The sequence below is a fragment of the Carassius auratus genome, unplaced genomic scaffold (assembly GCF_003368295.1).
Source record: "Carassius auratus strain Wakin unplaced genomic scaffold, ASM336829v1 scaf_tig00214183_4049273_7079891, whole genome shotgun sequence".
Taxonomy (NCBI): domain Eukaryota; kingdom Metazoa; phylum Chordata; class Actinopteri; order Cypriniformes; family Cyprinidae; genus Carassius; species Carassius auratus.
In genome coordinates this window covers 1,698,549-1,842,727 of record NW_020527547.1, presented here as the reverse complement: position 1 = coordinate 1,842,727, position 144,179 = coordinate 1,698,549, and the positions used below count along the sequence as shown (strand labels likewise).

At 37.0% G+C, this 144,179-nt stretch overlaps 7 protein-coding genes, 1 long non-coding RNA gene and 2 pseudogenes across 19 annotated transcripts in view; 3 read left to right on the top strand and 7 right to left on the bottom strand.

Annotated features, from left to right (window-relative positions):
- Window positions 1-27,365, bottom strand: part of LOC113091380 (globoside alpha-1,3-N-acetylgalactosaminyltransferase 1-like) — a 41,976-nt gene extending 14,611 nt beyond the window's left edge. For 2 of the 8 annotated variants that reach the window (XM_026256882.1, XM_026256885.1), the window contains exon 1: window positions 27,225-27,363. In XM_026256882.1, coding sequence (XP_026112667.1) covers window positions 27,225-27,277 — 53 coding nt within the window. In that variant the 5' untranslated portion in view covers window positions 27,278-27,363. Of the gene's footprint in view, window positions 778-2,538; window positions 2,941-18,697; window positions 18,809-27,224 lie in introns of those variants that run through there. The other 6 variants (XM_026256880.1, XM_026256879.1, XM_026256884.1 and 3 more) reach the window with 6 other exon arrangements.
- A 113-nt stretch (window positions 27,366-27,478) lies between these two features.
- On the bottom strand, window positions 27,479-40,557 carry LOC113091388 (arf-GAP with Rho-GAP domain, ANK repeat and PH domain-containing protein 1-like). The gene is made up of 9 exons (XM_026256898.1): window positions 40,407-40,557; window positions 40,126-40,209; window positions 39,864-39,981; window positions 39,119-39,232; window positions 38,681-38,811; window positions 38,515-38,597; window positions 37,849-37,884; window positions 27,992-28,055; window positions 27,479-27,919 (listed from the first exon to the last, which is right to left on the bottom strand). The coding sequence occupies exons 1-9, from the start codon at window positions 40,503-40,505 to the stop codon at window positions 27,842-27,844; spliced, it is 807 nt and encodes a 268-aa protein (XP_026112683.1). The 5' UTR covers window positions 40,506-40,557; the 3' UTR covers window positions 27,479-27,841.
- Window positions 40,558-41,037: 480 nt separating this feature from the next.
- On the bottom strand, window positions 41,038-43,543 carry LOC113091330 (arf-GAP with Rho-GAP domain, ANK repeat and PH domain-containing protein 1-like; annotated as a pseudogene).
- Window positions 43,544-61,231: 17,688 nt separating this feature from the next.
- LOC113091367 (DNA excision repair protein ERCC-6-like) lies at window positions 61,232-72,778 on the top strand. Its single transcript, XM_026256845.1, has 4 exons — window positions 61,232-61,633; window positions 61,757-61,798; window positions 65,668-67,381; window positions 68,677-72,778. The coding sequence occupies exons 1-4, from the start codon at window positions 61,590-61,592 to the stop codon at window positions 72,676-72,678; spliced, it is 5,802 nt and encodes a 1,933-aa protein (XP_026112630.1). The 5' UTR covers window positions 61,232-61,589; the 3' UTR covers window positions 72,679-72,778.
- Window positions 72,779-74,456: 1,678 nt separating this feature from the next.
- On the bottom strand, window positions 74,457-86,898 carry LOC113091407 (MAP7 domain-containing protein 2-like; annotated as a pseudogene).
- Window positions 86,899-89,093: 2,195 nt separating this feature from the next.
- Window positions 89,094-91,716, bottom strand: LOC113091432 (uncharacterized). 3 transcript variants are annotated; one of them, XR_003287346.1, is made up of 4 exons: window positions 91,192-91,716; window positions 90,587-90,637; window positions 90,174-90,491; window positions 89,094-89,682 (listed from the first exon to the last, which is right to left on the bottom strand). It is a non-coding gene; the product is annotated as an uncharacterized LOC113091432 (long non-coding RNA). The 3 variants fall into 3 exon arrangements; XR_003287347.1 differs by lacking the exon at window positions 91,192-91,716 and having other exon boundaries at window positions 90,174-90,307; window positions 90,410-90,491; window positions 90,587-90,860; XR_003287345.1 differs by lacking the exon at window positions 91,192-91,716 and having other exon boundaries at window positions 90,587-90,860.
- Window positions 91,717-92,286: 570 nt separating this feature from the next.
- On the bottom strand, window positions 92,287-105,840 carry LOC113091431 (ribosomal protein S6 kinase alpha-3-like). The gene is made up of 22 exons (XM_026256955.1): window positions 105,489-105,840; window positions 103,401-103,436; window positions 100,032-100,148; window positions 99,845-99,926; window positions 99,627-99,707; window positions 99,392-99,471; window positions 99,077-99,183; window positions 98,838-98,875; window positions 98,512-98,654; window positions 98,359-98,429; window positions 98,197-98,285; window positions 98,039-98,103; window positions 97,463-97,565; window positions 97,244-97,374; window positions 97,028-97,153; window positions 96,741-96,830; window positions 96,496-96,654; window positions 95,429-95,590; window positions 95,232-95,308; window positions 94,315-94,432; window positions 94,075-94,215; window positions 92,287-93,914 (listed from the first exon to the last, which is right to left on the bottom strand). Exons 1-22 carry the CDS (start codon window positions 105,549-105,551, stop codon window positions 93,792-93,794), a joined length of 2,202 nt encoding a protein of 733 aa, XP_026112740.1. The 5' UTR covers window positions 105,552-105,840; the 3' UTR covers window positions 92,287-93,791.
- An 812-nt stretch (window positions 105,841-106,652) lies between these two features.
- Window positions 106,653-116,342, bottom strand: LOC113091397 (pyruvate dehydrogenase E1 component subunit alpha, mitochondrial). 2 transcript variants are annotated; one of them, XM_026256908.1, is made up of 12 exons: window positions 116,186-116,340; window positions 114,920-114,940; window positions 111,391-111,459; window positions 110,776-110,949; window positions 110,003-110,129; window positions 109,788-109,879; window positions 109,595-109,687; window positions 109,266-109,421; window positions 109,102-109,173; window positions 108,748-108,815; window positions 107,915-108,023; window positions 106,653-107,708 (listed from the first exon to the last, which is right to left on the bottom strand). In XM_026256908.1, exons 1-12 carry the CDS (start codon window positions 116,240-116,242, stop codon window positions 107,544-107,546), a joined length of 1,203 nt encoding a protein of 400 aa, XP_026112693.1. In that variant the 5' UTR covers window positions 116,243-116,340; the 3' UTR covers window positions 106,653-107,543. The 2 variants fall into 2 exon arrangements, with proteins under 2 accessions (XP_026112693.1, XP_026112694.1); XM_026256909.1 differs by lacking the exon at window positions 114,920-114,940 and having other exon boundaries at window positions 116,186-116,342.
- Window positions 116,343-116,458: 116 nt separating this feature from the next.
- On the top strand, window positions 116,459-122,707 carry LOC113091398 (CTD nuclear envelope phosphatase 1A). 2 transcript variants are annotated; one of them, XR_003287342.1, is made up of 9 exons: window positions 116,459-117,098; window positions 118,434-118,500; window positions 118,875-118,993; window positions 119,627-119,698; window positions 119,913-120,029; window positions 120,183-120,294; window positions 120,509-120,593; window positions 121,051-121,129; window positions 121,493-122,707. XR_003287342.1 is itself a non-coding variant. In XM_026256910.1 (8 exons), exons 1-8 carry the CDS (start codon window positions 116,994-116,996, stop codon window positions 121,551-121,553), a joined length of 738 nt encoding a protein of 245 aa, XP_026112695.1. In that variant the 5' UTR covers window positions 116,462-116,993; the 3' UTR covers window positions 121,554-122,707. The 2 variants fall into 2 exon arrangements, 1 of the variants encoding a protein (XP_026112695.1); XM_026256910.1 differs by lacking the exon at window positions 121,051-121,129 and having other exon boundaries at window positions 116,462-117,098.
- An 11,186-nt stretch (window positions 122,708-133,893) lies between these two features.
- Window positions 133,894-136,020, top strand: LOC113091313 (gamma-aminobutyric acid receptor-associated protein). The gene is made up of 4 exons (XM_026256746.1): window positions 133,894-134,116; window positions 134,780-134,858; window positions 134,960-135,078; window positions 135,215-136,020. Exons 1-4 carry the CDS (start codon window positions 134,027-134,029, stop codon window positions 135,296-135,298), a joined length of 372 nt encoding a protein of 123 aa, XP_026112531.1. The 5' UTR covers window positions 133,894-134,026; the 3' UTR covers window positions 135,299-136,020.
- The last annotated feature ends 8,159 nt before the right edge of the window (window positions 136,021-144,179 follow it).

The following is a 144,179-nucleotide window of genomic DNA, read 5'->3' as shown; positions in this document are numbered from 1 at the left end:
ATATCCCCCAAATAGTCTCTACACCAGATCTAAATAACAGGTTCTGAACACTGTTAAGTCTACAATAAAAGCTTGTGTTGGTGTAGGAAAGAGTATGTTGTTTAAAAATCTAAAAACGCTGTGCAGTTTTACAAAACCTTCATTATTATGTACAGTTGTCTATTGTTATCTTGACTCATCATTACGTCTGTTTTATTGAATCAAAAGATGTTAGCTACTGCAAGTTTAATCTTCTGGACCAGTCGAACTCACAAATGAATCATTGGGACATTTTAAAACCCTTAACATAAAAGTATGTGGCTTAATGCATTAAAACAGTGTTTTAATAAGGCCAAACTCAGTAAATAAATTATTAATAAAGCATTCTATTCATAGACATGCAGATAATGTGCCCAAAATACGACACATTAGCCTATTGTGGTGTAATTTATCAACTGCATGACAGATAATTATATGTGATAAATAATTGTCTTGTCATGCTATATAAATTAAAACAATACTAATACATCCGTTTCATTTTCTTTCTCATACTCTGATGATATGAAATAATCTAATTTTCAAAAATTATTTAATTCATAATTCATTCTTCTATCTGAAGACCTGATGCTCCCACTGTGGATAATCAACCAAATTAATTTATTAAATAGTGGGTTGTTCGTCTGTTAGCCTAAAGATCAGCTTAATAAAAACAATATTCATAATATTGGGGACATGGAGAGTAAAAGGCTAATGTTTTTTTTCTTCTTCTATGCATTATAAGGAAGGCTTTGTAAAACTGCATAGCGTTTTTAGCTTTTTAAACAACATACTCCATCCTACACCAACTACGTACACATTTCCTATCATGTAGGTCTATGGAAGACGACCGAACAAATCAGAGTAGGACACATGCAGCCCCACCCCAGGTGCAGCCCCGCCTCCATCTGTAGGCTGCAGCCAGGTGCTTCTCTGCCATTTTGTGCTGCCACAACCCCCAACAGTTGGTCCTGGTCAGTTTTTACAACGAAGCGACAGAAACGACAACAAGATTAAAAAGCATTTAAACTGCTTTGTATAATGATACATATCCTGTTTATTGCAAGCATCCTAGCCAAATAAATCTATTAATAGTAATGACATTAACATATGATTTGTAAGGACGCAGATGGAATTTATTAGTCTGTTTCTGTCGCGTACTTTAGCTTAAATATATCAAGTCATTGTCCAAAATAAAGTCGGATATGGCAATCCATGTATTGTCCATTTGGCATTGCAAATAACTAAATAATATAAAGGAAAAATATAACTTTAAACATAACTTTGTTTCTTCATTAATAAACAAATATTTCATTCAGACAAACTGTTAAGAGGTACGACCACAATTTCCTGCACCTGCAAGAAATACTGTATAGTGAAAAAAATAAAATAAATGGAAACAGGCCATGTCACAACATTTCTGACACATTCTCATCACCATTTTGGGAACAATTTAGAATAGGGAACACTTATTCACTATTAACTACGACTTTTCCCTCAATAAATACCCAATTTGCTGCGTGTTAATAGTTAGTAAGGCAGTTGTTAAGTTTGAATATTGGGTAGGATTAGGGATGTAGAATAATGTTGTATAGAATAAGGAATTAATATGTGCTTAGTTAGTATTAATTAATGGCTAATATTCTAGTAATATGCATGCTTATAAACAACTAATTAAGAAACCCTAAAATAAAGTATTACAAACCGACTTAGTCCAAGGGCAATCCTATGCTACAAATAAAATAAATAGTGATTATTCATATAATTTCAATGTCACAACATTTCTGCAATTGCACAAAAAGACTGAAGTATACAGGATGTGAAGATTTTATCTAGGATAACACAGCACTGTTGCTTCATGACTTCATGAGACAGCTGTGCTTTTTTGCAAGACATCAACTCATGATAAATAAATTTAAATAGTGTAGCCCCATTTTGTTTCACTTTTGACTGTATCAAATTATAAAATTTAGTACAAGATTTACCTCAATACTCACAACGTTGTGATGTGGGCGGCTGACATGTATTGAAAAATTAAAAAAACATTAAGCACCATTCCGAAGGAGTCAATTAAACAAAAATAAACTTTGCTGAAATAATCAGTAAGAAAAAGGTTATACAGTAGCATCATGATAATGCAGTTATTGTTTTAGATAACTTGGTAGATTGGTAGATAAAATGTGACTTATTTGTCAAAATGTCACTAAGAGTTATTACCTGCTTGCATTACTAGTCCCTGGACCTTTTTAAACATTGTTTTCTATTTACTATTTATTAGATTTATTTATTTTGCAAGATTTTGCACCAAATGATTGTATTTCAATTTCGTTATACTTGTCACGTTTAGAGTAGACTATTTCATGATTTCATAAATATACATATCCTAATATTTAAGTACTGAGTGATACACATAACGATAGAAAAAATAGCGCTCAATTCAAAGTTTCTTATTAATAATCAACTTAATCGTTCTGTATAATTCAAAATCCAAACAAAGATAACGTAAACAAAGTAAATACGTACCCAGTTACTGAGATGATAGCCAACACAAGAAGAAAAGTGTTAATATTTTGAAACTTCATTATTCCTGTAGGCTATGTTTGTCCTTGTTCACTTCAAACAGAAAAAGATCTTTATAAAAGACATGTTGAACTTGACGTTGCCTGTTTTCGCGAGAAGTGTGGATAGCATCCAGGTCATAGAACACTCGTGCCACACCCAAGTCATTTGCTTTTAGAAACTTTATGCCAGTGTGTTTGAATATGTGTGCAAATAGCAACATCAGAGATGTTGATCAGATCAGAAAGAGATATTTTAAGGAAATAATGAAAAATAAAAGGATAAGCGTGCTCAACTTCAGACATTTATGCCCTTTCCTTGCTAACTTTCTTCCGTCTCGTTGACTCGGATGTACGTCACTGATTTTGTTGTTCCAAATGTAACATCCTGGAATCAGCTGCGGAGTTGACTTTTACAATTACAATTTGTTTAATGCAGCATTTTATATGTAGGCCTATATGTGTATGATTGTGCAGCTTTAAATATGAAAATAATAATAATAATAATAATACATCACTGAGTTGTTTGAGGTGAGGGTAAATTAATCGCGATCTGCAGTGAACGTTTTGTCATAGTAGTTTACATGCACAGTTTTTGGTTCAATCGGACTGAATTCATTACGATTGATGAATCTGATTGTAGTGTTTACATGAACGCTAAATAAAGTGATCGGGTTGATATGTCACAAGCTACAAATCGGAATATATTTTTTGACAGGTGCACACTGCTCAAATAGTGAAAGTGAAAGTGACATAGATAATATAGAGTTTCTCATTGTTTGGACATAATAACCACTCTCCTACACGGTTTCTTTATTTGTTTTAATATTTACCCGTTTATGGATAAATATACATATAAACCGCTGTGCTGTGCTACTCATATTTAACACGCAAAAAAAAAAAAAAAAAAAAAAGTCCCTCCCCGCGCCCAAAACGGGTTGCCTGTGGATGAGTCTCCAAAACAAGGTTGTCCTGCTCACATTTCACAGTTGCCGAGTGAAAGAAGAGTTTTATAATGACAGGACACGCATTTATACAACACTTTATTCAAAAGCAAGAGCCGCTTGTTCCGTGCGTCATACGTCATTACGTTATTTCTGCGTCATTGCCAGGGCTTGACATTGGGTGCGTTCGACACATTGATCTATAATATAGAATAGCAGATTTTCTACTGTTTAATGTTAATCACCATCTTACTCCACCAGTCAAGAGCTACATTTAGCCTTAGATGTTATATGAATATGGTCCCTGAAGCATAGGTTTTATTAGCTGACAATAATAATAAATAAATAAGCATTATAGACACAAATACACATGTACTTTTAAAATAGTTTTTGAAAAATTTGGTGTTATTGTTTTGGCAGCAAGTTAAAACTCTATCTATGAAAACTTGTGTGATATTTCTTTAAAATAACGTTTTAGTAGACCTTTTTTTAAAAAGTATATTTTACTGTGCAATTTCTTACATAATTTATTCGAGTTAGACCAAACTTTTATTTTGGTGAGTTGTAGACAGAGTTTCTGTGTTTTTTAATTAACTATTATTATTAGCTATTAAGCCTACTTGACGTATAGCATACTCTACTGTGCAATTGTACTATATTTCTGTTTGAATTTCTTCAAGTTATACCGAAATTTTATTTTGACAGGTTGTCATAAATAATCGTTTCTGTCAGTCTGTGTATACGATACAAATGAATGACGATAGTTTTGTCAAATGAAATGGTGAAATCCTCTCATAGTGCGCTGGCGTACACATGTTTAGCCTACATCATGTGTCAATATAGTGAAGAGCTGAAAACACCACGCGTGCTTCAGTGTGTGTGTGTGGAGTAGAGCACACATTCCCAGAGACGTGTATAACAACACCTTCAGGGCCGCTGCTGGCCAAATGGGTGCCCTAAGCAGGATTGTATTGTTGTTTCCCCCTTCCTCAAATATGATGATGAAAACTACTATGGGGTGGAAAAATAACTTTTCTTTGAATAAATTGTATTATTTACAAATTACAATTGTAACTCTAGACATTTACCTATGACTATAACTTTATTATGACTCTAATTAATTTTATAGTCTTAAGTATAAAGAAAGCATGCAAAAGAAAATTAAGCAGTTTTACTATGATAAAACCATGGTTTATTTTTGTAAGGGTTGTGATATGCATGTTTTTTTGTTTTTTTGAAGAAATTATAAAGTCTGTGTCATCTATAGCAAGGTGGCCAAAAATGAAAGATTAAGTGAATATTTGAATGAAATGTTTGGTCAGTAGCCTAAACAAGGATTTGATTGTCCTGTAAGTGTAACAGCAGCAATTATATGGCATTTGGCTCCCTTTGCAGGCATTTGTAATAACATGTATATAAATTGTTTATTTTGTATTTGCCTACATTATGTATTTTAACAGTGTTATTATTAACCAATCATTATTGCCTCATTGTTTTTCATATAATGCATTTTAAGACATTTTAAAGGCTATTGATGGCTTAGGTTTTTATTAGGGGTGCTCCGATCACGATCGGCCGATCGTTAATGCGCATCTCGTCAGTAAAGCCGGTTTTCTAATCAGCGGTTAATTCCATCAGATGCGTGATTTCACATAGAGCAGCTGTTACTACACAGAGACGTTGTTAACTGAGAAGATGCGCCAATAAACGCTGAAAATTAACGTGATTTGCGCATCTTCTCTATTAACAACGGCTCTGTGTAGTAACAGCTGCTCTATGTGAAATCACGCACCTGATGGAATTAACCGCTGATTAGAAAACCGGCTTTACTGACGAGATGCGCATAACGATCGGCCGATCGTGATCGGAGCACCCCTAGTTTTTATAGCAACAACAACATCAAAAGAATATTACAGTATATTAATACTTCTTTGTAAATTATTATTTGACGTAACAAAACCAAGGGTTAATTTGCAGTTACCATGGCTACAAGAACCATGATTTGTGGTGTTATTGTTAAAACCATGGGTAATTTTCGTAAGGGAACCTGAAAAAAAAAAGTTTCACAGGAATGTGCCTGAAAGTGATAAACTGACCTTGTTTTTACCTAAATTATTTATAATTTATTCTAATATATATAAAAAATGTATAAGTTGTGCAATGTAGCTGAAACCTAAACTAAATTAAATTAAATTAACACATTAAAATTAATTTAATTCACATTAGGTAATTGTAATAGAATTACAATTAGGTAATTTACATTACCTAAATGAACACATTACAATTATTTTATGACTGCAAGTTTTTCTCCTCAAATGCTACTCAGCTTCAAATTTGCGTTTGAGCCCATGTGAAAAAGTAGCATAATTTACATATGATTTACAGTTTATTTTAATAAATATCAAACATTCAATTCAATTGTGCCTTATAGCTGACACCTAGATGAACAATTACATTTTTTACTGACTATACGTCATTCTCCTCAAATGCTACTGACGTTAGAAAAGTTTATACCAATATCGCATGTAACTTTAGAGACGGTCCCTACATTTGATACTCTCGAACGTCCAACGTCAAGTCAACTTTATGCCGGGTTTTTTTTTTTTTGTTTTGTTTTTTAACTTTTGATTTATTCATTCAAAAATGCCCGTATTCCGTGACGTTCTGCTTTATACAGCAAGTTCCATTTGTGACTGAATTCCGCGATTCAATCCCTGTTGCTTTGCAAACACACAGACCCAGGGACGGCATCGCACACGCACATCACGCACTGCGCGTAGGGCACCGTGTGCTTGGGGGGGGGGGGGGGGCACCAAAACATCTGGGTCGTGAAAAAAACATCACAATAGGCTACTAGTATAAATAACAAATAAAATATTTCCAAATATACAAAAGTAATATAGGCCTAGACCAAATTAGTCGAGAAAAAGGTGAATCTCTGTGCCAGTGTCCCTCTGGTGCCCCCCCTTCCCCACCTCCTAGTGGTCTGTTCGATTATGCCTCAATCAATGTCAAATTTGGCAGACACCGACCTCAGACATGGCCTCGAAAAGGCACCGAGAGTCGGGGGCGGAAAAAAGAAGAGACAGCGGGATGATGCTCGCGCGTCGCTTGCAGGTAAGACAATGTTTTAAATAAAAATGATAGTTTTAAAAGTTTCAGAATTTTTTCAGTAACGCGGTAAGCTAACTAATTACTTTTCCCGTCGTTACAACGCCGTTAACGTTACTGAACGTTAAATGCGGTGCGTTACTATGCATTGATCTAATAAACTATGCAATCCGAACGCACCCCTGGCTCACAGAGACTGACCAGGTGGGTTAATGACGAGATAAGCGATTAGGATTGGCTAAGGCAGAGTCATGTGTTTCATGGTAGCCAATCAGAGCAAGTGTTTTTACACACATGCCGGAACACGCAGCTGCGCCAGGCGGCGCCAGAACACACACGCGCAAACACACACACACACACACACACACACCCAACAGAACAGCTACACAGAGATTCGCAACAGAGATGGCAAGTCAGGAGCGATCCGATGAAAAGTTGGCATTTTCAAGGTGAAAATATAATCACTACTTCAAATTCATTGTGGTCAAAGGCAAGAACGTGCATGTAATGTGTACATACAATGTGTGACACGCATCTACAAAGCTAGTGGCCAAAAACACCCTTTCTTACAAAGATAATACTTGAAGTGCATGATAAAACTCTTGCTGTCTGTTGACGTGCAATAAATATTGAAAGTTGTGTACCCGTCTGTTCTACTCATTTCAACTGACTTGTGAAAATTGCAAAAAAAGAAAAGAAAAAAAAAGTACAAATTCTCTGACATGTATCAACTTTTATTTTTTCTCTTTTTTTTTTTTTTTTTACAGTAACGCAAATAGTTACTTTCCCTGGTAAAGAGTTACTTTTATTATAGAGTAATTCAGTTACTAACTCAGTTACTTTTTGGAACAAGTAGTGAGTAACTATAACTAATTACTTTTTTAAAGTAACGTTCCCAACACTGCTGATAGCTGTTTTTGCAGCTAGGAAATGTAGGCGTGTCCCTATGTAGGGCCTCTGACAACTGATGGTAGTGAAAATGTTTAATATAGTTCTATAGAATAGTAGAATGGTCTCTTTATAGAGATGTAGTCCCTCTGTTGAGTAATTTCTACTGTGCAGTTATGCATGGTTATTTGCAGTTTAAAATGTGCACTTTAAAATTCATACTTCATAAAATTCATACACTTATACTGTTATTTGCACTAAACTTTTTTTGCACTTTTAACTTTCTGTGTTTACATTGTTCAGTTCCAATTATTCATTTGCAGTAGTTATTTTGGAAGTAATGAGAACCTAAGAAATTCTGAATGGTAGTTATTTATTTGGTTGGGGGGGGGGCACCGCCAAGCATTTGTGCTTCGGGCACCCAAATGGCTAGCGTCGGTGTCCTGACATTTTATCCTACCCTGTCAGATTTTCCTACCGAGGTTTACTGCGCACGCGCACATCAATATCGCGTCCTTTGTCTCATGCTAAACAACGATATTTAATGTATCTGCATTACTGTAAGGGTAGGTTTAGGGTTGGGGTAGGTGTAGACTTTAATACAAACGCAATTTAATTGGTAGAAACTAATATTTATTGTTGGTTTCCTGTAACTGTATCCCTTCTAGCTACAACCGCGAATATAACACATAATTACTGTATTTGTAGTACTGTAAGGGTATGATTAGGGTTGTGGTAGGTGTAGACATTAATAAATCATAACTTTACAGTAGCATTTTTCGTTGTACCCACTGTTTTAGTGGGAGGTAGGAAAATCTGACAGCGTAGGACAAATCGACAGAACACCGGCCCTGCACAGACCGGGTGAATTTATGAATGCAAGTGTGAAAGTTCTGACACAAAACGGAAGTTGTTACTTATCCTAACGCTTTTTAAAAGTTACGTTTCACGTAACGTTAGTAGACTATGCCCCTGTAAAGCTAGTTATTTATCCTCTCAAAGTCTGTGTTTTCATTAAAGCTTCATTTCTTGATAGATAGATAATCAATTTTTACCTTTCCTCCTGTGTTTCATATGGTTCACTCGCTTCACGCGCACTGTCTCTTGCATACTGTCTATGGTCTCTTGCCACTCTGTCGTCCTCTCGTGCTGCTGCTTTCACTGCAGTCGGACATTGGAGATTCGCGCTCGTAAATTTAAAAATTGGCCATAACTTTTAATTCGTTGCTGCCAACTGGGGTGGCAGCAGGGGTGGACCAAACAAGAACATTCTAGGAACGTTCCCTGTATGTTATCTTTATCTTTAATTTGATAACCTTAGGAGAATGTTCTGGGAACGTTCCCTGTAGGTTATATTTTTATAACTTTAAGAGAACGTTCAGAGTAGGTTCCCGGAACGTTCCCCTAACCTTGAGGGAACGTTCTATTTACATTAAGAAAACTTTCCTGGATAACCAATAGGGAACGTTCTGGGAATGTTCTGGGAACCAAAAACTAACAATCCCACAATGTAAAATTGTTAGCTGGGACAACAGTGTGACTACATTTAAAAGCTTTAACGATTCTAAAAACTCAGATTTGTTGCCATTATCGGAACTGAAAAGGTTCGTCTAACCATGGGGGCAGGGTTTCATATTTTTTTTGAAGCACCCCTGGGCGCCGCCATTGGCTAGCGGACCCCCACCTGCTGTTAGCATTCCATTGACTCCCATTCATTTTGGCGTCACTTTGACAGTGAATAACTTTACATCCGAGGCGTTTAAAGACTCCATTTGTCCATTAATTATTTCTAATGAAACACAAAAATATATAAAATGTTCCATTACCTTGTATCCAGGGCCGGCGATAGGCGAACTAGGCGTTTGCCTAATGTGACAAATATGTTGGGGGCACCCTCTAGGGTCGCCGTTACGTTACCTTACGTTAGGCAAGTGCACAGTTGTTGAAGAAAATGAAGCGGTCTAATAAACCCAGGGCTTAATTTGTGCCGGAACAAGCCGGATCCGGCACCTCATTTTGGCGGATCCCCCTCCTCCACTTCACCTCGTCACTTCACTCACATAATGTAACATAGAATGCAAAGGAGCCCTTTATACATTGTCGTGTATCTTTAGAAATAAATAATGGACAAACGGAGTCTTTAAACGACTCAGATGTAAAGTTATTAGCTGTCAAAGTGACGCCAAAATGAATGGGAGTCAATGGGAATGCTAACGCAAGTGAAGTTTTGCTACAAGGTGGCAGCACGCAGCCGACTTCAACTTCCGGTCGCCTTCCTTGCCGCCTGCTTAACTCTCATGGAATGGAACGCACAGGATTGTGGGATATCAAAGGCAGCGAAGTATACATCTATGCTGCCTTCAAAAATTGGCCAGATGGAGGCATCTCAGGAGACAGGAACTGAAGCTAACTTTGATTTCGGACGTGCCTTGATGCCTTCCTACCTTGGAATGTGTCCTCCGAAGGCAGCATTTTTCAGTTTTCGGATGCAGCCTGAGTCTGTGCAGTACGCCCGACCCCCAGGAATTGCGTTCTTCTAATTGACTTCACTTGTCTCCGTTGAATCCAATGGGGTCGCTGTGTATATTTCTCTTACTGCCTATGGTTATATCCACTTGGGCTGCGCCGCTCTTCGACGCCGGCTCACATTGAAAATGAATGACTTGCGGCCACTTTGACGCTCTCGTCGGGTCAAAAATAGCTCGGGCCGCTCTGCTCACAACGCTGCAGAAAGATTCGGGAGTGCTCTGACGTAGATCGAATGCTTATTTTGTATTAAAGTGGCCGCAAAGCAAACAAGCTTGTTGATCTATGAGAATGAGAGTAACGTTATAAATTAACCTCATTAAATATTGTTGTGTAAGTATTAAGATCCTTCATCTAATAATGTATAAAGCACTGTAAAAATACTCTGATGTAAGTAAAAGTCCTGCATACTTAAGTAAATATAATAAATAAATAAATAAAGTATAAACATTACTTAAAGAGCCAGTAAGATGAAAATTCTAAGCTTCCTATCACTGTTTATAAGTCTTGTACATTAGGTTTAAATCCATCCAAGGTTAAAAAACATTGTCATTTTGTCAAAATATCATTTTAAAATTACCTTAATTCTCAGAGATCCCCAAACGGTTCGCACGAAGCTGTTCAAAAGATTCCGTTTCCTTAAACCCCACCTTTCGGTAGGATACGGTGTTCTGATTGGTCAACTAACATAGTTTTGATTGGTTGTTCCGCACACAACTTCACGGTAAACTATGCGCTAGCATCTGTTTGGGGTGAATTATAGCTGCGTCCGAAATCGAATACTGCGTACTGGGTACTACATTTGAATTTGAACGTACTACTCGACCGTTAGAAAAGTACCTTCTATATAGTATGAATGTGGGTAGTATGAATGGAATTCGGACGTACTACGTCCGCCATGTTGACATTGTCACGTGACATACGTCGTCACAACAGCGCGTAAATTTAAAGAGCCCAATCTACTGAGCGAACATCGGTGATGTTTTTCGTTTTTCTTACTGCTTTCATCTGCGTTTTGTTATATACTGAGCTAGAGTTGATTAACCTTTAGGGGGCAATCTATTGCCGTTTTGACTTGGCTTAAATACAGCAACGAAGAAGATGTTAAATGAGATTAAATCCACCTGTGATCCTGTGACATGTGTATTGTTTGCTGCTGGTTCCTTCTGAGTAAATTTCCTCATCTTGACCTGATCTGTGTCTCTCAAGTTATTACATTTTTGGCGACGAGGATGAAAGCAAGGGAAAAGGAAGTTTTGAAAAGGTGAAAAAGCGGGATCTCTACAAGTGGGAGCTTTTGAAAAGAAGATGGCCAACATGGTAGGAACAGTCACACCATTTGATAGTCAACCGCAGTCTTGGGAAGAGTATTGTGAAATCTTGCAACATTTCTTTGAGGCAAATGAGATTACAGAAGCAGCCAAGCAAAAAGCTATACTGTTGAGCACTGTAGGAAGTCAAACATACAGTCTATTGAGGACTCTATTGAGTCCAGTTAAACCAGGAACAAAGACTTTTGGAGAATTAGTGGAGTTACTGAAAGAGCATTTTAATCCAAAACCTAGTGAGATTGTACAACGGTTTAAATTCAATTCAAGATCAAGAGAAGAGGGGGAAAGTGTTCTTGAGTATGTGGCAGTATTAAGGAAATTGGCTCATGATTGTAATTACGGAGAAAAATTGACAGAGATGCTGCAGGATAGACTGGTATGTGGAATAAATGATGACCGTATTCAACGTAGACTGCTGGCATTTGACAGTTAACATTTGAGAAGGCGTTGAAAATAGCTCAAGCATTGGAAACAGCCAATAAAGATGTAAAGGATTTGCAAGTTCAGCGTTCAGAAACATCTGTTTCAATGAGAGTGCATAAAACGTCAGTAAAACAAGATAATCAAGGTAGAGCATGTTACAGATGTGGGAATTTGCAACATTTAGCCAATGAGTGTAGATTTATTTCAGAGAAATGTCACAAATGTGGGAAACAAGGACATATAATGAAAGTATGTAGATCAAAAAGTTCCATCAGAGAAACAACCTTTCAAGGGGGAGAAAGACGCAAGCAAGTTGCGGCCAGAGGCGGACAGAGATCACATTATGTCAGCAGAGATGAAAAAAGTGAATCTGATGAAGAAGGTATTTTTACAGTGTACAGTTTGAAGGAGACAGAGATTCCTAAGGTGGCTCCTCTAACTATCACATTGACTGTAACTGATTCAAACATACCTTTTGAAGTGGATACAGGCTGTGGTGTGACTGTAATGAATGGGTCAAATTTTTCTAAATTGTGGGAAGAACATAAAAATCCAGAATTAAAGACCTGTTCTTTGAAGTTAAAAACTTATACTGGCCAAGCCTTACCAGTGTTGGGTTCTGCACAAGTGGTTGTTAGACACAAGGGAACAATGAAGGAATTGCCAGTAGTGGTAGTGCCGGGAACAGGACCTAATTTATTGGGCAGAGGGTGGATCAAGGAACTGGGCATGAAATGGGAGGCCATACACAAGATTCAAGGGGTTGGAAATTTAACCTTGCCTGACTTACTCAGTAAACATGCAGAATTGTTTAAAGAGGAGTTGGGTGAATTGAAAGGTCCACCAGCAAAGATTTATGTGGACAAAGAAGCCATTCCCAGATTTTTCAAAGCCAGACCAGTTCCTCATGTAATGAAAGCGAAGGTGGAAGTTGAAATAGAACGCCTGTTAAGAGAAAACATCATAGAACCTGTTAAACATTCTGAATGGGCTGCACCTGTAGTGCCAGTTTTAAAGCCTGATAATACAGTAAGACTGAGTGGTGATTACAAGCAAACACTAAATCGAGTTTCAAAGTTGGAACAGTATCCCATTCCTCGATTAGATTATCTTTTTGCAACATTGTCAGGAGGGCAGAAGTTCACCAAATTGGATATGAGTCACGCTTACCATCAGATTGCATTAGATGCAGAGTCCAAGAAATATGGCACAGTGAATACTCATAAGGGGCTGTTTACTTACCGTGTGTTACCCTTTGGAGTTTTTTTCTAGTCCTGCTATCTTCCAAAGGACCATTGAGGGAGTACTGCAAGGTCTTCCTTATGTGGCAGTTTTCCTGGATGACATCTTGGTGACCGGTCGCAATGATGGCGAGCATCTCCAAATGCTGGCTAGGGTATTGGAAAGGTTGCAGGAAGCAGGACTGCGTTTGAAACGGAGTAAATGTACTTTCATGGAAAAAGAGGTAATGTTCTTGGGTCATAAAGTTGATGAGACTGGCCTACACCCAGTAACCGAAAAAGTGACTGCTATTCAAAGTGCTCCCTCGCCAAATACTGTGACTGAGTTGAAGGCCTATTTGGGACTATTAAACTACTATAACAAATTTTTGCCCAACTTGTCTACTGTTTTAGCCCCAGTGCACAAGATGCTGCGAAAGGAGGCAAAATGGCACTGGGGTGGAGAACAAAAAGCTGCCTTTGTTCAGTCTAAAAAAATGCTCCAATCAGTAAAAGTTCTGGTCCATTATGACCCCCAGAAGGATGTGTTGTTATCATGTGATGCTTCTCCTTATGGCTTAGGTGCAGTTCTTTCTCATAAGATGCCAGATGGTAGTGAAAGACCCATTGGATTTATGTCACGGACATTGAATCAAGCTGAGCGGAATTATTCGCAGTTGGACAAGGAAGGATTGGCTGTAATGTTTGGCTTACAACGCTTCCATAAGTATTTGTATGGTCGGAAGTTTACCATCGTTACAGATCATAAACCCTTGTTGTCTTTGTTTAACGAGTTAAAATCTGTTCCCCAAATGTCATATCCTAGGATCCAGCGATGGGCAGTAACATTAAGAGCATATGAATATAACATTATCTACAAACCTGGCAAGGATTATGTGTGGTGGCCAAAGATGGACCAGGATGTGGAAAGGTTAGTTAAAACCTGTCGTATCTGTCAAGAACATAGAAACGTTCCTGCTGTGGCTCCACTTCATCCTTGGAATTGGCCAGAAAAAACATGGCAAAGACTGCATGTGGATTATGCAGGACCCTTCATGGGGAAAATGTTCTTGATCTTGATTGATGCACATTCAAAATGGATAGATGGGTATCCTGTGAACTCCGCTACATCTGCTGTAACCATTGAATGTTTGCGTACTAGCTTCAGTAACCATGGACTACCGGAACTAATTGTATCAGATAATGCTACTTGCTTTGTGAGTGCTGAATTCAAAGAGTTCCTGAAAAAAAATGGAGTACGACATGTTACTTCTGCACCCTATCATGCTTCCAGTAATGGGTTAGTAGAACGGGCTGTACAAATTGTTAAAGGCATGTTAAAAAAATGTGTTGAAGGAACAATGGCAACTAAATTGGCTCGAGTGTTATTCAGTTATAGGATTACTCCTCAGACCACCACAGGACTTTCTCCAGCTGAACTGTTGCATGGACGGAAATTACGATGTTCTTTGGACTTTATACATCCCGATTTAACTGTGAAGATTCAGGAACAACAACAAAAGCAAAAAGTCCATCATGACAAAAAGGCCCATGAACGTAGCTTGAGTGTTGGAGATCCAGTACTTGTTCGGAATTTTACTTACGGACCGAAATGGATTCCGGGACATATTGAGACGGTGACTGGACCACTTTCTTATAAAGTGATGTTGGGTGATGGGAGAGTGGTCCGAAGACATGTGGATCAAATTCACGCCGGACAGAAATTGCTTGTTAACCTTTAAGAGGAGGCTTTGGACCATAAATCTCCTGATTTGGATTTTTCTGATAACTCAGCTGATGTAGTGGCTAAAGAGACTGATGAAAAAGAAACTGTGGACATTTCCAGCGGGACTAATCCTCTTGAAGTAAGTGGGGAGTCTGCTCAACCTGGTGAGATAACCACTGAATCACTGACACAATCCTTCAGCCCTGTTGTGAGACGGTCACAAAGAACCAGGAAAGTGCCTGGTCATTTAAAAGATTATGAACTGAATTGAAAAAAAAAAAACATAGAAAAAAGAAAAGTTGAAAAAATGTATATTTTTTGAATTATATTGTAACATGATTGTTGTATTGTGATTTATGGAGAAATATTGTACACTTGGGGGGAAGGAGATGTTATATACTGAGCTAGAGTTGATTAACCTTTAGGGGGCAATCTATTGCCGTTTTGACTTGGATTAAATACAGCAAAGAAGAAGATGTTAAATGAGATTAAATCCACCTGTGATCCTGTGACATGTGTATTGTTTGCTGCTGGTTCCTTCTGAGTAAATTTCCTCATCTTGACCTGATCTGTGTCTCTCAAGTTATTACATTTTTTATGTCGTTTGAATTAACAATTCAAAGCAGGCGTCGGTCAGCTGTTCGCAGATCATGCCTTCGTTGACAGCTTGTAAATCCTTTACTAAAATAAATTTAGCTTTTAATTTTCTACCTCAGAATAACAGCAGCTACAGCTGTGAACAGAATGACAGACTGATTTTATGTAAGGATATAAAGTAATTTATTGTAATAAATAAATACAAATAAAATTACACAAAACAAACAAATTAATAAACTTGAATGAATGCTTAGACACACATACACACAAATACATTATAGAAATTAACACAGAAACACACACACATCACAATATATACATACATAATATATACATTATAGACAATATACACACATATATAAATATATATAGTTAGATATAGATATATCAGCAAAAAAATGTGTAACCAATTGAAATTTTATTCTAAAAAACAAAAACTACATATTTACAGACTGTGAACAGCATCATACAGACTGCTGTCACTGGCCTTCGACATCCAAGAGCTGCATAACATTGTGCACAGAATTCAACCGAGGGGAATTCCTCAAGTGTGTTTCAAAATATCAAACAAGTAACACCTGTAGTGGGTGTTGTTAAATAAAAGACGCTACGAAAAGCTAGGATTAAAGTCTAAAACCTGACTAACAAATCAATATGGACTAATGCGATTTCATAAACGACAATTTCACGCAATTTTACTAATTCGATCCAGGTCCAGTTAGTCAGGATTATTTGATGTGCACGCTTATTCTTAAAGCAGCTTAATGTAAGATTTATCATGGATCAAATCGATCCAGCATGGCAAACAACGATTTTATTTTTGTGCTGTTGTATGCATTTGAGATGTTGTGTTGTCCTCTGTCCACAACTGACATCTCCGGTTTAATTTTAATCTGTAAATATTAGAAAGTCATGCAGAGTGAACGAGAGCTCGCTGCTGCGCGCATGCGCGGTAAACAGATGGAACGCAATACAATAATAATAATTATTATGCAATAATTCTGAATAAAATATTCATTCTGCTAAAGTATTTGTTGTTGGACATTAAATCTGACACATGTAGAATTTTAATCCTACATATAAATTAATAGTTATCATAGCAATAACTACATCAAAGCTGCTAAGGGACCTCCAACTGCTCCTGGAGAGCTGCCATCCTGCAGACTTCAGTTCCAACCCTGCCCCATCACACTTGTCTGTAATTATTAAGTAGCCCTTGATTAGCTGGTTCAGGTGTATTTGATTGGGGTGGAGCTGAAATATAAAGGATATGCCTAGGTACAGTACTCTCACTAGTGTTTTCTAGAGAATTCTGTATATTTGTAGGTTTTGTGTATCATCTGAGGGTGTTAAGTTTGGTTATGACACTGATATTTGACTAAAATATTTGATTTTGATGTTGAAGTTTGATGTGTGTATATTTTGGTGTGAGATTGTTTTTATAACTGTGAGTAAATGGTTCATTTCATGAATTGTGTATTAGCTACTGAGAAAACTGCAATCAAAAATTTGTGACCTGTGTTCTTTAAACAAAAACAATATCTTCCCCTTGCAACGACATCATGTTTTTCATTTAAAGCAACCTGTCATTTAATGATTAATCAACTGAGAGTCACACCCTACATTTGAGTCAACAAATCCGCCCTGTTTTGTGAGCTATCAGAACAGGTGTGCCCATTTAACAACACAATCACGGGCACAATATACTACATTGTCTTCATTTACTCAACACAAAAGAACAAATGATGTTACGCAGGATATCCTCAGTCACCACTTTTTTACATTGTGAGAAAAAAGATTAATGTAACTGGTGGGTGCAGCTGTTAATCCCTAACATTCTGTTTAGTTTTAATGAATTCACTATGAATTCACTGGGTGGCAGGATAAGCCCATGTCAATGGCAAAAGCCCGTAGGCGAGACTGGAATTGGTTCTACTTATAGGGAGCCTCTAATATTATTACTGTCAAATTAGGTTTAAGAAAAGTTTTCTGTCCTGAAATAAGATGAATAAATACATGCGTCTTTGCAAACAGATATGTGGGAAGTCATGGCCTAGTGGTTAGAGAGTTTGACTCCTATCCCTAGGGTTGTGGGTTTGAGCCTCAGGCCGGCAATACCATGACTGAGGTGCCCTTGAGCAAGGCACCAAACCCCCAACTGCTTCCTGGATGACACAGCATAAATGTGACAAATTCTGAGTATGGGTCATCAATACTTAGCTGTATTTCACTTCAGTGAATATTAGCAGGGACTGATATTGTAAAGGTATAAGTTAAAGCTAGTTTTCAATGATTATTTGGGTCAGTTACACTTTTCACTTAATAAAAAAGACAAAGTGCTTGATGCATTCAATTAAAAAAAAAATATCTTACGAAAGATTTGAGTGGGAGTGACTGCAGAGCTGTGCATATCACAATAACCAATTCCTGTAACATTTTTGATAAACATCAAATGTTAAAATGTGTATAGAATAATTAAAAAAAACATGTAATTTATATATAGGTGAATATCATTAAATCTTTCTTTAGTTGGTTATTCATACATTGTGCCCTGCTTGTTAATGAAAAGTGGGTTAATTATAGAGATAATCCTTAATTTTTAACTCAATGTGTGAGTTCCAAAAGCGATAGAGTGAAAATGTGAAATGTGAAAAATGTTCTGTCTTTGTCTGTGGACTTTTGCTCCAGTATTTGTAAGATAAAGTTAGCCTTTCTGACAGAGGGGAAATGTATTTCTGCATAGTAATGGCATGGAACTACTTCTGCTAAAAAGCTTATAAATTTGGCTATGGTATATTTAGTACTGTAGATTGCTATAACACAAAGTATAGTGGACTTGTAGTACAAGGGTTTTAAATAATGCTGAAATCTTTTTCATCAACTTACGGATACAAAGCCTTGTTTTACAAATACAGTTTTAAGTAATCAATTTGACGGGGTGAAACTTTGAGATATATATTTAAATATAAAATAATATATATATTTATAATGTTCAATTTCTGAGGTGTTCATATAACCACTGGTGAAAAATAAGTGGACATCAAGCCAAATGAGAATTCAGAATCATACAAATGCACCACAACATTTTTTTTTTTCAGTTTCAGTTCTCTCTTTCTTCTCAACACGTTCAACGTAATAAACACCATTACCATGTTTGTTCCAGAACCAAGTAATCGTTGGCAACACTAGCAACTAGTGTTTCTCTGTAAAATACTTATTGTAGCAGCCCACGTCCTAGTAAACACTACTTCAAACACTGCTTCTAATTGTAGATAGATTGTAGCTTATTCCTTTGAAATCACAACACACTAAAGATAAGAATAAACCAGCTTCAAATGACAAATAAGTAAATACATACCCAGTTAGTGACAATCCAGCCACCACAAGAAGAAAGGTATTAACGTTTTGGAGGTATTTCATCATTTCTGATTTAGGTTTTGTGTCTTTAGTCACTCGGAGAACTGAATGTCTGATAGAGAGAAGAAAAAAAACAGGAAAGGAATAGTGGGAGGAGTGTGCGGCCGTGGTGACACCATTTATTGTAGAAATGTTGAGTAAACATGCTTAACTGTAATAATTGTGCTAAGAGACAAATATATATATATATATATATATATATATATATATATATATATATATATATATATATATATATATATATATATTATTAATATTATTATTATTATTATTATTATTATTATTATTATTATTTTTTTTTTTTTTTTTTTTGAATCCTCTGAGGATATCTGCGAATTCCACAGCAGGTATTGCACTCAAATTCTCTGTTTTCAGGGCTCTTAGGCTCAATTATTGGCATGGAACAGTCACCAATGGTAAGAAAAAATTCAGTGGTCCTCTGTTATCATCAGTGACACTTCTCTCTAACACAAGGTACCTTCTGCAGTGTTTCTTGGCAACATGTTCCACATGCACAGTGCACGTTCTCTGACCCTCCTGCAAGACATAACTTACAGGATCCTTTCGCTCAATCACTGTTGCACTCAACCATTTCTCCTGCCCCTCCTCTGAAATGTGGGATTCGTACTGGTTCTTCCTCCACAAAGGATATTATGACTCGTCTTCCTCGGTCATGTAGTTTCTTTTGTTCCTGCTGTTTGTCTTGAACTGACTTTGCTCAGGCTTCAACAGTGAAAAACGTGTTTGGATGTGACGTTTTATAAATAGCTCTGCTGGTGTTTTTCCTGTTACTGTATGAGGTTTAAGATCTGTAATATGGATTGCTCTGTAATAAGCACGTAAAATAAACTGGGTTCAACTAATATGTTTCCGTTGATGGATACGCATTCTGGATTCCCAGACATTACAACAATAGTGATAAAAAATAAAAATAAAAACCCTGGACAACCGATTCACTCTTGATCAAAGTGAATGACTTGGGTGCTGATAGCGGGCGCGCACTGATGAGTCCTGAACAGCACACGTTAATTAAACACATTAAGCTTTTACAGTTAAACATTTAAGAGCCAGAGGATGCGAGCTCGCGCGCGCAGTGAGAATTGTGCGTGCGCACAACCAAAGCGCGCCTCAGAACGCGCGAAAATATTAAGCTATCTGAAGTATTGTGTTTAAATCGACAAATTCACATAAAAATTATGTCAAAATGCCCGTTTTGGTAAGAATCCTACGGCAGATATAGCCGGCTGAACGTAGGCCTGTAACCTTAATATATATATATATATATATATATATATATATATATATATATATATATATATATATATATATATATATATTCACTAAATGACTGAAAATCTTCAGTTATGCAACTAAAATACACTTGTGCTGGTACAAAAAGCATGCATTTTGCATGTATGTTAATTTCTTCTAAAACACGGGCCACTGCTTTTAAAACATCTTGTTTACTACCACATTCAATAGACATCAGTTGTAATTGTTGCAACACTGGTCCTGCCAGGACCAAAAGTTCATTTTTCAGGAAATGTAATCTTTGCTAAACTGGTTTTGATTGGCACACCCTGGTGCAACCCTCATAGTGGCTAGGGACCTTTTAGAGTGTAAACCTTACAAAACTCATGCTCTGTTAGAGCATTAATAGAAACCCAGCTCAACAGCCCTTTTCTGTTGCAGTTTAGGTGTACATTTAAATAAGGTGTAGTTATTCAGGGTAAATTTAATTTTATTTTTGTCTTGATTTTGGCCCTTATCTTGATGGTAAATTTTAGGTGGCCATTGTTTTGTTTTTGTTTTTTTAAGTGCACATTGTTTTACCAGTTAAACCCCATACCTAAAAAGAAGTGATGCTTTGTATTTGTGCATACAATGAATGACATCACGTACTGTATGACTAAATTAACTTCTTTTTTTTTTGCTTAGTCAAAATCTCTTTCACTTCCACTTGAGTTGTGTGTATATAATGCATATGTAAGGTAACAGTGCAATACATTTTATCATATTATTACTTTTAATAATAATTTGACAATATCTGACTACAGATTCTGTAGTAAACTTGGATTAAATGGGAGGGGAAGTCCTGGCCATAAGCAACTAGGATAAAATACTGATGTGCATTTACTAAAGTATTCAGGAACTGAATAAATTACTGCTAAATAATAAATATAACAGCATAGCTTTAATAACAAACACAACAAACAAAAAAGAGATTACCTTAGATAAAGTTTGATTAATAGGCTATAGAACCAGCTTGGGCACATGACTAATTTTAATGTTTTTGAAAGAAGTTTTTATGCTCATCAATCCTGCACTTATTTGATCACATACACATACATACAAACACACACACACACACACACACACACACACACATATATATATATATATATATATATATATATATATATATATATATATATATATATATATACTGTATGTTTTTTTTGTATTGTTGATCAAATAAATGCAGGCTTGGTTAGCATAAGAGACTCATTTTGCCCTTCCAAAATAGGACACAACTAGAAATCAGTGGTTTAGTTGTATTTACAACACTGTTCTAGAACAGTTCAACCCAAATATTCAGATGTGTGCAGAGCATTTTACGGAGGATAAGGACTGATTCCTGTGAGAGTAGTCCACTATGCCAGCGTCTGTTTCTATAAAGTGGGACAGTTCCACCTTTGCAAGGACAGTGTGGCACTTCGTTCACTCAGTGTACATTACATTTATTCATTTAGCCGACGCTTTTATCCAAAGCGACGTACAATTGCTATATATGTCAGAGGTTGCACACCTCTGGAGAAACTAGGGGTGTAGTGTCTTGCTCAAGGACACATTGATGCCTCACAGTGGATTCAAACCTGGGTCTCTCACACCAAAGGCATTTGTCTTATCCACTGTGCCAACACCACCCAGTGTAGAGTAATTGGTAGAACTTGTTGTTTATCTTTTCTTTGATCACAAATGCAGACAAGGTTTTATGTTTACACAGCGCGATATGCAACACGTCACAAACTAGAGGCATTTGGCCAATCACAACGCAATGGCATAAACCTCGATGCATTTCAGAAAGGTAATAGTTTCGATGCCGAAATTTCTCTTAATAGAGGAGAAACAATAATGTACAGTATGTGGAAAATAATGTGTTTTTTGAACCTTAAACCACATAAACACACTGCATTACACCAAATACACAACATTATATTATTTTTAGCAATGTTATATGATCCCATTAAAAATAGTAATGTGTCCAAACGTTTTAACAGTAGCCTAGTAAAAATACTGTATACAAAATGTAAAATTAAAAACATGGGTCGATTATCACATTTTCACAACAGTACAAACATCAAATGTTCATTAAGTTGCTAGTTCCAATTGGTCAATAAAAATGCACATTTATGATACATCATATTATTAGCTTGTATATATAATTTTTGTTCAGTTAGGTACACCCTGTAAGAAAAAATATGTTGGAAAACTGAAAAGGTACTAGTAATTTTCTGCTAGGATGTTATCTTATCTTCTTATGTTACTTTTATCATTTAAAATATTTTGTTTATATATTTCGTAAATACACTTAGGTTAGGCAATGACATCGTCACACAATGACATCACAACGTAATTAAGCTATAAATCAATCTGCTTTTAGCAACTTCCCCTGGAAATTAGTTGGCAACACTGGTGCTGAAATTGCGTGCTCATGAATCCTCTCATTTTATCACACAAAGTATAGACATTGTGTAGGATTCATTGCGCATATATTTATTGTGTTATAACAGAGCTTTAAGAGATCGTGATTAACTGAGATTGATAGTGATAATAAACGAAGCACTGCTCGTTGAGCTGGCTGTCAACGAGCTGGCTGTCTGGTGCACTCTCAACAACCTGCAGCTTAACACGCTCAAAACAGTGGAGATGATCATGGACTTCAGGAGAAACCCCCCTGCACTCCCCCCACTCACCATCATGAACTGTAGTGGAGTCATTCAGGTTCCTGGCCAACACTATCTCTCAGGACCTGAAGTGGTACATTCACATTGACTCCATAGTGAAAAAGGCCCAGCAGAGGTTGTACTTCCTTTCGCCAGCTGAGAAAGTTTAACCTGCCACAGGAGCTGCTGAAACAGTTCTACTCCACCATCATTGAATCCATCCTCTGCACTTCAGTAACTGTCTGGTTCAGCTCAGCTTCTAAATCTGACCTCAGAAGACAACAGCGGGTGGTCCGGACTGCTGAGCGAATGATCGGTACTACCCTCCCTTCTATTCAAGAACTGTACTTATCCAGAGTGAGAAAAAGGGCTGTCAAAATCACTCTGGACCCCTCACATCCAACACACCCCCTCTTTGAACTGTTGCCATCTGGTAGACGCTACAGAGCACTGAGCACTAGAACGACCAGACACAGGACCAGTTTCTTCCCTCAGGCAATCCATCTTATGAACAGCTGATAAATACTGTGAACACACTACACTTTATATTTATATACACATACACTTATTTATCTAACACACATACTTAGTATACACTTAAATTTTGCACATAATATACATGTACATACATAACTGCATTTTGTAATATACCTGCCTACAATTTTCAATTTGTATATTGTCATTCACTATCTACTTCTTTGTATTTTTTATTCTTTTATTATGTGTTTTATGTTCTGTCGCTGTCATTCTGTTGTACTGCGGAGCTTCTGTCACGAAAACAAATTCCTCGTATGTGTAAACATACCTGGCAATAAAGCTTTTTCTGATTCTGATTCTCTCATTCTGCCATGCTAGCAGCCCATGCCTGCTTTTCTGTTAAAAATAACAGTGGTTTGTGAACTTTGATGCTTAGCCTTAATAACAAATATATTATCTGGAGTGTTTATGATGGTATGTTGTGGAACTTTTTCATGTACTTGAAATGACAAGTCTAGCATGAGATTAAGCACTCCCGTTATAATCAGTGAAGCTGACTAAATTTTGAAAATAATCTCTTACTTGCATCGTACGTATATCTGTACTTCATTGTTTATTATGAGAATTTGCTAGAGTGTAGAATTCAGTCAGGAGCATGCACACTGAACAAAACGAGTGTTTCAGTGATGACTCATCTGAATGCTTCTGCATACATAAGCTCAACAGAATCTATTGTGATTGGTTATAATCAGCACCACTGTTTAAAAAAAAAAAGTAAAATAAAATATGCAACTTGAGCAGTTTAATCCCGCAGTGACACTTTTCATATATTTTTCACTCAAGTCAGTTTCTCTGAAGTGACTTAATTAGGGAGAGTAGGAGGGCAAGCCATCAAGAGTCCAAATTTGGAAAAAAGAAGATGGTAAATAGAGATAAACAGGATCTCTATGCTATCACCCTACCTGTCAACATTAGTTTTTCCCGGGAGTTTCCCGTATTTCACATCCATCTCCTGGCCCCCTCCCGTTTTTGTTATTTCTCCCAGTCATTGTTACGAGATTTTCAGTTTCTGAGATTTTCAGGTTCAGTGGGCGGAGCAACATGAATATTTATGAGTTTCCCAGACATTTCAACCTTCATCAGGGACCCCCGAGAGGTTTGTATCAGATTTAAGGCCATAAAAATCTTAAATGGTTACTGTGCATGAATACAATGTGCGATCAGTGCCTCAAGAGCACTCATACACACATTAATATAATGGACTCAAGCATGCTTACTGTACGGCTCCTGAAGAAAATGACAGAGCTTGTGTTTAAAACCAAAACACATTGGAATTAATAATTCACTGTAAACACAACACAAGTCTCTGTTCTGTCTGCAATCTCTGATGTCATCAGCCCGGTTCCCTTTACATTAGCGCTATTTTGGACGGATTGTTTGGATGCATTTGCTTACTGGATCATAGGACTGAAAACTTTCCTGGTTTAGTGGCTTAAAAATTTCTGATCACAAGCAGAGAAGCAAAATTGGGTTAAAGGGTTAGAATAGAAATTGTGCTTCAGAAATTTTGTATAAACCTAATGTATATGCATTTTCTTAAGAATTTTTTAAAGGTTAAAATTTGAAGTTTATTCTTTTATAAAACTCACACATGAAATTGTTAACCCTGGGTCAGACTAAACCCCAGATAAACTCAATCCTTGGTTATCTGTGATCACGTTTCACACTGCTCATACTATACCTGGGGTTTACTGTTAATCCTGGCTATTCATTAACAGACGTTTCATTCTGTACATTCCTAAGCCCCGGGCTAACATTCTTATTTGCGGTGTCACTGCCATTGATTGGACAAACAGCAGGCAACCTGTTCGCACTGCTTTTCCTGCGTCAGTTATTAAAAAACAAAATGTTGCCACGTAGGTCTGTCAGTCAGTTACTTAAATGCTCTGTTATTTCTGAATGTGCCATCATATTTGTATTGAACAGACTTTTCTGACCCTAACTGTACGAATTATACTGTCTCCTCATCTCACCAGTTCACACACCTTCCATCTTTTGACATTTCTTATTTTTCCCTCACCGGCTGCTGTTTACACAACGTGTGTGTCTTGCTACTGATGCAGTAAGCGCAAGTTCAAGAGGCCCTGAGACAGGCAACCCGGAGATGGAGGAGAGTGATCTTATAAGCTGAATGTTAATTAAGTTTTTTTTTTATGCAAACTTGAATATGAATAAGACACTCACAATGCTTGTTATGCAATTCCATTCAAAAGATGTTTATACATTTTTCTTATAATTTTTTACTTTAATACAGATGTGGTTTAATATACATTTTAGAAATCTGACAACTATGTCAACAAAAGATCACACTGTTAGAGATTATGGAAATACTCAAAATGTATACACATAAAAACATGATATCCCCCCTCACCCGTTCTAAACATCTCTCTATAAAACCATTTACACCTCCTGCTCTTCAAATCAGTGAGGATGATGTGAACCAGGTCTTCAGGAAGAACAAAAGAAGTTCATGCTGCAACATCTAGACCAAACAGGGACTTATGTGAGGATCCTGTTTGTGGACTTTAGTTTGGCTTTCAACACCATCACCCCAACATCCCTCCAGATCAAACTGACAAAGTTCTCTGTTCCTAGCTCTATCTGTCAGTAGATCACCAGCTTTCTGACAGATAGGCAACAGCAAGGGAGACTGGGGAAATTCATCAAACAGCCGCCCCACCAACACTGGTGCCCCCCAGGGATGTGTTCTCTCCACTCTGCTCTTCTCCCCCTACACCAAAGACTGCACCTCTAAAGACCCCTCTGTCAAGCTCCTGAAATTTGCAGATGAGACTACAGTAATCTGTCTCATCCAGGACGGTGACGAGTCTGTTTACAGACAAGAGGTTGAGCAGCTGTCTGTCTGGTGCAGTCTTAACCACCTGGAGCTGAACACGTTCAAAACAGTGGAGATGATCGTGGACTTCAGGAGAAACACCCCTGCACTCTCCCCACTCACCATCCTTGACAGTACTGTGGCGGCAGTGGAGTCATTCAGATTCCTGGGAACCAGCTTCTCTCACATTGTATTTATATTTACAATTTTTTTTCTGTGTGTTGTTGTTGTCATCTCTGTGTACTAAAAGCTTATGTCACTAAAAAAATGTTCTTGTATGCACAAGCATACTTGGCAATAAGGCCCTATCTGATTCTGCTTAATAGTATGTTTTGTACATAAAAGCACATAAAAACATCACAAAAAAGTAAATAATATACCATCAATGAAACCACAATGCTGACACGGAGGTATGTATAATTACAATAAAGTAATTTTGAGTGTTATTGCTATTAATATTATTTACATATAATATAAAAGTACATATGTGACAATTTTTTTGCAACAGCTCCAAGTCTCATGCACAGTGTATACGTTCACTTCTTTCTGATCTGATCTAGTCCAGTCAATTGCCATACAGGGATTAGTGAATGAGTTAAACTAGTGAGCGATTTCAGACAGTTTACTCCAAGACGCATTTTTGGAACCACATACTTCGAATAAGCAAGATTTGGGGTTAATCAACCGAAAGTTCAGGGTATAGCTAACAGTAAGTTAACCATGCTTTCTGGAATACACCCCAGGAGGCTAACCTTTGTATAAATCTTCATTTAGAGAAAACAACAAGAAGAATCAAAGTTATTCCATATGAAACCATGATGACATTGTTCACCGATTATTTTACTGCCAGTCTTTTTGCAGTCTTACTGACTTCCTTTTTGAAACTGTAAGTTTCTCTAACAAAATGGCAGGGCAGGTTAAAACATGGGTATCACATCACAAACCTTGCCCGTTTTAGCTAAAACTTAACTGAAACTTGAGTTGCCCAAAACATAAACTTAAATTATTAACAATTTAACAAGTTAAATTATTATAAAAACTTCATGAATTGTTAAAAAAAAAGGAACTCAAGGAGACTCTAATTCAGATGTGTGAGTATATGAAGATTTTAAAAACCACAAGCACATTTCAAAAGAATAATTACATACCCAGTTAGTGAGAAGCCAGTCAATGCAAGAAATAAATACAAATTTACTTTCATTATTCCTGCTTTAGGTTTTGTGTCTGTTATCACTGGAGGACCGATTGTCAGTCAGAACGTCAAACAATAATGTAGTGCAGACAAGGAAGGAGGGGCCAGGAAGGGGTAAGCAGTGTTATATACTCACAGGATATACACTCAATATGTTTTTCAGATAATGATTCCTGAGCCTACACAAAGTTTCTAGCATGAGCACAACCTTGTTTTCAAAACGGAAGAGACTGTACCATCAAAACGATTCTGCATCTTAAGAAAACAGTGATCACCCTCATGTCAAACCCTCAAGGCTCATTTATCTTTGGAACACAATCTTTTGTATATAACACTATGCATTTAACTCAGCATACAGTAAATAACATTCAGAATAATGGACAAAACAAGGGTATAATTAAGAGCAATTGATGCCAAAGATACAAGAATTAAAGAGGAAATTCATTGTGACATTTCACATAATGCAAGAGGTCAGTGTGCTGCTAGTAATAATTCATAATCTGAGCTTGGCACAGTCTGTTTGAAAACACTTTCAAGTCACTTTTTATATTTTTTTCTTTTTAGTTTCTTCCCTCAGAAGAAATTGCTGCTATCCAACCCATCAGCTGCTTTGAGGTTATTTCTCCAGGAGGGCCAGATGTCACCATCATACTATGAATAAGATTAAAACATTTAATTAGAATTTTACAAATTAATAATTCAAAATTGTGTGACAGATGATACCTGGATGCTGTAAAATGTGGCTGTCCATTCAGTCAACTCATCCTCATTCTTGCAGCAGAGATACCTTAAAGAAAAATATCCAGGGACAAAGTAAGATTGGCAGTGACATGCAGATGTGGTAAAATTGAAATTGATTAGAGTTAAGTTCAAGGATAGCTAGTTAAAGCGGACATGACACACACAGTTCCTGCCAATCTCATTTTAATCTTGAGTACCCATAGAGCAGTGGTGATCAGTCATCAAAGCTCAGCAAATATTGGTCACAGACATGTCACGGGACATTGTAAGTCTTATTTTGATGTAACAAAGTGATTATATCTAAAATGTGTATGAGTTGTTTGTTTATTTTTTTAAATGAGTCTTCCCATTAACAACATTATATTGTTCATTCAGATTCGCAAACATGGAAGGAGGAACACATGAACACAAGAGGCGGGAATTATAGCATGAACCAATCACAGCAGAGCATAACCAGTCATATCCAAAAATATTGCGATGGAGGCATTCTCTCCTCTCATGTGATTTTCCCCCATTCATTCTCAATTAACCCCATTCCCCACCCACCCCCGCCAAACTCACTGCCTCCCTTGTCAATATGCAGGAAACGCCCCTGCTATATTGGAGTATTACATCCATATCTCAGAAGAGTCTTTATTTTTTTTTTTTCAGATTTATAAAAGAGAGATACAGCTGTGCCACTTCACTCCAAAAACAGTTGAGTTTCCAGTAGAGTGCCCAGGGCACTTTAGTGTAGCGATCATCTGCAAGCTGTGACATTGACATAAACAAAACGGGAACAAAAAAAATATTGACATAAATTTTGTGCAGCACTGCCGACAACTTCTATAACCCAAATTAAGCAAGTTGATGGGCATGCTCTTGTTTTTGCTCTGGTTGGTGTGAAATCTTACCACCAGCATGTGCCTCCTGATTGATTGCCCAGCAACCATAGAACAAAACCCACAAAACGTAGGAATAGCGGCCTCATAAACTTTTAGCTTTGACGGCAATACTCCCGTTATCTAGCCTGTGCTTCAGAAAATGTAGACTAACCAAGACCAGACAGCTTGCGGGGTCAATATCTCCATCACAGCACCATTTTAGGCACCATTTGCCTCATTGCTCTTGCATGCTTCTGCTCCTCAAGAGCATACAGACGCCTAGTAGAAGGTGCATGAGACTCATTTAGTGTGTCAAGCACATGTGGAAGCAGGGTGCTTAGCCCCTCTAGGACCACTGATGTAGCCATACATGAAGACTCCACAGCTCCAGGCTCTCTTCCCTTGTTTTGCATAATACCAGAGAATGCATAAAGTCTGGCTCTCAGCCAGCACAATGTCATGAGTGTCTCCACTCCACAGTGAGACGGCAAAAATAACTAGAAGTACACTTCTTTCAGTTCCAAGAGGTTTATTTGCAACCTGCTCTGAGACTCTGACTACAAGCCTGAAGTTGGTCTAGGAACTAGGACCAAATCTCTCCGTGTGCTATCACTGGCAATGAAGTTCGTAGACTTTCGTAGACTGGTGCCCAGCACCGGCCAGGCTAAACATGCTGGTGGGGAAATGGCTCATTGAGGACAGCACTGGGAGGCCGTAACAGTCACAGATAGCGGCTCTGTGCTTCTTAGAGGCAGGGTGAGTAATTCAATATCAATATGATGAAAAGAAAACAGCTCTTTTTGTGAGGTTGTTTGTATTTTTATTGAACAAACATGATACAGGACATGATACAGGATGAAGGCTTGGCAGCCGAGGGTGGTCCGGTGTCACAGCGGGGGCTCCTCCTCTGTCCATGGCACCTTTTCCCGGGCCCCGTCCACTGTTTGCAGCAAACATCTGGCTTATATTGATGACAGAGCCATGAAGGATGCAGTGGCCTGCTTATCCGTTCTGAGAGATGGGCACAGAAGAGGAGCGTGATCTAAATAGTGAATTGGAATGTGCGCCGGGGAATCAGGTGACTCATTGCTTTTGCATGCTTCTACTCCTTAGAGAAGCTCTCAATAACCAATTCCATGGCATCACCAAAGAGGCTGGAAGGAGTGATTGGAGTGTTGAGCAATGTCTTACATTCTGAGTCCTTCAAGTCATTTAGGGTCATCCATAAATGCCTGAGAAGGACTATCATGAAGCCCATGGAATGACTGATGGCTTGAGCAGAGTGCTTTGTCGCCATCAGTGTGAAGTCTGTAACCACATGCAGGTCTTTCATGATTTCCGCATCCATGTCACCACTGTACAGGGACTGCAGAAGCTTAGATTGAAAGACCTCCAGCATTGCCATCGCATGCAGCAGATTCCACATTTACCACGGAGGTGTAAGCATAGTCAGTGAGGTGGGTGGTCAATCTGCAAGTCTTAGAAAGCAGACGTGGCCGAGCAAGGACACAGATGCACGGCGATGGTCTTCTCAATGGGGGGTATGCACACATAGCCGTGGGCCTCTGCCCTGTCCATGTGGGAGAAGATGGCCTGAGTGGAGCGGCGGATGTGTGCCGACTGGGGTCCAGACCAAGACTTCCCCAGCTGCTTGTGGACATCCGGGAAGAACGGGACCTTCCTCCTTGAGGGAGCCAGGTGTTGACTCGACTGGAAGTACCAAGAGTCAAGCTTACTCCTGGCAGTTTCCTCTGGAGAATCCCAGATAAGCTTAAGCTCCTTAAAAGCTTTCGCTAGGACCCTGGCAAACTTCTCCTGGGGGTCTGGCGAACTCCTCAGTGCCGGGGCAATTCCTTCCCAGTGTATTACATACTTCCCACAGGCTTGACAGTATTTGCATGTGATTTGCATAATTAACAATAATTATCCAGTTTATTGTACTCGCGTTATCCTGTAGGGTTTCAGGATTTTGGAGATGGGGAGGATTTCCAACTGCAAATGCTTCGCAACATACTTTAGAGTGAATGCTCAAAAACAGTATCCTCTTGTTTTCTATCAAAATCCTCTGACATTTTTCTTTACAAATCCTTATTTTGTACTTCTAATTCTTGACCGGTGTTTTGCTCTCTCCTCTGTATCTCCATGTTAGACACTTCTCACTGGAGCTTACCAAAGCCACTCGATGGCAAGCTTGAAACCTTTAGCTGAAAAAAAAAGCTCAACAGCCACAGGCGTAACTATCGGTAAGCAGGGTAACGGTTGCTTACGGCCCCGGACCAATCAGGGGCCCGCCCGCATTACTGGAAGATTTTGATTGACAGCCGGGTCCCCGTATCGCATTTGACAACTTTTAGTTTATTCTCAGTTTATTTGCCAGACTCATGTCCAAAAGCCACGCAAGACAGGACAGACACAAAACAAACAAAACAAACAACAACTATCAGTAAGAAAAAAAAGCAAATACAATAATTAAAATACATACAGACATTTCAGCCAATGTACTCTCAGTCTGGATGTGTACCTGTAGCAACTCACTAAGGGATTTGAGAGTGCCAACATGATACTGTTAGTAGACTCATCCAGACTTTGCATAAATTTAAACATCAAATTTCTTAAAAGTGCTTTCAGTGTGGTTACTCCTACAGATACAAACATCTGACTAGCACTCCCTCCTCTGGGAACCTTGAGTAAAATTCTCATTGCATCATTGTAGGCAACTTGTAACTTCTGCATGGTAGATTTTTTGTAAGAAGACCACAGATGGGCTGTATAGAGAGGTTTACAGTAAGCTTTGAAAAGAGCCACTTTAACTCGAGTAGAACAGTAACTAAACTTACGTGCTATGGTGTTTGCCTGTGCATATAACTTATAACACTGTCTGTATATGTCATCATCATCATTCTTATCATCTGCAATACAATGACCAAGGTATTTAATCTTTTTGCAGACCTCAAGACAATTATTGGCTAGCATGAACACAAGCAATTTATCCTGTTTCGTTCTGCATATTAAAACAGCACTTTTGCTGGAATTGTATTTTATGTCAAATTCCACCCCATAATCAGAGCATATATTAAGAAGCTCCTGCTGCCCAGCACTACTCGGACTAAAAGTAACAAGGTCATCTGCATACATAAGATGATTCACCAGCATGCCACCAATCATACAGCCAGTGTTGCAACCATTAAGTCTCCTTGACCGTTCATCCATATATAAATTAAATAAGACAGGGGACAAGATTCCTCCCTGCCTAACACCATTGGACACTCTAAAGGGGACGGACATGCTACCCCCCCCATTTGATATGCATCTGCTGGTGGGCATACCAACAGGCAAGAACCCTCACAATATACCCAGGGACTCCCCTTTGCTTTAGCTTAATAAAAAGCTGTTTGTGATTCACGCGATCAAATGCTTTGGAGGCATCAATAAAACACATGAGAATAGTGGAATTTTTAGACTTATACAAATTCACTATTTCCTTAAGAGCATAAATACACATGTCTGTGCCATGGTTTGGCTTAAATCCAAACTGATTATCCAGGGAAGAGATACCCACTCACTCTTTCAAGGAGGATTCTTTCCATTACCTTGGATAAAATACTGGCCAATGCTATAGGTCTATAATTATCCAGGCAGCCAACTTTTCCAGCTTTGTCCTTAATAACTGGGACAAGCAGAATAGATAGCATTGAATCTGGAAGTACACCATGGATCAACAAACCAGTAAAGTTGATTGCTAAGAGGGAAGCAAGCCTAAGACTGGCATTTTTCAGATGCTCTGCAGTTATTGAATCCATACCACATGCTTTATTGTTAGGTAATTTCCATATGGCACCAAATACCTCATGTGTCAGAATACTTATTGATTCATTACTGATAGCAGATTCCTCCACGTGAGGATCATGTTTTAAACAATTAAAGAGGGAGCTATAGTGCTGTCTCCATATTTCAACAACATTATCTTCTCCGGAGACTTCTTCAACCGTACAAGGAAGGGAAGATTTACAGTTATTGAGGGACCTCACCTCCTTCCAAAAGTCAGTACTAATATTGTTGCTCATCATTTTACTGGCCATAGAGTCAGCCCTCATGGCTTGCTCATTTCTAGATATAAAACGAACAGCATACTTATATCTGGCATTGGCAAGCTTTTTATTCTCAAGCTCAGGGCCCTGCCTAGGTCTCCCAGCCAGGGCCCAAAGCCTGTAAGCTTCCCGAGCTTCAGTGTGATATGGTGCTACATGCTCATTCCATCCTGGTCTAATATTATAGGCCCTGTTTCTCCTGTGTTTTTGAAGAGGTTTACCACCCTCCAACAGAGCAGCCACAACATCATCATACATGACACATAGATTACTCTTGTGCTCCTCAATCTGACAGTTGACATCCTTACACATAATAGCTTCTCTGGGCAGATAAACATTACTTAGATAATGGTCTGTATTAGTATAATAAGCCAAAAGATCCTCTTCAGAAAGAGTTGACCAGTCTAATTTAGTACTCACATTACCAATAATAGCATTGTTGTTGCTGACTGTAGATGGTAATTCTTCAATGTTAATTGTGAGGGCCAAAGGTATATGATCTGTTATTGTGACCCCATACTTAATACCCATATTCTCTATGGCTGCATGCCCATCAGCTGTACTAAAACAATGGTCAAGCCATGATGTTGAGTGCCAGGCTTCACTTATGTATGTATAACTGTCTGCAGGCAACAGTACTCTACTTGATAAAGTGAAGTTATTATCTTCACTGAAGCAGATCAGATGCTTAGCAAATAATGAGTTACTGTCATTGATATCAGCATTCATATCCCCAACAACATATACACTGCAGATGCTATTGTCTTGAATAAAAGCATTTATAAAAGCCAGTCTATTTAAATATTCAACCTCATTCTCACTAGACTCATATGGAGAATAAACATTTAAAATAACAAAATTATTACATTTATAAGTATATTGTATACCAATACACCAGTCAACATCAAGCCTGATCGGTTTTATCACAGCATCAAGCTTTTTATCCCAGAGCACAGCCACCCCACCTGGGATTCTGCCTCTGACTATAGCCTTTCTAAGATCAGTCGTTGACTTTTCATTAAGAGTGTTCAGTTTCTCTAAATCTTGTTTAGCAATAAAAGTCTCTTGCAAACATAAGATGTCACATTCGGCAAGCAAACTGTCCACCACAGAACGTCGAGCTTTATCCCCTGCACTCTGTCCCAGGCGCAGGCCACGGCAGTTGTAAGACAGTACCCGAATTGACATTTTCATGCCTACGGGTCAACACCAGAGTGCCCATTTACCTCCCTTTCGGACGGCACACGACAAAAACCAACAACACTGGCCTTACGTGGCTCATAAAAACGCCTTATTAGAGCTCCTTCTGGCCAGAGCTAAGGAGTGTACATTTCACCAATATCATTACATTCAGCAGTCACTTTAAAAGAGCCAACCCTGCTACGTGCATTATCTATTTTTTGACAGGTGACCTCTCTGTTGAGTTTACTTTTAAGATAATCAGCAAGTGTATCAGCATCAAGTTCTGGAGAAAATTTTGTTGCAAAAACACTCACTATTTTGGTCTTATGTGTTTTAAAGCTCCCACTTCAGCACAAAGCTGCTCCATTCTCCGAAGCAAACAGGAGACATCTAGACTCGAGAATGTTACCGGAGGGAGCTCATCCAAGTAATAGGAAACAAATCTAGGGATATTAGACCCGCATTCATTCAGTACTTTAAGGCAGAGTTTTATGTTGTTGGCATCTTTGTGCTGCCCTTTGTATGCAACACATCTCTGCGAGGTTCCCGGACAGAGCTCAAACAAAACTTTCTTGGAGGCTTCAATTGCCTCAGAGTCAAACGTGTTTGTAGCCAATAAGACAATCTCATCCTGGCTTAGGGTCTTAATTTTCACAGCAAGGAAGTTTAGTAACTCATCCTCCACTATTACTTTGCCATCAGTCGTCCCATAAATCTCTGGTTTTAGACGAGACCGTTTAAAAGCACCAGCCCCTGGGTTGCAGGCATCCATATTGCCACCTCTGCCACCATATTGCCATATTGATGGCATTTAATTTTTTTGCGAATTGATTTGAATAAATAATGATAACAGCATATTTGACTGAAAATTAAATAAATGTTTGAAATGAACAATAATGAATTTGGTATAATTTGTTTCTAATTGGAACTGGGGAATCCCCGGCTGAACATGGCATTGGGTGCAAAACAGTAAAAAACGTTGAACTTGAGACAGACATGGAGTCGTCAAATTATAAACACAAAAGTGGTTTGCACTGCTTTCATGATTTTTCTGACCATCCCAGTGACAGTGGCCTCTGCAGAGCGTTCTTTTTCAAAACTAAAACTGATAAAAAGCTATCTCAGGAGCTCAATGGGACAGATTCGTCTCTCTGGACTTGCCATACTGTCATTTGAGAATGCCCGTGTACGCAATCTGGACCTTAAGGATATGATCGACAACTTTGCACAGAGGAAAGCTCGTAAAATGCAGATATAATGTAAGTGAGCATCTTTTTTATGCTCAGTGACAGTAACAGTAACAATGTGTTATCATGGTGCGCTGACACCAGCAGTTTTGTTTTTTTGGGTGCGCGTAGCATCATCACGTGTTGTAGTAGAGGGGCACGCCTTGATAATCCTGCTTAAGGGCCCGGTGTTGGCTCGTTACGCCACTGGCAACAGCTAATGCTGATGCTGCCACTTTGGCGGTACGTAGGGAAGAAGACCAGAGGCTGTTTTGTTTGAATGTATTTCAATAGAGGAGATGACTCACCATGCTGAATAACACTTTTTATGATGGTTGGATGCTACTTTCTTTTGGACTTAAAAATAACACCCATTAACTGCCATTATAAAGCTTGGAAAGCCAGAATGTTTTTATATAGGCCTATAACGCAGATTGGATTCGCCTTAAAGACGAAAGTCATATACCCCTAGGATGTCTTGAGGGTGAGTAAATCGTGGGGTAATTTCCACTTTTGGGTGAACTATCCCTTTAAGACAATCAACAACGTTGTTGCTGGAGAGGGTAAGGTGATCAACCATTTAGTTCACAAAAAAAAATCTTTGTTTGTGTATGAGCCTTAAGTTTATATTTGAGAGAAACAGAGAAGATTGTTAACAGGAATGTAGACTATACCTTTCGACGAAAATTGCTTTTTGGAATGAAAAATAGGAAATTTTTGTGTGATTCGTGTAAATGTGTTGCTAATTCATACATCAGTACAAAAAGTGCTAGTGCAAAAATTTAAAATGTTATTGTTTACAGTGGCTTTTAAATGTTATAATAGACATTTTTAGAATGTCTAAATATAAATCTGAAAGCATGACACGTGAAAAGGACTATATTATGGAGTGAAAAATGACAAATGAGCCAAATAAGCGATCCTATGCTGCCATCTACTGGTTATAGAGGGAATATTATGTCATTTACATTTTTAAAGCGTTTGCCAACAGGTGGCAGAAATGTTCAACTTTCCATGGATTATCTCTACAAAAATAAAAAAAAATCAATTAACAAAAACTTCTTTAAAGTGAATTTTACATATACTGTTCTAATTCAATATAAAATAGGAATAATTTTAAGATCAATTAATATTAAATTTTAATGTATTGCATTCCTTAATTTGCATGTGTTGTTTTTGAGATTTGCAGCGGCCTTGAAGATGTTTTCTTCATTTGCTGGTGTTTTTTCAATTTTCATGTTTTCTTAAGTTGCAGTGCATTTAGCTCTCTCCACCACTGTAAAACACAGACATTCTTGATTTGAAAAGTGAAAGTGACGTAACATTCAGCCAAGTATGGTGACCCATACTCAGAATTCATGTTCTGCATTTAACCCTTCCAAAGTGCACACACACAGCAGTGAACACACACACACCGTGAACACACACCCGGAGCAGTGGGCAGTCATTGGAGCAGGGAGCAGTTGGGGGTTCGGTGCCTTGCTCAAGGGCACCTCAGTCTGGGTATTGCTGGTCTAAGACTCAAACCCACAAACTTGGGGTTAGGAGTCAAACTTTCTAACCATTAAGCCATGACTTCCCTTTTCCGACAACTTTGGATAGCAAAAAAAAAAAAATCACAGACTAACTCTGTAAAGCTTTAAAATAGCTTATGTCCCCATGAGGAATAATTACCGTCTCAATAGGGTTTATGATAATAAAACAAGGCTGCAAGTCAGAACAAAGACTGCAAATAAATGTAATAATTCCTATCATCTGCAAAATTATGCTCTCACAGAGAATGAAAACATTGCTACAAGGTCAATTTGGGCCTGATTATTATCTGGGGGTGTTTTTTAAGAAAAAATACTGCTTTTCAGAAATAAGGTAGTTGCATATTGCTTGATATGTCGTCTAAATAATTAAAAAGGAAATACTTGTGTTGTAACTGTTCAAGATTAAGGGAGACTAAATGTATATGCTTTAGAATCTGCTATTGATATATCAATGCCGCAAGGTGGTTACAAATCTATGGACCATTATGACATGTCAATGGTCATCAGCATTGTATAATAAATGTTGTTTGTTCTTCTGATTGCCGTTATCTCTCTCTATATTGTTCTCATTTTGAAAGTCTTGAAAACACTATTGTGGAGTCTTTCTGTTTCTATTTAAGCAAATAAACACAAACAAATATACATATTTTATGTAAAAGTTTACACAACTATGATTACTTTTCTGAGAGCTCACAAAATTCAAAAGGGTCCAAGTGAAATAACAAGTCTCAGAATAACCCTGTGGTTCTCAATTCTGGTAGTGCTGCCCCACTGCTCTGCACATTTTGTATGTCGGATTTATCTAACACACCGCACACATGTAGATCATCAGTTCATCAAGAGAGAGCTGCATGAACAGAACTGAGTGTGCCAGATAAGAGAAGTAGAGAGAAACTGGTGAGGGACCATCACCGGAAATAGGAAACCACGGCCATCCTGACTCACCACTGCTGCTTGTCATGAACCAGTGTTAGTCCCCATCTGTAACGAAAATGAAAGAAATTTTACACGCCACAAATTGTATCTCTGTAAATGTATGTTAAAGGTATATATTGCTTTAATATGTTTAGACAAGGATGCAAATTCATGAGGGGTGAAAAATGTTTAATAAATATTATTTAATTTAATTTTTAATTTATTATTTAATAAAACAGTATTTAATATTGTGGATCAAAAAAGTTCGCATTTTGGGGTTTTAGGACAACTTTGATGAAAGGTTATGATCCACTTCAAATGTTGACTACTATATAGTGTTATATATTTGCATCTTTTAAAAAAAGAAAGACGAAAAGCATTTATTAAGAAAAAAGCTGCCTAATATTTGCTAAATTCAAAATAGCATACAACCTTTACTTTTATTAAAATATCATTATATAGAAGAAATAGTAAGCGTATTATGCTAGTGTTGTTCTGAATTCAACCATTGTTTCATTATCAGTCATGACATTGTGTCACATGTTCGACTGCTGCTGTGGTCAGGAAGTGCAGCTATTACAACCATTCTTAGTAATGTGTTGGCACATAACCATGTCCTGTCAGTTTGCATCCTTGCTTATAAGTGAGAGTAAGCTCTTAAGTAGAGGTAGTGTTAAGTTGCTCTCAGTTCATTACGGTGTGGGTGGATGCAGTTTGCTCCGGCAACCATGATAGAGCTTGAGCTCTTTGACAGGATATTCCCTCTCACACCGAGAACCCTGAAAGAACAGAAGCCTTTTCAAATGTATTATGCTGCTCAGTCAGTCATATGATCCTACACCAGCTACACACACATACACACCTGCAGTTCCTTGTGAAGTCTGAAGGAGGTGCCAGAAAGCTCACAGTGACGACTGTGGAAGCTTTTGCTACTTTCATTTTTAACCTCACAAACATGCAAGGGTCTACTTTTACACAGATTCCCTATATTCTCTGCACACACACAAATAGGCAAACAACTAGTGTACTAATAACCTTTTCTGAGCCAAATGTATATGGCTAAATGTTTGGGATTAGTTTTGTAGACAAACATTGTGCCAATAACTGAATTTAAGATTAAAAAGTATTCTCAAAAAACAAAAAAAATTTTGAAAGTACAGAATTGTACATGAGAATTTATTTGTATTTTCTGTGTTTTTTAGAATTAAATGTTCATACATTTTCGCCATTCTCATTAATTGGGATGACTGAATTGATTTTCAAAGACACTGTGAATTAGTGTTTGCATGAAGAAACATACCCAGGTACCTCTTGATGCTGACGATATAATGATTCCTCTTGATCAGCAGGTGAGAGAAACTACTAAGTGAGAAATACACTGGCAGCACTCTTACCTGGTAATGCAAAGTCCTCTCTATTATAAAACAAATCAGAATACATTCAACCAACTGACAGTACATCGAATAGCCACAGAAATCACATTCAGAGTCACATTCAACAGACAAGCTCTGCATAAGGCTAATTCACACTACACCAACAGCCAACGGCTTACATTTTGTCAATACTCAGACTTTCCATGACACGAGAAACATAGATTCAACTTGTTCAGTTGGCAAAAACAACAACCGCAGCAGATGGCAACATGAGTATCACACTGAACCTGTTCTTGTTGCCCTTTATGACCTGCGTCTGTTGGTGCAGTGTGAATTTGCCTATACTATTCATTTTGAACATGACACCATGTTTTTGTTCTACAGAATAGTAGGTAAAACTAAACAATGTCTAGGTTAAAATGTTAATTTAAACAAGAATGATGGACAAAGATGAATCATGAAGGAATTAAAGTCATTGTCATTGGTTCATTATTCTATTGCACCAAAAGCAGACAATTAGTTATTGGCCAGTGTCATGACAAAGTTTGTATTTTAATTTTGTCTCTTAACAGAACTAAAGCAGCGTTAATACAAGTAAAGCAAATCATCATGGCACTTAGAATGAATAAACAAATACATCAGAAAAAACAACTAAAATACAAATAATCTCACCCATGGCCTCTTTCGCTAAAACTTCATAGCAGCTCCAGAACTCTTCACAGGCCTGCTGAATTCTGGCCTGCTCCAAAACCACAGAAACCAACTTCACTACCGTCATATCCACTGTAATCTATCACACACAGTACACACAAAGAAAATCTTCATCTACAAGATCTTACATTAACTGAGAAGAGCCCACAAGACGATTCAATGACGAACTGCCGTGAGACTGGGTTGACATTTAAGATTATGAGTTAATATATTAAATATCCACCTGAACAAGCACCTCTGTCACCTCATCTTTGTTCTCCAGGTAAACAGCACAATTGTTGCTGGATAGAGCTCGACTCAAGGGTGTCTGAAATATAATAAAGTCAGCCGTTAATGTCAAATACCAGCAAAACAAAACAGTTCAAGTAATTCATTAACAACTTTTCAGTGTTTCTGGACTATTCACTAATGAACCTTCAACATTCTTTAGATATTTCATTATGTATGGCAAAACAGCATTCAGAAAAAGCTCTTAATGTAATGTTGTAAATTGTGAACTCTGACCTGGGAGTTGTGTTTCTTCAGGATGTCCGATATCATGTTAAGCTGCCTCTGAAGGTCAGACTCTGAGACCTGCAACAGAAGCTTCATCTCAGTCATCATTTTTATCAACAGTTTATCAACAGCATTTGATCAGTATTCTTAATTAATATTTATTAATTCATTACCACATCAGCTGGTCTATACGTCAGCGTGAATCCAAAAGACTATTTTGATTGTAGTTCATCCTTGCTCCTCTCCATGCATGAATGTAGTTTGAGGCACCAGTATACACGTGAATCAGGACATCTTATCAGAATGGATGGACAGATGAATAATGTTTATTGTTTGCTTGTTTTTACAACTGATGATTCCCCATGAATTGCTGTTTTTGATCCATGGTCAGTTTTCTCATTCATTATGACAATGCTGCTGTAGCTTCTTTTCTCTGTGTATGGATATGATGATTTTTACAGCAAAATCTGTTCCAATAACTCTACAAATACATATACATTTTACTGGTTGATCAACGTGCCCAAATACACTTTGATAAACCTATACTAATGACGATATTATTAATAATTAAGACATAGTTTGGAATAATTGCATTTGTTTTAAAGGTAGTAGTTAATATGGATATAAAAGACAGACTCACATTAAATATGCTGCAGTAGTTTTGGATCTGTTCCTCCACCACCTCAGATCCTGTGACATCCGGTCCATCTGTCTGAAAAAGTGTTGGACGGAATACGATACCAAGGCTTCTTGCAGTCATCTGATTCTCATCAGACATGTGCTGGACACTGACAAAGCAGACATTTCAGAAGTTTGGGATGTACTGTCTTCTTTCAATAACTACATACTCTTACTTATAATCGATTCAAATTGATGGAGTACCATAAAAATTCAAAGTAGGATAAGAACTACCGTCTAGTTTTAGAGTTGCTCAGATGTCAATGTGTGTTTGTATACCATAACGTGTTATATGGTCCAGGCAGCGGTCAATAGTCACGGGGACACCCAGATCAGTGAGTTGCTGTTGTGACAGTGGCTGATCTCCAGCACCAGATCTCTGCTGAATGCCCACAAAGTCCACACAAGTACCACACAAGACGATCACAGGTTCCACACACATCAGACAGTGCAGGAGGCAGCACAGCCTGAATGGAGGGAAGAGGAGGAAGGGAGAGAAGTGGCTCAGTTTATTCGTCTCCAACTCCAATATAGTAAATAAATATCGTTCCATCTTTACAGAATAACGCAAGGAAGGCTGAGATGAATATTTAGAAATAAAAAACAACTTTTTAATGCTTTTGATACAAACATGTCACTTATGCTCACAAAATTATTTAATTAAAAAGTACAGTAAAACAGCAATATTACAAATGATTACTAAAGTATTGTGGTTTAAGTACTATTAAAATGTGTTATTTATAGTAATATTATAAATGTTATTTATTCCTGTAATGGCAAAACTGATAACTTAGCACCCCCTTGAGGGCCAGTGTTTAGATTCAACCCTAATTAAACACACCTCATCCAACTGGTCAAGTCTTTCAGGCTTATTTAAAAAACTACATGGTATGTGTGTTGGAGCAAGGCTGGAACCAAACTGCAGGGCTCCAGCCCTCTAGGAATTGAGTTTGACACCCCTGCTCTAATCTAAAGCATTTGTTTTCCCTTCAAATGATAAAAAGGTTGATGACCATGGCAATAGCCTGGATCCAGTTCTTGAAGACGCTGCCATCATCAGTTCCGAACAGGAAGACTCTCCCCTCCTCAGAGTACAGCTCAAATGTGTGCTCATAGCTGCCAGCCAATTAGAGAGGACATGGTTAATATGGCATTTCAGAATTAATGTGGTAAAAATTAGGATTGAAGGTCAGAGTTTATTACCCATGTTTCCCTGGGCTGTTGACAGACAGGCAGATGATTTCACTGGTCTTCATGCCACCACACATTCTTGTGACTCTGTTCACTCTTAAAGTAGCTAAACATTCCATCACCAAGGCAACACCAATGCTGAGAGAAATCTGCAGTATTCACCACAATGAGGTTCACACACATACAGACACAAGACTCTCCAACAAAACAACTAAAATACTTATTGTTACTCATTTATTTCTAATTGAAAAACATTAGAATTTGCCATGAATACAGATGAATGCCAATAAAGCCTATAGCATGACTTTTATATTTGTTTTATTAGTGGTAAAATCCACTTTTAATTTGAATCATGGTTCTTGCATAGTACAAGGAACATTTTATCTCAAAACACAAATAAAATTAGACTTTTGACAATATAAAAGTGTAATTTTAAACTCCACATATCTGCTTTGGTTTTGTGGTCTGTGATCGGTCTAGTTGATGAGGCGGTCTTAAAAAGATAGCCAGACTGTGATCGAAGTGACACATCTTTATCCACTGATGTAAATGACTCTGATGAACAACAAATCAAGATGAGTGTGAACCTGTGTATCTAAACACATATACATTGGGGTTTTGTAAGTTTATTTGTGCACCTGAGTTCAAATTCTGCATAAGTAGCTCTGTCTGTACTGTTTGGCCACTGCGTTTGGCCAGAGACAGTGGAGTAGGGTATTCTGGGATACCAGTGTTGCAGCTGATATCTGCCCCACAATTCAGCAGCGAGAGAGTCTCAAACAAATCACCAGACTGCACTGCTGAACAAAAAGAAAGAGAAAGTCACAATGGCAACTGCAAAGCATAAATATAACTCTCAGATGTAACTGAAGCAACACAACAATCGGGATGCATTATATTCATTGTACCCTGATGAGATCATCAGTCCACACTCGTTCATCCAGCTTCAAACTGCGAACCTTTGACACGTTCTGGCCCAGACTTCTGTGTGCACCTGTTATCACACAAATATTTACATATATACATTACATACAACAGCAGCCATTTGTTAATATTGTTGTAAGTGTTTCAATGTATGTACCTGCACATTTTTCACACAGCAGAACACACAGGTTGATTGAAGCCCATTCCGGCATAGAAGAGCTGCAGTCCGCACACAAACGGTTTGATGGCACACGCCAAATGCTCTCACACAACCCATCACATGACAGAGCGAGACTTATACACTCTTTAAGCACCTCACACCATCTCTGCTTCTCACTCTCTGAAACCACCATAAAACTACAGAGAGAGAAAGAGAGAAAAACATACAAATGCAACTGGGGAGCTGGTACATGTGTTTTTCATTAATGTAGGAAGTTTAAAGTATAGTTTTCAAGTGTATGGTCCTGAAAGACCTTGATAATTATGGTAAGCACATTGTTTGTGACTGGTGTAGTTCAGTGAATCTGCTTGAAGAAACATTTGACACTGCATTTTTTCCACAACAAAATAAAACCAAAAACTGGAAAAATCATACTCCTAATCAGCTTTACAGGAAATATGTCTAAACATCCATAAAACTAATTTAAGATGGCTGTTCGCTTGTTTAAATAAAAAAAAATCTATAAATTATTTTATTTCTGCTCTTGGTCCACATTATGTATTGAGCCCAGAGCTGCTCACTTGGACAGGAAAAGATTGTCGGACTGGTTAGTGAATTGACACTATAAAACAATATATACAGCCCCTGTGATCAGGCAATCTGATTAGAGCTTCACAATACTGTTATTATTGTTAACTAAACCTACAACTGGTTTTAGTTTGTGGTTAGGTTTAGATTGTGTTCGGTAATTGAAATAAAGCTGAATTAAAATCAAATTAAATGTTTCTTTTTAAATATGTAAGTTTAAGTTGAAGTACTAATAACTATGACTAAAATAAAAAGCTATATAAAAATTAAAAAATATTACATTTTACATTACATACATACACTTTTATCCAAAGTGACTCATTGCATTCAGGCTATACAAACTTTAAAATAAATACCAATATTATAGAAATAAAAGCCAATTCAAAATATTAATAAATGCTATTATAGTATATAAATATAACACTCTTGAACTAGTGCCTTCTAGTTTTGTGTGCAAAATGTGAAAAGCTGCAGTGTTTACCTGAATGCTCTGTATGGAGTGGTGAGTGTGAAAGAGCGCTTGCTTTCTCCATCTCTCACGCTGGCCATTCGCATGTTTAGTTCAGTGATGCCTAAACCCTGAAAATATTCCTATACACAATACCTATAATCTATCAAATAAACCCACCAAAACATTTAGAGAGGCATCCATTCACATTCAGACTCACACCTCGTGGCTCCTGAAGAGGAACAGTTTGTCCTTGCTGACAAGTGTGTAGACTTTGGTGCATGGCAACAGCATCTCCATTGAGCCCCTCATGATAAATATTCACACTTCCGCTCCTAAAGAACAGATTTCGGGGCTCCAGACTATGTTTGCGATCACTCAGAATCTTTTCAATACAACACACCCAGTCATTTCTTTCCTCTGTAAATAAAAATAAATAAAATAAATAAAAATGTATGTAAATGATTCATAGCCTGAATGTAAAAAACAGATATGTATAATAGACATTTGCAAGGTCAGAAAAAATAGAGGGACAAATACGCACGAGTACTTTCCGCTCGAAACAGGAAAGTCCGGCTCTGATTGTGGAGCTCAAATCACGAGTCTCCGACACTGACCACCTTATCAACAGATCCCAGAGACACCATCCTTTTAGAGTATACTTCCTGTCGCAGAGAGACACACAAGGTGTGTTACACAGGATTGTCAAATCAAGTTTATATCCTTTCTATCCAGCCATAGTGGAACAACATGTTTCACAGGATCTGCAAAAAGGACAATAAAGACTCATAACGAACATAGTGAACAATGCTCCACTGCAACCTTTAAACCATACAGACAACAAATAAATACAAAGACAAAAGGGATACATATAGTATATATATGGAAGGGGTACATATACAGACAATTTGGAAATGTACTTGTCCCTAATTACCTTTGCCGTCATCCAGGGGCGATTCTACGATTTTCATTTTAGGGGGGCTCAGCCCCCAATAAGGGTATGATTAAAAAATATTATTTGACTATTAGGGTAGGGTTGTATACTACTAACCTTATTGCAATCCACTATTCCATTGTATTTCCTGTATTTCATATATGGGAGTAGGAGTACTGACTGAGCCATATACAACACTGTAAAAAAAAACTAATACAGTTTTTTAGATGTGACCAGTCACTGGAAAATTTTGAATTGGGAATGTAGATTTTTTTTTTTTTTTTACAATAAAGACTAACTGATTCAGTATTAGGACATTCATGTTTATCCTTTGATGATACCACTGCTTTTTCTTATGAAATGTACGTGGAAATCGGCAGAATATTAAAACAACATAAGGGTTCAATGACTGCAATGAATCTTGGGAACACAGTGGTATTGTGTGTGTGAGGCTGTCTGTTCTATTCTCACCTGACTGTTGCTCATTTGCAGACCTACTCCCACACGACAAAAAAAATGCTGTATATCCATCTACAATGAAATATAAATTATTATATTTTATTATTATTATTATTATTATAAATGTTTAGCTTTTTAGCCTTTATAATCAACAATATGGTTGGTTATACATCAAGTCAGCCCCTGAAAATTTATTTCATTTCAAATCATTTAACTAACCAGCTAATATTCATTAAGAATATAGACAAAACATGTATTAATGTAATTGTCTATTGGCAATATGTTTAATCTGTTCTATATTTATTTCAATTTATTAAAAATAACCCCATTATCAATTTGCCACTTCTATAACTCAATTACTTAAAAAAAAAAAAAAAAAAATCACAGATCCCTTCACTCTTACTCTAATATATGTATCATGATACACTAATGATTCATTATTACTTAATACAAAATTATATTTAATAATAGAAAACAAAATATCTCCACATGATGTTTCTCTCTCTGTGCCATTTAGTACTTTCAGACAATGATGTGTGTCGTTAATAATTTCTTTTGCATGGCTGCATAATGTAATGCCGAAATACACAATAATATGTTTTCAATTTTAAAAAGTAAATTAAAATAAATCATGATCGTTTTCTAAAGTATGTTTTCATGGGTGTTAATCGCTTCATTTTTGTTGGAAGAAAAAACAACTGTCACACTGTGATAAAGGCTGAAGGTGAACGCAGCGTATGGAAGGCCAAAAGGGTCAAATTCACGTGAATTTTAACGCGTCAACAACACGTTAAATACGTGTATTTCACGCGTAAACAACACGTATTTAACGTGTTAAATACGTGTTGTTTACGTGTTAAAAATCAGCGCGTACTTAACGTGTATTTAACGTGTATTTCACGTGTTAAATACACGTGAAGTACACGTGAAGTACGCGTTAAAAATCAGTTTGAATGGGTCAATGTCATTGGCTGCTGAGGACTTGGGTCAAACCACTTCTGTGAGCTTAGAGGGGTGTACCATTCACAGACAGGCAACAATCATTTAACATGCTATAGATCAGCTTATTCAGCCTTATTATTTTGTCTTTTTTTGTATAGACTATAGAAATAATATAATTTAATTGCAGTTTTATGAAATATTTATTTTTTAATAAATATTAATTAACATTTTGTGGTGATAGTATAATGTTTATAAAAGTTACAGTATTTTGTAATGAAACAGGACTTTTTGTTTAGCTCTTGACTCGCCAAAATATGCTATTTAAATACTGTTGCTTTCTGAGTGCCATACACAAAAATACCAACTCATAACTCCACGAATATAGCAAGGAGAGTCAAAAGTTATAGTCTGAATCTACTGTGACGATCCAAGGGGCTGTAGTATTTTATTTTGCCCAGCAGGTGTCATGGGGTAACACTTTTTGTGTCTTTAGGTTAAGTGCTGTGATGCAGGTGTGGAAAATTGATTGTGATTAACCATGCTGCCTATAAGATGCTGGCTTTCTTACCCTTTGGAGGGAAGGAGATTGGGGCTTGGTCTTTGCTGGTCTTGCGGACTTTCTCACGCTCTCCAGTCCAAGGCTTGATGTTGTGTTTTTGTATCTTTATATTTTTTTTATGTTTTACCTCAATGTGGTTATGGCTGTTTTCTGATTAAAACACATATTTGTGCAAATTTGATTATGTTGTATGGACTCTCTATTCATGTTGCTACTCCTTGATCCAAGGGGTTGTAACACTACGTTCTGTCAAATGTTTAATAGAGCTCTCCAACTGATTCATGGGTTTAGGTATTATTTACATATGAAAGATAGTAATGGATTGTTTTGATTTTGGACTCATTTCAATCTGGAGAATCGGCTGTAAATAATGATATGCCATTTTCACAATCAGAGCATGTTTCATGAAGTTATAAAGGTAAAACCTTTTAAAAAAAAGTTTTTGTTTTGTTATAATTCGATTACGAATATCTTCAAATCTGAATGACAGATAATTGGCCTCATTTTAATCGAGATAATTTAACTCTTTCCACGAGCTATGCATGTTTCATGAAGTTATGAATGGAAACGTAACCCATGTTATTTTCTCAGTTGAATGATTTCATGTATGTGATAATATCGTAAGTAATATATTTAGATCAAGTGAACAAATTATGATGAATTTGAGCTCCTTTTAATCTGTAGAATTTTGTAAAAAATGACATATGATTTTGCATGATCTAATGTTTCATGAAGTTATTAATAAAAGTGCAAAGGGAAACTAAAGTTATTTGTTTTGCTGTGCCTGTTGGGTTTTATGTGTTATAGCAATATATTTGGATCTCATCTATGGATTACAGTATCTCTGGGCTCATTTTAATTGGGATAATTTTCTGAAAATAATGATCTATGCATGATTCTTGAAGCTATGAATGAAAACGAAACGTGAAGTATCGAGCTGTTTTTCTTTGCAGCCTCAGTGCGCCAGTCTGCTTTCATGTGTCACAGCTCTATGAACGAAATCTTTCGATCTGATCATAGGATCTATGCATGTTTGGTGAAGTTAAGAGGCACGGGACTGAAACCTCTGATTTTTTTTTTCTTTTTTTTTGTAAGATATATTACCTACGTTTTTTTCTATGTGTTATATCTTTATGAAATATATATTTAGATCTAAATGATGTTTTATGGTGAGTTTCGACTGTGTTTAATCTGCAAATAGTGACTTGTCTTTTTTATGATATAGCCTATGCTTTTTTCATGAAGTTATCAGTGGAAAGCATACATGACAGCTACCATAGATTTTTGGCTAAACTACATGCTCTCTGTGCAGTTTTATGTGCGTTATAAATTTATGAGGAAAATCCTTAGATATAAATGACAGATAGTTTTGGGCTCTTTTAATCAGGAGAATATACTCTAAATGCTGGTGCATAATTTTACACTGAAATCTTGTTTTTTGAAGTTACAAGTAAAATGGTGACATCAATAGGGCTATTATTATTATTATATGGGTCTGGGGTTGACTTCTTGTACAAAACTCGCTCTAGTTTATTCAAAGCCTCAAACAATTTCTCAATGGTGCGACTAAAAAAAACTCTGAGGTCGCACCGGTGCAACGAGCCATTTAAGGGGAACCCCTCGAGCCGGGCTTCGATTGTTCAGATGTGGGCCGGGCCTCCAGTCTGTTTAGACTTCTTCTTACTTTTATATTTTAGACATTCGTCAATTAATGATGAAAAAAAAACTTGCTGCCCTATTGGAAACAACAGGAGACCTTGATGCCACGACTGTAAAGAGTGGCTCGACGGTGTTTTGTGTCCCGCAGCAGCACTGCTGAACAGTTCTGCGTTCAAATAATAGGCTTAAGAAGAAGATTTTAATTTACTAATAAACTAGCATTTTCTGAATCTGTATCACAAGAATGAAGTTGCTGTCACGGAACAGAGAGAGAGAGAGAGAGAGAACCCAGGAGGCGAATGGCAAGTTAATGCTCTTTTAGTAGAAATAAGGCAAAGCCGCAACGGCCAAAAAACAAAGGCAGAGTACAGGGATAATTCCTGGTCAAAACAATGGAGCCTAAAGTGGCTGGTCTGGGAAGCCTGTGATCAGCGAGGGTACAGGTGAGGCAGCGGACCCCTCGTTACTCCTTACGGCAGAAAACTGTGGGAGAACAAGACAGGCAACAAACAGTCCATACAAAACTCTCCAAACGACTTGACAGGACAGGACAGGACAGGACAGGACTAGACTAGACTAGACTAGACTAGACTAGACTAGAGGTCTGTAGAAAAAGCACAAAAACGTCAGAAACATCCAAAGTGGTTAGTAATAATCTAACAGGGAATGGAAAGAGACAGAGCTAGAAATAGAGAGCCTAATGATAGGAGATAGAGAGCAGGTGAGCGGAAGAGAACGAGGAACAGCTGAAGATGATGAGAGTAGAGATAAGTGAGCGCAAAGGAAAAGAAAGAACCAGCAGATGGAGACCGAACTGGGATCATGACAGTTGCAATCCCGACTCGTCATCTCCTCATTAGAAGCGCTTTTAGAGATAAGTACATCTTTATGGGTTATAATTATAATGAAAGAGTTTTTGTTTTTTATTTTTTTTATTTTGTTAAGTAGTTATTTAAAGCTATATTTATGTATGTATGTATGTATATATATGTATATGTTTTCACTGAGTTTCGGTTAATTTTTGTACTCCTATTAAAGACAACACGGCAGAACGAGCAACTGTTTTGTTGATATTGTGTGTACAGTTACGAATAATGTATTACTTTTACCTTTTATAAGCAAAAATGATGGCATATCCAAGGAAAAAATTGCAAGTGATCATGCTGCCGTCTCCCTGTCCTGAAGCATCTCCTCACAAATGATTGGATAGCTTCCATTTATCTGGGTCTAACAAACACTGTCATATGCTTCAACTGTTTTATATCTATAGATTTTATTTTAGGCAAGTCGTGATGATTTGAGAAGGCTAAATTCATCAAACATATAGGCTCACTGTCTGCCGCTGGCAGCTTGGTCGTTACTTAAAAAAAAACTATATTTAACAAACATAAAATGCTCCAAACGCTTTTCTAACTTAACTTAATAAAATATATTATATTAACAAAATATAATCACTTTTCTATTACATATAAAACTGAACTATTTTAATAGCTGATACAATAAGTGTAAGCTGTTTAGGGACTGTTCACCTGTTCTTTTTATTTCATATATCTTGAGATGTTTTAGGTTTAAATTTCACCTCAGTGAAACACTTTAAGCACCAAGACTTTTTCAGTAAGTTACCTTTCTTGTAGAAATGTAGAAATGTATAGAAATGTACTTCAAATACATTATGTTAACCAGATTGTTAGTTAATCTTTTAGGCTACAAGTCAATGTTGTTTATATGGACAGCGATTAAAAAAAAAAAAAAGTGGACTAGTGTAACAAGTGCAAACAATGAGCCTAGAGCCCTGTTGTTTTATTCTACTTCATGAGACCTTTCAGATGACATATGTGTATCCGAGTTGTGTGATATTTTTATCATGGCAAAATGATGATTATTTTTTTTTTTCTCAGCACTATTTTGGAGTTGATCAACATGCTATATGCATTGTAATGCTCAGACTCTAAGCTTTCAAATGATTTCTATTTTTTATTGATTTTAATTCAGCAGTTTCAAAAATATGATTAGTAATATTGATGCGTGGGGGGGGGGGGTTGACGGTGGTAGCAGTATAATACTTCTGTTGTCCTGACCCTAGTACAAGCTCTCATTCTAATCCTGAAAGTCTTAAATGCTTATGTCTTATAACATCACCTGTGTACTTAATTACTGATTGTCTGATGAGTGCATAATCGCTGAACAAAAAGTGCAGAATTGCTGAACAAAAAAAGAGGTTTCAATAAGTGCCACCTGCTTGGCGATAGCTGTAAATGTAAGCACAATAAAAGCTGTTGATTCCTGAGATGATTGTTTTCTAAAGACAGATATTGATTTCAATGGTTTGTATATCTTAAACCTGAATTGATTGCTTACCTCCATTGTAACTATTTTCCCCACACAAATGTTAATGCTCGATACTAACTTAAGTCTTATACTATCACAAAACTTTTGAAACAGATACTTCAACTAAACTTATGTATGTCCTGAGATATTGAATATCAAATAAGATGGATATAAATTATCTTGAACACTATATTTTTTCTTACATTTTGTCAGTTATTTCTCAGCAGGAGAATGTGCACATATCTATTTTTATTTACTGAAAGTCAGAGTTGAGCAGTAAGTAGTTACTAGTAATTTAGTTATTTTAATAATATTGGAAAATTTAAAATTCTCTCGATTAAAATGAGCCCATTTATACAATAATCTGTCATTCAGATTTGAAGATATCCGTCATCGAATTATAACAAAACAAGAAAAAAACTCCAAATGCGCACATGCTACAATATTCTCATGGTTTTACCTTTATAACTTCATGAAACTTGCTCTGATTGTGAAAATGGCATATCATTATTTACAGACGATTCTCCAGATTGAAATGAGTCCAAAATCAAAACAATCCATTACTATCTTTCATATGTAAATAATACCTAAACCCATGAATCAGTTGGAGAGCTCTATTAAACATTTGACAGAACGTAGTGTTACAACCCCTTGGATCAAGGAGTAACAACATGAATAGAGAGTCCATACAACATAATCAAATTTGCACAAATATGTGTTTTAATCAGAAAACAGCCATAACCACATTGAGGTAAAACATAAAAAAAATATAAAGATACAAAAACAAAACATCAAGCCTTGGACTGGAGAGCGTGAGAAAGTCCGCAAGACCAGCAAAGACCAAGCCCCAATCTCCTTCCCTCCAAAGGGTAAGAAAGCCAGCATCTTATAGGCAGCATGGTTAATCACAATCAATTTTCCACACCTGCATCACAGCACTTAACCTAAAGACACAAAAAGTGTTACCCCATGACACCTGCTGGGCAAAATAAAATTCTACAGCCCCTTGGATCGTCACAGTAGATTCAGACTATAACTTTTGACTCTCCTTGCTATATTCGTGGAGTTATGAGTTGGTATTTTTGTGTATGGCACTCAGAAAGCAACAGTATTTAAATAGTATATTTTGGCGAGTCAAGAGCTAAACAAAAAGTCCTGTTTCATTACAAAATACTGTAACTTTTATAAACATTATACTATCACCACAAAATGTTAATTAATATTTATTAAAAAATAAATATTTCATAAAACTGCAATTAAATTATATTATTTCTATAGTCTATACAAAAAAAGACAAAATAATAAGGCTGAATAAGCTGATCTATAGCATGTTAAATGATGGTTGCCTGTCTGTGAATGGTACACCCCTCTAAGCTCACAGAAGTGGTTTGACCCAAGTCCTCAGCAGCCAATGACATTGACCCGTTCAAACTGATTTTTAACGCGTACTTCACGTGTACTTCACGTGTATTTAACACGTGAAATACACGTTAAATACACGTTAAGTACGCGCTGATTTTTAACACGTAAACAACACGTATTTAACACGTTAAATACGTGTTGTTTACGCGTGAAATACACGTATTTAACGTGTTGTTGACGCGTTAAAATTCACGTGAATTTGACCCTTTTGGCCTTCCATAGCAGCGAAGACGTATTGGTATTGGATGCGAGAACACACACACGCACACACACACACACACACACACACACCTTGTACTCTCTGATGTTCGCTCTGCTCGGCGCCCCTGTGGATTGAAAAACGCGCTGAATCCATGCAGACTCAGATCAGGGGAGGAGCCGGAACTTGATGCAGCTTGCCACCGTTTCAAATGAGTTTTTAAAGGGGACTGAAGCGATCACTAATTAATTAATCAAATAAAAGCCCCCCTAAAAAGGGCCTAGCGACGCCCCTGCCGTCATCTAACGATCACTTAGTACATTTTCACTTTAAGTGAAGAAGATACTAAACGTCTGTCCTAGCCACTGTTACTTTATTATGTTGTATTATTTTAATCAAAAGTATGATGTGACTATAGCAATAATCAATAGACTGATCAATTTGATGATTGTTTGAATATTGGATGTCTCAATTAAAGGGGGGGTGAAATGCTCGTTTTCACTCAATATCCTGTTAATCTTGAGTACCTATAGAGTAGTACTGCATCCTTCATAACTCCAAAAAGTCTTTAGTTTTATTATATTCATAAGAGAAAGATAGTCTGTACCGATTTTTCCCAGAAAAACACGACCGGCTGGAGGCGTGACGTGTGGGCGGAGCTAAAGAATCAAGAGCGCCAGTAGGCTTTTGCGTTGAGAGCTTGTGACATTACCGTGAGGGAAAAATCATCATCCAAAACGAACCATGGCTAACAGTCATGCCTGCATGTCTAATGGCCTGAATATGGTTAATATCTAAATATAACTTAATATAATATAATATTCACAACATCATATATCAGTCAATCTCTGTATATAAAAACAGTTTATAAATATATATAAATAATACATTTTACAGTAGGTCATAGGTCTGCAGCCTCCCCCTACTGGACGCATGAGGAACAACAGGGGCGTAAAACTGCTTGGGGCGTATATCTACTGGCTCAGTAAGCTCTTCTGATTGGCTGAAATTCTGTAATCTCTAAACAGTCCCGCCCACTACCTCTACAGATGCACAAATCACTTTTGAACCAAATATCTCGGTGCAAAAGGGAGAGCGCGAAACTTGTCGCTTGAAAGCGAAAAAACAGTGTTTGAGCTTCATCGCAGCAGATTCAAGAAGCTGTAGTTATGTACTTTGTGTTTGTGTTAGAAAAATATACAAGACATTCTGAGAAAATATTCTACAAGTGTGCAACTCTCATTTGATGAATTCACGTACTGATTTGCGGATGTTCAACATTTCTCCACGACTGCACATTTCTTGATGCGGGTGTGTAAATGCGTTTTGCACCACATTCACTGCAGCAATTGTTTCAAAAATGTGAGCGTACGAGTTTCTAAATGTGTGATTTGTAGAATAGGATTTGTGCACCTGCAATGAAGAATTTGAGAAGGTGTAACTGTTGTGTTGTGTTTGTGGGAGAGAAAAAAAGTCTACAGGTTTGCAACTCTTAAAACATTTCACTCTGTGACTTCAAATTTACTGATACACATGTGTGGCTTTTCTCTACAACTACAAATCGCACTGCCACAGGTGCTCAGTTAATTTGAATCAAAAATACCTTCATACATACTCGAAAAAAAAACTTTCCGAAACTTGTGACAAACCGGAAGGAGTATTTTGGGAACAAAAATACTCCTTCAAACGTACAACTTAATTTTTGAAACTTTGTCCATGTTTAGCATGGAAATCCAACTCTTTAACAGTGTAAAAAACTCAGTATGCATGAAATAGCATTTCACCCCCTCTTTAAATGGAATTGAAATGTATTTCTGTAAATACAAGTATTCCTTACACTTTATAAAAAGTGTCAAGGATAAAAATGCAATAAAGCCCTTGGCTTATTTCCATTGCGGCCCTCATTGTTAAAATACAGGTTATGTGTACGTACAGAACAGACAAAGCAACAGTGCCTCCTAATCATAATTGATCTCATTATAAAATCTAATTAATATCAATATAGTAGAGATAATTCACCAATTTGACAAATACAAATCACAATTGACAATAAAAACACCACTAATTGACACAATTGACAATAAAATCACCACAAAACACACTACCTACCCTCACCAAACAGTAATCCTTTTACCAATCTTTTAAAACTAAAAAAATATTTTACTCCCTTTATGGAAACTGGCGATTTATTCCATTCTATAGCACTATTATATAAACATTTATTTTAAATTTACATGGACAAATATTAAAATCTCTACCCCTAGTTTTATAGGAATGCTGCTTACTCACCATATACAAATATTTTTCTAAATAACTTGCAACCACATTATTTACAATTCTATGGGTCATACCCATTTTTCAAGATATCACCCACAGTTAATAAACCCAACTACTTAAAACTTTCACTATGTAAATGCGATCTAGAATGCACTTTTAAAATTGTCCGAACTCATTACAGCGAGTAGGAGGGCTGAACGCAAATGGGTTAAAGATAAATTAGAAGTCTCTTATGAGATTTTGAAGAACCGTTTGAATAAGTATCAAAGAGCTGTTAAATTGGATAGATCTAATTATTTCTCTGTCATCATCTCCAGAAACTGTAACAATTCTAGAGTACTTTTCTCTACTGTAAATGCTGTTCTTCATCCTACTGCCACTCCTGTATTCACTCCTTCTGCTGACATGTGTGAAAAGTTTTTAAACTTTTTTATTGGTAAGGTTGATGGAATTAGATCTCTAATTTCATCTGTTGGCAATGATTTTTTTTTTTTTTCTGTTGCCCCTCACAACCAACTGACCAGTTTCATCCCTGTTTCTTTGCTGGAGCTTAAGGATATAACTGCTAATATGAAGTCCAGAAGGTCTCCTGGTGATGTGCTCCCTTCTTCTCTGTTTAAGCAGGTACTTGATTCAATTGGCCCAAGTATTCTGTCTATTATAAATATTAGTTTGTCATCTGGTGTTGTTCCGGTTAGTTTTAAGCACGTGGTTATTCAGCCCCTTCAAAAAAAAAAAAACAGCTTAGACCCATTTGACATGAGTAATTTTCATCTGATTTCAAAATTGCCTTTTATTTCAAAGATACTAGAAAAAAATTGTGCACGCACAGCTTAATGACTTTTTAATTAGGAATAACATCTGCGATAGATCCTAGTCAGGTTTTAGAGTAGGTCATAGTGTAGAATCTGCACTTTTGAGGGTTTCCAATGCTATACTACGAGGTGTTGTCTTGATGGAGGTGTTGTCTTGTTGTTGTTAGATCTTACAGTGGCATTTGATAGAGTTGATCATAACATTCTCATTGATCGTCTTAGGGATCAGGTTGGTATTCAGGGCTTAGCCCTGAAATGGTTCTCTTCCTATTTGAAGGATAGGACTCTTTCAGCCAGTTTAGGGGATTATTTTTCTTCCATTGTCCCCCTTGTGTGTGGGGTTCCACAGGGCTCAATACTGGGAGCAATTTAATTTTCCTTTTATATATTCCCTCTAGGTTCTACTTTTGAAAAATTTGGGATTCAGTATCATCTTTATGCAGATGATTCTCAAAAGTATGTACCACTGAAACATAAAAGTGCTGACTTGCAAATAACTTACTCCAATTAAATGAGGATAAGACTGAGATCATTTTATTTGGAAATAAGGGGGGTGTGGATGATGACTACCTGGGTTTTTTTCCTGGGGAAAAACTGTCTAGCGTGAGGAACCTTGGAGTAATTTTTGACTCTGAGCTTAAATTTGAGCAGCAAATCAATGCTGTTGTTAAGAATAGTTTCTTCCATCTTAGATCAATATTTAAATTGAAATCTATTCTTACTTTTAATGATATGGAGAAGGCTGTTCATGCCTTTGTGTCTTCACGTTTGGATTATTGTAATGTATTGTATCTCGATGTGAGTCAGGCTTCTCTCTCCCGTTTGCAGCTCGTTCAGAACTCAGCTGCCAGACTTTTAACGGGTAATAAGAAGAGAGAACACTTTACTCCGGTTTTAATTAAACTACATTGGTTATCCATACATTACAGAATTCAATACAAAGCGCTTTTGTACGTTTTTAAGTCTCTGCATGGTCTAGCCCCCAAGTATGTTACTGATTTAATCAGCCGCTCCAGCAGATCTCTGCGCTTGAATGATCAGTTACTTCTTTTAGTTCCACGAATGCATTTAAAATGTAAAAGTGATCGGGCGTTTTCTGTTGAAGTTCCTAGGCTTTGGAATGACCTTCCTCTCTCTGTTAAAACTTGTCTTTCATTGGGTGTTTTTCCAGATTGCGCTTAAAACGTATTTGTTTTCTTTAGCTTTTAATAATGCTTTGTAAGTGTGTATGTCATATGTCATATGTCTGTTTTTGTTTTTATGTTTCTCTTTTATACTTTCTGTACAGCACTTTGGTTCCACTTGTGGTGTTAAAAGTGCTTTATAAATAAATAAAGTTGAGTTGAATTGAGTCATTTGTTTTGAGCCTTTGGCACTTTATTCTTTATAACTTGGGAAGAACTACCATACCAAAAGGAGGAAGCATAATCAAAATGGGGTTGAATTAAGGAATAATCATTTTAAAGAGTGAACATCTAATAAACCGGCTTGCCTCGCTAAAAACCTAATTTTTCCACATATTTTTTATAAATGTCTTTCTAGCTATAAAATCACCCATTAATTTATTATATATTAAACAACCCGAATAGTTTACCTCTATAGCCATACCATTTATCTTAATCAAAAAGGTATCATCCTTATTTAGTTTAATTTTAGAAGCAAAGAGAGTGGCCGAAGTCTTTCCTGCATGTAGGGATAGTTTATTATCTAAAAACCATGTAGACACACCTGTGGCTGCAAAGTCATCTTTTCTTCTATGACCCCCGATGAAACACTAAAACTGCTGCATCATCTGCATACAGAATAAGTTCCTCTGAACATTAAGATCATTTATATATATATAAGATAAAATAAGGGACCTAAAGGAACTCCCTCGAGGAACTCCACAGCTAATAAATAAAGGACTAGACAATAATATCAACCCTCTGGCATCTATCATCAAGCTATGACTAGGTCTCAACTCTTGAACAATCTTGAATAATTCCACGTTACCCATAAAATGATTTCACTTGCGTTTTGTAAGAATTAGGCCGCTCTGGAAGTTGGTTATATAATTAAATACAAACAGTGAGTCTTAGGTGCTTTTCATTGGGCATAGGCCAACAGGTACTTTCCACTAGACAGTACCAGTGAATCTGGGTGAACCAGAGAACTTTGGGTAGCTTCCATGACAGCTATAGCACAAACAAGTTTGAAATATGTCCCATCAGGACACCTTTGCCCAATGAGAGGGTGGAATAAAGGTTATATAAAAAAATAAAAAAAACATTACCCAGCAGGATTCCACAATTAGAAAACTTTACAAATTTACTAGTGTACCTTAATAGACCAGTAAATTATTTTGTAGAAATAGGCTAATTAATTTTTTTATTATTATTTTGAAAATTATTTAAATGTTGCATAATTGTCAAATAAGAAAATAGACAAATAGAGATAACAAATTTACTTTAAAATTAAATGAATTGCTAATTACAATACTCTTGATATTGAAAAAACAAAGCCTGTACAAACAATAAAAAAAAATATTAATTTAAAATCATTTTAAAAAACAGTCAAAAAACATTATATGGATTAGATCTTTTATGTAATTTTAAGTGTTAGGCTGTTTCCTTGATCTTAATTCTATGATGTCATTATGTTGCGGTCTTGCCATCAGCCAATCACTGCATTGCTGCTCTTGGTTTTGAGTAGCGATATATCTGTCCTTTAATGTCAGCACAGAGTAATCTCAGACAACTTAATCCAGTTATTTTAATCAAATCAGATAACTTCTATGAAGAACCAAATGATCACGATTTATCTCCAGTTATCACGATTAAAAGATCTTAGCATCTGTCAAATCATCTCAGATGTACAGTATTAAGTAAAGCTACATTGCTTCACTTGCCTAATCATAACATTTGAATGACTTGGAAGGAAACACGGTAGTGAACTAGGAAATCTGGTCCACAGGATTTAATCTGAATAGAAGAATCTTGATCATATTGATTGTTCAAGGCCCATTTATTTACATTACCTTGATGGATTGAAAATATCTCAAATATTCTGAATCCAGCTGCACCCATCGGCGCTGGTAAATCTTCCCACTGAAAATACAAACACAAATATTATAATACACTTACAAATAATGAAATTATAAACGAAACCACAGGATGCCAGAAAAGTCTTAGAAGGCATATTTGTCACAATTGTTTCTTACCCTTTTGGAGAGGTTTTCTCTAGCCAGCCAACTTTAACAATCTGACGGAAATCCTCTGAGAAATCCGGAAAGTCTGTACATTGGATATCAATACTGTCCTCACTAACATAAACAAATTAATATTATTAGAAACAACAGAATATTCTTTTCCACTGAATTGGCTTATGCAGGCACAAACTCTGAAATAATTATCCACATTTTTTTCATGCACACCGTTCTCTCAAAATTACTGTCTCTTTTTTATCCTCTTCAACTTTCATGTTGTAAAAACACTTCTGCATGTCTCGCAATAGATCCTCCTGCTGGAAAACATTTAACCATTACATACAACTGTTGATGAAAATGATCAATAAATACACCATTGTTCAAAGGTTTGGGGTCAGTAGAGAAATCCATATTTTTAATCAGCAAGAATGCATTAAACTGTTTGAAAGTGACTCAATAAAACACATTTAGAATGTTAAAAAATATTTCTTTTTCAAAAAAAAAAATGTTTTAACCTGTTAACCCCGCACCTGGACGCCGTTGCACTGAACGCTCATTGTAATAAAAATAAAAATAATAAAATAAACATAACTGATAATAAAATTTTATATTTCTTGAGCACCAAATAAGCATTTTAGTAATCAGCCAACACAATATTGGAGTTTTGCCATTGCAGAAATAAATACATTTTTAAATACATAAACATAGTTAACAGTCGTATTAATACATTATTAATATATTTAAAAATTTTGATGTTTTTACTCTTTTTGTAATCAAATATAAGCAGCCCTGATGAGCATGAGATACATTTTTCCTTACTGACTCCAAACTTTTTGAACAGTAGTATATTTTCAGCAAAACCTCAGTGGCAGAACAGAATATTTATCAAAGAACTACACATGAACTAAAAATGAAGTACTGTACATTTCAGTTTAAAGGCAAAGAAGCCAGTGTAAATGTTACATTTTCACAAACATATAGTTTTTTTTTTCAATAATAAACATTACTTTAACTTTATTAGTATATTGGATACATTTCATAAGTTTACAAAAAAAAAACTATATTTAAGCATCTCAATAATATATATAGACATATTCCAATATATATGTTACATGATGTCCTGATGTCCACATGATGTCCTCTACAGACATATCAACCGTACAGTAACACATGATTTTAGATACTTATGGTACTTGGTTGCTTGTTTGACCCTATTATCTGATGACTGACAAGCACCCTTCTGTGTAACTGACTGAAGTTTGGGAACTTAACAAACTTACAGTTTACAAACTGCTGCTGTCACTAAAAAAAAGGGAAATTCCCAAACACCCCATGGCAACAGCAGGCACAGAGATGGGGCAGTACAGCTATAGAAAGATTGCTCTCACATCTCTTCCTTTTGATAGATTAATTCCCAATCAAAGTTACCTCAAATGTAAGGTAGATATATCAGTTAAATAGTTTTAAGAGCTATTGATTAAATTTCTTACATGCACTTGCACACACAAAGGGTATCCTTTCTCAAAACAATGTATCTTATTGAAAATTCAAGGGTTATGTCCAATAATCATCCTCATTACCTTGACCACTGTTAGTGCTATCGGTTAAGACTGTGCTACCATTTAAGATGTTATTAACAGAGAAAAGAAGATCATGAAGTTACCTGAGTGCATCCAAATCGGTGCTACCCAAGCCCTGCTGTGTTACAAGGCATATATTAAAAACACGCACGCACACGCACACATACATAAGGAAGTTTATGACTAAACCAAACGATTCCTGCAATTTCTTAGATAACTAAATAACAAACAAAAAAAATTCCAAGCGTCATGTGCTAGAAAACCAGTAATCTCAACATTTGCTGGGCAATCCTTTACTTTTAGAAACTGGAGGACGCAAGCTTATAAATTTAGATCTACAAAGTCAGAAGCCAGTTCCAAAATCTCGACAGTTTTGATCAGCTTGATTAATCTGATCAAGGTATGAACGCATCTGTAGCACCTGCAGTTTAACACCATATAGCAGGGGTTGTTACAGGAATTTTGTAGAGTTTAATACGGCGTTATGAACAAGTTAGATATTTACTACAGTCCTAACAGTTTACAGTGACGAACATGTTTTTTTCAAGTATGAAAAGATTTCCATTTGTATCGGCTGATGTAGTTTTTCGAGTGTTTTTGTGCGTTGTCATGTTATCCAGATGTGGTTAATAACTCCAAGACATGCAGAAGTTCCCCTAACCACATAACATAGAGCGCATGCGCAGTAGCGCAGCAAGCGATTGGGTGAGGACGGCGCGCGAACAACAAAACGTTTGTTAAAATCCCCTTTTTTTTTTTTACCGCATTCAGGTTGGAGACTAGAGGCTGTAGACTGATAGATACATATGCCGTTAAATGAAAGTTCCTAAAAAATAAACGCAAATATGCCGATCAATAAAGTTGAAGAAATCACGGACAAGTTAGAGAGGTATGTAACCAAATAATCGCATTTGTGCTGCTGACAGTTTTTATTAATAACCCTTTGAACTTTGATTCCGACATAAAACTCTCATTGCGTGTAGAGAACAAGTGTGTTTTTTTTCTATTGCAGCTGTCTGTCTATAGACACAAAGAAGATGGACAAATACACAAGGTAAAAAAAAAATGCAGATTATTCTCAGGTTACAGTGTAACCCGCCGGGATATGTATTTTACTGTCTACATTAACTTAATGGCATGCATGGTACTTTTAAATACCTCGCTCACAATAACAACATTTGTTTTTAACGTAGCCGTAAATATTTAATACTTTTTCAGAATGCTTTTGTACATTTTCATCTTTTAGTGGGAATTAGCCCTGGATCGATCCTGAATTTTCAATACTTTGACGTTATTGAGGTATATTGATGTTGTATCGATCCTCAAATTAAAATATATATCATAAAGTGCATTTTAACCATTAATTTTATTGAGTGGGAAAATAGACTATATTAGCGAATAACTTATAGGATAGAAGTAGGATAGAACTTTCTCCTGCTCATCGGAACATACGCAAAAGCGAAAGACGTAACAAAACAGACAGCTGCTGACGCTTAGCTCTCAGTGTGTGTTCAAACAGGGCTTCAGAAGCATCAGTAGATCTTGTTGTCTGCGACCAGCATTTTGGAAATCAGCTTAGTCCAGATCAATGCGTATCAAATGACAGAGAAGCAATAAGGAGTTATTTCACAATAAACTATATATAATATATATATATATATATATATATATATATATATATATATATATATATATATATATATATAGGCCTATATATATATATATATATATATATATATATATATATATATATATATATATATATTGAGAAGCAAATCAGCATATTAGAATGATTTCTGAAGGATCATGTGACGCATGAAGATTGGAGATGATGCTGAAAATTCAGCTTTGATAACAGATGCATTTTAAATGACATTTTTCAAATATATTAAAATAGAAAATAGTTATTTTGAGTTTTTATATTTGACAAAATGTATGTTTTGTTATGTTTTTTTGTTTTTTCAAAAAAGTGCTGCCTTCATTAGCATGGTTAGACACTTCTTTCAAAAGCATAAAATATTAATTTGCTGAGTCTGACCCCAAGCTTTTGAACAGTAGGCTATAGTGTACGTTATATTTATTTTAATTTGGCTTTACAAGTTAATTTTTTTTAAATGGTAGTTAAAAGTTAATTTGTGTTATTTTCTGTAATTGCTGTTAATAAATCTATCCTTAAACAAAAGTGCTAAAGTGCTTCACCTTTAGGGCTACAATAGCCTGCCAGCTTTTACAAAAATTGACCATGCTTTTACTACTGTACTAAGGATGCACCAGTTGACCGGCCATAAATCGGAACCGGACGGTTTTTGGTCTTTTTTTTTCGCCCTAATTTTCCGGAAGTGCGCCCGCATGCACAGACTTCGTTGTAATCTTTCGCTATGTCATTTGTGTGAAGTATTTTGAAATCTGTGCGCAGGACACCGGCAGCCGTTCAGCACTGGGAGCGCAGAGCTACATGTCTGAGGCACAGATAGCAGGAAGCGATCAGCCGTTGGTGTACTGGCGCAAAAATAAGAACCTTTCCTGCTCACTGAAGCTGCGCGAGCGTCCTGTACCTGTCCGTGCCCTGTGAAGGGATGTTCAGCTCAGATTCTCGCGTGTTGGATGAGAAACGAAACGTTTATTATTTTTTTTATTTTTATTTTTTTTTGGTAAATTAGAACTGGCATATACGTTTGAAAAGCCAGACGTAAACGTCAGTTCTGCATAGGATTATTTTTATTTTACCTTAAAATTACATTTAACGATTTACTTAATTTGATTTAAAAATCAACTGCTATAGCACAATGAAAAAAAAGTGGTTTATTCATCCAATAAAAAAAGTAGGGTAATGATAGTTATACATTTTTCATTGGCTCATTTAAAAAAATATATGTGAATCATTACCCTAATTTTTTTTTATTGGATAATTGAAACACTTTGCATCTTTGTTTTATTCGCACCAACATTGTTTGATTTTAACATTTTGGAATAATGTATTTATATAGCATACTTATTTAATTTTACTGGTAAAGACCTTTTTTTTTTTAACCAAATTTAAAACTAAAAAATACTGAATTCTGATTAGTGTGACGATTGTGTTGAGTGGATTGTAGAACTATGGAGTTATTGCCTTTAATTTCACATCAGTTAATCTTTTAACACAAGGCTATGTAGTTTCAACCCAATTCAAATACAAAAGCTAAATGCTGTTGTCTGTACCATCTATGTTTTGTATTAAATGTAATCTGCTTATTGTGCAGATACTGCCGTTAATTTCAGATGGTTAAGGTTATTGTTTTCAATAGCCAAAAGCCAGTTTTGCCTATAAGCATCTTGTTTATGCACATTTTCCTTCTTTCTTGTTTGTTGCTTAAAAAGAAAAAAAAATCGGCATCGGAATCGGACAGTTTGCTTGTAAAAAAATCAGTATCGGGATCTGCCATGAAAAATCATGATCGTGCATCCCTAACAGTAACCACAGTTTACCACAGTATTTATAGTAAACCTGCAGTAACCACAAATTTACCACTAAAGGGATATTATTTTAACCATTATTTTTGTAGCAAAAACCATGCTAATAATAATTTAATTTAGTACTTATGTAACACCGTGGTTATTTTTCAAGATGTAACCTCAAAAGTACATATTGTAGCCTACCTCAATATCTACCCTTAAGCATGCATTTTTTTTTTTACATTTTACGTCTGACAGTGTAAACAAAAAAAAGGCTATGAAATGTATATATATATATATATATATATATATATATATATATATATATATATATATATATATATATATATATATGAAATGTATATATATATTTATATATATACTTTTAAGAATTTAAAAGATCAATTTAGTTTAGATGTATGGAGGTGTTGGTATCGATGATACTGGGATTGAAAATTAAATAAGGGGTATATCACCTACGTTTTATTCTTTTTATTTTTTAGTCTAGTGAAAATATCTCATAAAATGTTTGCTCAAAGTTTTGGCTACAGAAAATAATTATATATTTCATGCTTAATTGTTATAATAAAAAGATACACTTCAAAGACAATAGCAGGATATGTTGTTACCAGGGGTGTACATAAGTTTTTCGGTCTGGTTCTCATATGAGCAGCTGGAGATTTGGTTTGGTACTCACACTGCAGATAGCGTGACTTATTAACTGTAACTATAAAAATAAAATAATTATTAATAGACGTAATAGTAATAAAATAAATTGAGTATAAAAAAATATAGTTATTTTATAGTGCACTTAAAAATACAATGCTGATCTTATCTTTTTTTTCCTATTTTTTATGAATTTTCATCATTTTCAAACCTAAAATCAGCAAGCTTTATTTCGGCATGTATGTACATTGCCTAGATTTAAGCTTTCGGTTTGAGTGGAAATACAATATTACAGTTTGTTGATCTAAAACAATGATTGTGCATTAACAGCTGTCAACCATGTGGGTATGAAAATGAGCGCTTTGAACATATTTACACAGCACATCTTTTATTTTGGTCACACCTCTCTTAAATGCATCCTGGTTGTTACATTATTTGGGGTAGGCTACAACAATAGCATTTATTGTAAAAAATTTTTAGCAAAGTGATTATGAATCTGCTAAAATGCATGAGCTAATACAAAAATATTGTTTAGCCAATAAATATTGTATTTAATGAAATGTGTAAATTCAAATTAAAACACATCTGACTACTTGCCCTGACCTGATGTAAAAAACAACAACAACAAAAACACACAAACATTTTTTTCTACTACATCTGGTTGTTGGGGAAAAAAGATTAATGTCTGTTTACACATGTATAGTTCATCTACTTTGAGTTTGACCAAAAACAAAAGTGTTTTAAATGTGGATTAACTGATATTAGTATGTGGGTGTAATTTTTGTTGTTGTTCCTGTGTAACCGTTTTGATTATTTTTGCAGGTATCAACAGGAAGGAAAGGAGGCTGTCAAGCGTGATGATCTGCCTCACGCCCTTAAGCTGTTTCAACTGGCTTACCAGCTGCAGCCGAGTGACAAGCTGAAGAAATGGATTCAGGCCATACAGGATCGCATTCAGAGAGATGTGGAGGAAGATGAGGAAGAGGATGAATTTGTGGATGTGAATGATAGTGGATTGAAGCTTTATAAAGTGCTTTACAATCAATTGTATGACCATCAGAAAGAGGGTGTGGCATTCCTGTACAGTCTCCACCGCGACGGAAGGAAAGGAGGAATCCTGGCTGACGACATGGGCCTTGGCAAGACCATTCAGGTCATTTCATTTTTGTCAGGAATGTATGATGCAGAGTTGGCCAATCATACCCTGTTAGTCATGCCTACCTCACTCATACAGAACTGGGTACGTGAGTTCAAGAAGTGGTCTCCTGGCATTAGGGTGAAAGTGTTTCACGGTACCAACAAAGCTGAGCGGAACAGGAACCTGGAGCAAATCCAGCGCAGAGGAGGAGTCATCATTACCACCTACCAGATGCTCATCAACAACTATGAGCAGCTTGCATCATATGATCAATGTAAGTTCGAATGGGGCTATGTCATCCTGGACGAGGCCCATAAAATCAAAACCCCATCCACTAAAACTGCTAAAAGCGTTCGTGCCATCCCCGCACAACACCGTGTGCTACTTACGGGCACTCCAGTTCAGAATAACCTACAAGAGATGTGGGCTCTGTATGAATTTGCTTGCCAGGGGTCGCTTCTGGGAACCTACAAAACATTCAAAACAGAGTATGAGAATCCCATCACACGTGCAAGGGAGAAAGACGCCACTCCAGAAGAGAAAGCTCTTGGACTGAAGATTTCCCAGAACTTGATTGACATCATCAAACCTTATTTTCTCAGGCGGACCAAAGCAGATGTTCAGCACAAAAAGGATAAACGTGAAGAAGGCTATGAAGACGAGGTAGATCAAGAGAACCAATGTCCAAATGCTGGCAAAGGCATTGAAATGCCATCGTTAACACGAAAGAACGATCTCATCGTGTGGACGTACCTCAACTCGATTCAGGAGGACATTTATAAACAGTTCACCTCACTGGACCATATTAAGGAGTTGCGGACGACTAACAGATCGCCACTGTCTGAGCTTGTGGAGTTAAAAAAGATCTGTGACCATCCCAGGCTCCTGTCTAATCGAGCTGTGACTCAACTAGGCCTGGAGCAAAGTTCTGCCTCTATCCATCCATCCGACCTCTCAGATGAGACTTTGGTTGCAGAGTCAGGGAAGCTGCAGTTTCTCGTATCTCTAATGGAATGTCTCCGTGAAGAGGGCCATCGGACCCTGATCTTCTCCCAGTCAAGGAAGATGTTAGATATCATAGCGCATGTCCTGCTTAAAAGAAACTTTCAGATTCTGCGCTTGGATGGCACAGTGACGAAACTGGCAGAAAGGGAGAAGCGTATCAAGTTGTTCCAGACAAAGAAACGCTACACAATCTTTCTTCTCACCACTCAGGTTGGTGGAGTCGGCGTCACGTTAACCGCAGCAAACCGTGTCGTGATCTTTGACCCCAGCTGGAACCCTGCAACAGATGCTCAGGCTGTGGACCGTGCCTACCGAATTGGCCAATCCAAAAATGTCATCATCTATAGACTCATCACCTGTGGCACTGTGGAGGAGAAAATCTACCGCAGACAGGTAAAAATAAAAAAACTTTGAACCACATTGAAACGGATGTACAAAAACTACAAACTAATCAGGGCTTGAATTTCGGCACGGGATCGCACATTATTCTACTTATTCCCACAGTTTCTGCACTTGTTATGGGGGTAATTCCCAAAAATATTTCAGCATGAAAGTCTCTCAGGACAAATGGCGGAATGTATCATTTGCACTTTGTTTTTGAGTCTTACAATTCAAAACATTTAAGTGCTCAATACAGTACTTGCACACTCTCCGTATGACCCTTTTCTGTGAGCTCACACCCAAAGCATACACACACAGACACACATCAAATGCCCATCTTAATGAGTATTTATGTAAACAGTCGATTTATACTAAACTAAAGTCGTTAAATAGGCTATTAAGTTAATGTAAAGAGAAACAAAACGTATGGGTAACAGATCCATGCATGAGGTCTTAAAGAAACAGCAAGCTAAATAAGCCTGCTGTCACTAAAATGTATTCATACATTGAAGACTAAATTATGTTATTTTAAAGTTAAATAAATTATTCAGTTTATGGTGTATTTCTGTACCGGAGTATTATACATATGCAAACATAAAGCATAGTTAATTTTAGTTGTATCTAGTTATTTTGTTTTTGCCATTGCTTGTCATTTATCTATTCTTATTTTATTACTCTTTTTTTTTACTTTTCTTTTTTCTAGTTAAAATAAATTCAGTTCAGAGTTTGAAATCAAAGTTCTTTTTAAGTATCTTCCTTACAAAACAAATATGAATCAAACACTATAAATTGTGAAACACAAATACACTGGGTGACAAAATATTTAGGTTGGATGATTGTAGTTTAAAAAATATGTCTAAAAAATAACCTAACTCCCTCGTCATATTAAAAAATTCCCCCCATAAGAGCCACCTAAAGGGGGAATTACCCACCATTTGCCAAAATGAAATTCAGGCCATGCTAATAACAAGCAATGCTTTATGTTTCCAAATGAATGTTTTTGCCAGTATATGGCAAAATATTAACTATTAAAACTGTTAATTAACATTTTGTATTTAGTCAGTTGTGATTCTGTCAGTCCATTTTACATTCACACTTTTGCTTTTTAGAACACAATTACTTTGGATATAATAATGCATTTTAAAATTTCATTTATATTTATTATTTCTGTTATTAAAACAAAATCAAGACAGACATATTGTTTCTGTAATAGTACTGTTGATCTGACTGTTGAATTATATTAATTAATAATTTGTAGTTGTTTTTGTTATAGTTGTAATTATTTTTATTTCATCCTATATCTGCAGGTGTTTAAAGAGTCTCTCATCCGGCAGTCAACCGGCGATAAGAAGAACCCTTTCCGTTACTTTAGTAAGCAGGAGCTGCATGAACTGTTTAATCTCGAAGACACACGCTCGTCCACCACTCAGCAGCAGCTTCAGGCAATGCACGCACACCACCGCCGCTCTGACACAAGCCTGGACCAGCACATCGCTCGCCTTCACACCATGGAGATGTGTGGCATCTCTGATCATGACCTCATGTTCACTAAAGAGGTGGCAGCTAATGAAGATGACCCAGAGGATGAAGAGTCACATAAGTACATACAAACACGTGTCCAGAAAGCACAAGAGCTCATGCAGGTGGAATCAGAACTGCATTGCCAGTTCAAGGACAACGTGGCCCAGAACATCGAACCTGCTCAAACAGGGCAACTGAAATCTGCTAGAAGAGACTTCCCAGCCCCTCCATGTATCAAAAACAAGCTGGTGACAGTGGATGTGACATATGACTTCTTTGATGAGCCAGAAATAGAGGAAGATGAGCAGAACTTTCCAACAGTTGAGGATGCAAAGATGGAAAATGTAAGTGAAGAAGAACAAATTGTAGATAAAGAAGACCAAGTGAAAACTGAGTCGCCTTGGTCTGGTGGAGAAAGAAACGTGCAAGTTAGTCCTGCTGCTGACAAGCTAGCTGATACTGTCATCACGCTGGATGACAGTTTAGATGAGGAGGATGTGTTGTATGATAATGGAGCATCAGAGAAACGAAAATCTGTTCACGACATGCCAAGTACTTCTTGCCATTTTCCAAAGTTGGAAGAGCTTTCGATAGCATCTGATGCTGTTGATAACCAAGAGGTCCAGGTGGACAAGCCCAATTCAATGATGCTTTCGTCACCTCAATCTCCACATGATGCCACAGCGGGAGAGTCTTTTAAAGCAGATGTGGAAATGCTTCAGGGAAACTTGCAGCTAGAGGACAGTGCAAATATGTTCTCTGTTGAAGAAGAGGAAGGTTGTGATGTGGATGAATCACTAGCAGAGGAAAGTCCTGAGTTTCAGCTTCAGATGGATGTCAGTGGAGAAAGGCTGGAAGAAGCAAGCATCCATGAAAGCAGCAGACATTATGGTAAACCAAACAATGGTGAAATCAGTAAATGCAACGACAGTGAGATCTTGAATCCTAGCATTTGTGAAGTCAGCAAGCATGAATCTCTTCTGACAATCCGTTCTGCTCCGGATACACCTTCGGAAGACTCATTTGTGCATTCAGTTCGGAATAGGAAAAGGCAGATAATTTCTGATACTGATGAAGAAGAGGAGGATTCAGAAAAGCCATGTATAACAGGCAGCCCATTGGCTGATGGTCTCAACAGGCTGGGTTGTTTAACACCAAAATCCACTTTGACTGACAGTAGCCGACTTTGGCGAAGCCTGAACACTTCTGTGGCATCAAGAAGGTCCTTCATAGTGTCCATGCTGGAGAATGACTCTGATGAGGAGTCAGAAGAGCCCAGTGAAAATAAAACCAAATCCTATGAGACCTCTGAAGCCAGTGAATCTCATGCAGATGACTCCGTGGTGGAAGAGGAGGAGCCCAGTGTAGGTAAAAACAAATCCTTTGAGACCTCTGAAGCCAGTGAAACTCATGCAGATGACTCCATGGTGGAAGATGAGGAGCAGAGTGGAGGCAAAACCAAATCCTATGAGACCTCTGAAGCCAGTGAAACTCATGCAGATGACTCAGTGGTGGAAGATGATGAGCAGAGTGGAGGCAAAACCAAATCCTATGAGACCTCTGAAGCCAGTGAAACTCATGCAGATGACTCCGTGGTGGAAGATGAGGAGCAGAGTGGAGGCAAAACCAAATCCTATGAGGCCTCTGAAGCCAGTGAAACTCATGCAGATGACTCAGTGGTGGAAGATGATGAGCAGAGTGGAGGCAAAACCAAATCCTATGAGGCCTCTGAAGCCAGTGAATCTCATGCAGATGACTCCGTGGTGGAAGATGAGGAGCCCAGTGGAGGCAAAACCAAATCCTATAAGGCCTCTGAAGCCAGTGAAACTCATGCAGATGACTCCATGGTGGAAGATGAGGAGCCCAGTGTAGGCAAAACCAAATCCTATGAGGCCTCTGAAGCCAGTGAAACTCATGCAGATGACTCCGTGGTGGAAGATGAGGAGCCCAGTGGAGGCAAAACCAAATCCTATAAGGCCTCTGAAGCCAGTGAAACTCATGCAGATGACTCCATGGTGGAAGATGAGGAGCCCAGTGTAGGCAAAACCAAATCCTATGAGGCCTCTGAAGCCAGTGAAACTCATGCAGATGACTCCATGGTGGAAGATGAGGAGCCCAGTGGAGGCAAAACCAAATCCTATAAGGCCTCTGAAGCCAGTGAAACTCATGCAGATGACTCCAAGGTGGAAGATGAGGAGCCCAGTGGAGGCAAAACCAAATCCTATAAGGCCTCTGAAGCCAGTGAAACTCATGCAGATGACTCCGTGGTGGAAGAGGAGGAGCCCAGTTTAGGCAAAAACAAATCCTTTGAGGCCTCTGAAGCCAGTGAATCTCATGCAAATGACTCCGTGGTGGAAGATGAGGAGCCAAGTGGAGGCAAAACCAAATACTATGAGACCTCTGAAGCCAGTGAAACTCATGCAGATGACTCCGTGATGGAGGAGGAGGAGGACAGTGGAGGCAAAACCAAATCCTATGAAGCCTCTGAAGCCAGTGAAACTCATGCAGATGACTCCGTGATGGAGGAGGAAGAGGACAGTGGAGGCAAAACCAAATCCTATGAAGCCTCTGAAGCCAGTGAAACTCATGCAGATGACTCCGTGATGGAGGAGGAGGAGGACAGTGGAGGCAAAACCAAATCCTATGAAGCCTCTGAAGCCAGTGAAACTCATGCAGATGACTCCGTGATGGAGGAGGAGGAGGAGAGTGGAGGCAAAACCAAATCCTTTGAGGCCTCTGAAGCCAGTGAAACTCATGCAGATGACTCCGTGATGGAGGAGGAAGAGGACAGTGGAGGCAAAACCAAATCCTATGAAGCCTCTGAAGCCAGTGAAACTCATGCAGATGACTCCGTGATGGAGGAGGAGGAGGACAGTGGAGGCAAAACCAAATCCTATGAAGCCTCTGAAGCCAGTGAAACTCATGCAGATGACTCCGTGATGGAGGAGGAGGAGGAGAGTGGAGGCAAAACCAAATCCTTTGAGGCCTCTGAAGCCAGTGAAACTCATGCAGATGACTCCGTGATGGAGGAGGAGGAGCACAGTGTAGGCAAAAACAAATCCTATGAGGCCTCTGAAGCCAGTGAAACTCATGCAGATGACTCTGTGGTGGAAGAGGAGGAGCACAGTGTAGGCAAAAACAAATCCTATGAGGCCTCTGAAGCCAGTGAAACTCATGCAGATGACTCCATGGTGGAAGATGAGGAGCAGAGTGGAGGCAAATCCAAATACTATGAGACCACTGAAGCCAGTGAAACTCATGCAGATGAATCAGCAATGGGTGAAGAGGAACCCAATGGAGATAAAACCAAATCCATTCAAATATCTGAAGCCAGGGAATCACAAACTGATGAGTTGGTGGTGGAAGAAGAGGAACCCAGTCAAGAGACTTTAAACTCAGAGGAGTCCGAAGTTCATGAAGAGCTTGAAGAGATAGAAGAAAGTGTAGATTCAGGAAGATACCAGGAGGAAGAAGAATGGCACAGCGCCCTGTTTGAATCCACTGCTGAATTTGAACAAGACTCCAATGAAATGATAGACCAGTGTGCCCCTAAAACATTCCCTCCGGTAACACACATTCTTCCTGTTAGTTCCACAAGCAGTGATGTGACTACTTCTAAACCCTCTGAGAACACGTATGAGATGCTGGTCCTCTCTGGGAAACAGTGTTTGGCAGAAGGGAGGAAGCAAGAGGCTCTGGATTTCTTTTTAAAGGCCATAGACATTAATATTGGTGATGCTGAGATCCAGCTATTGATTATCCATTTGTACAGGCAACTTAGACAATAGGGAAATTAAAACATGCAGCTATTAAAAGATTCCTCTGAATGTTATTTTTTACTTAGATTTGTATGTTTCTTTGGTTTCAAATGATCGTATTCTTATACAGTATGTAGAATAATAAAAAATTAAAAAAACATTTTCAGAGGTTTCATAGCTTGTTTCCTGGATTATATTTCTTTGTTCCAGATTTTAGCTGTTCAAATTTTCCCCGTGAACTTTATTTTCTGTGGTAACTGGCCCTGTGTCACAGATGTAGTATATGTATGTAGTATATAATACTTTATTTTATTGAAGGCTAGAACTAAATTCAAAGACAATTCCATCAAGCAAAGGATACATGAGCTGGTAAAGACAATGTATTGGTTTATTCCGAGGCATGTAATTATGGCTTGATGCTCATGCCACCATGCACATCATCTACAGTAATCACAACTTTAAGTCACTCCTGTATTGTGTTTAGAGACTGAAGCTGAGACACATGGAGAAGTTCAGAAGTTCCCTGCAGGTTAATTAAACAGTTTTTCAAGTAAGCTTTTTTGTGCATTCATACTAAATAGAACAATACAACAACAAAGCAATCCACTCTTATAGCCCCACTCCAAACATAAGTACACCTGCAACACCCATAGACTATTGAAGTGTTCAGGTAAGTAAAATCACACCGATGGATTTTTGGTTTGGACCACAACACTTCATCAATGTTAAGGAATAAAGTCAGGACTTCTTATTACCGGTAAACTAGGGCTTTAAATGGGCTTACTGCCCTTGATTCTTTATAATATTCATTCTGTATAAATTGATGATCATTAACATGATGTGTTAATGTCCTGCGTTATAAGCATTTAATAGAAAAATAGGGGTTCAGTACAGTGATGCAATGCAGGAGATGTTCGTTGCACTTAAAATACACAATTACTCAACAAAACGGATCATAATATTTTTATATATGATAGAGAGAATTGACTGGCAAGAACGCCTTTTTATCATGTATTTCTAACTATAAAGAGCCACACTATAGTTCATAATCTTCCTAAAATATAAGTAACAAATCAGTGTTCTGTCTCTATCTAGTGATGACAATGTCATTGGAAAATGTTGAACTCTGGCATAAGAGTCGAATCTCTCTTACCAGCAATTTTGGCCACCCTGTACATATATAAACATACACACAACACACACGTCTAGTGAACATTTCACACTTAAATTAAATTCTGTCCATAATATTGAACCACAGCTTCAATACACTTGGTTTTTGTGCTGTAAAGATTAAAGGCAGAAGGACTCATTTTTTAATTAGGACAATATTGAAACCAGACAGACAAATTTGTCTTTTCTCCTTTAATTTCCACTTTCTTTCCATTTTTTGTCAAAAGAGATGATAAGTAATCCCATTGCGGTCAGCTGCACCAATGTAGTCTGCCACATTACCTGGTAAATGAACAGAAATATATAATGTTTATTATGCCAAATCTATATGAAAATTTGAACAAAACATTATCTAACTGGAACTTACCAGTCAAGAATTGTGAAGAAATGTATATACACTATAGCTCAAAACTTTGGAATCACTACACTTTTTTTAATGAAAGAAATGAATGTCTTTATGCAGAAAGGACGATTAAATAGATAAAAAAGAACAGAGATATTGACATTGATTAAAAAAAAGCTGTTCTTTTGAATATTCTATTCATCAAAGAATCCTGAAATTCGGAATTTCCACAAATATATTGAGAAGCACAACTGTTTTCAACATTGTAATAGTCAATAATACTTTGTGGGAAGTCGTGGCCTAGTGGTTAGAGATATTGTCTCCTAACCCTAGGGTTGTGGGTTCGAATCTTGGGCAATAACACAACTTAGCCACAACCCTTGAGCAAGGCATTGAACCCCCAACTGCTCCCCGGGTGCTGCAGCATAAATGGCTGCCCACTGCTCCGTGTGTGTGTTCACAGTGTGTGTGTGCACTTTGGATGGGTTAAATGCAGAGCACAAATTCTGAGTGTGGGTCACCATACTTGGCTGAATGTCATGTCACTCACTCAATAAATAATCAGTAAAAGTAACCGACCCCAGACTTTTGAATGGTATTGTAGATATGTTACTGCTTGCATGAAAATAGATGTTCAACCAACATTATTGTACATGGTGTTTGTCAGAGGATGGAGGGATGAGTTCAGAATCGGATCCAGGGCTACAGACTCCTTGTATTAGATTCTTGTTGCAGTCACCCAACCAAGCAGCATGAGAAAGTCTGGGATAAGCTACTTGCCCGGTCAGATCCAACAGGTCTTCTAGAGCACACGTTATTCATTCCATTCGGCCGGGGAGAGTTCAGTGGGGAGAATTCTGAGATGGAAATTAACTCCTTCTTCGAAACAGGGCTGAGAATAGAAAAACAAAAAACAAAGTAAATATCAGGTACTGTAGTTGGGCCTCATCTTCCCCCAAATATTGATAATTGGGCAATATCTGTTCAAAATAATGAATTGCATACTGAAGATACCAAATATACAAAAATGAATGTCATGAATTTTTTTTTTACAATGGAGAATGTTTTTAAAACAGCTAAATATTTAGTAAATATAATTTCTTTTTCTGTTTTTCGTCATCGATTTTGAAAAATATATATACCATCTTGTTCAAAGTTTGCCTACAAATACATTACATTACATTACATATAACAATCAAGGAGATGATAGATTGCTGCAGATCAAGTATTAGTGTGTGAAAAAATCATAAAATGCATTTTATTAAAAGAAATTCAAATTTTTATAATCTTGCACCACCCTATAATATACCTGGTCAGTGTAGGGCAGTCCAGTGTAAAGGAATTGTTGACACAGTCACTGTGTCAAACTCACCTAACCTCCATGTACTGCACTTCATCTGCAGAGTCCTCTGCCGCTCCACTCCTCCCCTCCAGACGAATAAGAGGCAGAGGGGGTTTTGACTCTGGCAAGGGGATCAAGGAAGAGGGTGGGTTGTCGTTCCCTCCCTCCTTTGATTTCACCTGTGTTATCATATGTCCACCAGCATGAGTGAAAGTCTTTGCTCGTGGGACTGTTACCATTGAACTGGCATAGGGGATGTCTGATTTCTACACAGTGACATCCTCCCTTGGTCCCTGAGCTGTGGCCTGTCCATTAATTTGTACAGGATCAGGTGTTTTCACTGGCCTCTATTTTGGCTGCCTGAGTGATAGTTTGGCTTTTTCCATTGGTCAGCTTGGTTTCCTGTAAATTGTGGCAGGGAATATTTGTAGGTACTTTCACTTGGGTGTAAACTTGGGGTTTACTGTCTTTCATCACAATACTCTTAATATTTGCTGCAGTGTTTTCAGGCGAGCTCTTCAGTGGGGTGACCTGCACATTTGCTGCTGATGTGTCTTCTCGCTTTATCTCTTTCTTCACTTGTAAACTTTGAGTCTTTACCTGCTCACTCTCTTGTCTAATAGTCTTGGCATTCTCTTCACTGGTCTTTCCCTGCTCTTCTGTTTTCACTGCAGTAGAGTTAATGTTCACTTGGCCGTTCAGGAAGGTATTTTTTGTGGGCATGTGAGCAGGAGACTTCATCTGTTCATTCGCCCATCCATTCTCTGGTCTTTTCCCCGGACGCTCCTGTTTGTCGATCTGGCCATGCACAGAGGTCGTCTGAATGGGGTTGGCCTGAGATTTGTCTTCAGAACTTGAGGTCAGATGGTTACCACCTGAAATGTTTTTTTGTAAAAGATTATTACAATTTGAAATACCTTTTTTCTTCAATATATTTTAAAATGTAATTTAATCCTGTGTTAGCAAAGCTAAATGTTCAGCAGCCATTACTCCAGTCTTCACTGCCATATTACCCTTAAGAAATCATTCTAAGAAGCACAACTTTTTATGTTTTTTTGATGAAAGGACAAAATGTAACAATTTAAACAATGTAACAATTTAAACGTTTTTACTGACTTTTTTTTTTTAAATTCAATGCATCCCGTTTTATTTCCAAAACTGACAGAAATGCCCACAAATTTACTATAAAGTTTCTAGAACAAGACTACAAAACATTTAAAATTTGTTATGCAATGTATGCTTATTATAAATACCTTAGTCATGGTCAACAACTAAACTGAACACTTTTACACTAGTTATTTATATTATTTTAAATCATTACATGCATTATGTCACAAACACATCTTTCTAAAACACCTAATAGAGTCGAAAAACTATAGGCTGCTCCGATCACGATCGGCCAATCGTTAATGCGCATCTCATCAGTAAAGCCGGTTCTCTAATCAGTGGTAAATTCCATCAAGTGCGTGATTTCACATAGAGCAGCTGTTACTACACAGTACCTATCAAAAACCACACAAATGACTGCAATGTGAAGCAGAGCAGGCAGACTAAATATAGTCAGTTTAGTCTTAGTCTAGAACAGATCACCTTAAACACAACCTATGACAGTAAATACGATCCCCTGTTGTTGCCCTCTCCTGCTGCTGCTGTAGATACTACAGCGATGGAAAAATACCAGCAGGCCTGCTGACACATAGCAGTATACACACATTTGCCTCTAGGGGAACAGCCTAAAACTGACTATGACTGCAGTAGTGAACACTTTAAGGTGCTTTCACAAAAATAAGCATCCCTATATGCATGGCAATCATTTGTTAGGAAAGCCACATAGAAAAATAACACCCAATATTAATGTAAAATTTAGTTTTTAACATGCATTTCAACCATGTTTGGTGTGTGAGTGCGAGAGGGTTGAGTCCTACCTGGAGGAGAGACGGTGTGTGAGACAGGAGATAAGGGCTCTGGGCTGTCCTCTCTCTGTGTGAATATCACGTCATTCTGTTACTGTAACTTTCAGATGATTCACTATTTTTTTTCTACTTTACACAAAAATGGTAATCCATGTAGGTATTTGTCTCAACTGTATGCTTTGCCTAATTTAACAATTTAAAAATAAATAAATGAATAAATAAAACACACTTTACTACTGTACAGTTTAGCACAAATAGGGTAGAAAGAAACTAAATAGTTATAGAGTTAAAGTGATGGATGGTTTGTTTCTTAGTGTTACCTTCATCTCGCCATCACCCTTTCTGGTTCTCTTCATTATTTCTTCAATTCTCTGCAGGGAACATTTGAAACACATTTTAGTGTAGTACTATTAAGTGTAGTATACAGCTGATCTGTGCAAAGTTGCTAACTGTGGCTTGCTGCTGGCCGTACTACCTTTTTTCGTTGTTGTCTTTCCTGTTCCTCCTGCTGTTTAAAAAGCTCTCTCTCCTGCTGCTGGCACTCAGCATCCTTTTTAGCATCATTTAGAATCTCTGCCTCCACTTTCTGTTTAACACATAAACACAAGTGAAGCTTAGGAGTCTACAGACAGAAGATCAGAGAAGAATGACAGATAGACTGATATAGATATTTATGAGCAGACGCTCAATCAGATTTAGAACCATATTTAATTGCAGTATGTACTTGGCCTTATTATTTGATTTCTTTATTTTTTAAAACAGTATTATTCATTCTTCAGAAGTTTGGAATTTAAGTGCAAGCTAATTTCACTTGAAATCTTCTAACCTCTTTCTCCATCAGGGCCTGACGCTCCTTCTCCTTATGTTTTTTTCTCCTCCTGCTCTCTCTTCTTCCGTTCCCGTTCTTGCCTACATTTCTCTTCCTTAGCTTGACAAGTCTTCTCTTCTTGTCGAGCTCTTTCCTCCAGCTGCCTCTTCTTAAGCTGCTCACTCTTTAGTCTGAAATTCACACACAGTCTCATGAGGAAACGTCACTCTTTAAAACCTCTACTCATTTTTTCTTTCATGCGTTTAAAATTTGTCATTATTTTTTATTTCTGTCTTTTTAAAATATATTTTTCAGTTTCTTATAATTGTATATAATTGTATAAGTTGGTACTTTGTGGTTTTTAAGTGCTTTATTAATACATTTTAATTTATTTTAATTGAAAAACCCATACAAAAAGCAACTTTAAAACTTCAATATTCAAACCATGTTAACACAGTTATGTGACGCATACTCATTATAAATGTGACCCTGGACCACAAAACCTTAAGTCTTAAGTCCCTGGGGTATATTTTTAGCAAAAGCAAAAAAAAAAAAGCAAGAATTCAGTTGGATCATTTTAAAGGTGATTTTTTTCGGTATTTGGATTTTTTTTGCATCCTCAGATTCCAGATATTCAAACAGTTTTATCTTGGCCAAATATTGTCCTATCCTAACAAACCACACATCAATGGAAAGCTTATTTATTCAGCTATTATAAATAAGTCCAGGGTCACAAATGTCTGAGTCACATTCAGCAAGCACTGAACACTTTGTACAATAGTTCAGAGAAATACATGGTGAGTCATACAAAGGCATACTTTTCCTGTTCCTCCGATTCCCTGCATTGTTTCTCCTCCTGTTCCTTCAGCACTCTGGTCAGACGCCTGTGTTCTGCAAGCAGACAAAATCCCTCCTCAGCATCTGTCGTTCCAGCAACCACCATGAAGGATCTGTGAGAGAGTCAACAAAAAAAAGCAAGTGTAAATAATTTTCACAGTTTGAAGCTGCAGTGAATGAGAAGGGCATGTAAATGATGAATTTCACTGCAGTTAAAATGAGTTTTAACAAGTTTGGAACGCTCGAGGACTACAAAGCAGGCTCCCTTTAGTCTCAAGGGCCTAATTTATGTAGTAATTATTTTATACTAATAAGGCTAAATATACAAGGACCCACCTGCACATTTGTTTGCCGTCACATCATTACAGTTTGATTTGAGAGGTTTTTTCTCAGGGGTCTCCAGCTTTTCATTCTTTTGCTGATGGTTTTCCAAAACTACACTTTTCTTCTCCTTTAAACCATTAATGTGATTTTCTATCTTTATTGTTCTTCTTTCTGGAGGTGGTGTGCTGGAAACCGCTGTCTCCATTTTTGGTGCCTTATCCAAACTTTCATTGTTAGGGCTCCTAACTCAGAAGATTTTTTCAGTTTTCACAGAAGAAAGTAAGTTATACAGGTTTGGAACAACATAAGGGTGAGTAAATCATGCGGAATTTTCATTTATGAGTGGTCTATCCCTTTATTACGTAACATTCAAAAGTCACTGTGGATAAAGGCATAAAATTAAGTGATTTTTGTGTAAATTATATTAATTATCAGTAATGACTTGGATGAATAAAAAATCTTACAAAAACAAGCTTTCTTCCTTAAATAAATAAATCTAATGCCCCAAATCAATAACCAATTTCTGTTCTGTTTCATTAATTAACAATTAATGTGACCTAGCCAACAGGACGAGGAGCACCACACAGAAAGTGCTTATTTACTCATCCCTGCCTGTCCTTCCTCTCATGAAACCTGAGCTCTAGTAACATGGTGTACTAAAGTCCAGATGAAAATCACACAAAATGCAAGGACACATCTGCACTGCAGTGTCACAGCAACTTTATAACGGCTTTTTGACATTCACTGCATTATTAAAAAGTGAAAATAAAATAAAGAAGGAATTCAGTAAGGTATATTTTAAAATATTTTTTAAAAATGAGATGAGATGAAGAAGAAAAATTTGGAATAAACTGAATTGAATTTAGTTAGAAAAATGCAACATAGAAGCATTTTCATGAGTTGATACTAAGTTCACTGTTGAAGTCCGCCATATCATGAAATATTTTCTCACAGTAGTGCCTTACTTTCATTCTCACTCCATCAGTGCTCACTCCCCTCCTCCCAGTCTCCTTTTCTTCATCCAGTGTGATGTCTGTGTGTGCATTACACTCACCTTGAGCAGTGCTGTTGGGTCCCCATGCCCAGCGTTTATTCTTGTTCTCCAGCTGTAAGCTGCGCTCCAGTGATTTCCTCATTAGAGCTTCCAGACGCTCCTGTGTGTGCCGTTCCAGCACAGAAAAAAACAGACACTCCCTTCACCAGTGGACATTTACACTAACAGCATCAGTACAACCATAATGGGTGCAGATATATGCACTGATCTTCATCTACGCCACCTATAATTCTATGTGATTGCTTATAGTACACTACTGTTCAAAAGTTTGGGGTCAAGACTTTTATTTATTTACTTACTTGAAAGAAAGTAATACTGAATGAAAGTATTACTTTCTTTCAAGTAAGTAAATAAATAAAAGTATGCATTAAATGGTTTACAAATGGCATTAAAGAAATGTATAATGCTACTAAGGGTTTCCATTTGATCTTTTGACCTTTTGAATAATCAAAGAATCCTGAAAAAAAGGTATCCACAAAAATATAAATGTTTCTTGAGCACCAAATCAGCATATTAGAATGATTTCTAAAAGATCACATGACACTAAAGACTGGATTAATGGCTGCTGAAAATTCTGTAAATATTTTAAAATATATTAAATAAAAAAAAAAAGTTATTTTAAATTGTAATAATACTACAGTCTTTACCGTATTTTTGATCGAATCAGTGCAGCCTTAGGCCCTATTTAAAATTGTAAAGCGCACGGCGCATGTGCAATCAGGGCGTGTCCAAATCCACTTTTGCTATACTTGTTTTGACGACGGAAAAACGGTCCGTGCGCGGGGCGCATTTTTAAATAATGATTAATAAAATATGTAAATGAATAATAGGTAAATATTAATAAATATTAATAAAATAATGATCTGCCACGGCGCTAGCGCATCTTGCTCTTAAAGGGAATGGGAGATTACACTCTGATTGGTGTATTGAACGTTACGCTACGCTTGCTACGCTTACTCATTAAGAGAACAGGGACAACCCAGTCCAAAAATGCAACAGGTAGCCTAATTCTAATTCATGCAATGACTATCCATTATTACATTTTAATATTTATGTAGCCTACACAATAATATTATTTTACACTGTAATCCTTTTGTTTTTAATATTTGGCATGTTTGTTTGATGCGCGTCCCCGTGTGTAATAAGCAAACTCAACGCACACTTGGGACCCACCAAGAGGCGCATTTTCTACCAACGCACTCTTTAAATAACAAAAAAAATATTGCGCCGTTGAGTTTAGACTTTAGACCAGGTTTGAGTTGGTCTATGGCGCAGTCTATTTTCAGCTCCTTAAAATAGTAATGCGCCAGCACTGCACCTGAACACACCTCTTTTTTAGACCAGCAGGCCCATGGGTGCAAAAATGAGCACAAATGCATTTGCTAATTAAACGACGTGGTGCTGGACGGATAAGAGACTTCAAAAACATTGTTCAAATTTTTTACTTTACTGACCCCAAACATTTGATTGGCAGTTTAGTGCCAAATCACAGACTCGAGTACTAACACCTTAAATATCCTCATTAAGTTCTAACTCATTGCCTTCTAGACATATAACACTAATAGGCACCATAATATCAGCAAATTACATATTCAGATATTGACATGGCAGTTCATAAAGAAAATTGCTCCATCTCATTTAAGATTCTATTTGTATTTGCTTTGTGTCTATGAAAATTGTTCCAGCAACATCTGTTGAGTCCAGCATCACCTCTCCCACATGCCACTTTGTTTCTCTTTCATTCTTTGCCCACTTCTTTTCAGCCTTTCCGAAATGAACATAGTTGTGAATGCTGAATGTGTGGCAGATGAAGGCCATGCTTAAGAAGAATAATGAATCCACAACCCAGAGACAAGGATTAAAAAAAGTCTGATCTGATCCAGCCAAATCCCTCTGATTGGAGAAGTATCACAAGCCACGGCACCCAGTAAACACTCACAGGCTCATAACAGATGAATATTTGCACAAGAATAGTGTCTGCCCTGTGGGTGGGTGATATTACATGGCAAGGCAGGAATTCATTGCCATAGATACAGTGTGATTGCTTAAAATGTCATTACACAGCATAACATTTCTTTTTTTTTTTTTTTTTTTGGTAAATTCAGATGGTTTTGCATTGCGCCATATTAATTTATTGAAAATACAGGCCTAATTGTATTCCCAATACAGGCCTAAATTCCCTACAGCTACTGAAAGATTATAATGTCCTGACATAAAAGTTCCATAAGAGAAAATAGCATTTGAAAGGTCAAGGGAAGAATAGCATCAGTATCTGCTATTTCATGATTCCTTGCTTGGACACTGAGTCCTAGGACAAGTGCATTTGACTATAGATCTCTGACCTTCTCCTCCTCTAGCTGCTGTCTTCTCTTCTCCTCCACAGCTGCTCTGCGAAGCTCCTCCTTCTGTCTCTGCTCCTCCAGCCGCTTCCAGCTCTCCTCCACCGTCTTCTCATACTGCAGCTTTGCCCGCCTTTCTTTCTCCTTTATAGATTGCTCCCCTGCAGCTGAGAGAGAGCGAGAGAAACTATTGACTTTATTTTGACTTGTTACTGTATTTAACAACATCATAGAACTTAAAGCTTATCATCATAGTTTCAGACAGCTTCAGCAATTTTGGGGCTGTTCTAACAAGGTATATCTATGTAAATATACACTAGCACCTTTGGCAATAAGCATTGTGTATACATATTTTAAAGTCATTAAAGTAAAAAAATCCAAAATACCAAATACCAAATCATGTGCCATACAATGCACCACAACTACTGATATATAGTTCATTTATTGACAAACTATGTGTCGCTATTGATAACAAGATCATAGGTTCAATTTCAAAGAATGCATGGACTGATAAAATGTAGACCTTGTATGCAATGTAAGTAGATTTAAATAAAAGCATCTGACATTCATATATTAAACCTTCATGTCATATTCCACTGAAATCTGAGAATTGCCCCTGTGAGTCACAGCACCCACACATTCAGAGACACGAACAGACACGCTTACCCAAACTCCTCTTCCTCTCCTCGCATCTCTACTTGGCAAGTCTCATTCTATCATCTGTCTTCAAATAGCCCTCCATATCTTTGTAAAAGAGACAGGGAAACATGAAAACAAGGGGAAAAAGACACTTTATCTCGTAAGGCATTTTTTTTACACTGCTTGAGGTTTTGAGATCATTGGGACTTACATTGTTTACCTGCATGTGAGTTGGTATTGGCTGGATGCCGTGAAGGTGAAGCGTGCGTTTTCTTTTCTGTGACAGTGGGTGGGGTCAGAGCATCAGCTTTCGACAGGATGGAGAAAATGATATGTCAGTGAAATTTAAAGTTCAGTCATTAGAACCCATTGTTAATTCTGCCATCAACTCCTTTTCAACAATATGACATGTGACCCTAACAATAATATAATATAATTGAATGTAATAAAAATAGTATTTTCAAACATCTCTGCAAACCCAACCAATCATCTGCTACAATCTAATGTGTGTGTGTGTGTGTGTGTGTATACACACACATTTTGTTTTTTAATTAAAGGTGTTTTTGCACATTAATGTAGGGTGGTCTTACTGTGTTTTATAGAAGGGCTGCCTTGGTTGGTTTTCTGGTAAGTTGGTGATGAATGGCCATTGCTTTGAGGACTCTTTTCCGGAGTTAAAGGTGATGCCATTACTTTTGTGACTGCTAAAAAAAAAAGGAACACACCAACAGTGATAAAAAGTGGTTGAAATGGAAAGGTTCGGTGTTGAGAAGACCTTTACATACATAGTTGGCCTTGTTACTAAAAGATATTGTATATGAGTTAAGACAAACACACACACACACACAGAGAATTGACGAATTGAGATAAATAGAGTGTTCATTTCTGTTCTGTCAAAGACAAAAAAACAGATCATTAATTCATTCTGGACTGGATTATAAATCTGAAGCTGTGGCCTAGTTACTTCTGCTTCAGCTATATGCTCAATCGGTCATTTCACAGGCACATACACATAATAGAGTCAAACATTATATCATTTATCTACAGGGATTTGTTCCCACTAGAACACTGAAATAAACAACCCACTGACAATCAATATATTAGACAGATTAGTACAGAACAAATTAGCATTTTGTGCCTTGAAGGGGAAGGTGATCTCTAAAAATAAACTATTTAAAAAATTGTTCTTGACAGAGCAGTGGAAATGCTTTGTCAAGTGTTCTTTTTATTTTAGCTAAGTTCAGTTTCCAGGTTCCTTTTCTTCCTCTGCATGACGTGTATTTTAAATAAATTTCTCACTCATGATAGTGTCCTTTGTCTGCCATCTCTTTCCTTTATTTCTTTCTCTCTGCTTCCCTAACTCTATTCCCAATACACACACAAGCTCTGCTATAAGAAGCATAGTGGACATAAAGCTGACCAAGTATGTTTGAGCTCAATGTCATAGAGTGTCATGATTCATGAACAATAAAAACAGCACTACAACTAAGTGGCCTTAACTACTATGTACTTACATTTTAATTAATAATTTAGTACAATGTACTTATTGTGTACATACATGTTTTTACATTGTACTTATATTTTTTAAAAATTATGTGTAATTACATCTGTATTTAATTTCTGTAATTACATTTATAATTACACTGTTGACCCATACTTTACACCTTAACCCACCCTTAAACTTACCCATACCTCCAACCCTCTCCCTAACCTTAGCCCTATCCCACCTCAATAGCAGCAAAAGTGTTTTACAATACAATATGAACACAATAAGTACATTGTACTTATTTTTTTATGTAAGTACATAGTAGTTAAGGCCACCTAATATAAAGTGGGACCAAAATACTCATGCCATGTTCATGCAGAAACTCTAGTGTACTTTGTTCTAGGTTCTCTGAGTGTCTAAAAGACTACGAATAAATATCAATATCTGTATATACAGAGAGAGAAAGAAAGATTTTGAACTGATGTAGAAATCTTAACTGCTCACACTCAAACACTACCTGTCTTCCTGATTCCACTTTGCAGTGGCTTATTTTTGGTTAGCTGGTCCTCTCATCCTGAGGCCCCTTGCAGTTAGAAGGCCCCACTGTCGGCCCATGTCCCCCACTCTAGCTGATATCTCTATATAGATAACTATAGATCTCTTCTTATACTATACCACAACTCACCTGACAATAATAACACATACAATGTATTTTCAATCCTCTAAAGATGTAAGTACTGATGTGATATGAAATGCCAATTAAACAACCATGACAGCAGCAAATCAAATTTCTTAATGTTTCTGGATATTAATTTTATATAATTATATCTATATTATATAATATGTTCATACACCTGATTCATATAAATGGTTTAGACATTACCAGTAGGAATGGGATCAATAAAAATATTATTAGAGGATCATTAGGAATCGATATAATATTTAGGCTGACCCTACTTTGCTTTGTAGCTCCCTCCATCGATTTTCCATTAAATTAATTTAGCAAACGGACGTGGTTTAGTCTTAACGATCCAAATCTCATCAGAGTTTGACGTCATAGGGTTGTGGGGAGCTCGCCCTGTCAACTTTCCAGAACCTTCCATCATCCGTCTGATGACGACTTGAGAAAGAACAAACAATAACCCCCCTGCACAGAGTCTGCAACAGGCAGGCCAAAGGAAAAGAGTAAACGTAATAAATGAAAAGATAAAAAAAAAAAAAAAAAAACACGATGTGAACGCGTGATAAATCGTGAGCTTTTAGCCGGTTTTCTCTGCCAGATCAGACAGCAGCTTTAAGCTTTAAAGAATATTTTTTTATTTATTATTATTATTATTATTATTATTGAACAAACATAACAGCAAATACAGTTTCATCTACAAAAAACAAAAAATAATATAAATATAAACAGTAGACAAAGAGCATGGCAATTAGAGCAAAAATTAGTGTGGATATAATCCTATCAAATAGCTTCTCAAGCTAACAAAACACAGCAGGTACGTTTCCAGAATTATTAACGGAATGTTACCTTTGCACATGTCAGCGGGGTTGACAGCATTCCACGCCACCGTCGTGGTCCACCGGTGGCTCTTCCAACCGAAATGTCACAGACAGCGCAGCATCAGAACGCTACCCCCCAAAAAACTCAAGCCAAGGGAAACATCATTGCAAGCTCCTTCCTGGACTGCCAGCAGAATGCGCGCTGTGGCGCTAGAGCAGATTGTGAGGAAAGTTCGTCTCCCCGGCGGTCAGGAGTTTATACCAGATGTCCGGTACAGAGAGAGAGGACTAGTGGCAGCGGCTGAGTCCAGTTGGAGAGACCGGACAGCGCGCGCAGTGCTGAAACACTGAGTGACGTGACATCGCGGCGAAACCGACGGAAAGAAACGGATTCAGGTCCACGAGAAACAGACTGCCCAAGTCACCGTTCACAACCAAAACTTTTCAAATTACACATTTAGGCGTACCAATTATTTAAAGAACATAATTAATTAAAATCCAGGCAAAGGGTCTTTTCATCTCCATTAAATATTACGTTTCTGTTAATGTAACGTTGGGCCCATTATCGTACGTATACAGAGGCGGACAGTAGTGAGTACAGACACTTGAAGAGTACTTTTACAGCAGAGTAAACATCAGAGTGTTTTTCTTTTGAGAACTTTACAACATTCCAAAGCATAATATTGCACTTTTTACTGCACTATACCTTTCATATTAAATATAATTGAATACTTAATTACATTAGATATCTATAACTTTATTTTAGTCAAGTACAAAGAGTACAAGTACAAAATGTATTTTATGTTCTTAAGGTAAAACAAACAACTTGTATTTATGAAATTAAGTGCAGTAAAAGTATGAAATTATGCTTTGGAATGTAGTGAAGTAAAGCTTTCCAAAGGAAAACACTGATAAACCACAGATGCTTTTTTGATTTGCTTGAGTTAAGTAAAAATACTGCACTACTGTCTGCCTCTGCATATATATATATATATATATATATAGAGAGAGAGAGAGAGAGAGAGAGAGAGAGATTTGTGGCACACAAATATTATCAATGTTTCAAATGGCTGATATATAGTTACATCAATGTATTTTGCAAAAAAAATAAACTGTCTCAGTTCTATTATGATATTCATGCAATCTGCACAGTTGCAGAAACTCTCACGGACAGTGAGTTCAGTGTATGAGTTAAAGGGAAAAAAAAGTCACAAGAAAATTGTTACCTTTTTGCGTAGCCTTTTATTTTTTTGTTAGGGAACATGAAACATCCAAACCAGACTTACTTTAAAAAAAAAAAAAAATTACATATGGACAAGTTTGTAGCGTGCACTCTCTACCTACATTCAATCCCACTGACCTCATAAATATGCCAATAAAAATTGTGGCTTTGGGATTTTAATTGTAACGGGGATTCTTGAACAATGTAAAACACGAAACACTTTTCCAGAATTAACTCTTTTAAGAGTAAAAAGCTTAATTTACACTTAGAAAAATGGGTCAAAAGAAACATTTAGGAGCAATCAGTGACCCAAACACCACAGCATTGGTATCTCGAAGGGACGTTGAGTTAATGCTAGACCTTGAAGGGTAGTGAATAACTGGTTCCTCTGTGAAGACAGGCCATGTGATATGGATGAAACGTGGCAGTCCGATACAGCCAGAGGGGCAGAAGGACTGGCAGTAATGAGTCCAAATGAAAGGGTCAGTACGAGTTCTCTAACAAAGCGATGTGCTCTGACAGGGAGTCCAACAGTAAAGAAGATCGACTCCAGACAACATTACTGCGTGACCGAACTAAGGTCTAAAGCAACTTTACAGAAAATTATGTTTCTACAATATTTAGTAGTAGCTTATGGTGGTGACTGTCAGTTTGTGCACGTTTGACAGGATTTTTAGAAAAATGAATACAAGACGTAGTCAGCTAGACGATGAACATTATGGTTGGTAAATCCCGTGGCAAAACATAGAAACAAAATAGAGACATCATTAGCATAGCTGCTGATCCAACAAAGTAAAATTACTTTAACCCAAGCTAATAAATAAGAACTAAACTCACAATTTAAGAGATACAATATTCGAATGCTTGGCGAAAGAGATGTGTTTTTATCTAGATTTAAACAGAGAGAGTGTGTCTGAACCCCGAACATTATCAGAAAGGCTATTCCAGAGTTTGGGAGCCAAATGTGAGAAAGCTCTACCTCCTTTAGAGGACTTTGCTATCCTAGGAACGACCAAAAGTCCAGCGTTTTGTGACCTTAGGGTGCGTGATGGGTTGTAACGTGGTAGAAGGCTAGTTAGGTATGCAGGAGCTAAACCATTTAGGGCCTTATAGGTAAGTAATGATAATTTGTAACAGATACGGAACTTAATAGGTAGCCAGTGCAGAGACTGTAAAATTGGGGTAATATGATCATATTTTCTTGACCTCGTAAGGACTCTAGCTGCTGCATTTTGGACTACCTGTAGCTTGTTTATTGAAGAAGCAGGACAACCACCTAGAAGTGCATTACAATAGTCCAGTCTAGAGGTCATGAATGCATGAACTAGCTTTTCTGCATCAGAAACAGATAACATGTTTCATAGTTTGGCAATGTTTCTAAGATGGAAGAATGCAGTTTTTGTAACATTGGAAATATGATTTTCAAAAGACAAATTGATGTCTAATATAACACCCAGATTTCTGACTGTAGAGGAAGTAACCGTACATCCGTCTAGTTGCAGATTGTAATCTACAAGATTCGTGTAGTGTTTTTCAAGGACAGAAACGTCTATATAAGGTTTTGAAAGTATTTTTTGCATTCACTTCATTGCAAACTGAGGGGGACAACAACAAATTCATTTTTATTTCACAGCAGAGATGCATGCAAATGCCATGATGAAGATACCGTTTACTTGGAGAAAATTAAATGCAAAGAATTATATATAACAGAACTGCAAATTCTGGATTTTCTTTGCATTTTAAATTCCACCACATACAGTGGAATATAATATAAATTCTTGAAAATCATAACAAAACTACGTAGTCTATGTTGTGTGGTTGTATTAAATGTGAAAGAGAGCGATTTGTGTCAAAGCCAGAATGCTCGGAGATGCCTTGTAGTGAGATTACGTGGTGGATAGAGAAACAGATAAGTAATGACTCTCCAAGTTTTTCTGTGAGGGAGGTTGCAGGATATGAGGCATCAGTTATGTCAAAGTTGCAATTATTCCCCAAAAAGGAAATTATCTCTCCTCTCAGTGTAAATTATATAAGCCACCAGCAGCCCTGAATCAGATCTGTGGGAGAGGACAGAAACAAACACATCAAGGTACAGGTTTTCCAAAACACTTCAGTATGTTGCTTGTGGACCGGAGCAGTCAGACACAGTTAAAACATTCTGTTCCTTTAAAAGTTACTGTGAATGCTTAATAGATCACTAAAGTGCATCTCCAAGCCTCCAAGCAGTTATTTCTAATCATATGCCAAAGAAGCCTCCACGCAGTTACATTTTTGTGTAAACTGATCAATTTTTTCTTGATTTTATGAAGTAGGAATCTTTTGTAACATTATACATTTCTTTACGATCACTGTCCAATTAATTGTGTCCTTGCTGAATAGAAGTATTAATTTCTTGAAAAAAAAAAAAACTAACTCACCCAAACGCTGGAATATTAATGTATATCAGTTTTATAGTACAGCAGAAATAACTATACAGGCAATATAAACTCAAATTCCAGCACTTCGATATTGGTAATAAAAGTCATAATCAAAACAATCAAACACTTACATCATCAATGTCCTCATCATCATTCCCAATATCATCAAACTGAATCTCATCATCGTCTCCAGGTCCAAATGTGTCAGTTTCATTGATTTTAGTCTTTTTGAGTCTTTACTTGCATACATCTACATCATCTGACACTTAGAATTGAGGGTGATTGGTTTTAGTAACATGACATTTCCATAAAACATTTCCAGTAAACAGAAGTTAAAGAAACTGAGTAAGGCCAGTTTGAGACTCACCGTGTTCTGGAAGCTCTCCGTAGGCCTTAAGACTGCAGGCCTCATCTGCATTGTACTTTAAAATAACATCTGCTTTGGTATCCTGTGAAACACATATAAAAAAAATTAAAAAACCTTTCATTTCAAAATAAAACTTCAATTAATAAATAACCGAAAATAAATTTAAATAAATCCTACCTGATAATCTCTAAGACCAATAAGGATAATGTCAGATGTGTTGATTCAGACCTAAAGGAGAATGACGTTAATTAAAAAATGAAAAAAAGATGTCTTCTAGGCAAGCAGAAATAAGAGAGGTAAAATGAGTGAAATTATATCAAATTATCTATAACAAACAGCAATAGAAATATGACAGTCATTCAGTCCATAAACCTAGTCATGAGAGTTATAATCAACATTATCATACCTTTTTCCGGAGCTTTCCTCAATTTATACATACATATATACATAAATATACACACACACACTTCAGTTCAAACATTTGGGGTCAATCAGATTTAATGTTTTTGGAAGAACCAATCAAAAATAAAGCAGAAACAGTAATATTACTATAATTTAAAGTACTTTTTTCTATTTTATATTATAAATATAATTTATTCCTGTTATGTTTTAGAAATCATTCTAAAATGCTGATTTGGAGCTCAGTTAACTGGTGTGTAAGATAAGATATACAAAAGGTGCAGGTGTTATATACACACAAATAAATAAATGATTCATCTTACTGACCACAAACCTTCATTTATTTGCACATATACAGCGGGCCAACTATTTAAACTACTTACCCAGGCCATCCTCCTTGAAAACCAGCTCTCTTCTCTGACTCGTTCTCGTTCTTACCACGCCGCCGATTTTTACCTCCTTATATTTTACAATATAATTTAGAAACCTTATTTCTATTTAAATGAAATAAGGTTTCTAAATTATATTGTATGTAATAAACAGATATTAAATCTTCCCGTTTATTTCAGTTCCCTCTCGCATCCACGATATCACCTCTTCCAAAAGCTACAAACCAAACTGTCAATTAAATTCAAATAAAATGAAAAAGATTCATTTAAAACCTTGTCACTTGTACAACGATTTGCAGACACATGACACACTGTATATGTAGAGGGCTAATAGGAATTCATTTTCTCTCTAAATATTCACATAAACTCTATAAACTGCCTACTGTATCATATTTCATGCAAGAATGATGCATTCATTTTGCCTTCTGATTAATAGTTTATACTTTTTAGTACGGTAAGTAAAATACCTTTTGGTATAATTCTAAATACTTCCCCCTCCAGGTTGTGGTACATGTGTCTTTTTGCTATGAAAATATGAACATTTACTTAACTAAAGCAACTTATGTTTACTTGATGATCCAGCTACAGGCTTTTGAATAATGAAGATGATGATAATAATAATAATTTTACTTTTATAGCCCAAGGTTGCTTTGCAAAATTTGTTTTATTTGTACAGCTCTTAATCATTTAATTGCATTGCTTTATATTTTGCGGGTGATTAAGGCGAGAGCTAGACGGAATCCAGCTCCGTTAACAACCGTTTAAACAATAAAGGGGGCTATATTTCCCTTACCTTTATTCTTTGGCATATGATTACAAATACTGCTGTCTTTGTTCAGTGATGTCGTATAACAAATTCGAATACAGAAATGTTACATTCATTGATATATATAATATTCATTGATATATATATATATATATATATATATATATATATATATATATATATATATATATATATATATATATATATATATAACTATATATTATATATTATAGATCAGTGGTTACATTTCAAGTATCATGTCAAATAATTTTCATCTCCCTTTTCCCCGAAGACTTCCGCTTAAACTACGCCAGCGCAAAGAATGATTTTGCATAAAAACTTTATTTATAGTCTCAATGACACAATTTCACTAGGTTAGCAACACAAATCGCCAGAACCTTCATTGAGGAAAATACATTTTCAGGGTTTCAATTTTGATGAGCAATTAAAGAAAAAAAAATTTAAACTATATTGCAAGATTTGTTTTACTTAATCACTTTTTTTTAAACAGGAATAAAAAACCGTTCTCCCAAGAACAAATGTGCTGAAAAAACTTGCACTGTGATTATTAATATACAGCAGCAACAATTAAAAAGAAAAGTTTCAATAATTCATGTAAATTAACTCCAGAACAAGAGGTTGTCTGTAACCAGACTCTCACCAAACATGTGGCCTCACATACAGACATACATATACATTAACATAAAAACAGTTAATCTCCCAGTATAAAAATAATACATTCTGAATAGTCTTTAAAATTATGATTGAGAAAATAGGAACAATCTTGATTAATATAGCCTGCATGTTTCCCTTTAATTTCATGAAGAGAATGAACATCAAGAAATACAAAAAGAGGAGTGTTACGAATCACTTAGAGTAAGACAGCAGTATACTGGTCATTCCCAGTAAACAACAACAACAAAAAATCCTGCCCTTATATATCCATCTAACGTCAGCTCCTATACAATGTCACCATATCCATTATGAAAGATACAGCATACAAGTTGTCTCATGCAAACTCTGATGATTAGCTCCTATGTGAAAGGTATTGGTCTGCTGGAGAGGAAGATGATATGAAGGATGAGGTCACTATTTGGACTGCCTTTTTTGCTAATCAAATACCCTTAAGACACATGTGCATGACAAAGGGATTTTGGACCACTTTGCCTAATTAAAAAACACATTATCGACACAAAATACTTGGTTTGTGATGAAGACGTTACATGTCTAGGGACATACAATGAGGATTGTACGTTTACTTGCATAGTTCTCTTTGATTTCACAAATGGTTTCAACACTGCACCATGTTTAAAACACCATCTGAAGTTGCATATAGTGGCATTACTGACTGGCAGCTCTTTCTTTCAAAAGGAAATGAGTAAGCCATTTCAGCATGTGAGGTCTGTCTTGAGGAGGATGGGCACAGCCACGGTCAGAAAATTATGCTATCAATAATACGGTTCCATGCAGTCACCGGACATGACATTTACCACACAATACAGAAAACAAACTGTGTATCACAGTCTCTTAACATTGTACACTATCTCTACACTGAATGATGGAAATACTTTTATATTTGTATATAATTCCATATGAAGTAAATTCCTAGAGTATTTTCATAATACGATTGTATATGAATTCAATATTCTCCTAAGAGCTTTAGGAGATCAATCAATATTCTACATAATAATGCAGCGATGATGAATGACAAGAACTAAAAAAAAAAAGATTTTTTTTTTGTTTTGTTTTTTGGTTTGGGCTGCCATTCAATGATGACAGTAGAACAGCCATACATCTCACAAATTTACGTGCTATTTGTTCTGAATGGTCACAGGGCAGTAGAGGTCAGCTTTTTGACACCACGGCGCTGAGCGAGTGTGGAGCAACCCACCGACTCCAGTACAGGAGAAACATTTCTGTTTAGGGCTTGATAGGTGGCTGCCATTGCTCCCTGAGATAAAAGGGAAAATATTAATAAGAATATAGAGTCAAACATAAGCATTTAGCATTATTATGATAATGCAGGAATGTTAAGCTGACAATAAAACCATGGTTAAATTTCAGAACCATATGTTAGTTTTGACATTTGAAACTATTACTGCAAAGCAAACCTTCACTAGATGAGGCGCGTCATGACGGTTGAGTTGGTATATTGGTAGCTGATCCTTGTTGACGATCCATGGGTGACGAAGAACCTGAGCAGCGGTCAATCTCTTATGAGGGTCAACATGAAGCATCTTTGATACCAGGTCCTGTAAACAAAAAGGTTTAAAAGATTATACATCAAACATGTACACTGGACATATAGATTAGGATAAGGAAGTGTGATAAACAAAAGGAGAGCCTTTAACCTTAGCTTCAAACGATACAGAAGTCCAATATCCTCCAGACAGGGAGAATTTCCCACTGCCGATCCGAGCCAGAATCTCTTCCGGAGTATCTTCCGGGCCATTAGCGAATGGAGTGAACCTGAGGAACGAATACGAGGGGTGAGTTTTCAAACTGAAATGAATATTGTTTTTTTAACTAAATCATGCTTGAATCATCCATACGCAACAATTACAGTATTACGGAAAAATGCATGCAGTACTGTAAGTCCTGACTTGTATTGTGTGTTACGCCGCCTTCACACTGGCAGTTGAAATCAGCTCCGATACGGCTACGAAACGACCGGAATTCATTCATTTCCTATGGAGATTCGCAGCCCGCGTGCGGATGGCTACGAACCGGGTCCGAAAGAAATGCGGTGCGGAAAAAATCATGTCCGTTGGTCATCCGGATGCGTTCAAAAAATTTAACTCTTGCGAAAGGCTACGGACAGTTTCTATCCGACAATTCCAGCAGAAGTTGGCGTTGCTATGGTACTGATAAACAAACCTGAATTCATAACTTTAAATAAAGTAAATAATGATTTTATAACGATAAGTTGTCATGTCATTTTTTTTTATTTTCATGATTTTCTAACATTATAAGGGCAGTTAATACAATTAAAATGAATAATTAAATATCGTACCCCCCGCTCTCGGACACACTCGGTCTCTCTCACTCGAGTGCAGGGTTGTTGCAGCCCTATATACAACTATATCACATTTAGCTGACCTGACATGCACATTCAGATACAGAAAATATCAATCGTTCTAATCTCTCCGCCATTTTTGTTCTACTCGCTTCCAAAGCTTTTCAGCGGTGTAGTACGACGTCCACTGGGGGAGTATTGCGTATTACGGAGCGGATTTCAACTGCCAGTGTGAAGGCGACGTTAATGTACCCTGTAAGCATGGTATAAAGGAGAACTCCAAGACTCCAGATATCACAAGCTGCATCATAGCCTTGCTTCTTCAGGACCTGAGTGGATAACACAAGCATGAATAATAAGTGTTGAAAATAACTTACAAAAATATTATATGATATATGATTTATGTTATGATATATCTAGAATCTCATCTTAAACAAATCAACAGGTACCTCTGGAGCAACAAAGTTAGCAGTGTAGCATGGTGTCATCAGCAGTCCATTTTCTGCTCTGAGTTGTTTGGCAAAACCAAAATCACAGATTCTGATTGACTCTGGGTTGCCCGATTCATCCACATACAGTATATTACTGGGCTTTAGGTCTCTGTGTACTACCTGCAACCAAAGCGCCAATCTATTAGCCATAATAACAATTCACAATTTTTCAAGTTTTAATGTGTTCTAAAAGTGATGGTGCGTGTCTTTTAAAGGATTAGTTAACTACCAAAACATAAAAATATCCTGATAATGTACTCACCCCCATGTCATCCAAGATTCCAGGATTTTTCTCCACATAATGGACTTAAATGGTGGCCAACGGGTTGAAGGACTCTTCATGATCCCGGTCAAGGAAATAAGGGTCTTATCTAGTGAAACGATTAGTCATTTTCTAAAAAAAAACAATTAAAATGTATACATCTTTTAACCAACAAATGCACATCTTGCACTAGCGATGTGTGTCTGCAAATTCAAGCATTACGTAATCACATTGGAAAGCTCACGCACAGTTAGCTGTTCGTCTATGTACTCCGATTCAAAAAGGTAGGATAGGTCGAAAAAACTTTCTTCAAAAATTTCTCATTTTCTTCTCCAAGTTCAAAATCATCTGACATTGTTTTGATCTTTTTTTTGTAAAGGGCATTTGACTTTCTTTGCATTTTCACTTTGTAAACACTGGGTTGGTACTTCTGCTTATTTCAAACGTGACATTTCCAACGTGACTGCGTAACGCGTGAAGTCAAGGTAGTGCAAGATGAGCATTTGTGGTTAAAAAGTATATACATTTTTATTTTTTGTTTAAGAAAATGACCAATCATTTCACTATATAAGACTGTTATTCCTCAGCTGGGATCGTGTAGAGCCCTTTGAAGCTGCACTGAAACTGCAATTTAGACCTTCAGCCCATTAGCCACCATTGAAATCTATTATATTGAGAATTTTTTTTATGTATGTGTATTTATTTATCCTTGGTAAATTTAATAATAATCAGTAATGTTTGCTGTGTGTGCAAATGCACTTACCCCTTGGATATGCAGATATTCAACAGTCTTTGTAATGGTGTGCAGAACAGCACTGGCCTCTCTCTCAGAGAAAAACTTTTGTCTGAGAATTTTATCCAGTAGTTCTCCACCTTTCATCAACTCTGTGACAAGGTACACCGATCGCCCATCATCGAATACCTATAAACACACAAAGCCTCAGAATAACGGGAGAAAACACCTGGGACATTCCAGATACGAGTGATCCACAGGTCATGCACACAAACCTCTTTCAGAGTGATGATGTTGGGATGTTGTCCATAACGCAGGAGAATCTCAACCTCCTCTGCTGGATCTCTCCTATCCTTACTGATAATCTACAATCCAATCAGAACCATTGAGACTAAATGCAGCCTCTGTGAATCTTTTACATTTGTACCACCCCTTACCTTTTGAATGTTATTGTATAAATATTGAAAACATCAGTAATAGAAGAAAAGACAACACACCTTTCTTTAAAACTATAAGCACCATAAAGATATCAGTAACAGGACAAATGTAGAGGTCGGTTTACCTTGACTGCATAGTCCATGCCTGTGCTCTTGTGCACACAGCGTTTGCAGATGGAATAGGAGCCCACTCCAATGTCTTCTTTAACATCGTATACATCTGTGAACTGAAGGGCGCTCCGGTGGGGTTGCTGTATAACATACATGCATACACTTTATTCCCATGTGTTCGGATGTGGCAGGTGTGAGAGAGGAGGAGTGTGTGAATGATGCAATGATACCTGCATTATGCCACTCATGTTGAGGTTGCTCTGAATGGGCGGCTGGATCTCCTCTTCTACTCCACACGCAACAAAGCTGAACCCTCGGAAGAGCTGATGGGCATTGGCACTTGGAGGGACTCCAGGAGAATCTGGGTCAAAAGAAAAAGTAAGCTGAGGACTAACAGATTGTTGTGATTAGAAATGCATCTCCTGAAGGTGAGTATTGGCATCACATACCTCGTGGGGTTTTAGCAGTGAACTCTTTGTCAAAGTAGAATGTGTCATCTGGCCTCTGGATGACTGGTTTAAAGGGAGGAGCCACTTCCCTTCTGTATAATTTCTAGAGGGGAAAATACTAAATTCAAAATTAGGAGTTCACTGATGTTACAATAGTGGCTGACAGTAATAAGCCAATAATTAGTTTCATGTTATAACTATTAAATAGTCAATACTGGAATTCTATACTTTTTTTTTTGTTTGTCTAAATGAAAAAAATATGACATTAAAATTGTTTAAATTCAGGAATCACAACATTATAAAATACAGTATGAAAACTGGATATTCATTTTGATTTTATTAAATTGTTAATGCCTTTATGCTTAACTTTGTGAACAGTTGATCACAGCAAAGGTAACCTAAATGTAAAAATATAGGAAATGCACATGCGCAATTAGATGGTTAAAATCCAACCAATATTGACTGAGACGGACAGATGAAAAAGCCTCTAATCATAGGTGCGGCATAAAGATGATTTTTTGTTTTTTTTGGACTTACTATATCTGCGATACATACGCTTTTTCTTAAAAAACTTACATTCCAGTCAATTTTGGTGAAGAATGAATGTCTTTTGATCTCTTCTACTCCATCAGGCCCGGCTCCTGAAATTCCAACCCCAACATTCAATGAACAGACTCAAAATTCACCAAATTCAACCTCTTCTGGAAAACTTGTTGAAAATGAGCTGTCCTCACCTAAGCGGTTGCCAGGATTCCTCTTGAACAGATTGCGGAGCAAGGATTGGGCCTCTTGGCTAAGAAACTGGGGCATGCCCAGCTTTGCTCTGGAGACACAGAAACCAACGTCAGTGCAAAGACTCAGTTATGAAGATCAGTACTTTGAGTATTTTGACTCACTTTAAGATCATTGTCATGGTCTCCTTTCGATCTTTCCCTTGGAATGGAAGCGTTCCAGTCAGCATTTCAAACTGACGAGGTAGAAATACATAATCACTGCATAATGTTACGCAAAACTATTACAATATACAAATACCATGTTAACCCTCTTACCATTAGCACACCGTAGGACCACCAATCAGCACTGTGAGTGTGGCCCCTGCGGTTGACAACCTCTGGAGCCATATATTCCACCGTACCACAGAACGAATATGCCTTGTTCTCATGATCAACGGACTCTTTACTCAACCCAAAGTCTTAAAAACACAAAGACACAACAAATCTAATACATACTCACAAAATGTTGAAAAAGACAGTCATGTCTTTGAGAAAAAATCTTAAACTACAACTAAAGTTCAATCAAGATTTCTATATTCCATGTTATCATGATTTAAGATTTCTAAATGCTATGTTACCATTATTAGTGGTGAAACACATACCTGTAAGTTTGATGTGTCCATCATTATCCAAAAGAATACTGAAAGAGATTCAAGTTTCGTTCACTTATGAAAAGGTGCACTGCATTGGGTTAGCCAAAGTGTGATTATTATGTATAAAATCTGTTAAAATTTTATTCTTAATTAATGTGTTCTCAAAGATGTAGTTACTATGCACTTGGCTGTTGTACTTTGAGCCAAGACACCTCACATTTGACTTAATACGTGGGTAAGAAGCATACTTTTCTGGTTTGAGATCTCTGTAGATGATTCCCAGTCCATGTAAATGGTCCAAGGCCAAAGCCAGCTCTGCAAGGTAGAACTTTACATCTTCCTCTGTAAACATCACCTACATAAAGACATGAAAAGGAACTTAATCTATTTTTACTCAAGAATATATATATATATATATATATATATATATATATATATATATATATACATAATTAGAAAACAGTTGTTTTAAATTGTAATAGTATTACAGTTTTTCCTGTATGTTTGATTAAATAAATTCTGCCTTGTTGAGCATAAGAGACTTCTTTTAAAAACATTTTCACCTCTTTGGACAGGCGAGTGAAGAGATCTCCTCCTCTGAGAAAGTCCAGAATCAGATAGAGTTTGCCTTCTGTCTGAAACGCTGAGGAATCAAAATGAAAGATTCAAGATCTGTAACAAGGGTACTAAAATTGAACTAGTAAAATAAGTTGTACTGTAAGTTCAATTAAAGTTCAAGTGAAGCGCACAACCATGAAGTGTAAGCATCTGATTGGTGACGGGATGTCAATAACTCACCATAGTGCATTTTAACAATAAAAGGATGATTGACCTCAACTAGGATGTCTCTCTCCATCTTTGTACGCACTCGATCTCGTACTGTAATCACACACGCCCAAACAAATGCATTAAATATCTAATAACCCCTTTTTCAGTTTGTACAAGTTGAATAATATTGCACTGTCAGCAAATATTTTTAAAGAAAATGCCAACACATAACAACATACAAAACACACCTTTCAGTGTAGCTTTCTTTAGCACTTTCATAGCATAGAGCTGTCCTGCATCGGGCCCAGTTATCTTCCTGACGAGGAACACCTACAGAAACGCAAACCGTCATGTATTAAAAACCAACAGAATGATGCTTCTGAGTGTAAATACAATAATAAAAATGCATCATGTTTTCATATCTGAGCAGTTCACCTTTCCAAAAGAGCCCTGGCCCAGCACCTTGCAGAGTTCAAACTGTCGTGTGTCTGCTTTTTCCGAGCCTTCCTTGACAAGGTGAGTGATGCTGATTTCCTTGATCAAGCCTTCTTCCTATGAAGGAGACATACAATACATGAGGATGCTTGTGTCATCAACCAAACGTGCATACAACACCAAACCAGCATTCACAGAACACGTCTCTTCTTCTGTCCTTTTAAAAACAGTCATCACAGCAGTGTAACTTACAAAAAAAAACACACCATCACTTCAACACATCGATATAAACTCATGCCAAAAACGGTCTGAGAGTCAAGCAAAAATCTGAGCAAAAGATGAGAGTAAAAGTGCTGTCGGAATCATTTGACTTTGGATGCTAAAATAATAATTAATGATAACATGTATTAGATAGAACTAAGAGTTCAAAACATACAGTTGAATGGAAAACAGGGTGGTAGTGACTTAAAATCTAGTCATACAAACAGAGTTTGATCAATAAATAACACACCAGCCTGCTGATATGAATAATACTGAATGGTGGATGATATATGATATTTTATTGATGATGGAAAAATACCAGAGACGTCAATATCCACGAAAGAGGTAAAAATAGGCATAATAGTTAGAAGCTCATCAAATGACAGACAATGCCATTTGTTACATAAACATGTAAGTCAAAGAAGGTGGTTTTATTGAGAGCATAAGGATAAACGGAGTTAGCTGTTAATACATCATGCATGTTAGCATGGCTTTAACGCTTTATTGACCAATCAGCATCCAGGACAAGAATTATCCATTTCAAAACTCTGCATTTAAATTCTAGAAGTTGCAGAGTAGATGAAGTGACTGAGGGGGCCTGTCATGAGAAAGAGGAGTCTGATAGTGTGCTGGTAGATTCCAGGGTAGATTATAACTGAAGCGTGACCAAGGATGATGACTGAGGGACACCTCACAACAGGAACAGGAAGTGAATGTGGGTGTTACATACGCAATGTGAACATCTTTACTCTCTACTTCCCACATTCAATGGGACAAGCCTAAATATTCACTACGGTTCAAAAGTTTGGGCTCAGTAAGTATTTTTTGTTGTTGTTGTTGTTGTTTGTTTGTTTTAAATAAATACTTTTTAGTTAAGACACAGTAACGACATTGTTACAAAACCTTTTTCAAATAAATGCTGTTCTTTGGAACTTTCTATCCATCAAAGAATCCTGAAAAGAAAAATGTATCACAGTTTTAATGTATAACTGCTTTTAACAATGATGATAATAATAAGAAATGTTTTATAAATTACATTTTAAAATGTATTCAAATACAAAACGGTTCTTTTAAATTATGATAATATTAACAATATTACTGTTTTACTGCATTTTTAAATGCAATCTGCATCTAATCTATTCCATCTAAAAAAATTGTCTTGGTCAACCTAAGAGTATTATAAAAATAAAAACACAAACATTTAACCCTTTAAGTGCCACCCGCCATTTTTAAATATAGATGTGAAAGTTCACTATTCAAACTTAAATTGTTATAATTCATGGACGCTATGGAATACAGTCCCTAAGGTTGGACTCTTTTTAAAAAAAGACAATCTGTAGATTACTGCAGAAGTGGAATCATTTCAAAATATTAAAGTATCAAATTTTACTGGTTTAAATTAACTGTTAATAAAATGCACTATACCATTTTTATTTTATTTTGTATAAAATAAATATTTTTCAAAATACTTTTGAATCCAAAATTGCTATAGAATGAAAGCCTTTGGTTTAAAGCAGAGTTCACACTGCACGATTTTAGACCGATTTTTCACTCAACGACAGGTTTTGCGAAATTGCCAACAAATGCCCAAAATCGGAGGCAAATCAATGTTCGTTCACGTGAGTGACAATCACGCAGTGTGAATTATCAAAGACGCGATCTGAGGGCCGACATGTCACCAACACCCACAAAATATTTGGAATGCTAAACATCTGGAGCAGTCTGCGATTCAAAAATCACGCTGAGTGCAATGATTTCTGACTATAAAACTACATCGGCGATGACCGACAGCCAATAAGAGATCAATATACAGGGCAAATGGAAGTTCGGGAAGGAGTTAAAGACCAGAATACAAGTATTTTAATAGACATATGAACAATTATATCATACAGACACAAGCACAAACATTTGCTTGACCAGCTACAACTTCAACAACCCCCTGTTCCCTGCATCTCCCTCCTGTTTATAATCTGTTTTTCTTTTTCTCCTTGTAGCTGGAAATTAGCTCACAGACAATTTGCGGGCTATATATATATATATATATATTTTTTTTTATATAATCCAGTCTCACTCGAGAACTCCAGTCTGACGCACCCAGGTTCTCACGTTATTTCCTTATTACTTCTCGTGTGTATTTGAGATTGCTGACCAGACAGAGCTGTTGGCGATTCTTCTTTTTGTGAAGATATGCAGTGTGAAACCCCCCGATCCATCGTGCAATGTGAACACAGCAGCAACTGAATGCTACCCCAGATAGTCACACAGTGAGAAAACAACAGCGATCCAACGAGTTTGAAAATCATGCAGCGTGAACTAGGCATAAATAAGTTATGTTCCAAATTTGAAGTTGATATAAAAAAAAATTTAGGTTTCCTCAGAGATCTTATTTAGGGTGTTATACCACAAACAGCCACCAGGTGCCATCAAAAATACAATGAATTTTTGTAATGCTTTTTTCTTTAACATGTCTAAATATCTCTGTCAATATTACTTCTAACACAAAATATGTCACCAAATATGGAATCTTAAGACTCAGACCTTTCCGATGATATGTATTTTGTCAAGATTATAAAATGTTTTGATGCTAAAAGACCATAATATATTTTGTAATATGACACATGACTCCACCCACTAACCAAAAGATATTAAAGTACAATGTGTGTGTGTGTGTGTTTAGTGAGTGAACCCACTGCTCTGGGTCAAAATAAATGATCTCTGACAGCTTTCAGAAAAGTTTCTGCTGGTTTGCTGGAAAATTAAGCTCTGCTTAAAGTGAATGCTTAACTTCCTCTTCTCCTACTGGCGGCTTGCCATGTCACTCATCCAACAGGAAACCAATAAAACCAGGCTGTACTCTGAGACAGGAAATGTGATGTTAAAAGCCGACTTGCTTACATAGGAAACACATCTTTCAATTGAAAGACAGAGGGGTATTGCAGTAGATCAAATTCTTCTTAAGCAGTCAGTGAATAAAAAGCTTATTTGAGGAACTTCTAGAAACCCATATAACCGGTGTACTTGAACATGTCAACATAATTTGGCTCAGTTTGACAGACATATTCTGTAGTAACACACCCAAAATGCATATATACATAGTCTTAAACTTACTTGAACAGAAGCATCATCATCCACCATGGAGTCATCCTACAAAACAGGAAAAATATGATGTTATTACCATAAAACAGAGTACCTCATGTAAGTATTACAACAGCATTTGCATCATGCTATGCAGGGCTATGATCACAACATGTCAACAATAACAAAAAATAAATAAAAAAGTGGTCTTCAGGAACAGGAAAGATGTACAAGAAATCACAGATACAGTCTATTAAGTTAAAAATGTTTATTTAAATGAGTGCTGCAAAACTCTATTGTGGTCATTTGTAAATATTATGGCTCCATGAGGGATAATAACTACGTGCAACATCAAATCATCTGACCATGTACTGACATAAGAGTAAAACAGCAGTGTGGAAGATTGTTGTTTACATACAGTCACAGACAAAGTGATTATTTATAGGTCCACTCCACACATAAACAGGGAACTAAAAGAAAGCAGCGTAGGATGGCTATTTTCGGACCAAGGAATTAACCGGGATCAAAGGGAAGTTAATTAGAGAAAGAGTAGGACAGGATAGAGTGCTAACAGTGTAAAAGAGACAATACCAGTTACTATTTATAAACTCTGATGACATATTCATCCTAAAGGAAACAGCACGTGCAATCATCCCCTGAAGTAAGCATGGGTTTAGAGCCATACTGAAAGCTTTATAATCATAATAATATATACTCTATAGTTTATGGATCATCACTAGAGTGGTTTGAAAACAATCAGATCATTTGGTTCTAATATATTTAATACACAAGTTGTATATTTTTGCATGACATATCTGTTTATTACACAACTAGACATAGAATTGAATCTACTCTCTTTTTAAAGTTGAATATAACAAAGCACTGTAAATTTTAAATACTCTGAATATTCATCCAGTATGCACACTACTGTTCAAAGGTTTGCGGCGGTAAGATTTAAAAAAAAAAAAAATTGTCTGTTAAGGATGCATTATTACAGTAAAAACAGTAATATGGTAAATTATTATTATTACAATAACTGCTTTCCATTTAAATATATTTTTAAATGTAATTTACTCCTGTGATGACAAAGCCAAATTTTTTAAGTCTTCATTGCCAGAAAGCATTTTAATATGCTGATTTGGATAATATGCACAGTTCTATGTATTTTAATTTAGCATTAGTGGGGTCATTTAATTAAATGCTATATTTAATATCTCATCCAGATAATTTCACAGTAAAATGGAAGAAAAAAATATTAAAATGTAATCCACAGACTAAATCTGAACACAGACAGAAACATACAAGCCTGCAGGGAAAATAGTGAAAGTCTAATTTGATCAGATTCTAATAGAGCATAACAGCCAGCACAGGTCCAGAATGCAAAAATGCAGTTGTTTCATAATCTTCATAATCATAAACACGCTGACCTTGACAAAAACCTAATGGCCGTCTACCTACATAGACAGTATTTGGGGGTATCATAAACTTATATTTTGCACATTAATGTTATTTTTTGGCACGTCTGGTTACGCCCAAAAATTGCTGTCTATGTATGTTGAGAACTCACTAATGTTTTAAGAAAATGCCTGTCAGTCAGTCTATAAGAAGTTAACGTAGTTCCCCACCCTGTGGTTATTACCCAATCCGTACTTAAGACAAACTTCAACCAGCAACAAAAAGCAGCCAAGTGTCCATTTTAAGTGACAATGAACAAGTAAACTCGAACAGACACACACATACTCGTACTGGGCTTGTCTGGTCAAGTCTTGCTTCGACGGTTTACATTCTCCAGCTTTACCAAGTAACGTTAACTAGGCACTTTGGTCCGATTAAATGTCTGAGTTAAATTTTAACAAAGAAACAAGTCATGTCGCTTTTAATACTTCGTTGAATTTTAATGTCGACTCATAAATATAAAGCACGAACTTTTTTGTATTCAAGTTGTTGAGTTTGAAAAGTAGCGAAACAGCGTTTGCAAATTGTAAACTAGTAACTTTAGTCCAAGTATGCACTTCGAGACTGTTCACTGACATTCCTCCGTGAAACGATGTGTCGGATTAAATGTTACCTCACACAATCACCGCGTAACAAGTCTTCTTGGTTAAACGTAACATAACCCACCTCATTCTCCATATGCCCCACCGGCAGCTTCTGCCAGGGGTCTGCAAACTGCGCCAGCGGCATCTTCAAGTCCCGAGCTATAACTTACGATCAACCACCGTGAAGTGATTTGACGCTGTCAGTCACTGTAAAGTTACACTAAACTGTCCCACAAAGAGGATGGTCCTAAACTGACGCGTAAATAAAAGAAGAATTCAGTTCAGCTGCCTTCTGGGTAGCTTTTTACTTCTAAACTGTCCTGTTCCTCTTGACAAAAATTCAAAAGATGTTTTTAACAGCAGAATAGTACACTTCCGTTTTCGCTCAACATGGCGTCGTCGCCCCGTTCGTTCGTTCACCTGTCTGTCAGAACGAGGCTGGAGGAAACGTCACCATGCGTCACAGATCGAGGGACACTGTGGCCACCCACTGGTTCACACCGTGTACATGACCATGGGTCCTCCTCAGGTAGTTTAATTTGGTCAAGGAATGATATCTTGAGATATTAAATGTATTTTTCACATCGCCTATTCAGAGTCTTTATCATCTCTGCTGCTTTTTGTACAAGGCAGTCTGAATCACATTTGAGGATCCTCGGTTGTTCTTCATATCTGATTATGTGGAACATAAATCCTTTGATCATCAAATCTGTTTAAATCTCTTGTCCTTGTGTAGCATCCACATGGCTTCATCTAGTAAGTCCTCCATAAGAAAAACACACATGTGACACTTTTTAATAAATAAAGTGCACAAGCAAAAAAAAAAAAAAAAAAAACTGCAGATGGAGGGAAATAAAAACACAGCTATACTCGCTCATCCAGCAGTAGCCTGCCAGAGGGCTTAAAAAAAGCTGATTTGAGGATTAAAAAAGGGTTCTTTTCTTGCTCATATATATATATATATATATATATATATATAAAGAAAGAGGACTGGATAATCAAGTAAATGATGCTTCAGACCAGTAAGTGGTCATCTTGAAATATTAATAACAATGTAAAAGCTATTTTTTAGCTTGTTTGTTTACTAGAATTAAAAAGAAAAAAAAAACTTTACATTTGACAAAAGATATGAAAGGAAGGGGGAGATTTGTAGAATTACACTAAAAGGCATTACTTTCTAAAAAGTATAACCTGTAAATCAAACGTCAGAAGGTAACAACATAAAAACATCTACTCACAACAAAAGTTTGTATTTGAAATATTTATTTGCTGTTTTATGGTATAAAGACCTCATTGGATGACACATACATTGGCTGATCTTGTTGACTCATCCTGGTCAATACAGCATGTTTTAAGCTGTGACCCCCATGCCCCCTTTAACATCTCAACAGCATCCTAACGTATAAACCGCAACAATTGTTACTTTCCCAATTATCAGAGATTTTAAACAAAAATTCTATTAAAACAACCATTAATACACTGGCATTGCCAAATGTGAAGTTTTATCCCCAGTAACATTGTTTGTAACAAAAGCATTTTTTCATAGTATATATACACATGACAACATAAACCCAGTTTTAAATAAACGGTCAAGAGAGTGAAAGCGGTTTATTTTAAGCTTTTTAATTTCAATCTTATTCATCTTGGTTTTCATTTGCATTTTTTGTTTAAACACTCAAACACTTGAGAAACAACCAAAATTAAAAATTCCTATTTTAAATCCCATAAATATCACACCAAATGTTTGTAATATGGCCACATGTTTACAATTTATAAATGTTAATAAACATTTCCCTTTAAATATTTAGTCAAATTATTTAAATATTTAGTCACTCCTGTTGATGTAAAAATTGAGAGGGGTGTGTGTGCACATATTACATTATTTATATGATATATATTTCTAATATAAGATGAAAAAATATCAGTATTGGGTCAGAATTGTAGCTGATGAAGACAACAAGAAAACAAGCCAATGATAACATGTGAAATGAGGCAACTTATCACAATGTGGCTGAGTTTCCCAATAACTGTCTATGAAATTTATAGCCACATTGGAGGAGATCATATTTTTCTGTGGGCTCCAACAGTAGAGGATCAACTGGAGGAGGAGGGGACTTAGGATGATAAAGAAGGCGATTTAGCTGACAGACTTGAGCTTGGACCAGGGGTTGATGCCACGCACTTCCATAGGATGGTCATTGTAGAAGATGTGGTTGCAAAGATCATCCAGTGGAGGCTCAGGGTCTGTGGTGGCAAACTGAGCGGCATCTTCAATCTCCTTCCTTACTTCGACATCAATCTCCTGTAAAAGGTGTCAGTGTTTAGTGAAACTGCAGAAATGTCCATCTTCCAGATCGAAAAACTCACATTCTTCAGTATAACGGAGTAATCCCTATCCTTATACACCAGTCTGACTGACTCAGAATATTTACACTCATGTCCAACTGTGACTGTCTCGATGATTGTGTCCTACTTCAGTCTGTCTCTCGTAAGCATGTGCCGTCTCACCTTAAGCTCCTCCACGCTGGCCATGTTGTTGCTCAGCATGCGATCCTTCAGCATTGAGATGGGGTCACTCTTACTGCGCACCTCCTGGATCTCCTCACGTGTGCGGTAACTATGAGAACAATTTAGAAGAACAACAAATGTTGTCACATATGGAAGGAGCACTAACAGAAAAAGAACAAAATTGGTATATAGAAAAACAATCAGGAATTTTACTGGGTTTCAGTAATAGTAAGCAGAGCTATGCGAATTACACCTTTGTTTTTTGTTGTTTTTTAATAAATTGATACTTCTGCAGTAAGGACAGATCACATTTATCAAAAGTTACAGTAAAAAAATAAATTTTTCAGTATCATCTTTTTCACAAATTATTTAGCAACCATTTTAAACACTGAATAAGAAATGTTTCCAGAGCACCAAAACTAGTGTATTCGAATGATTTCTGAAGGATCATGTGACACTGAAGACTGGAGTGATGGCTGATGAAAATTCATTTACATTTTAAAATATAATAAAATAGGAAACTTATTTCAAATTGTTATAACATTTCACAATATTACTGTATTTTAATCTAATAAATGCAGTCTTGGTGAGCTTAAGAGACTTCATTCAAAAACATAAAAAAATAACATCTTACTGATTCCAAACATTTGAATGATTATGTTTCCCATTTTGAATGGTAAAGCAGTTTAGATATAAAAATAATTACTTTAAAGTATTGCTCACTGTATAACGAAGACCTTTTTTTTCTACACTGCTGTTTAAATATAAATCAGGAAGTCTGATTGTTGTTTAAAGCAGTGGTGAGCTTTGGTTGAGATTATATAAAATATTACCTGACTCCTGGGTCGCTCATACTGTGTCCGTGGTAACGATAGGTCTGCAGCTCCATCAGAATAGGACCCTATGAATATACATTTCAGGTGTTTATTATTGCTACATTAATGCTTTTATCCTATGAGTATATCTGCAAACAGAAAACAATATTTTATAAGAGGTGTAACAATTATATGTTGTCACTGTGGAACTGCCTAATATATATATATATATATATATATATATATATATATATATATATATATATATATATATATATATATATATATATATATATATATATATATATATAGGGCAAATAATATTTTTTTTCCATTCCTAAAATTTAAAAAATAAATCAAACCAGTGCTCACCTTTCCTGATCTGCAGTGTTCAGCAGCAAATTTGGTGGCCTCCCTCACACAAAGAACGTCCATGCCATCCAACTACAATGCCAGAGAAAGGGTGAGAAGATATTCTGACATAGAGTAAATTGATACAAGTAAAAGCACGGTGACATGTCCATCCTGCATCTTACCCTCAATCCAGGGATGAAATCGCCTCTCTTGTAGTAGTCAGTACTAGCAGCTGCTCTCTCCACAGAAGTACCCATGCCGTATTTGTTATTCTCGCAAATGAAGATGCAAGGCAGCTTCCACAGAGATGCCATATTATACGTCTCAAAGATCTGACCCTGCAGAACCATGTGCAAAAAAAGCATGTGTGAAACCTCCCTGTACATCCACTGCTACAGACCCATCATAATGCACAAGTTAGAACATAAAGTAAAGCAGTACATGGACAGTGTGAAATGTTATTAGGATTCGCAGCAGGTGAATACTCGACTGTTGCGTAGAAGTGCCTTACCTGATTTGCGGCACCATCACCATAGAGACAGACACACAGCTCATTCTTGCCCAGGTATTTGCAGGCCAACGCTACACCTGCCCCAAGAGGCACCTGGGATACAAACATGTGTAATATGAATGGTTTAATACTTAATCAGTATTGATACCAGCTCTCTATTCATAAGGTACTCCAGTCGATTCATTTAAAGTACCTGAGCTCCCACAATTCCATTTCCTCCATAAAAATGTTTAGTGTACATATGCATAGACCCTCCCTTTCCTTTAGCAATACCTCCTCTACGGCCTGATGGAGAAATAGAGACACACAGAAGAGGGACAGAAGAAACAAATAAATAAAAAAACAAACAAACAAGAGATACATTTGTAAGAGATCACAACTTTAAGTTGTGGGTTTTGTTGTTCTCACCGGTGAGCTCTGCCATGATCTCACGAACAGTGCCACCTCTAGTGAGAGTGTACCCGTGAGCACGATACGCTGTGATAAGATGGTCTGATAGATTAATACCTGCCTCGATACCAACCGCACATGCTTCCTGTTAGAGAACACAATGTACTTGTAAGTGTTTCTGTCTTCACCAAGTTGTCAACATTTAAACCGATTACAAATGACATTTGCAACCATGCGAATCAAAACCTATAATAAATCTTAAAGGGTTAGTTCACCCACAAATGAAAATGAGGTCATTAATGACTTACCCTCATGTCGTTCCAAACCCGTAAGACTTCTGTTCATCTTCAGAACACAGTTTAAGATATTTTAGATTTAGTCCAAAAGCTTTCTGTCCCTCCATTGAAAATGATTGTACAGTATACTGTCCATGTCCAGAAAGGTAAGAAAAACATCATCAAAGAAGTCCATGTGTCATCAGAGGATCAGTTAGAATTTGTTGAAGTATCGAAAATACATTTTGGTCCAAAACTAACAAAAATTACGACTTTATTCATGGACAGTATACCGTACAAACAGTTTCAATGGAGGACTAAATCAAAAATATCATATACTGTGTTCTGAAGATAAACGGAGGTCTCACGGGTTTGGAACGACATGAGGGTGTCATTAATGACATTTTTATTTTTGGGTGAACTAACCCTTTAAATTTGACTATTTTACACTGGCAAAAGTGAGTGCTCCGAGTCTCTGACAATCTTCTGTCTGTGTGTGTGTAGTGCACATGGCACCTGTCCATCATAAAGGTGACAGAAGCCCCTGATGATCTTCTGCTTGTAGAGCTGATCGGCCTTGAGCTCCATACGTCTCATGGTCTGCATTGTGCGGTAGTACTGAAGCCCCTCCTCTCTTGTAAGCACGGCCTGCAGTGGTGGGCCCTCCTCCAGCTTGTGCAAGTCACATTTCTGCCAAAAAATACATAAAAAGCTTTCAAATGCATTAAGATACAATAAAATGCACAGTGCAAAAGTTCAAAAGCTTAGGGTCAGTAAGATTTTTATTGTTTTTGAAAGAAGTCTGCTCACTAAAGCTGCATTTTTTTATATTAGAACTAAAAACAGTAATATTGTGAATATTTAAATTTTTTATTTATTCCTGTGACGGTAAAGCTGAATTTTCAGCATAATTACTCCAGTCTTCGGTGTCACATGATCTTTCAGAAATCATTCTAAAATGCTCATTTGGTACTCAAAAAATATTTCTTAGTATCAGTGTTGAAAGCAGTTGTGCGGTTAAAATTTTTATGAAAACTGATAAATTTTATATTCATTTCTTTCAAATATATATATATATATATATATATATATATATAATAAATTAAGTAACTGCTGATGTGATAAACTCACCTTAATATCAAAGGTGGCCTGAGGGGTAAAGTCTGCATAGGTCCTGGCAGATACCACCACTCTTGCACCCTATGAAACATATATAAAAAAATAATAGAAAATAATTTTTTTTTAAATCCTCTACTGAAAAAAAGTGAAGTGAAGATGATTAAAAAAAAAAATAGCAGTCACATGGAAACACAGACACACACACACAGATCTGACAGGAACTGAGATGTAACTAAGCCCGGTCAAAAACACTCTGTCTGAAACAGGAAGCAAGCCAGGAGACTATGAAATATATCTGTAATAATCTGATGTACATAACCAATGCAATTTTACCCAACAACTACATAAACAAACCTGCAATCTAATACCAATAAATCAACACTCAGTGCTAGATGTGAAAAACTGACACCATCTACACTGACTTTGCACATCTCTTAAGACTATAGGGTTGCATGCCGAAAACTGAAACATCACAAGTAGGGATGTCAACGATTTATTGATGATTGACTGGAAAAGCAATAGAAATGTAGTAGCTAAGTCATTTCACCAGATAACCGTTTCATATCGTGTGCTTTGATTTAAAACAGAAGTGTTTAACAGCGCTCCATAAACAAGTTTACGGAAAGGAAAGAATTAAATGCACATTTTATTTGTTTGCTTTATTTTATAATATTTTACAAATCTTCAGGTTTTTTTTATTGTGAGTGCACAAATAAAAGTAAACACTTTTGCGGATTATATCTTATTCCAAAGTGTGTGTTTTTTTCTTTATTTAATGTCTCAGCTATTCAACTTCAACAGTCAACTCTGCTGTTATGCCAAGGACGCTTTTTCTCATGTGAAGAGGATGAATTTTGAAAACCTTGAATTTTTATTGTATTCATCTTTTTATCTGCACTGTTTGTTCACTTCACTGATTTGCACTATCTGCCATGTGCCGTGCTTTGCTTTATTTAACTTTATTTTTAATTAAATTTTATCATACGTCTTTTTTACATTCCCTTATTGTATAGCTGTATCTTATATTTGATCTAGATTTTTAGGTTCTACTGTAACGCAATTATGATTCTCTGTATGTATGTACATGTGGAAGAATTGACAATAAAGCAGACTTGAGTTGAGTTGATCTTTTTCGTCTATATGTGAATGCGTGTAAAGTACAAACCTAGTAGTTTACATTATTAATAATAGTTTAACATTCAAACCATTGCAAATATGTAAACATTTGGATTTGTGCCGAATGAGACGTGAGCAATAACCTCCAAATCTAGTCAAACCCGTGCTCGCTCGGTCCTCGTCTGCACGCACACACGGTCACGATCATTGAGAAACAGTGTTTTGCAGCATCGGTGATGGAAGCAATTCTCTGACTGCACAGCACAGCCACAGTTACGTATGAGATAATTTTATTTTAAATTCCATAATGTCAGTTGAAAACATTGCAATTGTGCTTTAAATTACAAAAACGAGCACCAGGAAACCATTTAAAGAGGCACGTTTAGTGGTCAGTAAAATTATGTCAAATATATTTTGTGACATCCTGTCATTCCAGTGACTGCGCCGCTGCAATAGACGCATTTTGCAGCATTAGGTTAAAGATTAATGGATTAATTGTTTTTTTTTATTTAAATGAAGATCGATCATTGAAATGATCGAAAATTGACATCCCTAATCACAAGGAATCCATCCACAATTAGATGTGGGACCAACATGCGGAGCACTTTAACATATCTTTTGCTTATGTGCTTACAACATATGGTATGGTATGTAACAGTAACAAAGAACGAATAAAGTTAGTGATTGAAGAGTCACTGGCCGAAGCTTTGTGAGCTGGAGATTTCAAGTGCTCTGTGTAAAGTGAAAGGGGCATGCAATACTCCATAAGGAGCGTTAAAAATTATGTTAAGCTGTGTATACTTATAATATGAAAGAGGTAGTGTATTTTAATATAGGGGCTGCCAGTACTCACAGCAAGCTGTGGCTCTGGTAAGGGAGTCTCTTCAGCCTGGCAGTGGGTGATCTCTGGGGAGGAATTATCAAGGCCCAGGAGGCTCCTGGCTGGTGGGGGACAATTGGACGCAATGGGGTCTGTGCTGGTTAGGGTAAAACTGCTGTTAGCTACTTCAGGGGTTAACTGTGCTGGGCTGGTGGCTGGGTTAATAAGAGACTTAACTGTAATTAGGGCAGGTGATGGAGGAACATCTATAATAGGACTGATGATCTTTTCAAATGTAGGTTTTTCTCTTTCTAATATTCTTTCTGTAACCAGAGTAAACGTGTTTAATTTTTCTGAGGTGGATGAACCATTGGTCATCACTGGTTCCACATAACTTTCTTTCTGAGCAATAGCCTCAGAGGAAACAACATCTGTTTGAGGTCTGTCATGTGGTCCTGAGTCTCCTGAAGACTGGCCACTGCTGGTGTGTCCTAAAGCTTTATATTCTACGGGAGCGTTTGAAGGTATCGGTGTTAATGGAGGGGAAACTAAAGGGCTGTCGGATTGTTTATCTTTTAAACACGAAGGAGGGTCAGGATCATGGTCATGTGGAGCGGTCAAATTAGCATATTCGCTCTGGACCGCCAGGAGCTGCAGAACGGCCCGGAGAGTGGAGGACTGTAAAAAGAAGGACACAGGTCACTCCAGAGGGTCAGATTTAGAAGGCCATAAAAAGGGCAAGTTTAAAGGAGCAAAATGAGACTTTTAGGTGTTTAGAGACCACAAGGAAGACATTTTACTGCACTAAACCAATAAAAATCTAATTTATGCTAACCTACACTATGCTACTCACAGGCAATAAACAACTGTTGATGGCTACCAGCCAGATAGATTTCAAATGGTCAAAACGGCTGATGTTGATACCGAGATCTAGACAGCAGAGTGCCCGATAATCAATATAATGCTGATATCCACACATCCAATTTAATAATGAAAATTGAGAATTTAATTATAAAATATTATGCAATATTTACTCAGAATTAACTACAAATTGTATCCACTGACAAAGCTGTTTTCAACTTTTAGAACTGCTACGGACATCTTTGTTAAATCACATGAACACGTAATATTGGCCAAATTATATCTCAAATTCAAATACCTAAGAACCGCAATAGAACTCAAACAGGTTTTTCATGTACATATGTCTCTGTGTGTGTGTGTGTGTGTGTGTGTGACAGAGAGAGAGAGAGAGAGAGAGAGAGATTTAAGGGAAGATGTGAGCTGTAGTAATTGACCTGAGCAAACGGAGCAGAATTATTTCCCTCAAACCCACAACTGCCACAATATTTTAGAAATAAGTAAAAAGCATGTAGCAGAAGCATGTTTAATATGTCAAAACCAGTGACTGGAAGAAAGTATGCTCTAAAAATCATAAGTGAGGAAGAAAGTCTTTGTAGAAAAATAATTATAAGCAAAATAATTTTCATAACCACAAAAATAATAAAAAACTATCTTAAAAAATAGTTTTTTTTTTTTTTTAAAGCAAACAGCAGATGGCATAAATGTCAAGTCAATAAGCACATTTCTAAGACGACCATCTCTTACCTCTGATACCAGCTCGGCTCCCTTAAAGGCAGCCCATGAAACAGTAAAAAAAAAAAGTGACATTGAAAGAGAGAGAAAGAGAGACAGAGAGAAAGATATGAGAATTAGTTAAGAAAAAGAGATTGAGAGAGAAAGCAAAAGAAGATGAGAAGATAATCATTTTCATGAACAGGAAGATGCTTGTCTTGTTCTGCTAAATTACATTTTATTGTGCCAACAAAGCAATGCCATCCATTTCATTGTGTCAACAAATCTTATATTATTAGACTTAAGGTCACAGTTAGAGTGGGGGGAAAAAAATACTCTCGTTAGAGATATAAACTCTAAAACCGCGACTTTTAATGACATCTAGGGAAAGACATCAAAATATTCCTTTCTTGTTTTGTTAGATTTTTAGATTTTGGCTCAAAAACAAGAAAAAACATTCACATATCAAACTACGGCAATAGTGCATAGAAGTGTATAGTAAAAAAAAGTGACTGGCCAATTGTTTAAATACAACTAAAATTAAATTAGTGTGTTTTTAAAGTGTCTTTAAAGTTAGTTATAATGTGGTTAGGAAAAATATGCCGCTAAATTAATTTTAATATTGCTTATTAATAATAACAACAACAACAATATATTTGATTTTTTTATATTTTTGACACTAGGGATTTACAAGGACTGAGTGGCATTAAACTATTAATACTAAACTTTTAGAAACAGACTAAAACGTTGCTGTCCACTAAATGTTGCATAAAACTGAACATCAACCATCTGGACATCTGCCACTGGTCAGTAAATATGAAGAAAGACAGACTGTCTCTCTCACTGAGGTCACCTTTTATTTCCGACAGACAATTACGGCAGCAAACTACTACTAAAAACCAAGGGGTTTTATGAACAGTCCATTGTTTCTCATTTGTTACAGTGTTTCATTATAGGTTATTTCAGTGACATTTCGTTGCCTAGCTAGTTTTAGACGTTACCCTCCCAGTGCATTTTAGCTAGCTAGCCAAGCTAAATCACTTTAAACAAGTAGTAAAATATTTGATTATGTTTACATCAATAATAAAAAGAAATGCTACGTTGGTTAACGTGAAATAACCAGCACCAACATGAGAATTTAACAACAATGTGTCTTTAGAAGGGTGTCAGCCGGGCCTTGCGTACGTTACCCTGCAAGGTCAACATCGCATGAGCGCTACATTAGCCGTCAAAACATTCGTACATTTGCTTTACTAAGCAAAACAGCTTTTTTTATGACTCAAAAGATAAAATACTTACGTTCCTGCTGGCGCTGCCCCTCAGAACGTTAGATATTATAGTTAGCATTTTTTGCATATTATTATTAACCCACAGCTAACCAGGAACAGATCACCCTCAGTCAGTCAGTCTTCCTCTCACACAAACCAGCCCAGCGTCAAGCGAACGAGTTTACAGTTCCAGACGCAGCAGATTCGCTGCACAGCGCGTTGAAAATACTGTCCCCTGCTGGCCAGAGGCCACATTACATCAGCTGTTTTTTTTTTACACCGTCTATGCTGATGACACGTTTGTTGTTTCTCGGAAGTGACGAAACCAAAGTACTGATGGCGGCTCACAGTTTGCTCCCGGATATGTACTGAAACGAATTTGATGGCTTCTTATTGGACTTTTGGCGTACTTTGCCATTTGTCTGAGGTCTCGAGATTAACATTGAACCTGTCGAGCACAAGAGTCGTCAATCCGAGGAGGGATCATTTGTTGTAGAGCTGCTTAGATCCAGAGCTAGCTGCCCTGCCAATGAAATCCAAGTCCAGTTAGCCCTTGATTGCAGAGGTTGGTTTGAGTGCGTGCGTGGCTACACGCTTTGAGACGTTTAACATTTTAGCAGTTTTGTGACACTGGCTGGTCCAAGTGCAGCAGAGTCTTCGGATTCTGTAGTTTGGCTAGCCTCGCTCGCGTTACTTTAAAAGCAAAGAAGTGGCGGGAAGTGGTTAGCCGAAGTGATTAGCTGCAGCCCTACTCCCAGCTCCTCTGAAATCATTGGTCTCTAGTGGAGAGTGTGAATCTCTTCTATGATTCACCTCTGCGCCGTTCATCGACTGTCAGCATGTTGAAAACTCGTCAGTGTTTACTCGGGATTCGCACCTTCCTCGGAGTGACGTCTAGAATATGGAGTTTCATTTTATACATCCTCAGGAAGCATCTACGAACGGTGAGCAAGTCAACACGTTTATCTGTTCTCTTCTCTATATAATGTATTCTGACCTGTCATCTGTAAACAATACATTTTCTTTATTTTAATATACACCTTTATTCAAAAATTAAACTGAACTCAACTTATCTTCAAAATACAATTTGCTACTGGTGTTGTTGGTATGTTAGAAACTTTGTAGCACTTATTTTAGTCATTTGAGTAATATTGTTTTCATGCACCGATTCATAAGATTAGGCAGGCCTATTGTTTATTTTTCTCCTTTATCCCTGTGCAGATTTTTGCAAAAGATAATATTTTTACTGAGCGGTCACTTATGCAAAATTATATGGCCCTCAGTGCAAATAAACGTAAAGCATACTATTCAGCTTGGCTGATGTAAGATATGTGTTAAAAACAATCTTGGCATATGAGAACAGAAATATGCTTTAGATTTGTTTTATGCTGCTTTAATTGTTGATTTGTGTTAAAGTTACTCATACTCATTGTATCCAAAAAAGTTTAATGAAACTTTGGCACGGTAGGTTTCAGATTGTGCATGCTTCAGATGTACTTCTGTAACCCCGGGGGAGTGTGTGTTTATGATGCTGTTTGTCCTCATTTCTTTGGACTATGGCCCTCCTACTATATGTTTAGCCTGCCACGACAAGAGGTAGAGACCCAAAACTATTAAAGTACAGTACGACCACTGAGAATTTTATTAAATACATCTTATACATGTTTTATTCTTCAAATAAATATTTTGTTAAATTCTGTTTTACATTTCTAATAATTGCTGGAAACAATACAGTATTCACATAACTATAATTTCACAAACACAGTATTCTTGGAAATCGGTTTATAATTTTAAACCGCACTAATATCATCCAAAGACCCAGGCTTCTCTGGAAAAACCAAATGACTTTGACTTGTTTTATATAACAACCTGAAACAAAAGTTTGTATTTTTAACTTATTTATTTATACATAAGAGTCACATTACATAAGTAGATAAGAAAAGTACACTGATATTCCTATCAGCCTTACGCTTCTATGACAACTTTTGGCAGCTGTTTTGGAGGTGTATTAATAGTCCAGTAGTGGCAGTATGGGGCCATTCTAGGTGCGTGACCATATAGATGTTTGCTATATGATGCCCTCGTCCCAGCGTGATGAAAGGCCAAAGAAGAGGAAATATTAGAAAGAGAAACTGATCATGAAAAGAGCCAGAACTCTGTAGGTCCTATGTATGATCGGTCTGAATATAAGAATGAGTGCATTTTGGGAGCAAGTAAAAGACTACATGATTGTACCATGTGCATCACTGCCTCTGTCTTTGTCTGCTTTTTTTCCACAGATAATCCAGTACCAAACAGTGCGTTATGACACATTACCTCTTTCCCCTATTTCCAGAAACAGACTCAGTAAGTTCTCTCACCCTTCTGTTATTTGCAGTTTTGTCCACTAGGGGAACTACTAACACACAGCTGGATGAAGTGTTGCTTTATTTGAGGACTCATTTGTGACCCAGAATCTGTTGTATCAAATCATCTGTTGTATTCTTCATCTAAGTACATTACAAGTAGCGTTAGAGTAAGAATTGAGATTAGAATTAACTATTTTATATATATATATATATATATATATATATATATATATATATATATATATATATATATATATATATATATATATATATATATATATCTCTCAGGACTAGACAGATGGAGTGAAAGAAGTCTTAATCTTTCTGAATGTTGAATCACCACTTTTCACTTATTGACCGTTTGCTGCTTAGATGCGGTGAAGAGGAAGATATTGGTGTTGGATCTGGATGAGACTTTGATTCACTCTCACCATGATGGCGTTCTTAGACCTACAGTGAGGCCTGGTACACCACCAGACTTTATCCTCAAGGTACACGCGTGCATCTCTCGGAAAATGGATTTAATAGATTATTTCGGTAGCTGGTGCTTTTTGGGAAATGCAGGGATTATTTCACTCAGTAATGGAGGACTTTCACACATTTTACTGTCTATTGAATACCTGATTTTAAAAAAAATCTTATTTTTATTAAGCAAGCATGCTTTAAATGTACAGTAAAGGGATTACCATGTAGATTTATAATGTTACAGAACATTTTTTTCTTTTATTTTTTTATAAGCAGTCTTTTGAACTTTCTATTCATATCAAAGATTCCTGGAAAAATGTATCATGATTTCCACAAAAAATATTAAGCAGCACAACTGTTTTTCAACATTGATGATAATAATAAGTGTTACTTGAGCCACCAAACAAGCATATTAGAAGGATTTCTAAAGGATCATGTGACACTGAAGACTGGACTAATGATGCTGAAAATTCAGCTTTGCATCACAGGAATAAATAACATTTTAAAATGTGTTAAAATAAAAAGTTATTTTTAAATTATAATAATATTTCATTCATAATATTACTGTGTTTTTGTTTGTTTTAAAAAAAATGCTGCCTTGTAAAAGGTCAATTTTGATTATGTTTGAAAGTTGTTGTTTTTTTCTTTCTCTTATTCAGGTGGTAATAGACAAACACCCAGTCAGGTTTTTTGTCCATAAAAGGCCACACGTCGACTTCTTTTTAGAAGTGGTGAGTGAATTATCTCATTTGTGCAGATTAGTAAAAACGTTTACACAATTTTTTTTTTTATTAGTAAATGTTGCCAATTTACCTGAATTTGCTTCGTGCACTAGTTTTTCTTCTGACAAATTTCACCAATATTCTAATGAGTATTGTGTATGTATGTGTGTGTGTGTGTGTATGCCTGTTTATATCTGTATGTCCTCTTGTTGGTATATGTCAGGTCAGTCAGTGGTATGAGCTGGTAGTATTTACAGCTAGTATGGAGATATATGGATCGGCCGTAGCAGATAAGCTGGATAACAACAGGGATATTCTCAAAAGAAGATACTACAGACAGGTAAAACCCACTGCCTCCACATTTTCACCTGAGAAGGTATTTACGGACCAATTCCAGATTGATTTTCTTGATTGATTCTATGAAATTTTTTTACATGTCTATTTGTTCAGTTTCTGAACCTGTGCATTTGTCTTCCTTTTCTGCTTTTTGTAGCACTGTACTTTGGATTTAGGGAGCTACATAAAAGATCTATCTGTAGTACACCGCGATCTCTCCAGTATAGTCATTCTGGACAACTCGCCCGGAGCTTATCGAAGTCACCCAGGTTAGAGATCTACAGCTGTACATCAATGGAGAGCACAATCAGGATTTAATTTAGTATGAGTCCACTCTGATTTTCTTAATGTGGTGTTAAAATTGTGGTTATTCGTGTGCTTACATCCATCTTGTTCGATTATTGACAAAACTAGCAGATGCACAAGTTATTTTGTCTAATAAATTGTTTTATGAATGTAATTTGAATTTGTTTTCACCCTCAGACAATGCAATACCTATAAAGTCGTGGTTTAGTGACCCAAGCGACACAGCACTTCTTAACCTGCTCCCAATGTTGGATGCATTGAGGTATAAACATTTCTTTGTCATGGTCATAGTAATATCTTAATCATGATTAGGCCTACAGAGAATTTATGCCATATAAATTCTGCACAATCTGAACACCCTTCATTTTTTCTACACCTATCCCTTGCATGTTTATCATAATCTTCATGCAGTGTTTAGCTACTATTTAGATTTTAGATTGAACAATCCCTTTAAATTCATCCCACAGATTTTCTTAAATGGTCAGCAGACAAAATGTGGGGTGGGGGGAGTGCATGTTCTGTGTGGGCCACCTGCCATGAAACATAATACCAGACGTCTAAGAGACTTGCTTTATGGCATTATTTAGCAGAAATGTGTTTAACAGATGCCAGATTGTTTTCATCACTGTGATGAGCCTGTCTGCTTTATCAGTTTAGAATAAACATGCTTGGGATTTCCGATCATTCCTTTCCACCCTCATGTTTTTACATGTCTGCAGTCAGCGCAACCCCAGTTGTTGACAGCACGCCTCACCAAACCACACTTACCAAGAAGCACGTTTTTGCATTCAAATGCAGGTAGATGGAGGGTTCTCAAGGCATTTTTACAGCTCTTCTTAACTTGACGCAGCATCTTAAAAACACGCTGCTCTTGGTGCAAAAAAAAAAAAAAAAAAGCCAAAACAGTCACAGCTGACTAAGATATCTGCCTTAATGCATTAATACATAGACCAAGAAGTCAAATATTAAAATCATAATACAAAAGGGCATTCTGTGTGACAAGTGTGACAAACCTGATTGCAAAAAAAAAATCAGTTTGAAAACCACAGGTTTCTTTATTTCTCTTCAGAAAAGAAGTGAAAGTATTTGGGATTTTTTGCACATGACTGCTATATGTTATGGAACCTTTATCTGTAAGTTGTGTTTTCACTCCCTTTCTAGGTTTACCTCAGATGTTCGCTCCGTCCTCAGTCGAAATCTCCACCAGCATCGGCTTTGGTGATCGTATCTTCCAGGGCCAGTCACCGTCTGGTTTTTACATGGCTCTGCCCATAAGTGTTAGTCTCTCCTGTGCTGGAACTGTCCGCCTCTCATTACTCTGAGCTCCCATTAGTCATATGGACTCCTCTGAGGAAATGCTACAAGACATGGGAGGACTGAAAGGGAGAGAACCATGATGAAGAAGCTATTGCAAATAAACTCAAGACAAAATGTAGTGGCCAGCATTTTATTGTGGTATTTTTTTCCTTAAAAATGGAAACTCTGCCTTACAGCTGTTGGATTCAACATGTGCATGATAGTGTTTCTGAGTGAATGGGGAAGAAAGCCGATTCCAATTTTACCTTTGATTTTTTTTTTTTTTTTGGTGGAAAACTGGTTGTAACTACCAGTCACTTCATAATCACTTATTCCCACTTCCTCAATGACTGTGTCTTTGTCTTTTTAGTTTGGTATGACCTTAGCACAAACAGTCACATGGTCTTACCCACTCATTCTCTCGCTAAGATTCTATCTTTCCTCTCTCCTTTTTTTTCTGTCTGCCATCTCAGGTATCTCGGCCTCTTCTCTATGTTAAGAGCTGAGATCCGTTAATACCGTTGTACTAATAGTATACTGTGGTAGAGATAACTATGATCAGCAGGAGAAACTACGGTCCATTATTACAGCTTATGGAATAAATTCTCTGTATTTTTAAAATGGCTTATATGAAACCTCTGGTTAAATCAGAGAGGTTTTCGAAGACGTTTTTAGATGCGCTTCGATAGGAATACATCAGCCACTGAGATCGACACTGAGCAACAAGGACTCTGCTAAAACAGAAAATAAAATAGAGCCTTTTGTCAACAACTGAAATGACAGCCTGTTCCACTTTTTGGGGGTTATTTTAATTCAATTCATATGTATTTGTATAGCGCTTTTTATAATACACGTTGTTTCAAGGCAGCTTACTGAAAATGTGTCTACATTACAATTTAGAGTGATCTGTAATCGGTTTATAATTTAGATTAACTAAACATTGCCAAGTGAAGGATTCAGACTTCAGATTTTTTATTTTTACTTGAACTATAGATACTTGATTCTATTTTCTGTATAATATTTCAACGTACTAAAACTACAAATGACTTTGAAGTCCACATGAAACGAAACTTCGCCCTATCTATTTTCTGAATGCATCTTATTGTTAACATTGTAGCATGTTTCAATTTGAATTTCTTTGTCTTTGGGCAGACTTTTTTTTTTTTTTTTACAATAGACAGCAAGCTCACATTTAGATCTGTCCCTGTCAATTACTGATATGTGACCCTGGACCACAAAACCACTCTTGAGTTGCTGGGGTATATTTGTAGCAATAGCCAAAAATACATTGTATGGGTCAAAATTATTGATTTTTCTTTTTAATGCCAAAAATCATTTGGATATTAAGAAAAGATCACGTTCCATGAAAATATTTTGTAAATTTCCTACTGTACATATATCAAAACGTAATTTTTGATTCGTAATATGCATTGTTAAGACCTTCATTTGGAAAATGTTAAAGGTGTTTTTCTCAGTATTACGATTTTTTACACCGTAAGTTACACCGTTAGTTGATTCCACACACTCCTAAAAGTTAAAATTAAATTAGTTAAAATTAAATAATTATAATAAATGATTATACTCTGCATAATAGCACCAAAAATAACAAAAAAAAAAAATTCCGTGTGCGTTTGCGATGACATAAGGTGTCTGCAAACGCACCTGGGTTCGATACAACACTTCGTTGACGTGTTTCTGGTTTTTGCGTAAATGGTCTATAGTTGTATCCATAGACAGTAAAATAAAGGTTGTATCTTTTTTTTTTTTTTTTTTTTTTTAATTAAATGCTTGTTGAAGATATCAGCAAAACATACACAAAAATATATATTAAAAAAAAAAAAAACACAAAAACATTAACAACAATCATTGTCATTACATTACAACCATACACCAGAAACCCTCAGTCCAGAATAAGTTTCTTCAGTCTTTCAGTCCAGATTAAGTGCTAAATCCTTAAACACAGCCACTGTTCTCATAGCTTTTAAGTTTTTAGATAACTCAATAGACTCAAAATACATCTTCATTTCATGTTTAAATCTCAAAAAAAGAGGATTGCATTTAGAAAATTTACATTTGTGAATGTAAAATTTAGCTAACAGAAAAATAAGGTTTATAAAATAAATATCACTTTTCTTTTCACCTTCATGAAAACCAAAAACGACATTTCTATATGTTAATTCAAAGTTAGGATTCACATAACATTTGATAAAATCACAAATGTCACACCAAAATGTCATTGTGAAAGAGCAGTTCCAAAATAAATGTAAAGTAGTTTCAGGCTTCTCTGAACAAAAAGAACATAGGGTATCAATGTCATTCTTAAGTCTTTTGAGAAAGCACTTAACTGGGTAAAACCTATGAATTAATTTAAAGCTAATTTCTCTCGTTTTGTTAGTTATCAGGTATTTGTGAGGTAATGCCCAAACTTTTTTCCATGGAATATCACTTACAAAACTATTCCAATAAGAAATTACATAAGGCACAGAGACAGACTCCTCCTGAAACAAGACTCGAATTTTCTTATTGTTTTTGGATTTAGATGAAGAAAAGCACTGCTTACCTACAAATGTCTTACATAGATCCACTGAGCGACAAAGAAATGGAAAAGAAAATCCTTTATAAAGCATGATAACTCCTTGTGGCACTGCATCAGCCACGATGGCAAACTCTTTTGGAGTAACAGGAATTCCATGCTTTACCAAGAACTCAGAATAATTACAAATTGAACCATTCTGATTGAAAAGTTGAGATACAAAAATAATTCCATTACTAACCCAATTATCAAAGAAAAGAGATTTATGTTTATACAGTAGGTCCTTGTTATTCCAAATTATATAAGAGTGAGGAGTAAAATTGTGTTTAAAGATGAGGGACCAAGCTAACAACATTTGCCTATGAAAAAGGGATAATTTAACAGGGATTTTCATTATGCTATAATTACAGGTTAATAAGAATTTGAAACCACCTAGTTTGGAAAAAATAGCATTAGGGATCAAATTCCAGATAGATGCAGGCTTATTGATTAAGTTTTTTATCGAGTTTATTTTAAAGGTGTGGTTTAAAGTAGTAAAGTCAAGAAAGTTTAACCCCCCCTTCTCAATAGTGTTCATGAGTACAGATTTTCTGACAAAATGAGTTTTAAACTTCCAAACAAAGTTGAGGAGCATGGTATCAATTTTTTTAAGAACAGCGGTGTCAACACTCAAAAAAAGAGCGGCGTATGTTAACCGTGACAAGCCCTCAGCTTTGGCTAGTAAAATTCTTCCCTTTAACGACAGATCTCGCTGGAGCCATATATAAAGTTTTTTCTGTGTACTCTCAATTAGGGGATTAAAATTTACAGAGCATCTATCTAATTCATTTTTTGTTATAATAACACCTAAATATGATACCTGATCTTTAATTTGAATATTACAAATGTGTGACAGATTACACTCTTTGATGGACATGAGTTCACATTTTGAACGGTTCAAGACTAAGCCTGAAGCTTTGGAGAATTGCTGGATATATTCTAGTGCTAACGGAACTTGAGTAGCATCATGCAAAAAAAGAGTGGTATCATCAGCCAACTGACTGATGAGTATCTGTTTGTCAGCAATAGATATACCACGAAGACCACTATTAGAAACATAAGATGCAAATATCTGGGAAACTAGTAAAAACAGATAAGGGGATATTGGACACCCTTGTCTAATACCACGTGACAAATAAAATCTAGGAGAAGTTCCATATTTTAATTTGATTGTACTATTACAATTATAATAAAGGGTTCTTACAGCCCTGCAAAAATACTCACCAAAACCAAACTTTTGTACTGATTTAAAAATAAAATGATGCTCTACGGAGTCAAAAGCTTTATAAAAGTCCAGGAAAAGAATAAAACTATTGTGTTCCACCAAATCGCTATAATCAAATAAATCTAAAACTAATCTAATGTTATTCATTATGTGCCGGTCTCTCATAAATCCAGATTGAGTCTCATCTATAATGCTATCCAAACAATCTTTAAGTCTTTTAGCAAATATTATGGCAAAAATTTTATAATCGTTGTTAAGGAGTGTGATGGGCCGCCAATTGTCCAAATTAGTAAGATCTTTCTTTGGCTTAGGAATTAGTGTGATAATACCCTGCGTTAACGTAGGAGGTAGAGCTTCTTTATCAACACTCTCTTTAAAAACATTTGTTAAAAAAGGAGAAAGATCATTAGCAAATAATTTGTACAGCTCAGCTGTAAAAAGTGAAGTGACATTCAGCCAAGTATGGTGACCCATACTCAGAATTTGTGCTCTGCATTTAACCCATCCGAAATGCACACACACAGAGCAGTGAAAACACACACACACACTGTGAGCACACACCCGGAGCAGTGGGCAGCCATTTATGCTGCGGCGCCCGGGGAGACGTTTGGGGTTCGATGCCTTGCTCAAGGGCACCTAAGTCGTGGTATTGAAGGTGGAGAGAGAACTGTACATGCACTCTCCCCACCCACAATTCCGTCCAGCCCGAGACTAGAACCCACAACCCTTCGATTGGGAGTCCAACCCTCTAACCATTAGGCCACGACTTCCCCCCCAGAAGTCCATCAGATCCTGGGGATTTGTTGTTTTTCAAGCTCTTGATTGCGCTTTGTACTTCCTCATGAGTTAAAATTCCATCACAACACATTCTATCACTGTCCGAAATAACTTTAACATTGTTAACTGTGTCCAGAAACAAATTCGACATCTGGTCTGAACATTTTGAGCTATACAGATTTTTATAAAAATTGGCACTGAAATTGGCTATATCCTTCGGATCTTTTATAATTTTGCCATCAACAGATAATTTTTCAACTGTAGAAAGGGTAAAATTTCGTTTTTCAAGCTTAAAGAAATATGCAGTATTGAGTTCACCCTCTTCGAGCCATTTTTTCCTGGACCTTATATAAGCACCCCTAGCCTTTGATAAATATAAATCATCTAATTTAGTTTGCAAAGCTGCAAGTTCAGATTTCTCCTCCAAAGATAGACAAGTAAAATTATGGGTTTGAGATAATTTCATGATCAGGCTGTCCTCAAGAACTCTTCTCTTTTTAGCTAAGATTGCTCCAACGTTTCTTAAGTAAACACCAATTTCAAATTTTAGAAGCTCCCAATTAGTACAAAAAGAATTTTGAATTTTGGCTGCTTTCCAATATTGAGCAATTAATTCTTTAATTTTATCAATTACATCTGGTAATTCTAAGAGTGAACTGTTTAGTTTCCACAAAGAGGATTTTCTATGACCTGGTGCATAATCTGCCGTCAAAGGGGTATTAATAAAGATAGTTTTATGGTCAGTCAAAGGGGTGTGTTGAATGCCAACATTTAAGTCAAAATTGGACATACATTTTGATATGAGCCAATAGTCAATTCGAGATTGACTAGACCCAGCTTTGTTGGCCCAGGTAAACTCCACATTGTAAGGGTATTTTTCTCTCCAAATGTCCACCAATTCAAACTTCTTTATTAAACCTAACAATGCCGGGCTAAGACAATCAGTCCTCTTTGGTGGATATCTATCCAAATAGTTATTTAATGATACATTAAAGTCTCCTCCTAGTATGAAAAAAGCATTAGGGAATTTATTCAACCAATGTGTGAGTTTCTCATCTAATTTATCATAGAAACATTTATTATCCTGAGACGTATTGTACCCATATATATTTCCCAGAATTATTGTTTGTTGGTTAAGTGAAATCACTAGTAAATGAAAGTGGCCCAAACTATCTGAATCTGAACCTAATATATCCCCATTAAACGTGTTTCTCAAAATGCTTACTCCAGCAGAACGTTCAGTGCCATGAGAACTCCAAATATCATTACCCCACTGAGATTTCCACCATTTGTAATCCTCTTTAGCAGAATGACATTCCTGAAGAAAACAAAAATCTGACTTGTGTTTTTTAGCAAACAAAAAAAGAGCTTTCCTTTTGACACTATCCCTGAGGCCTCTGGCGTTAAAAGATATCAATGACAATGACATAAACAACGAACAATATGAAGAGAAAATAAATCAGGCTAAGTAGCTGAATGAACCACTCGTTCAACTTACTTTCCTCAAAAGTGCAAGCAACCACAAGAAAAAAAAATTGCCCACCCGGTACATAAGTATTCATATTTAAGTTCAGAAAAAAAAAATAAAAAAGTTACATTTAAGTTTCTGTATTCAAGTATTAACCATTTCAAAGCATAAAATAAAAAAGAGGGGGAAAAAATAAATCAATTTAAAAGCCTTCAATAAAATAATGTATATCCGTGTTTAAGGAAGATTGTATTTGTCTATATAAAGTAAGTCTACTGCTTAATACCATGAAGATATTATGTATTTAGAAAAAAAAAAAAAAAAAAAAAAAAAAAAAAAACACCCTAATCAGATCGCACGTGAATCATTGAATAAACGGTTGCATATGAATAAACGTTAACGATGCAACTAAGTAGATTTGTTGGCTAAATCTTTAGCAGACAGTCTTTTACCCTCGATGACAGCGAAAGGACCGTGAAAGCCAGCCCTCTTCCCTTCCCTTCTCGCCCTCTCTACTGTCGGCCACAGAAGAGTCCTTGCATCCTTATCTTTCTGCGAGAGATCCTCGAAGACCTTAATCTTCTTCTCCCTGAGCAAGTTGGATGTTTTGGCGTCTTTCCAAACTGTGTCCCGCTGGGAACGCGATGAGAAAAGGACAATTATGCGACGGGAAGACTTTTCTGCAGCAGAGCGAGGCCCCAGTCGATGAGCGATGTCAATTCCGAACTGCAGATCAGCAGCGATACTTGGGGAAACCTGGCTAAAGAGGTCGATGATGATCCGCTTCACGTTCTCTCCTGAATTCTCCGGAATACCAGCGACACGCAGATCCCATCTTCTCTTGTAAGCATCCAAATCGTTACACCTATCACGAAGTTCAACATTTTCTTTCTCCAGTTTTCCGATTTTCTTTTGCATCTCATCAGATTTTTCATTCAAACACTTCACTTGTTCACCGTGGAATTCGAGAGAGTTGATTATCTGTTTAATAGAATTCGAATTCTCAATCACCGTCTTTTCAACTCCTTGAATTCGGCGCAAAGTTTCTTCGTGCATGGCCTCCATTCTCTGCATAAATCTCATTAGCATAGTATCACTCACCGCTGGACTATCAGAACTCGGTTTGCTTTTTTTGGCAGGATTGGGTTCAGGTGTATCTGGTAAAGGCATGAAACCATCAGACTGTCCAGCAACTATCTCCATATCAGTGCTTAGAGTTCTCCTAGCATAACTATGCATAGCAAGAGGAGTTTCTTCTTGGTCTTCCATATTCTCAAGTCAGTGCATCAATTGTTGCAAAAGCACGTGCTAGCACTTCGATAGCTATAGCTTGGAGAGAAAAGGTGCGTCTGAAAAGCTCAACAAAAATATGTACAAAGAAAAAAAAAAGCCTATTAAAGTGCGGCTATTCGAAATAATTTCTGAACATGACAGGTTTAAAAGTAAAACCGGGATTTGAGCAAAGTTTTTAAGAGCTACTGTAAAACCGTCTTGTCACGACGCCATCTTGGCCCCGCCGCCCAAATAAAGGTTGTATCGAACCGAGGGAAAAGGTCTATTGAATGTGAATGATCACATGGAAAGAGGACCATCCCCACATCACTTGTATAATCAATCAGGTGTAGCAATCACTTGATCTGGTCATTTTGATTAGCTCAGCATGAAAAGAGCTTTCATGCAGCATTTCAGTCCTTATAGTGCAACTATTTAGTAATCCCGAAAACACTGATTGCCTTGTTCAGGTGTGTTTAATTAGGGTTGGAACTAAACTCTGCAGGATAGTGGCCCTCCAGGGCCGGAGTTTCTATCCCTGCGAATAAACTATGGGTGGCAAAACACTGTCATAAGATCTCTGGAATAAAGTTGTGGACAGACACAAGTCAGGATGGATAGAAAAAAAATCAAAGGCTTTCATCAATGCCTAGAAGCACAGTGAAGTGTATTATTAAGAATTGGAAGGTATTTGGTAGAACACTGACCCCCTCCTGGATCAGGACGTCGCTCAAAACTGGATGAAAGAGCAGGAGGAACAGTGGCTGAGCCAGAGGGGTGTCCAGGGCATACCTGTCAAGTATCCCGTTTTGGCCGGGAAAGTCACGTATTTTACCCTTCTTTCCCGCCGTCCTCCCGTATTAGTATTTTCCCGTAAATCTCCCGTATTTTAATTCTTTAATTTTAACCTGCGTTATTAATAAAATAATAATAAAAAAAAAACATTCCCAATCTGAGCTCTGTTATAGTCTCGCGATAACTGCCACCTGCAGTAGCCTGTCGCGAGGGGTGTGTGAGGTCAGATGACATGAGTTATAACTCGGGAAAAACAACAACAAAAGAAAAAACAGAGACGGATGATGGATGCTACGATAGAGAGTGAAGGCACACCTTCCAAAAAACCAAAACCCATGTGTAAATACCGTGATAAATGCGACAGCGAATTTACTTTTTTAAAGAATGCAAAGTCTGCAACAAATTTGTACAACAACTCACTAAAAGAGTAAAAGAAAAGTTATGTGAAATGAAAAGAAAAACTGTAAAAAAAAAAAAAAAAAAGCAATATGAAATTAAAAGAATGTGTGGAATGAAAATAAAATGTAAATGTAAAGACAAGCAATGTAAAATTAACAGAAAATATGCAAATAAGCCTTTAAATAAATGCTCTTCATATATAGCCTACCGTTTTGTGTTTTCATTTGGGCTATAACACCTGTCTTAAAATGTAAGGGATACTGGAGCATTGTTGGGGTGGTGGGACTGCTCGCGGTGGGCGCCGGAAAATTTCCCTTATTTTCAAATCCAAAACTTGACAGGTATGGTCCAGGGGTTCCCGGCCACCCCTATAATTAGTAATTACTATGCTACTATTTCATTTTCTTTGTTTAATCGTACTTAAAGAAGCATTTATTTAAGCCGCGAAATCAAGGGTGCGACGTGTCTGGCCTAGTGTTCCGCATCGCGCTTCATCGCGTCTATTTCCAGGGGGCAAGGAACTCGACCGGAAGTTGAAGTCGGGTGGGGGCTGCCATCTTTTAGCAGAACTTCACTTGCGTTAGCATTCCCATTGACTCCCATTCATTTTGGCGTCACTTTGACAGCGAATAACTTTACATCTGAGGCGTTTAAAGACTCCGTTTGTCCATTATTTATTTCTAAAGATACACGACAATGTATAAAGGGCTCCATTACCTTCTATGTTACATTATGGCCCCGTATAAACAGTTTTTGTAAAAAATAGGCTAACGATTGCGTCATAAACACTCGTCTCTCTGTCGCATTATCGTACAGACAGGAGGAGAAGCTCGCAGGCAATTAACTTAATATGGAGTACTGGCGTTACATTTTAAAATACTATACAAATTAATTAATCAGAATACTTACTCCTGCTCACTCACGTCAAAGAACTCCCCGCTCAAGCTCGCCGTCTCTGCAAGATTAACGATGGCAGTTTTCACGCACAGCCACTTAGAAGATTTACATCTGTCAGACAGGTTGCTGACGTCGTCAAGCTTCGTTTGAGTCTGCGCGTCAGAAACGGAAGTGCTAAAAAATGCTAAAAATGGGCTTCACTTCTCTCAATTGAGTTCCAATGGGGTCGCTGTGTCCATTTCTTTTACTGTCTATGTCTATTTCCAGCCTCTCGTGTAGGCGCTCTCGCGACACGTTCATTTTCTTACGGAGTGGAACACATCGCAGAGTAGCGAGGACACAGACAGCGAGCTGACGGACACGACACAGCAGAAAAAGTCTCAGCATTTTATTAAGAATTTCAAACGATAAATATAATTTTGGAGCTTTTTAAGAGCGTGACCAGGATCAAGCGCGCTCCCGCTTTGCCTCAACTTCAAGCAAAGCAAGAGTGCCTTCTTATTAGCATGAGGTAAACACTGAAGGAAACATCCGATCCATGTTGAAAGATACACTAAAACTTACTAGTGTATCATGTAATCACTCAACGAGTGTTTCAGCCGCGGAAAGACAGCATCTAGAAGATATTAACAGCAGAAAATCCACTCACTAGTGTCCATAAATTATAAAATGTAATGCAGGAATTACATATATATATTTACACATAATTTCTTATTATAATAAAAATCTATAGGCTAGATATAAAAAATGGTCTAATATAAACTTGTATACAAAACAAAAAGCAGTAATATTGTAAAATATGTTTACTATTTAAAATAACTGCTTTCTATTTGTATTGCTTTCTATGTTTTAAAATGTAATTTATTCCTGCGATTTCAATTGAATTTTTAGCATCATTACTCCAATCACATGATCTTTCAGAAATCATGTTTGATCAATTTAAAACATCTTTGTTAAATAAAAGTATTATGTTATATAATTCCCTTTTTTTATACCAGGTTGGAGTTATACAGTACACTGATTTTCTGTCATGGACCTCCTGAATTAGCCTTGGCCACCCCATGTATAAAACTCTAGCTCCACCACTGCTTACAACAATTCTGAAGCAGTCTCAGGAATTTATGACAAAGAGTGGTCATTGTGTGTGTGCATGTAAAAACAATATCACTAATTCTCCACATAGGTGGCTTGTGTGGGAGGGTTGCAAGAATAAACACTCCTCAAGAAAGGCCATATGCAGTCAGTCTGAGATTTGCCAAAATTTACCTTGGAGATCCTGAGGTAGATGAGACTAAAATTGTAATTATAGCCTCAACACCAAACCATGTGTCTGGGTGAAATCCAATACAGCTCAATATCCAAATAACAACATTACTCCAGTAAGACATGGAGGTGGAAGTGGGGTGTTTCTCTGCAGCAGGCAGATTTAAACTCCACTGAAAATCTGTGGAATGACTTGACAGTTCAGCTTCAGCAGGTCTGCAAAGAAGAGTGGGCATGTATTTCAAAGTGTGTAAAGTTAGTAGAGACAAATCCCAACAGAATAAAGACTGTAATTAAAGCAAATAGTGGTTAAGCAAAATACTGACACAAGGGGGTGATCCTTTTTCCACTATGTGAATCTGTTTTTGTTTTGTTTTTTTCTGACATGCTGGCCTTATCTTTCACTTGGATGTTAAGTTGCACTGAGTAAAGCAAAAACTGTGTCCATCTTCATTTCAGGCTGCAAAGCAAACTAATTTTAAAGAGTGGTGATTATTTTCCATACCCACTGTATATAAACCATTCTTATACAATTTAATAATGTAAGGATAGCTTTGTGAATTATAAGGAATTCATTCTGCTTTTATAAATACAGTCCAGTGTTTAAAGTGTGGGATTTTGAATGTGTGCCATCCTGCAATAGCTACGCAGAGTTTGAGGGCAAACTAATTCATCATCGTTCCACTTACATCACAAATAAATTTTTGGCATTACTGTGGCTTTGTGACCTGAGGCTAAGTATGGTGACCCATTCTCAGATTTCTGCATTTAACCCATCCAGTGCGCACACACACAGCAGAGAACACACACAGAGCAGTGGGCGATTTGGAAAGATTACTTTTTCTAGGGACTGCCTGGGTGGCTTTATACTCAGTGTCTACTTTTTCCTTATTTGGGCATTTGTTGAACTACATTTTACTGTTGGATACTGAAAACCTCTGTTAGGTACTATGACCTAAAGTCCTCTCTGCTTACTTTGCCTTATGGCATGCGTCTTACATTTTTCTGTTTTACCTTAAACAACCCTGTACCATACTGCTTAGGAGAGGGAGCAGCCTGTTAGCAAGCACTGAACCAAAAAGTCTCTTTAACTCATGTCACTCGGCGGCCATCTTTGATACGCCTCTCTGGCGTGCAAGTGCAACTCTATCTATTTGAATGGGGAAACATCAAAAACTCTCCAAAACTGTTTACTAAGCTTACGATTAAATTTAATATTTGAAATCAACAAATAAATCTGACAACAACTGTGTCATAAATGTTGTTACTTTTGCTCAAATAGCGTTATAAAAAGATTATTTTACAGTTTCGGACTCGGCACCTGCAGTGACGCGTGACAATCCGATTCAGAAGGCGGGGCTTTCTGCGATTGAGAGGCCATATTGAGCTTGCGTTTTTCCCCTTTCGAGTAACATGTCTTGGGTTTTCTATAATCTTTCACTAAAATTGAAACTGGTCTGTGGTTTCTAATGACTAAACTGTCAAATTTAGCCGGCATTTTATTTTAAAGTTTTGCATTTTCAGGTAATGCAATGTAGGCCTCCTGACTACTGCAGACGTCATTACGCAGCTGACGTGATGCGACGTGCGCCGCCTCCCTTGTGCCTTGTTATTGATTGGATATCCCTCCGCCTTCCGACGCAGTTGTCAAAGAAAAAAAAACTAAGCTAGTTTGTAAACACTGTCGACGGAAGATATTCTAGGAGATATTTAATCTCCCAATCCGTGAAAATGAAGTTTATGTACAAAGAAGAACATCCATTTGAGAAGCGACGGTCCGAGGGGGAGAAAATCAGAAAGAAGTACCCGGACAGAGTGCCTGTGAGTCAGACAAACGAGTTGTTTTTTTGTCAGGGCCCCACACTTACAGATAACGTAAACCGAGGCATCACACAGTGACAACGCTAATATATGAGGGAAACGTTGTCATAATAGTCATTCGTTTATATAAACGTGAAATCATGCAGATGTGTGGTTAATAAATGAATTGTCATCGTCGTTTTAAGCTGTTCTTCAAATATGAAAGGACTAGTGTTAGCGTAAGTTAGCTTCTGTCTTCGCTATTATTGCGTCGTTTACAGTACAAGTAATAAAATAATCAATATATATTTATAAGGATATATGATATAAAATAGCATTAATACGTATTACACATAAAGATAGAGCTGGTAAACCGCTTTGTGTCTCTGCGAATCATTCAAATGAACCTTGTTTTGACAGAGTTGAGGGCAGAATGACTAGAATATGAAATTGCTATAACCATTACCAGTAATACGTTGCCATGTGCCCTCACACTAGATTCATTTTCAGTTGCATTATGTGCTGTCTGTCAAATATCAGTTTGTGAAATTGGTTAGAATGGGTATGTGACCTAAAATTCTATATCGTTCATCCTAAATCATTATTATATAACATTATTATGCTACTAAAAATGATACTGTTATTCTCGCATTCATGGAAGTGTTTATTATTTGTTTTCCACAGGTGATCGTAGAGAAAGCTCCCAAAGCCAGAATAGGAGATCTGGACAAGAAGAAATATCTTGTCCCGTCTGACCTGACAGGTTCACTTACTTAAAAAATTCAGAATAATTTTGTATAATCTTTAATAGTATAAAAAATATGAAGGATATGCATTGACTTTTTTTACCCATTGTTTTTGAAGTGGGGCAGTTCTACTTCCTCATTCGGAAAAGGATCCACTTGAGGGCCGAAGATGCCCTCTTCTTCTTTGTCAACAACGTCATTCCTCCCACATCAGCCACTATGGGGCTTCTTTACCAGGTACATCTTTTTATTGTTTGATCTAACTGAACCTTTTGCACCTGTTTGTTTATGTGAGGAGAATTCACAAAATGTCATTTTTGATCAACGAGAACGAAGCATCTCTAAACTCTTCATCTCTGTTTCTGTGTTGTAGGAGCACCATGAAGAAGACTTTTTTCTTTACATTGCCTACAGTGATGAAAGCGTCTATGGGGACTTTAGAGAGATATGTAACTAATTTACTTGCCCAACACTACCCTTCCTTAAAATAAAACAATCAGTATGTTAGGCCACATGAAGTGTACATGTTGAATGCACTTTCATATCCTCCAAATCTGTTTATAAATTATTTTTGTTTGTTCTCTATGCTGCCTGCATATTGTTCCTTCCTCTTTAAGAGTTCCTCTTTGCTCCTAGACAGACCAGATACAACATTTGTCCTGGTCTTTTTCAGTGAATTACTGGTAATCATATCCTTAAAAGCTTGTTCTTCACTTCTCCTTAGCCTTTTTTCCCTTTCCCTCAGTACCAACATGCATTCTGTAGTCACTTTGCTATTCAATCAATCTTTAATTTTTGGTTTGGTTTATTTTTTTTAGCCACCATTTTTGCACAGACCAAAATCACTGATAGTACTGGATTATCATACCATGTAATGTGTGTGAATGTGTTTGTGTACCATTGCCAATAATTATTATTTTAAAATCAGTTGGAATTGCTGTTTATTTGAATAAACTTGTTAAAATACTTTTTTTTTTTCAGTTGTAGGAGATTGCGTTTTTGTTTCAATTGTATTATAATCATTATTATTAGGTTGGAGTTCATGAATTGAGTGTTTTTTTGGCTTGTTTGTATTATGGATTATGGATTTGTTGTGTTTTCTTTTATTTTGTTTGGTGTGTAATTGTCATGGTCACCAATCTAAGCTTGCCACCATTATAAACCTGATGTAAAAAGCTGCTTTTGTCAGTCTTTAATGGGTCTTCTTGACTTAATGCTTTTCTCACAGATCTAAGAATAGATGTTGTTCAGACAGACAGGTGCTGGTCATTTAATTAGAATATCATCAAAAAGTTGATTTATTTCTCTAATTCCATTCAAAAAGTGAAACGTATATATTATATTAATTCAGTACACATAGACTGATATATTTCAAATGTTTATTTCTTTTAATTTTGATTATAACTGACAACTAAGGAAAAATCCCAAATTCAGTATCAGAAAATTAGAATATTACTTAAGACCAATACAAAGAAAGGATTTTTAGAAATCTTGGCCAACTGAAAAGTATGAGCATGAAAAGTATGCGCATGTAGAGCACTCAGTACTTAATTGGAGCTCATTTTGCCTGAATTACTGCAGCAATGTGGCATGGCATGGAGTCGATCAGTCTGTGGCACTGGGTAAGGTCAGGTGAGTTTGCTGATCAATTAAGAACAGGGATATCGTGGTCCTTAAACCAGATACTGGTAGCTTTGTCACTGTGTACAGGTGCCAAGTCTTGTTGGAAATGAAATCTGCATTTCCATAAAGTTGGTCAGCAGCAGGAATCATGAAGTTGTAAGGGAAACAGGTCATTTTAGCTCAAAGGGAATCATTTAAGATTTTAAAGGGAATTTGAACAGAATCACTGTTTCACGGCTGTTCACGGAGACGCGCCTGCGATTCAGTGAACGAGCCGTTTAACATCAAATCTGCGCTGGATACTAATATCCAAACTATAGTGAAAACACTATCAATTAGCACAGTAACAAGATCGGCAGTTTAAGACATTAACTTGTAAGCACAAAACACAAGATACTTCTCTTTTCAATATGAATAAGGCTTTATTAGATAAATCTAAGACATGTAAACTAATCTAACACATAAACGCACGCACACACACATTCACACAAGTTGCAGGAAGGTCGAAAGTTAGGGAAAGATGAGTTTAAGAGAATGGAAATATGTAATCCCAAGTTTACAGCAATACGTTAAATTGCATAGACATGAACAACCATCAATCACGTAATTAGCCTTTGCATTGAGTTCCTCAATGTGACTAAAATTATATTAGATACACCAGTACAACAAATATCTGGGGATACGTTGCCTTAGTTTCCTGTGAAAGGGACTCCCGTTGAAAGGGGTATCCCGGTGTCGCTGATTGGCTGGAAGTTCAGTAGTGAAGTGACGTCTTGGGAAGCCCGTGGTTGTTGGGCGTTGGCTGACAGTGCAGAGTCGTGTGCGCTGGTCGAAGTTGAACGGGCATCCGAGGTCAGGCGTTGGAGACTCGACGTTACAAAACTTAACTCAGAACACGAAACTCTCAAACGGAAAAGAAAAGAAATAAAGTTTGACGAGACTAGGTTGTGTTCCTTCTCATAGTAGCAGCAGTAGGCAGGCACGCTGGAACCGCGCTCAAAGAACAATGACGACTAACCGCATGGCTAGATGCTTATAGCTAAAGCTAGGTAGCAAAGCTACAAGCTAAAAGCTAAGAGCAGGCATGACTGATAGCAGCAGCTAGACTAGAACTAAAAGCCGACTAAAAGCCGACATGGCTAATAGCAGCAGGCAGACTAAAAGCAAGGCATGACTAAAAAGCAAAATTACATCGTGTCCAAAGTATTTAAAACTTCCTGTTGGCCACCCCTCAAATGTTGCCTTGACCAATCAGATATGTTCTTGAGTCTTGGGTATCATAAATCATTTGTTTATCTTACCAAGCATGTGGTTCTTGCCTCACAGGGTCTAATTTTGGACATGATTCCTATAACATGATTATGATATATTTTACAAATAAATGATTGTCAGGACAATATCAAGCAAGAAAATGCGATTATTTGAATACTAGACATGACTAGGTATCCTATAGTTATCAAAAGACATACACAATAAGTGATTATACATGATAGTCAAATGTGTGGGTTACACATAAATGAATATGGAGTTAAGCAATGGAATGATTCATTCATAAGTCTTTTTTGAGTTCATTCTGGTCCATATATAATGTATAAAAAGGGTTTCTTTGCCATTCTCTGGCAAAGGACTTTTCTGTGAAGACAAAGGTTCAAAGCCCTTCCCCCTTAGGAATTTCAGTCTGGTTTCACTGGCTGGGGGGGGAAGTCAATGCAAGTATTTAACTTGATCTCCTGGGTTTACATGTGATGTCCAGCGTTGCATTTCAATCAAGAACAATAAATTTGACAATCTCTTCTTCGAATTAAAATTGTTAATAATTGTTCTATTGGTGTTAATGTTGAAAGCTGTTGTGTGAACAAGTTGGTTGGTTGGTTATCTTGCTTCGTTTCTGTGGCACTAGAACTGATTTATGACTTCCTGAGGAATTCAGCTCATGTTTCAGTGCACACAGCTCTGATAGACTCTTTGATTTGTCTGATTTGACTCATTTCTGCTACATATATCCCCCTTTCGATCGGCGAGGTGTTTAGGTGAAGACATCGTCGATCGCTGGAGAAACAAAGGCAGAAGAAGCAGACAAACACAGCAAACAGCAAGACAACACCTCCATGACAGTTACTGTACTGGTGCAGGCATCAGGTTATTTAGGTACACGTGGTTAAGTTCAATTAGTCAATGTAGTTTAGCACATTGAGGATATTTTAGATCGTCTTGGAAATTGTTTTTATTTTGATTCATCAATCAAATTTGTGGTTAACTTTGTTTGGTTCTTCTAGGTTGTCTTACTTTACATGTTTACCATTAGTTTTCTAGTAATTTCATTTTCAATTCAATGAATTGACCTATCATGCATGGAGCTCTCTGGCTTCCATTCAGTTTAGAGTGGCTGGCGGATATTAGGTGTTGCGAGTCAATCCTAATATCAGACCTTCGACCCTCGCAGGGTGTCTAGGCGTTTCACCTACTCAGGAAAGAGGGGAAGGAGAAGGATAGGTAAAAGAAGAACAAAACAAAACAAGGCTGCTGTGGGTTTTCCTAGCATGTGTTACAACTACTATTGAGCTAGGATGTCAGGTGCAGCTAGTGTGTCGTGAACCTTAACTTAGTGTCAGGTGTTCTACCTATTGTGAGGATGGCTGCACGTTTCTTCATGGTGGGTATGTGTAACTTTGTTACGCTAAAAGTTGGATATTCTACCTGTGGGAAGAATATGTTTGTTGACTGTGTTATCAGTAGATGTGTTTACCTCTGGGTGTAGGTAATGTTGTGTATTACTGGTGTAGTGCATGTGTGGTCAGATCTGTTCAAGTCTGTGTTGTCTCCCCCTTTTTCTAGCATGTCACTTAAGACTGGCTCTCAGCATCCTTGGCTTGGATGAGGGCGTGTCCATGGTCTAATGGGGGGTCAGTCCAGCAAGGCAGGAAGTTCTTTAGCAGACAGTCGGAGGCAGTTTGGCATGGCTGTGTGAAGCTGAGTTGCAAAACTTGTCTCCTATGTTGCATTCTTCTTGTGATGCCTTCTGGCCGTAGCAGACTTTCTGACCTTCTGTGCTCTGGTGGTTGCTGTTGCACAGACAGGGAATGTGGTACTTGGAGTTGGAGTTCATTTGACAGTTTGTTAGTGACTGAGGTGATGTCCTTTAGTACCTCAGATTTTTCATCAACAGTTGGCCGTGAAAGACTTGTTCATTCTGGGTTGTTGTTGAACAGGTGCTTGTCATCTCTGATGCGGTGCACCAGGTGATCACCGGCCTTCCGTTCTGTCGCTGGTCACAGCGAGCATGACTCAACTTTGTGGTCACCTGCATGTAAATTGTCTTGAAGGAACTCTCTTAGTTGTTCCATGACTTGTTCCGTGTCTTCTAATGGTAAGCGGTTATGTTCTTGTGAGTACTCAGCACTGTGCATGTCTGAGTGGTGCTGAGGTGGGTTTTGTTGTCGCTTACCCACACGAGTTGCTCTTGGATGAGTCAGGTGATTACCTTTGGATATCTGGTTAGGTTTCCAGATGTTCTTATCCTTTTGGTTTCGTGAGAAGCGTGGCTGGTCCCATGGATTTTTCCAGCAGTTGGGCTGAAAGCGGTCGTGGATATGGGCGTCACGTTCTCTGTGCTCTTGATGGAAGACTCTGGTGTTGTGATGCCACTGGGTGTCGTCCAGTGCAAGGCTTGAGTCTTTGTTGACAGAGTTCAAGAGTGTGGAGGTTTTGTTACCTTTCTTTGAGGCCAACTTCTGCTTGTTATAGGCCTTCTGTGTTAGGTCACGCAACTGTTGGATGGTCATGGAGTTCGGACAGGCCATGACACCTAGATGGTGACTGACTCCAGGGTGCAGATTCTTTAGGAAGAGGGTTTTGAAGTTCACATCCTCTTCAAGGTCAGAGTTGTTGTGTGCACCAAAGTAGGATTGTCGGAGTCGGTTGTAGTAAGCTTGTGGAGTCTCTTGACGACCTTGTTTGGTTTCCAAGGCAGTTAACAGTCCATGTTCAGACTCTGGGTCTGTAAACTCTTTAATCAGGACCTCACGAAGTCGCTGGTAGTTTGACTTGGTTTGACTGGGCTGTCGATCTAGAAAGTTTCGTACCTCGGAGCTGGACGTGGCTCTAAGGAGGTATAACCAGTCTCTGTCAGTCACATGAGGTCTCACTTCCAGGTGAAATTCGATATCTCGCAGGTAAGCTTGGGTGTCGGGGCTTTCTGTGGAGTTCGGGTTGAACCTGCTGATGTTTTTAGACAGCTTGTTGAGGTCTTTGATTGTCATCCCGTGTGCAGCTTCAAGGCCTTGGACGGGAGGTTTTCTTTCGTTGGCAGGAAAGGGTTGAGTGGCGAAGGCAGGTGAGGTTTTGGGTTGTGGCCCTTCGCTCCTTTCGTCATATGCCAGTTCTTGGACGTGGGACTCTGCTCTGCTCAGCAGTGATGAGGCTAAGAGAGGTTTCTCTTTCCTTGGCTCTTGTTTGTGCTTGTAAGCATTTTGGAGTTCTTTTCTGACCATGTAGAGCTCATTGTTGGTATCATCTAGTTGTTGGGTCAGATTGTCCGTTTCAGTTCTGTACCTTTCAAGGTGGTCTTTCAAAGCACTGATTTCAGAATTCTTGTTTCTGATGTCTATCTTGGCTTTCTCTAGTAGCTGTTCGGCATACTGGAGTCTGTTTACCAGGTCTTTCTGAGCAGCCGTTGCATGTTGCTGGTCGAGCTGAGCTGCTGCCAGGGCTGCTAGGAGCTTCATAACTTGTTCTGTTGTATCCTGCTCCCTCTCAATGGGTGCTTTGAGTTGATTTTGAACTTTCACTTCCAGCTTGTCTATGCGACGTTGAGCACGTGTCAGCTCCTCTTGAAGGTGGGTGATGTGCTTGTCGCTCAGTTTCAGCTGGGTTGTGAAGGCATAGCTTAGTGAGCTTGTGATCTTGACTAGCTCCTCGTGGTTGTTGTTCTGGCTTGAATCTTGTGTCAGGAATCTTCTCAGGATTAGGATTATTATTAAAAATAATAACAGTTCAAATGTCTTTGGAGTGAGGCTGTCTGTTATGCCTCTCAGCCAAATGTTCACATCTTCCCCATGGGAAATGGGGTCTGCAGTCTGCGGCATGTTGGCACGCTAGGGAGAAGAGAGACTGACACAGATCTGTGTGGAGTAAAAGCCTATGTGTGGTGGGACAACTAAGTGTTGTATCAGTGATTGTGGACCACTAGTGAAATGTGGTGATGACTGTGTTGGTCTCAGGGTGTCTAAGTAGACTAGAGATGCGAAGACTTTGTCACTCTAATGAGGAAGAGGAAAAGAGAGACAGAGGTGAAAAACAAATTCAAATGACAAGCAAAATTTCTGTTTTTCAAATGAGGAAAATTATTTTTTCCAATTAAATGTTATCAAAAACATAAACAATATTATTATATTTCTTGCTTTGGACAAAAGAATACAATAATAATTCTGATATCTCTTTTCTTAGTCTGACAGGATTGACACCGCACACCTTTCAGTTGGACCGCTCACCAGGGAGTCAGCGAGGCGACAGTTGCTCAACACGTATCTCTATTAAATTGATCTCAACGTTGGATGAGATGCTAAAACTTGGATTGCGTTTCCAAATGTAGGGAGGTTAGAAAGAACAAATGAGAGGATGATTACAATCAAATTCATAAGGATGATTCGTCGTCTTTGGCACGATTGTGTATTTACTTCACTTAGAATTGATTGATGGTTCTTACATGTCCTACAAATGTAAAAAGAGAAGAGGAAAGTAAAGGAGAGAGAGGACGGAGATGGTAAGTCTCAGTAGCGGTTATCTCAACTACAAGGAGAGTGTTGTGTTAGTTGCTGCACAACTAATCAAACAAAATAAACTTTAAGTGAAAGAGGGTTGTCTTTCTAATTTATTTGAACTCGTAGTGAGGGATAACAATGTCTCCTTTTAGGGCTCAGGTTTGTTGTTCCCAGGCTAGGATACACAAAAGGAATGGTAAGAAATAGGAAAATTAAAAAAATTAATAAATGGGCAAAATATGCAAAAATGAAATAATAAAAAAAAAAGAAATCAATAAGTAAAACAATAGTGGTTAAGTGTATAACCAAAATAGGAAGAGGGGTAAAACGCATTCAAATAATTAAAGGTCTGAATAGCATATATTCAGATGGGTAATAAATAAATTAGGAAGAATAAGTTTACTTAAACTTCCAAAGTTCAAGGCTTATTCATTCCTAAAATAATAAGACCCAAAAGAGAATACTAGAAATAAAAGATCATATGAAATTATCTGATAGGGAAATTTTAAATGCTTCCAAATAAATGTAATGTTTCAATTAAATTTCAATTTGACAATTAATAATTGTGAATCAGTATTTCCCTTTCTAGTAAAATGAAAATAAGTGGTCTAGTGAGAAAAGAGAGCGATAGAAAGAAAGGAGACTAACAAGTGTTAGTTAAGATGTTTAAAATGGTTAAATCACGTCAGCGTTGCCCAAACACACATTATTCTACCACTGGATGGTAATGCTAACGGCTAACCTTTGAGGCTAGTGGCTTTAGTATAGACTTCAATGTAAATGCAATGGTTTCGTTAGCTTAGCGACACCGCAGAGTTTGTGCGCTGCGCGTGCACAGTTCAGAGTTGCTCCGGAAGTACGTTAGGCTTCCGGGTCACGGTCGTCACTATGGCAACCAAAACACATTCTAGTGGATCAGCACATGAATCGTTGCATTGTTGCAAATACAGTTAAGCATGTTACATGAAATGTCGGCTCATTTCAACACTGTACAAATAACAACACCGCCTTTCAGTTGGTTTTGCGATGTGGCACTTAAACTCTCAGTTTGTATAGAGTTAAATTTATCTTAATTCAAATAGCAGCTTCCTGCTGTAGTTATTATATCAATCTCAGCTATTTGATTCTCCGTGCCAGTTTTTCTGGACACAAACATAAAAGTTTTCCTTCGCTGTTGGTACACAGTTAAAATTTACTTGATCAAGCTTTTAAAACACTCCCATTCAAATTACTCTCGGACACACGCAGTGTTACGCGAGATTGCATTCACTTTGTGAACGGATACAAATGGGCAAACATTGTTCTCTAATGTTTAACGTTAACTTAGGGGAGTCGAATATCAAATTTGATTCGGCAGTGGAACACGCACTGGCAATCAAACTATATGAAATATGAATACGGGGACTTTGATAAATAGATTGAGGAACCCGCTCAAAACTATTCTTTATTCACCGATTTATATCCCTTTTGAAACACTAACAGTTTAGCTCCGTTCAGCAAACAGTGACTGAGATAGTGTTTGAGACACTGGAACACGCAGTGAAATCAAATCAGCTATAAAACAAGGCATTACACAAATGAGGAACACGCTCAATTTCTACCTTATTGTACGATCTCAGATATTTACTTTTAAGTTCACTTACTGCTGTTAACAAAGGGGAGACGGACTCGAGTTAAAGTCTCCTCTAGCTCCTTTCATTCAAGCGGGAGGGCGCGCGCTGCTTACGTCACACAAACACACACTCCAGTCTCGCAAGCTTCTCACCTTTCATTCCTTTAGCAAAATCAAAGATTAAATAACTTGGTTTATGCTCACAATTTAGATTAAACTGCCCGCATTTTCTCCACCATAATAAATGTAAGGGAAACAGGTCATTTTAGCTCAAAGGGAATCATTTAAGATTTTAAAGGGAATTTGAACAGAATCACTGTTTCACGGCTGTTCACGGAGACGCG

Excerpts from the sequence above, each read along its gene's own strand:
- LOC113091367 (XM_026256845.1), top strand. The coding sequence starts at position 61,590 with ATGCCGATCAATAAAGTTGAAGAAATCACGGACAAGTTAGAGAG. Across the intron at positions 61,634-61,756 it reads ATCACGGACAAGTTAGAGAG|CTGTCTGTCTATAGACACAA; the intron begins GTATGTAACCAA and ends TTTCTATTGCAG. Across the intron at positions 61,799-65,667 it reads AAGATGGACAAATACACAAG|GTATCAACAGGAAGGAAAGG; the intron begins GTAAAAAAAAAA and ends TTATTTTTGCAG.
- LOC113091313 (XM_026256746.1), top strand. The coding sequence starts at position 134,027 with ATGAAGTTTATGTACAAAGAAGAACATCCATTTGAGAAGCGACGGTCC. Across the intron at positions 134,117-134,779 it reads AGTACCCGGACAGAGTGCCT|GTGATCGTAGAGAAAGCTCC; the intron begins GTGAGTCAGACA and ends TGTTTTCCACAG. Across the intron at positions 134,859-134,959 it reads TGTCCCGTCTGACCTGACAG|TGGGGCAGTTCTACTTCCTC; the intron begins GTTCACTTACTT and ends TTGTTTTTGAAG.
- LOC113091397 (XM_026256908.1), bottom strand. The coding sequence starts at position 116,242 with ATGCAAAAAATGCTAACTATAATATCTAACGTTCTGAGGGGCAGCGCC. Across the intron at positions 108,816-109,101 it reads AACACTGCAGATCAGGAAAG|GGTCCTATTCTGATGGAGCT; the intron begins GTGAGCACTGGT and ends GTATATTCATAG. Across the intron at positions 108,024-108,747 it reads ATGAGCGACCCAGGAGTCAG|TTACCGCACACGTGAGGAGA; the intron begins GTAATATTTTAT and ends TTGTTCTCATAG.
- LOC113091398 (XM_026256910.1), top strand. The coding sequence starts at position 116,994 with ATGTTGAAAACTCGTCAGTGTTTACTCGGGATTCGCACCTTCCTCGGA. Across the intron at positions 118,501-118,874 it reads TATTTCCAGAAACAGACTCA|ATGCGGTGAAGAGGAAGATA; the intron begins GTAAGTTCTCTC and ends TTTGCTGCTTAG. Across the intron at positions 120,295-120,508 it reads AGCTTATCGAAGTCACCCAG|ACAATGCAATACCTATAAAG; the intron begins GTTAGAGATCTA and ends TTTCACCCTCAG.
- LOC113091431 (XM_026256955.1), bottom strand. The coding sequence starts at position 105,551 with ATGCCGCTGGCGCAGTTTGCAGACCCCTGGCAGAAGCTGCCGGTGGGG. Across the intron at positions 99,708-99,844 it reads AAAGAAAGCTACACTGAAAG|TACGAGATCGAGTGCGTACA; the intron begins GTGTGTTTTGTA and ends GTGTGATTACAG. Across the intron at positions 98,876-99,076 it reads AGAGATCTCAAACCAGAAAA|TATTCTTTTGGATAATGATG; the intron begins GTATGCTTCTTA and ends AATCTCTTTCAG.
- LOC113091388 (XM_026256898.1), bottom strand. The coding sequence starts at position 40,505 with ATGATGACTGAGATGAAGCTTCTGTTGCAGGTCTCAGAGTCTGACCTT. Across the intron at positions 39,233-39,863 it reads TTTAGCGAAAGAGGCCATGG|AGAGGACTTTGCATTACCAG; the intron begins GTGAGATTATTT and ends GTTTTATAATAG. Across the intron at positions 28,056-37,848 it reads GTTCATGACAAGCAGCAGTG|GTATCTCTGCTGCAAGAATG; the intron begins GTGAGTCAGGAT and ends TTTTTCTTTAAG.